The 120,980-nt window shown below is 35.4% G+C and overlaps 1 protein-coding gene and 1 non-coding gene across 5 annotated transcripts; one reads left to right on the top strand and one right to left on the bottom strand.

Moving 5' to 3' along the window:
- Nucleotides 1-9,493: 9,493 nt before the first annotated feature.
- Golga4 (golgin A4) lies at nt 9,494-106,299 on the bottom strand. Of its 4 annotated transcripts, none has more exons than XM_076843628.1 (25): nt 105,994-106,299; nt 90,791-90,877; nt 82,908-83,006; nt 78,915-78,980; nt 74,454-74,765; nt 69,918-69,965; nt 68,900-68,956; nt 65,355-65,453; nt 64,864-64,996; nt 63,136-63,323; nt 62,755-62,838; nt 60,629-60,776; nt 49,317-49,495; nt 45,081-45,212; nt 42,901-43,056; nt 37,029-41,260; nt 36,368-36,489; nt 35,768-35,898; nt 30,278-30,391; nt 29,052-29,072; nt 28,804-28,872; nt 26,316-26,391; nt 21,090-21,193; nt 16,328-16,414; nt 9,494-10,184 (listed from the first exon to the last, which is right to left on the bottom strand). In XM_076843628.1, exons 1-25 carry the CDS (start codon nt 106,063-106,065, stop codon nt 10,161-10,163), a joined length of 6,840 nt encoding a protein of 2,279 aa, XP_076699743.1. In that variant the 5' UTR covers nt 106,066-106,299; the 3' UTR covers nt 9,494-10,160. The 4 variants fall into 4 exon arrangements, with proteins under 4 accessions (XP_076699743.1, XP_076699750.1, XP_076699758.1 ...); XM_076843635.1 differs by having other exon boundaries at nt 82,908-82,931; XM_076843643.1 differs by lacking the exon at nt 82,908-83,006.
- LOC143384318 (small nucleolar RNA U3) lies at nt 70,330-70,546 on the top strand. The gene has a single exon (XR_013089290.1). It is a non-coding gene; the product is annotated as a small nucleolar RNA U3 (small nucleolar RNA).
- Nucleotides 106,300-120,980: the final 14,681 nt, after the last annotated feature.

Genomic DNA, 120,980 nt, shown 5'->3' with positions numbered 1-120,980 from the left:
CGGCACCTGCTTATCAGCAATCCTTTCATAACCCATGACTGGGCAGAGGGAGGAATGAGTTCTTAAGTTCTTGAAAGGCAGAGACAATCCTCTCCCCTTCTTTAGTCATCCTCCCATCATTCAGCTGGATTAACTGCAGTCATTCACACCCACAGATGGACATGGCACAGATGTCCCATCTCATGAGTGGGATCCATTTGTGGATCAGTTCTGTAAAAACGGAACCATAGGCCAAGTAGCCTGGGGTCTGATCCAAATCCTTGCCTGTGAAGCTGTTTAGACTGTGGGTCTTGGTGGCAAAGGCCAGCTGGCTGTAACCTCATTTACCTGGGCCCAGACAGCAAGCCACGGGGTACACACAACTCCAATAAACAAACCTGACCTCAGGCAGCTCCTTCCTAACCCTCCCTCTGAGAGGCCCAGATTACTCTGTGCACAGCTGGAGCAGTGGAACTCCCCACGTGCATTTCATTTTTCAGAGTCCACACTGGCAAAAGGTGCTCTTGCAAGAGTCTGGCCACAAACTTTCAAGGAAGGAGTTAAATGGCATTGAGCTGAAAACATCCAAGACTGGTTGAAGTTGTCTCATGCTATGTTTAGGATGAAATCTAAGAAATTAGCAAGGAAGATGTGGCCCTGAGCATCTGGCTCCCTCTGCCTCTGGCCTCATTTCCCACCCCCGGCCTCTCACCTTCTGCATCAGCTGCTCTCACTTGCTGTGGGTTCACTTGTTCACACACAAACCCGGCTGTTTCTTACCTCTGAGCTTTACAGTCCCTTCCACCTTGGATGCCTTCCCTGACTTCCCTGCTCTCTCCTGCTCCTCTACAGGACACAGGTCAGCTGCTGTCCTCTCAGGCTCAGCTGGGTGCTCTTCTTCTTTGCTTTCCTCTGTGTGAGTATATTCCAGTCTCTCCCAGATGGTTTTTTCCTCCCCTCTTGCTTGAGATGCAATTGTATTTGTGTCTGCTGCTTCTCCCTCTCATGGATTTGTTTCCTCTTGCTGCTTGGAATCTTTCCTGCCAGCTCATGTGTAGAAAGGTGATTCTCCAAGTAAGTTCCAGCCCCTGGGAAGTGTGGGCTTCCCCATAGGGAAGCTTCTTGCTGGATGGCTCATGCTGGGGTTCCAAGGGCTCCAGAGAAGTGTCTACATGGTTCCTTGTGTGGGGTTCTTGCGTCACTTAGGTGGAGAGAATCTAACTGTCACACACACGGTGCAGGCTCAGCTGTGGAACTCTTGTGAGCAACTCTCTACTGACGTGGGCAAAGGCCAGCTTCTGCTTTCCCAGGCTGGAGAAGAGTTTTTTTGTTTTTAATATTTTTTCTTTAGTTGTAGATGGACACAATAACTTTATTTTTATCTATTCCTTTTTTTTTTTTTTTTTTTTGTGGTGCTGAGGATCAAACCCAGTACCTTACATGTACCAGGTGAAAACTATACCACTGAGCCACAACTCCAGCCCTGGAGAACAATTTTTCTGTTTCTGGTTTTAAATAAATGGTCTGTGTTCTGTGTTTCCCTGGGTTTATGCAAGAAGTTCACATCTACCTTCTCACCTCACAGAAGCCGGTCAGGAGCTCAGAGCAGACCCACCTGGGCTCTAGTCACATCCTCTTGGCCTCATCTGATTCAGCCACAGCTTGAGTGGACAGTTTCATATGCAATTAAGTTCATTTCATACACACAGGCCAGTTCCATTTCCTGCCCCCTGAGCCTCAAGGACTTGGGATGGGCCAGGATGCAGGGTACAGATCCAGACCATGCAGGATGATTTCCTGGGGCAGTTGTGAACGATAGCCAGGAGATCCTGAAGGTTGGAATTAGGTTAACCTGAGAACATGATCAACACAAGGACAATCTTGAGACTGAGCAAAGTGAAGGTAAAAGGAAAGGGCCAAGAAGGCCAATCCTGGTAGTTAAGGCAGGAAAAAGGTAGGTGTGTCCATTCTCACATATTGGCAAGTAGGACTCCTGGGTGGCTGGTCCCTTTGTAGACCTAGGGCAGATCTGTACAAGCCCTGGTTGTCCCAGGGTAATGAAGCAAATAAAGCAGGGACAAATAGAGCTCCTCATGACAACACTGGCTTGCAAGCCCAGAAATCCTGAGTCTTCTCAATAGATGCAAAGCTGCCCTCCAGGCCTGCACCCAGAGATGTCCCAGCTACTCGGATGACCATGGGCTCTGGCTGGTGAACCCCAGCCTGACACAATTCCTCAAGGAGCCCTTCAGCATGGGGTACAGGGAGTTGGGAACAGGCCCACTCAGAGGTGGGTGCTTAAGGGAAAGAGAGGGAAAGGAAAGAAACTGTTCAAAGCAGGGCAGCTGGTGGAGGGTGAGGGCTGGAGTGGACACCCAGATCAGTGAAGCTCCTGCTCATGATGCTTTTTTAATGTCTTGCTACTTCTGGGCAGTGTTTGGCTACCTACTTTGGCTTAGGCTATTCTCTGTGAGGTCTTCCTGATATTGGCTGAGGTTGCTTCATTATCATGGCTAACCACAACCAGGGTCTGGCTTTAGTTTTGGTTGACGTATATTCCACCTGGCACTGTTGCAACCTAATAGTTCATAATAGTCCAATCTCATGTGCTGTTAACAAGAGGTTGGCAATAGGCAATTTTTATTGAGCTCTTACCATGTTTCAGACCCGAGTCTAGGCATTCTATAAGTATTAATTCAATCTTTTGACAACTCTCCGAGGTAACTGCCACTGTTATTCTCATTTTATAGATGAAGAAATGGAGCCTTACAGGTAAAATCCCCTGCCTAGTGAGGAAATGGCCAAGTCATCCCTGGAAGAATGATTGTCTTAGTTCTTTTCGTGCTGCGATAACAGAACACCACACACTAGGTAAGTTTTAAAGAATAGAAATTTCTCACAGTTCTGGAGACTAGAAAATTCAAGATCAATGTGTTATAATTTGGTGGGGGGACTTCTGATTGCATCCTCACATAGCAAAAGGCAGAAGAGCAAGAGAGAGAGCAAACCCAGGTCTGCAAGATCTTTTTATACCAATATTAACCCAGTAATGAGGAGAGAACCCTCATAACCTGAACACCTCCTGTTAGGTCCCACCTCCCAACACCATTGCATTGAGGTTTAAGTTTCCAACACATAAATTTGGGAGGACACATTCAGACCAAAGCACTGGCCACAGGGCCTATACTTCTAGCCAACATACAAGATTGCCTCCTAAAGAGATTAGGAAAAAACATTCTCTTTGGACTGTCTTTCTCTGGGCCTAAGTTAATCTTAGAATCCAAGGGCTCAATGCCAAAAGAAAAACATAATCTAGAAAAGTAGGAATGAAAACCACAGAGGAGGGCTTCTCTCTAGCTCTTCTCATTTTCACTGATGTGTCCTGATCAATTGTGAGAAGATCAATGAGTAATTGATTCCTTAAAATACCAGTATTTATTTGGGCTGGGCGCAGTGGCTACACGCCTGTAATCTCAGCAGCTGGAGAGGCTTAGAGGAGGATCACAAGTTCAAAGTCAGCCTCAGCAACTTCGCAAGGCACTAAGCAACTCAGCGAGACTATCTCTCTAAATAAAATACAAAATGTGGCTGGGGATGTGGCTCAGTGGTTGAGTATCCCTGAGTTCAATTGCTGGTACCAAAAACAAAACAAAACAAAATTAAAAAAAACAGTATTTGGGGCAAAGGTTGTAATTCAATGGTAGAACACTTGCCTAGCACATGTGAAGCACTGGGTTCAATCCTTAGCACCACATAGAAATAAATAAAGGAATTGTATCCATCTACAACTAAAAAATGTTTTTTAAATAGCAGTATTTGCCAAAAAATCAATCGCTTTTCTACATACCAACAATGAATCCTCAGAGAAAGAAATCAGGAAACAAACAAATGAATTAGGTCATGTAATAGCAGAGATTAATACAGGTTATACTACTGATTATCTATTCACAGTGGCTTAAAAAAGAACTTGGAAGTAAACCTAACCAAAGAGGTGAAAGAACTCTACAAGGAAAATTACAGGACACTGAAAAAAGAAATTGAAGACGACACCAGAAGATGAAAAGACATCCCATGTTTATGGATAGGCAAAATTAATATTTTTTAAATGGTTTTATTACCAAAGAAGATCTACAAATTCAATTCAATCCCCATAAGAATATCAATGATATTCTGAGAACTAGAAAAACAAACCCTAAAAGTCAAATGAATAACAAAAGACCCAGAGTAGTAAAACTAATCCTGAGCAAAAAGAGCAAAATGGAGGCATCACGATACCAAACTTCAAATTACACTACAGAGTTACAGTAACAAAAACAGCATGGCACTGGCATAAAAACAGACATGTAACCAATGGAATAGAATAGAAGACACAGAGACAAACTCACACAGCTACAGTCATCTGATGCTTTAAAGGAGACATTGGAGAAAAGACAGCTTCTTTAACCGTTGATTCTGGGAAAACTGCATACCCATATGTGGAAGCATGAAATCGGTTCCTAACTCTCATCCTGTACAAAAGTCAATTAAAAATGGATCAAAGACCTAAGTATAAGACCAGAAACTTGGCAACTGTTAGAAGAAAAAGTAAAGGAAACACTTCAACAGAGAGGCACAGGAAAAGACTTCCTGAATAGGACCCAGATAGCTCAGGAAATAAGAGAAAGACCTACATAGAGCGGCATCAAATGAAAGCAAAGGAAACAATTAAAAATCTTCAGAATGGGAGAAAATCTTTGCCAGCTACTCTTCCAACTGAGGAACTAAAAAAAACTCAACATTAAAAAAAAAAAAAACCCAATCAATAAATGGGCAAATCAACTGAAATGATCCTCTCAAAAGAAGCACAAATGGCCAAGAATTATATGCAAAAATGATCAACCCCTTTAGCCATCAGGGAAATGATCTCACTCCAGTTAGAAGAGCACTGATCAAGAAAACAAATAACAATAAAGGAAAGCAAGGATCTGAAGGGGAAAAGAAGTTTATGCAGTTAGTGGAAATGTAAATTAGTACAACCACTGTGGAAATCAATATGAAGTTTCCTTAGAAAGCTAAAAATATAGATGACCCAGCTCTACCACTCCTTGGTATTTATCCAAAAGAATTAAAGTCAGCATACTTTAGGGATACATGAATTCCCATATTTTTCATAGCACAATTCACAATAGCCAAGTTATAGAATCAGACTAGGTATCTGTCAACATATGAATGGACAAAGAAAATGTTATATGTATGTTGATATATTTCACATATATAATGTGATATATTATCTGTATACACACACATACACGTACACACAATGGAGTCTTACTCAGCCGTATCTTCACAAAATTATGTCATTTTTTCATGGCCACATCAATGTTTATAGCAGCTCAATTCACAATAACTGAGCTATGGAACCAATCTAGCTGCCCTTCAACAAATGAATGGATAAAGAAATTGTGATATATTCACAATGGAATATTACTCAGCCATAAAGAAAAATGAAATTGTGGCATTTGCCAATAAATGGATGGAAGTGGAAATTAATCATGCTAAGTGAAATAAGCCAATCCTCCCCAAAACCAAAGGCTGAATGTTCTTTCTGAGAATGCTAACACACAATAAGGGAGGAGAGTGGAGAACAGAAGTTCATCGGGTTAGATAAAGGGAAGGGAGGAAGATGGGAACAGGAAAGACAGTAGAATGAATCAGACATGACTTTCCATGTATTCACATATGAATACATGACCAGTGTAACTTCACATCATGTACAACCATAAGAATGGGAAGTTATACTCCATATATGTACAGTATGTCAAAATATATTCTACTCTCATTTATAACTAAAAAGAAAAAAACTAAAAAAAACATGTCATTTTTTTTTTTGTAGGAAAATATCATGTTTTCTCCCCTATGAAATCTAGGAAATAAAAAAAAAAAAAAAAAAGGATGTCCTGAAGGTAAAGTAGAAGAGCAGAGAAAGGGGATCATTTGGAGAGATCATGTTATGGGACCACATGAAAGATCTAATATTGCACCATTGAAATCGAGAATGAGAGAGTAGGGGTGGAAAAGTACTCAAAGAAATCATAGCTCACAATAGCTAAACTGTGGAAGCAACCTAGATGCCTTTCAATAGACAAATGGATAAAGAAACTATGGGGTATACACACAATATTACTCAGCATTAAGAGAGAATAAAATTATGCCATTTGCAGGTAAATGGATGGAGTTAGAGAATATCATGCTAAGTGAAGTAAACCAATTCCAAAAATCAAAGTCCAAAGTCCAAATGTTCTCTCTGATAAAAGATGGTGGAATTTGATGGACAGTATTACACTAGGTACCCCTATGACTGCACATATGCTGTGATGCTACACTGTATACAACCAGAGAAATGAAAAGTTGTGCTATAATTTTGTACAATGAATCAAAATGCATTCTGATGTCATATATACCTAATTAAAATAAATAAATTTAAAATTTAAATAAAAAAGAAATAATAGCTGAAAACTTCTTAAACTTGACAAAAGACCCACAGATTTAAGAAACCAAGCAAACCATATATACAAAAACACATAATAAATAGTCAAACTTCCAAAAACTAAAGACAATCATTTTGTCTTGCAACTTTTTTTTTTCTTGTCTTACCTACTTCCAACATACAGTGGTGCAAGAAGGGCAGGAACAGACAGGGAACACACTATGCATTCCCTGTTTAAGAGCAGAAAGTAGAATTAATCAGACGTTTCCTGTGTTCCTATATGAACATACGACCAGTTTAACTCCACATCATGTTCAACCATGAAAATGTGAAGTTACTCTCCATGTATATATATACAAACCATCTGAATGTCATGAATATACTAGCTGGCACCCCACACTTCCCCTTCTCTCCCTGCCATGGACAGCATGCTTCAGGAGTTTCTATTTCAAGTCATCTTTGACCCTTCAAATTTGGGTGAAGCCCAGGTCTGACAGGTAATGTTCTAAGAGTTTACGAACTTGAGAGTATTTTTCTGTGCTTCATAGCTTGGAATGTCAGGGAAAATGGTGCCAGACAAACCTGGCACACAGTTAAGTTGAAATGTGCCCACTGGTTGGGTAGCAAAAGCTGCTGAGGGAAAAACAGGCTGTCCTAGTTGATTTATTCAAGTATTTTCAGACTATGAACATTAAGATTATCATGAAGTATTATTCAATGAAGGCGACTACCTGTAACCTAAGTGTTCGAGAATTGATAAACAGGTTAAACAATGGCATATCCATAGAATAAAACACTATGCAATCAAAGACAGCTTCGAAGAAATTTTAATAACCATCAATATAAGCATGCATGTGTACGTATACACACACACACACACACACACACACACACACACACACCCAGCATATGCTTCCATCCATCTCTCATGTATTAGAAAAAGATTCCCATGATTTAATGCACTCAAGTAGTAACAATGACTTCCTGGTACAACATTCTGGAGGACTCTTTTAAAAAAAAAAATGTACTACTCAAATATTCTAAAATTGGGGAGGGCACTGGGGATTGAACCTAGGGGTGCTTCACCAGTAAACTACATCCCTGGTCCCCCCCCACCCGCTTTTTTTTTTTTTAAGACAGGGCCTTGCTAAGTTGCTAAGTCTTTTTTCAAACTTGTAATCCTCCTGCCTCAGCTTTCTGAGTTGCAGGGATTCCAGGCATGTACCACTACCCCCAGCCCATATTTTCTAAAATTTTAAATGTAAAAATTTCATCGAGAATGAGCCTGAATTTCAGAATCAGGGGGAAAAAAAAAGTTTTCTCACCTTCTGTTTGCTTTTTTAAAGAAAAAAATTCAATCCGAACATAGTAGTTGACTGCTTCTGGCCTTGGTCTGAAGAGGATGAGGAAGCCCTACTAGCTGAGGCAACTCTTCTGGGCTGTGTTGCAGGGAAGAGAGAAGACCACCATGGCCTGTGTGTGCTACTCACTCTACAAGGTAGGAATTGGTTTATTTGTTTTTTGTTTTGTGGCTACAGGATTTTTGAAAAGCTTACACTTTTTTCTTTAAAGAGGTAACATCTTAATAGCACTAATACTTTTCAAAGTGAAATGCTTGCTTCTTGGCAAGACATTTTCATAGCCTTCAGTTCCAAGTCCCAGTATCTGGATTTTAGTGCCAGGATCACAGCTTTTCCTCTATGGCGTGGGGCCAAGCCTGCCATCACAGACTTTTTTCCTACTCTGCAGGGATGAGACAGTAAAAGACAAAATACTCAGCAAACCATAATCCATTACGCAAGCATGTCCTATAACTACTCTTGGAAAAACTGTGTCATTTCCCCCAGTATCAATCAGCAACAGTTATAGGGTTCTTAAGAAAAGAACCCAGGTGGGCTTAATGTGGTGACACTGAGGACAATATAAAGCTTCATCTTTCTCATCGGAACAAGTAACACTGAAAGAATGTGACCACAAATCTTCATTAAGGTGATGTGAGCTTGCTATACCCTTACCTGAAGAAGGAGCTGCATACCTGCACTGAGGAAAAATGGGCAACTCTTTACATATTAACTGATTGTCACTCTTCCTTTCACTCCATGTTTGTAATCTAGCTTGTTTGCTTTCTCAGGGGTTAGCAAACTATAGTCTACAAGCCAAATCCAGTCAGCAGCTTGCTATGTAAAACGGTTTATTGGAACACAACTATGCTCATTCATTTACGTTATCCATGGCGCTTTTGCAATGCAATGAAAGAGTTGAGATGCTGCAACAGAAACTATGTGGCCTAGAAGACCAAAAATATTTACTCTCTGGTCCTTTATGAAAAAACTTGCTGATTCACTATTTGTGCATTGTTGTTTCCATAAATGAGTTAAGGAAAAATTATAGAAAGTTGTAAATGGATTTCACTGAGAAGCTGCCATTTCTAGCCTAGAAAAAGGTGTAAAAGGATAAGAAGTCAGGTCTGTTGTCAGAAATTGTTTAGTGGAATGGAATTTTGCCAATATAAGTAAAATATAATTTTTTTGAAAAAATGTAAGATGACCCTGTTCCCTTACAAGAACACTAAAGGAGCTGGCTGCAGGGCATGGTGGACCCCACTGCTCAGCATCTCCTCACCCAGAGCTTCCTATTCTTTATCACAAAATAATATACACCAGGAAAACTAGGGTCCAGCCTGGCTGGGTACTGAGATTCTATCATGGGACAATGTTTCCTAGAGTATGAAGGGTATATGAAACCCTTTGCGTTGTTCCCAACTTTTCTGTCCAGGAATTTGTCAGCAAGATTAAAAAGTAGCTATGATCTCCAGAGAGAGGTGGCATTCCCAAGTTGGCAGAATCTTAAACAAACACCAAGGAGTAGGTTCTTGATTCCATACACCTTCTATTTTGTTTGGACTAATTTTGAACATAAGAAATCATTCTAAATGCTCAGCTTATAGCTATTCTAATAGTTCCTCATTATATACCACCACCCAAATAGAACAAGGATTCTTAACCATTTTGAAAGAGATTTCAACTTAGAAAGCAATACAATAAGAAATGTTATATAGTAAATAAACTTTATTTGTCTGTTCCTCCAAGATGACATTGCCAGTCACAGATTCGTGTACAATACCATTATGTATTGACTATTTACAATTTACAGTAGTATTTTTTCCTCTGAAAAATATAAGTACAAAAGCTAAGTAAACAATGAGGTACTGCCATTTGGGATTTATCATGTGTACATAGCTTAAAGAACTAGTCTTTAACAAATAGTCAACAAATCAATCTAGGTAATAGTCAATTAAATGCTTTAATTATTTTTAAAAATCTGCTGTTTCATCTCAAAATGTATTGCACAAGTCTTTAAAAAAGAAAAAAAATCACTCTAAAAATAAATAAGAAAGACAAGCAATTCTTTAAAGGGAGGAGAAAAAATGGAAGAAAGAAACATTATTGAGTCCATAAATCAGGTTAAGTTATTCAAAATATCTTTTAAACAACATAAAACTCTTCCCAACAGAAACTGAAAAAAAAAAAAAAAAAACTATCACCATTTCTCCACTGATAAAAATCTATTTAAAAAGCAGTCTGCAATATATCTGTGGGCCAATGGCAGTCTTCCAGATGCATGAGGGACCCTGAATGACAGCTTCATTATCAAAGAGGAGCAAATGTGAAAAGTTTCAGAGCAGCAGTTGCCCAAAATCACTCTCCCCATTTCTTCAAGATGAAGATCGGAGCCATGACTAGAAAAGAAAAAGGAAATGATGGTTGATAACAAAGAAAGAAAGAAAAACCCAGCCTTTTAAGGTCTAATTTTTGGGAGACTTGTTTTTTTAAGTTAAAATAAAACAACATCTAGAGTCTGGGGATTGCAATAAAGAAGTAGAAATATTCTAAAAATTAAATCCCAATGGAATCTTCTAGAAATTAATGTCACTGGAATGATTCAAACTAACTGATATAGTCAGCAATCCTGGAAAACGGTGTTTTCAGGTGAAATTTGGAGCTGCAAGCTTCCACCACGTAACAAGCTGAAAAGAATCCCAGAGTACCAGACTGATGTGGAAGACTACCTACCACAAAGATGTAGCTCTTCAAACAGAATTTACAAGGGACAAAGAGCTTATCCCTCTCTCTCAATATGTTGATCTTTGTACATACTGCAATTATTTCAGCATGATGTACATGGCAGCAAAAAAAAAAAAAAAAAAGTGTGAAAAGCTAAACTTCATCTGGAATTAATAAACATAATGTATAAAATTTAAAATGCTATGAGAAATGAAGCCAAAATCTTCCTAGGAAAGTTTTTCAGATTCAAATACAAAAAGCCAGTGTCAAATCAAGTATAAGATTTAAAATGTCATAAAAATAAAGGTTGTGGGGCTGGGGCTGTAGCTCAGTAGCAGAGCACTTGCCTTGCATGCGTGAGGCACTGGGTTCAATCCTCAGCACTACATAAAAATAAAGATATTGTGTCCATCTACAATTAAAAAATATTAAAAAGATAAAAAATAAAGGTTGTGGCTCAGTGGTAGAGCACTTGACTAGCATGTGTGAGGCACTGGGTTTGATTCTCAGCACCATGTACAAATATATAAAATAAAGGTCCAGGGCTGGGGATGTGGCTCAAGCAGTAGCGCACTCGCCTGGCATGTGTGCCACCTGGGTTCGATCCTCAACACCACATACAAATAAAGATGTTGTGTCCACCAAAAACTAAAAAAAATAAAAATTAAAGTTCGTTCTCTCTCTCTCTCTCTCTCTCTCTCTCTCTCTCTCTCTCTCTCTCTCTCTCTCCCCCTAAAAATAAAATAAAATAAAATAAAGATCCATTGATAACGAAATATTTAAAATAAAATACAATAAATGACCAAGTAAGATTAAGTAATAGATATAAACTTTTCATATATATTGAACAGAAAGGGGAAATTTTAAAGTCTTCTCAATTTGGAAATGAACAATATGATCCACTATTCAAGACATACTCCGAATAGTGTTGGTTTTAGGAACCTAAAGAAGACATGAAAAATATCTTTTGCTGTTATTTAATAATTCCTTTGTCAGTTATTATTTTGAACCCTTAGATAGAGCTATTGTAGGAAACTAAATTCTTGGATGATTCAACAATGTAGCATAATATTAATGTCATAAAATACAAAAGGGCCAAGAGATATTTTCTAGTTTAAAAGAAAACCAGAAGCTGGGCACAGTGATGCACGCCTATAATCCAGCTACTCAGGAGGCTTAGGCAGAAGGATCCAAAGTTTCAGACTGGCTTAGGCAACTTAGTGAAACCCTGTGTCAAAATAAAAAATAAAAGGGGATGGTGTTGTGCATCAGTGGCAAGTGCTCTGGGTTCAATTCCCAGTACCACAATATATGTGTGTGTTTGTGTGTGGGGGGTGTGTATATAAAATAAATAGAATAAAATATATGAGAAAAATATGACAACTAGATGCAATGTACAATCTTTATGGATCCAGGATTTTCAAAAACTATGAAAGACATTATTTGAAAAACTGGTAATACCATATATAATGGTAATTCATATAGACACTATATGAATACTATATATTAGATAATATTATGTTTCCTGAGTGTGATAATTACATTGTGAGTACTAGGGAAACATCCTTTTTCTTAAAGATACATTTTAAAGTACTTGTTTGTGTTTGCAAGCGTCAAAAAGTAACTATAAAATGTTATAAAGAGGGAAAAACATATATAGGATCAAGAGTCAGAGTACAAAAATTTGACAAAATGATAATAGCTGGCTAATCTAGGTAAAGGGTATATGGGTGTTCATTACACTATTTTTGAAAAATTTAAAATGTTTCAAACTAAAAGTTGAGCAATCAGGTAATCAATAAAATATTACGCAGTATACATTTCCAGTGATAAGTGATAGTATTTAACTTCAATAATATAATAAGTGTGGTACTTATTATACAAAAAAAGAAAATGTAAGACTTCATGGATTAGATATAGAATTTACTTTTTAATTCAATATTCATATATTTTAAAAGTAACCTAATGGAACCATGCATTTCACTACTAGCCACCATAATGTAGACAGACAGTTCTAGATATCATTAAGGCAAATTAAATGATATACAATAAAATCAAAAAGGAGATCCAAATATAGGCACAAAGGATTTTTAAGGTTTAAAGTTTTAAAAAAAGAAAGGCCATATCTCAGCATTTTAAACCTTGATACTGTTCAGTAAGTACTGGCTGAATCAACAATCACAGCTTTAAATTAATTGCTATTAACTGGGATCCAATTTACTTGTCATCTGTGAAAATTATGGCAAAGTCAGAGTTAAAGATGTACCCTGTTTAAGGGGGTGTTAAATCAAGTTAATAGCAAGAATAATATGTGAAAATACACAACCAGTGTAACTCCACATCAAGAACAACCACAAGAATGGGATCCTAATTAGAAAAAGTTAGACTCCATGTATGTATGTTAAAATACACTCTACTATCATGTATACTAAAAAGAACAAATTAAACAAAAGAATAACGTGTGGAAGGGAGGAGAAGGGTTTTAAAGGGAAAAAACAGATAATTTTGTGGAACATTTTAGATGCTCACATTTCCCTGCAATAATAATCAGAAACAGTCCCATTCAGTTAAAGTGAGCAGCCTTGAGAGTATCTTCAGAACAAATGTGTCATCTTATGTTGAACTGAATGATCCCCAAAAGGAATAAATCCAATTTTATTTTTAATTAACCTTAGTAGTTTTCATTATTTCAAATCTGGCCTTGACTGTAGTTAAGCCAGAATTTTTAATTCTGGATTTGTGAAATATGTCACTTTTATCTAAAAGATTATTTTAAAAAATTTCTTCTTCACAATCTTTATTAATTTTAAAAAACACTGCTGGTGACTATTAATCTATGTATTATTAATCTATGTAACAGAATTAGCAGAAAATATTTATATTAACCCAAAGCATAATCATATGTTCATTAAATGAAAGTAAAAGAATTTCAGCAAAATGGTTAGTACCATGCAATACATTTGATTTACACAAAAGACACAAGACATTTTATTCTCCACTCACCACATGCTAACTAAGCACAGACTGATGGTTTACTCAGAAGATACCACTGCGAGGTGAAGTAAACTACAAAGCCAGGAAGAAAAAAAAGCTTATTGGGTTAGTTTTAAGACTTAGTAGAACACATAGATTATATGTGAATATGAAGTTTACAGGATTAAATAGACTGTACTTAAATTTTTCTCAAATCTCCCCAAATTAAGATATTCAGGCAACATATAAGGAATGTGTAACACTCCCCATACTAAAAATAATATTATGTAGTTCAGATTTTATTTGCAACTTTCATTTAAAAATTTAAACAACATAATGAAAGGTGCACTTGATACTTTAAGTACATATTTAACCACTATATAAATTAGGGAGTGATTATTTCATTATAAAAGGGTTTTAAAAATAACTCCATTAAAGTATACATTAAAATTTGATTTACATAATCTTAGTTTATTCTCAAAAGTACCTGGCAACATGCTGATGAGTTTATAGCATAGTATATATATATATATATAAAAATTAAATTTTCATTCCTAAAATTGTCAATTTCATCACTAAATTACTCTTATAATTCAACAGAAAAGAACAAGAACAGTTTCAAGAATGATGACCCATGCTAAAATTTCAATTTAAAGGAACTCAATCTCAAATATAGTTTTTTACCACAGCAAACTGAAAGATTCTATGTCCTATTTTTGAATGACCATAATCCAAAAATCATTAATTAGTGGTTTGCTTTAAAAATGGCAACACCAAAAACAAAGACTGTTTATAAAAGCTGAGTATTACCAACTTGGGAAGTATCATTTTAATCATATTTTATATTTAATGTGAAGTTAGTAGAAAGCAGCAAAATTAAAACACAAACTCGAAAATAATGTTTTGCAACACAGACAACAAATAAGATTAATATCCTATAGGAAAACTTGCAGAAGTACGCAGAATATATGTAGGATATTCCCTGTGTCTAAAAACAACCTAAGTGAATTAAGAAACCACTGAACTAAACTGTAGGATGGCTATATGTTATATAGAATCTATATAATCATAGAATCAGCCATTAAAAAAGAATGAGGTAGATCAATTTGTAATGAGCTGAGATAATAAAATGACATATTAAGTGAAAAAAATCAAGTTGTTGCACACTCATTTTTATAAGATAAGTGATAAAGGAATAATCGTAAGGTTTAGGGAAAAAAAATGGAGCTATTCACATCATTAGCAGAGATGATCTTGGCATGGTGGAAAGTATGTAGGTGTAGGTTGAACATCATGAAGGACTCTATGTTTCTGAATTCTTCACAATTTCTTTTTTTGTAATGATCCCATTGTACCATATCCAACATCAGAGTCAAAAGCACATTCACAATAATAAATCTGTATTTATAAATGTGGATTCCACATGTAGTATTTTTCACTATAAGCCTTTTTTTTTTTTTCTTTCCAAATCCACCTTGATGCATCTTCTTATACACAAAGGGAAAGGTAAACCTCATGCTGGCATGAAAAACTTTTGTACCTAAAAAATGCTGAAAAATCTTGATGATTTTATTAATTTAGGGGAGACTTTAAAATTTTCAAATAAAGAGAGAAAAGTATGACACAGTATAAGATGGGTCTAGAACAGGAACTAATCAAGAACTAGACACAAGGGCTGGGGATGTGGTTCAGTTGTAGATTGCTTGCCCTGCGTGCTCAAGATCCTGGCTTTGACCCCCAGCACTGCAAAACAAAACAAAAACTAGATAAAACATGAAGGATCAGTGTAAAAGCAAAGCAGAAATAATCAACAGATCAACTGTAAAAAATGAATAGAGGGGATGGGTAATGAAAACAAATCCTTGTTCATTTAAGAATAAAAACATTTTAATGGAATCATCAAGAAAATAGATATATAGATTTCTGTGTCATGAAGTTTTACTAGCACTCTAAGGAGAAAAATATATTCCTAGAGAAACTATTAAAGAGAGGTTTCTTTATAAGAAAGAATGTGTGACGCACTGGGTTCGAGTCTCAGGACCGTATATAAACTAATCCACCACTAAAGAGAAGATGATTGCTTGCTTTAGTGAGGGGAAAGAAGAGAAAAGCAACACTGGGGTCATGAAATAGATTAAGAGATTGGGGGGAGGCTACAGAGAGCTCTGCAAAAAAAAAAAAAAAAAAAAAAAAGGATGCGGAAAGAGAGCTAGGGGCCAGACACAAACTTCACAAGCTTCAGGTTCTACCGAAAGTGGTAACGTTCTTACCGAATTACTAGCCCAAGGCAGAAAGAAATTAAGCATGGGGAATTTTACATAATTTATGAAGTATGTGTTTGTTTCATTCTTCAATCACAGATGATTTCACAGCTTTTAAAGATGTCTGTCTACCTTTCCCTTGTAAGACACCAAAATCTCAAAAATGCTTAAATTCTTTTATCTAGAATTAGTGTATATGGAAATCACTGAAATAAAGAAGTGTAATCTATAAAACATCTCTCATCACAATATAATTTGATTTGAAAAAAAGTTATTACACGATATACCAAAACAAATGCCTTTTCCATCCTTTCCATAAATAGCTCAAGTTCTGGAAATCCTACATAGCACAAATGGGCACCAACCTCAAATATAGAAGACTTCTCTTTCACTTGAAGTCACACATTCACATTTCCCTTGGTTAAACTTTTTTAATGTAAATTCATTCTCACTTTTCAGACTATGGCAAAATCAAGCTTTAGAATTTTTCAATTTCTTTTATCACTCAAAGTCTTTATAAATGAAACAATATAAGCAAATGAGATAAAGTCACTGCCTATCTATAGTCTATTTTTAAAGCTTACCATTAATCGAGCATCTTCTCTTTCCAAAATTTTCTGAGTCTGATCATCGGGGAACTTCAATACAGTGGTTATAACTTTTGCCATGGTCTACAAGAAAAATGAGAGGTCATTACTAATGGATAGTGAAGCGGAAGGAGTCTCAACCCATTCTGACATGTTCTGCTAGTGGGATTCTTAGTGCTCTCAATGGAAGCCACGAACAAAGAAGTATGATGTGAAGGTATTTGTCAAGGAGCCAATACTAAAATTTTTATTTAAAAGGACTGCTTACAATGTCTGAGTTTATTTTAAGGTGTATATCCAATAGCATGAAGCTGTATAAAGATCTAATGCTCTTGGCCCTTTGTCTTATTAAGATGAAACTTTATTACTCATTTATTTAAAAAGGCTTTTTATTTGCAGGAATCTATAAAATGATGTATTGCCAAAGCATATGCTCTAAATAATCAGAATTAGATGGCCCCAAGTTCAGCTTTCACTAAATCACATCATATATCTCATAAACATGGGCTACTGCATGAACATGAACATGCTTAGTAGGTACTTTTCAAGACATGCAGCACATCAGCCTAATAGAATTACAGATTACATTTTAAATAAACACGAGATGTTTTGTCTGGTAGAAAACATGATGAATTCAAAACATTACACATGGTGGCTTGCAAAAACAAGATCATAAATTGTGCAGATCTAAATAAATATACCGTAAAGACTGTCACCCATAAGCTCCTGGAAAATTCGCCTCAAAGGTTGAAACTCCCTATTTTGTATCAAGATGAGATGTTTTGAGGGAGACAGAGAGGAAAGAAGATACCACTTATGAAATAAGTAGGATAACAAGTTCAGTGCTTACATACAAGTGGCAGTGCTCTCCTGAGGATTCCTACTGTGGGTGGGAAGAGAGCCCAGAAAACTGACTCTATTCTTTGTTCATGGTTACAGAGACTCTGTGTGTGGGGTGGGGCCTTGGTTATGGGAAAGGTCATTAAGAAAAAGATGGCACAATACAGTTAACCAAAAGTTTTGGGAAATCACATCATTAGAAAAATAGTATAATTATTTCCAGAAAGGAAAGAAACTAAAACATTGTTTAAAAAATTCCTATTATGTACTAAGCCTAATCAAGACACTTTACATATTTCTAATATTCATTTAAACTAACAGATTACTAATACTGTTCCTCCACCACAAAAATTCACATAACAAGATTTTAGTTTGTTCTCTTCCTCCTTGTATCTTTGCCTTTACCATTCTGATTGACAAAAAGAACAAATGAAAGAAAATGCCATTTAAAATATTATTTAAAACAACTTAGTTCCTGGAGAATTCAAAGACATTTTATAAAACCCCTCATTTAAATTGTATTAACTAGAGCTGGGGTTGTGGCTTAGCGGTAGAGCGCTTGCCTAGCATGTGTGACGCACTGGGTTTGAGTCTCAGCTCCACATAAAAATAAAATAAAGGCACTGTGTCCATCTACAACCAAAAAAATATTTTAAAAAAACTGTATTAACTACACAGAACACAATCTTGTATGTTAACCTAAAGTCTGAATATCAACTACATATGTGGCATGAAATGGCAAGAAAAATAGGAAGAAGTAACCATTTCAGTATTTTTTTTTTTTTTTATTAACACTCTGAAGCAACTTACTGTATACTATCTGTGAGGATCATTTTTAGGAAGTACCAAAAAAAAAACAACAACAACAAAAAAAATGTAAGCATTCACAGTTATAGGGGCCATTTCTCTAATTTCAATACCATATTAAGCTCAAAATACCAAAAAGTCCACTTATGTTCATTATGAGAACCATATACATTTGTGCATGAGCATGTTTGGGGGAAAAAAAAACATAAAAGAATTGTGGTAGTTGTCTTTTCACATTTATAGACAACATTAAATGGTAAACCTACCTCTAAATTCATCAGCAATTCAGAATCTGCTGCTGATATGCACCACACCCAGTAAAGCCCTAAAGCTTGCCAGAAAACACTTTACCCAAGAAGCCCAGGCTCTTTGCCACACCTTGGGAAAGAAATCAGACTGTCTCTTCATATCCTCAGGCCCTGGGAAGGGAAAGTGCATATGCACCACCTGATTTAGGAATGGCCTCTCCTGCCAGTCTTTCCATAGGAAGAGGCATCTTCAATAAAAGTTAGGATGAGAAATACCTTTTAGGCTAAATTTCAGTATCAACAATAGTGTGGAGGATCAAAATCTAAGAAAAAGAAAGTAGAAGGAGAGAAGAAAGGAGGGCTTACTTAACCTCATACGATAAGAATGTGTGTACTATATAGTCTTCTTTAAAACATCAACTGCCTGATAAAGAACTTTGTGTGCAAAAGTAGATGAAGAAATAAGTGAGATGACACACAGAGCCTGCTAGAAAAGAAAAAACTGCAGATGGTCATCAAATACAAAGATTTCAACATTCTCTGGCTCATTCTAAATCACATCCTGGTCTCCATCATTTCAAATTCTTTGTTAATGCATAGAAATTAAGCAAACAGCAAAAGATGTGTCTAAACAACTCTGATCTTGTCACCCCCTGCTTATACATTTCAGGGATAACCTCTCTATCATACTTTCAGGTAAAACTCCAAAAATATTCAAGTCCCTCCACACTCTGTAGCCTTGTGGAAGCACTTTCACTTCTCAAGAGTTTTGGTTGCACTAGCTTTGTCATTCCAGAAAGTCATATACCATTTCTTGCCTTGGACCTGCCTGGGCTGCCTCTACTGACTGGGCTCATCTATCAAAATTTAACCCTATACCACCTGCTCCATGATATCCTCAGCAACCCTTCCACAAGAAAATATGAGGACTCTGTACCTCTCTTGTAGCCCTTACTACATTCTACATCACAATATGGTTAATTGAGAATAGCTCCATTTCTTACTATATAGCGAACTCCTTAAAAGTTAGGGATGTTAAATTCATTTTATTATCTATCACAGTGCTAAATAAAGGGCTACATGTAGTTAAGTGCCCAAGGAATGTGTAGTAAATTAAACCTGTTACCAATTCTCCATATTTAGCTATGAAATGTGATGGTACAATAATAGACTACTTCTCCATTTTTAGTAGCCAATAAAGTACCATGAATGAAGACAAAGACAAAGCAAGCACTATTTCTCAGCATACACTCCTAGGCAGGCTTAAGATGAGACTGCTTGTGCCAGGGGGACATCCCTTTCAACTATCTCCCAAGTCACACCCTATACTGAACTACAAGGCCAAGAAAACAGGCCTAGACTTGTTTAAAAATTGTTTTGCTTGTGCTGGGTCTTTCCTCAGAGGCTCAAACTCTATAGAGATCTCCAGAAAAACTAGGTTGATGCAGCCAGTCTCTCTCTATCATAGATCAAGGAAAGATTAAATTATTTACTTAGCAACAACATTTGCATTGGAGCTTTAGATTCACTAGTAAATCAGGGTAGCTAAGTTCTGAGAGCCATTTTATTATTACTATTTTTTTTTAAAGATATGCCTCTCTTCCCTATTAGACAACACAAAGGTAACGTCGCCAACCTCAAATATAGACTGCTGTTTTATGGACACAATAAGAGAAAGTGATATCTCATTAGTTTCATTTTAAAAAGACAAGCAGAATATCAGTTTTAGCTGTCCTTGAAAAATAATAAAAGTCCTTAAGAAAAAAAATGACACAAAAAAGATATATTAATTTATCTCTTTCCTATGACACATGTTCAAAATCATATTAGGCATTACTTTAATTTGAAAACTATTTGACATAATGAAATGCAATTATATAGATAGTAAGGATTAAAATGACTTCCAGCAGCCCGGTAACTCCTTGTGTTGAATCTCCATAAATTCAGACTATTTTTTAAAGATTATTTTCTATGACTTTTCTTTTTAAATTTTAAATATATTTGCCAAATCAATGCCTGAACTGGCTTAGTATCCTATGACTCAGCAACTCCCACAAAGCCAGACATTAACACTGAGTGCTTCCAAGGATAGGAAACTCATTATTCCATTCTCAGCCAAGATACATAGATAGATAATGTAAAGTTCCATAAAGGTAAATGAAGAGTTCCAACAATGTCCAAAGCAGAAACTGCTTAAAATGAAAAATAGTATTTGAGGAAAGGCTCATGAATTTCCCTAAAAGCATTCTATTCTATTTACGATATAGTTACCAAATGTCCAATACAAGGCTGTTTTTAAAACAGTGGAGAAGATAAAAGTAAGAATAAGGCAAGACTCTATACTTGAGGATTTTACAATAAATTTAACATTTAGAAAACAAATTAGCCAAGTATTATTACTTACATGATGTAGCAATTTTTAAATGATTAATATTCTACATGTTCGGAAATGATTTTTGTATAGTAACTAAAGTACAATCTTCCAAAGAAGCCATTGCTAATTATGACCATTTCCAAATTTTACCAACACTATCCTAAACTCTCCTTGAAAATAAAAAATTTTCTCCTAATTTTAAGATCTGAAGAAAATAGCCACATGCTTCACAAATTATTAAGTGAAATTTTAATTTTTAGTATTTAGCATCATTCCATAGCACTTTAAAAATTAATTTTTATAAATGTAACAAATATAAGCAAGATCTATCAATACACTTTTGTTTACGAAGAGCAGTAACATAATTAGCTATTGCTCATAATTAGCATGCATAGTCTAATAGTAAATGTATGGTTATGTGTGCTAAAAGTGAAACGTATTGTCTTTTAGGTTGAGGCTTATATACCAAATCACCAGACATGATTTATACCTTAGTCTCACGACCCATCATATATTCAAAAAGCACTTTTCGAAGATACTCAAACTCAGTAGGTTCTCCCAAGAGTGAGACATCCGTATGGTACAAATTGCTACCTGTCAAATAAAAGACAGTTCAAATTGTAAAATCAAAATAGGATAAACTACTTGCTACATAGAAAATAGACACATTAAAAAACAATCAATTGTACAAAGAGAGACACTGAGTTTAAATTAATTGTACTGTATATCCGTGAACACATTAAACATTCTAACTGGTATGCTGAAAGAGAAAACAAGAATTATAACAATTCTAATTCTCCTATCTTTTTCTCCTCCTCCTGCTACTATTTAAAAAGACAATATAGCTAGTACAAAAGTTTCATAACATTGGTACTTCTCTTCTAAATATTATGTGGTTGGCTTCAGATGTTCTACAATGACTGAAATTACCATTTTTATTTTACAAAGGATTTAATATCTCAGAACATTTCTCTAGTTTTTTTTTTGTTTTTGTTTTTGTTTTTTTTTTTTTTTTACTATTCCAATCTGAAAGCACTTAGTTTAAGTTTTCAAAACTATTTTGAAACATGGGATAGATAATCTGAAAGTGCATAGAATATTAATGCCATTACAGTTTGAAATATATTGATTTGACCATCTTAAAAAGACTTAAAAAAATCTGTTAATCAAGCTCTCCTCCAATCTAAAAATAAAGCACATAAGTTGCACACTGACAATTTTTTTTAAAAAAATTTCTTTTTTAGATGTTGATGAACCTTTATTTTATTCATTTATTTATATGCAGTGCTGAGAATTGAACCCAGTGCCTCACACATGCTAGGTAAGCACTCTACCACTGAGCCACAACCCCAGCCCACACACTGACAAATTTTAATCTGAATAAATTAATCTATGCATCAGGCATATATTTGTGCATATTTCTAGCAATATGGTACAACAGATAATCCCTCTGTTACCAAGAAACATCTAGATATTATATAAAAACATTCTAAAAGCATAAAAAAATCCCTAAGGGGGTAAGGGACCAGAGGAAAATGAAACCACAGAAGTAATAGCAAGGCAGACAGGAATCTGGGGATGCCTAGGGGTAAGAAAAAAAAAAAGTCCACATTGAACAGTTTTGTAAGAAATAGAAGACCAGCTTAGGGTCCTTGCAATGTGGGAGTGCCAAAATACAGACTCTGATATAAAACAGGGAACTCTGACTGCCTGAAAGGCAACTTATTAAGAAACCTGTCCTTGCCTCTGCTTGAAGTAGAGGGGAAAAAGTAGCTCCACTGAGAATGTGTAACCAGGAACTTACTCTTAGAATATAGGACTCAAAGTTAAAATATTTTTTTCAGGTAAGAAATTCTAAAACTTAAAAAACACATTTGTTTAAGACTGGTTATGCCCAATATCTAACAGAAGCAAATGGAAATTCTTTCTGACAAAATCCTTAATCAAACAGTTCACACTCAAATGAGTTCTCAATATAGAAAGAAAAAAAATCATCACATCTCAGGAGGCAAGTCCCCATGAGCAAAAGTTTGCAGAAAAAATAAACAACAGATATATAACCCAGAAAGATCCTGATAATGAAACTGTCACATACAAATTATAAATTCACTGCTTGAAATGTTTAAAGAATAAAAGACAGTTTTTGTTATGGCTTGGATCTGGAATGTCCCCCAAAGGCTCATGTTTTGAAGGCTTGATGTCCCCCAATTAAGAGATGGAGATTTTGGGAAGTGATTGGATCATAAGGGCTCTGACCTTATTTACTGATAGATTCATAATTTGATCGCATTATTGGGAGGTGATGGAAACTTTAGGAGGTGGGCTAGTTGAAGGAAGTAGGTCAAAAGGGGATCTTTGAAGGGTATACCTTGTCCCCACACACTCTTCCTTTCTCACTCTGCTTCTCCATTGCAATGAAGTGAGTAGCTTTTGCTCCACCAAGCCCTCCCACTATGATGTACTGCTTCACCACAGCCCAGAAACAATGGAGCCAGCCACTGAAACCTCTAAAACAATGAGCCAAAATACATCTTTCCTCTTTTGTTTTTCTCAGGTATTTTCTCACAGAGGTGGAAAGCTAACACAGTACTGAAGAAGTGAAACTATTTGTAAATGACACGATTTTGTATATAGAGAATTCTTAGGAATCCACTAAAAAACTATGAGACTAACAAGTAAGTTCAATACTACTGCAAGATACAAGATTAATAAATAAAATTCAACTGCATTTCTATACATCTGCAAAGAACAATCTGAAAATAAAGTTTTAAAACATTTTTAATTACAATAGAATCAGGAAAAATAAAATTCTTAGCAATAAATTTAGACAAATATAAAACTTACACTCTGAAACTACAAATGCTTAAAGAAATGTAAAAGATCTAAATAAGTGGAAAGACATCTCACATTCACGGATTAGAAGAAAATACCTCTAAAATGGCAAGTTCCATACATGACTGAACACAATCCCCATCAAAATGCCACCTGGCTTCTTTGCAGAAATTGACAAGTTGATCTCAAGACTGATATGGATATTCAAGAGACCCAGAACAGTCAAAACAATATTGAAAAAGAACCAAATTGGAGGACTCACTGTGGGCAATCTTGAAACTCAATACAAAGCAACAGTATCAAGACAGTGTGATATTAACAAAGAGATACATTATTAATACCTAGTATATCTATGTATTCTCTCTCCCCTCATCCCCTTTTATTCTCCAAGTGGTAGAATCCAGAGTCCAGAAATAAACATATATATATATATATATATATATATAACTGACTTTAACAACATTGCCAAGATAATTTAAAAAGGAAAAGAACAAGATTTTTTCCTTTTCTTTCTTTCTTTCTTTTTCTTTTTTTTTTTTTTTTTTGGTACCAGGGATTGAACTCAGGGGCATTCAACCACAGAGCCACATCCTCAGCCCTATTTTGTATTTTAATTAGAGACAGATCTGAGTTGCTTAGCACCTTGCCATTGATGAGGCAGGCTTTGGACACATGATCCTCCTGCCTCGGTCTCCCTAGCCACTGGGATTATAGGTGTGCACGACTATGCCCAGCAAGAACAGGATTTTAAACAGCACTGGACAACTGAATATCCATATATCCACAGAAAATAAAGTTAAATCCCTTCTTCACACCATATGCAAAAATCAATTCAAAATGGATCAAAGATAAAAATGGAGAAGTTGAAACTATAAAACTCTGAAGAAAACATAGGAGTAAATCTTCATGACCTTGGATTAGGCAATGGTTACTTAGATATTAACACTTCAAGCAGTCAGCAACAAAAACAGATAAAATGAACTTTATCAATATCAAAAACCATCAAGAATGTGAAAAGAAAACTCACAGAACATGAGAAAATATTTGTAAATCATTTACCTAAAGAGCTCATGCAACTCAATAAAAGACAACCCAATTTAAAAATAACCAAAGGAGATATACAAATGACTAGTCGGTACAAAAAAAAATGCTTACTATCAACAGCCATCAGGGAACTACAAACCAACATTACAGGACACTATTTTATACTGATTGGGATTAGAAAAAGACAACAATAAGTGCTAGCAAGAATGCAGATAAATTGAAACCCCCATATATTCCTGATGGGATTTTTGGAATATGGTATAGTCACTGTGGAAATCAGTCTGAAGTTGGTGATGAAGTTAAACATAGAGTTACCATAAGATCTAGCAATCTCACTCCAAGGTATACATTAAAGAAATATGAAAACATACATTCACCCAAAAACATGTACACCAGTGTTCAAAGCAGCATTATTTATAATAGTTCCAAAGTGGAAACAATCAAAATGTTCATTAACTCAACTGATGAATGGATGAATAAAATGTGGTATCCATACAATGGAATATCAATCATCAACAAAACAAAAAGGGCCTGGGGATGTGGCTCAAGCGGTAGCGCGCTCGCCTGGCATGCGTGCGGCCCGGGTTCGATCCTCAGCACCACATACAAAACAAAGATGCTGTGTCACTAAAAAATAAATATTAAAAAAAAATATTCTCTCTTTCTCCCCCTCTCTCACTCTCTCTTTAAAAAAAAAAAAAAAGTACTGACTCATGCTATAACATGGAGGAATCTCAAAAACATTTTACTAAGTGAAAGAAGGCAGTAATAGATAATCACAAATCATATGATTCCATTTATATGAAATGTCTAGGACATGCAAAATCTAGAGACTACAATGTAGATTAGTTTTTCTCTGGTTGGAGGGAATGGACAGAATGAAGGAAGATTAATAAAAGTTATGAAATATCTTTTTGGAGTGCAAAAGTTCCAAAACTGAAAGTGAATAATATAAAATGAAATCTAACAGCATGAGAATTAAAATACAGAATGAAAGGAAATCTCTGAAGAGATAATCACTGTGAATTTCCCAGAACTAATAAACATTAGAATCCACAAATTTAGAAAGTACAATGTATACCAAGCAGAAAAAGTTAATCTATACCTACACAAACTATATTGAAATTGAAAACATTAATGAAGAGAACATCTTAAAAGCAATCAGAGAATAAAGATTAGCAACTGGAGTCAAATGATCAGAAAAACATACAACCAGCATTTCAACAATAAAATCCAGAAGACCATAAAGTAATAATTTCAAATTGTTAAGAAAAAAATCATTCTCAACCTAGAATTCTATGCCTAACAAAATTAACTTTCAGAAAAGAGAAACTGACCAGCATGGTGGCACACGCCTATAATCCCAGCAGCTTGGGAGGCTGAGGTAGTAGGATCTTGAGTACAAAGCCAGCCTGAGCAAAAGAAAGGTGCTAAGCAACTCAGTGAGACCCTGTTTCTAAATAAAATACGAAATAGGGCTGGGAATGTGGCTCAGTGATCGAGTGCCCCTGAGTTCAATTCCCAGTAGCCCTCCAACACCACCAACCCCGCTCCCCCCCAAAAAAAAAGAGAGAGAGAAACTCCATTTTTTAAATGTTTTCACCATAAAAAACAAAGTTAGATTAGGTAATGCACATTAATGAGCTCAGTTTAGCCATTCTAAATTGAATAAGTATTTTGAAATGTCATGCTGCAAACAAAAAATACATACAATTTTTATTCGTCAATTAAAAATGAGAAAAAATAATATAGATTAGTAAAGACAAAAACTTTTAAACCATCTATAAATCTACCAATAAGAGATAATCATGGATTACATGACCTGAAACATCATTCTTACCTTTGCAAGGTGTTCCCACAGTTGCTGCATACAGGTTATTTTCATATTTCTTTAAACGGTCTTCTAAATTATTAATCTAAAAATAACAAATATTCAAATAATATCATAAGATTTGCACAGAAACCAAATGTAAGAAAAATATGATTACTGTAGCCACTAGGTTTTTTTAATGCTGAAGACAAAGTATAGGTAAGTAAAATTAATTTCTTAGATTTAAACCAAAAGACAACAAAAGAAAAAAAAAATAGAAAGCTGTGCATCAAAGGACAGTATTAGGGGTTGGGGCTGTGGCTCAGTGGTAGAGCGCTTGCCTAATATATATGAGGCACTGAGTTCAACCCTCAGCACCACATAAAAATAAAGAAATAAAATAAAGATTGTGTCCATCTACACTAAAAATTCTTTAAAAAAAAGTAAAAAAGACCACCTACAGAATAGGAGAAAATACTTAGAAATAATATATCTGATAAAGAATTTGTATCCAGAATATATAAAGAGCACTTATAATTCAACAATAAAAAGAAACAACCCAACTAAAAAACATGGGCAAAGAACATTAATAAAAATGGCCAACAAGCAGAGGAAAAGATGCTTAACATCATTTAGTCATTAGAGAAATACAAATTAAAACCACAATTATATTCTACTTCATAAAGACTCAGATGGCTATAATCAAAAAAACTTAGTAAGGATGTAACAAAATTGAAAGTCCTTACACATTGTTGATATAATGAAAAATGGTGCTGCTGCTATGGAAATATTTTGGCAGTTTCTCAAAAAATAAAAGAATTATCGTATAACACAGAAATTCCATTCCTGGGTATACATATACCCAAAAGAATTAGAAACAGATTTCAAACAAAAACTGTGTACACAAATGTTAGTAACAGCACTATTTGCTATAGCAAAAAGGTAGAACAACCCAAATGTCCAACAATTGAAGAATGGATAAACAAAATATGGTATATCCATACAATGGGATATTATTTAGACAGAAGGGGGAATAAAGTACTGAAATATGTTAAACATAGAGATGAATCTTGAAAACATTACGCTAAGTGAAAGCCAAACATAAAAGGTCATGTATTGTATGATTCCATTATATAAATACCCAGCACAGGGAAACTCATAGAGATGAAAAGCAGATTAGTGGTTGCCAAGGGGTTGAGGAATGAAGTAACAATGAGTGACTGTTTAATGGGTGTGAGATTTCTTTTCAGGGTGATGAAATGTTATAGAACTAGAAATAGTGATTGTGAATAGTGACTGATATTTATGAATAAACTAAATGTCAATTAATCATATACTTATTAATCATATTATTAAAATGGAAAATTCTATATGTATTTTACCACAATAAAATCACAAGTATAAAAACTTTGTGTCACAACAGTTTTGAAGATCTAAGGATACTAAAAGAAGAGAATTTTAAAGCACTAATCTTAAGAATTAAGGGAAGGACTGGGGTTATAGCTCAGTGGTAGAGCATTTGACTACCACGTGTGAAGCACTGGGTTCTATCCTCTGTACCACATTAAAATAAATAAATAAAATAAAGATATTATGTCCATCTACAACTAAAAAAATAAAAAATAATAAAATTAAGGGAAAAGTTAAAGCCCTGATGAAGTATGGGGGGAAATGTAATAGATGAACAATGTACCTGTCGTTATGAGTTTAAAAATATGAAAAATTTGAAACATATTCAAATAAAGAAAGTATAGAACAATTAAAGACCATAAACCCATTTATCACCCAATTTCAACAATTATCAAGATTTGTCTGGGGCTAGGGATGAGTGCTTGCCTAGTATGCATGAAGCCCTGGGTTTGATCTCCAACACTGCTAAAATAGAAAATAAAAAAAGATTTTTGTTTGTGTATATTTTAAGAGAACTAGTAAATACCTGGAAATTTAGCCTTCAAACTTAGCCTACTGACTTGAGCCACTATTGATCAAAAGTTTGGAAAAAGACTTCACCAAGGATCAAGTTACCCACACAAATGTGTATATGTGCTTGTGTTGCATGCCTGGGATTATACCCACACATATTTAAACTGCAGTACATATACTGTCTTTGGATAACAGGTGGACAAATCTTATTAAATTAGAACAATTTATTTAACCACTATGAGAAAGCACCAAAGATGATGTCAACATATTTTCCCCTGATAAACCAAAAAAAAAAAAAAAAGTTCTTTTTAGAACTTAAGTTATTAAGTTGTGTTATACAAACACAAATTGTTATCCAAAATGTTAAGCACTAGAAATAATAGGATGCAAATGTTTGTGTTTAAATATATGTGATCATGAATTTATAGAGATAACCTCTAGCACCTCTGGACTTGGAAATAAATTTCCCATGTAAAAAGAATATCAAAGTCAATTATTAGATCAGTTGTTTTTGTAAAATCAGTTAAAAGAGATCCAAGTCCATATTAACATACATTAAGTTAGTTAAAAATAAATAGCACTGATTAGCCTGTACCTGTTCTCTGAACTCTTGCTCTTTCAACTTTGAATCACTGATTAAAGAAGTCTTCTGTGCTAGCTGAGTCTGAAAGAACAAAAAACAGAACTGAACTGTATATGGGTTTCATCAATGTCTGGACACATTTCTTTACTACTTGAGAAAATCTTCCTCATTAAAATATTTTTTTTTTTGTTTTAGTTAATTTTAAAAAAAAAAGCATTCCTAAAATGGATTCTTTAAATTCACTGAACAATTAATCTTACCTGTAGTGCCATAATTGTTACCTGAAAAAGGCAAAGAAAAAATAATGAGTGAATGCAATAAAATCTGCAAGTAATAAAACAGAGCAATATGAAATTACAGGGAAATAAGTCAGTATTACAGTATTAAGGGAGTGGTCAGATTTGAGATAAGGCACTTTAAATATTTGCTTTCAAACCTGGTTTATTTTGCTATTTAAACTATCTACCCACAAACATAGATGAATACAAAGAAAAAGACTACAAAGTCAATCACCAAACTTCTAACAATGATTACTACATAAGGAAGGTGCCCCCACCCATACAGGTTTTATGTTGTATACTTTTGCATTACATGACTCTTTCCACAATAAGAATATGTTTGTTGGGCTGGGGTTGTGGCTCAGTGACAGAGTGCTTGCTTCACATGTGTGAGACACTGGGTTCAATCCTCAGCACCACATAAAAATAAATAAATAAATAAATGATTAAATAAAAATATTGTGTCCATCTACAACTTAAAAAAATTAAAAACAAATGTTTGCTTATTATTTGTAAAATTTCTTAAAATTAAACATTAACATCTATTTAAAGCACACAGGGAAATTGCTGAATTACTGTGTCTTGGAACTCATTCTTTTTTTTTCTTTTTTTGGTACCAGGGATTGATCTCGGGAGCACTCAACCACTGAGCCATATCATCAGCCCTCTTTTGTATTTTATTTAGAGGCAGGTTCTCATTGAATTGCTTAGCCCCTTACTTTTTGCTGAGGCTGGCTGTGAACTCGTGATGCTCCTGTCTCAGCCTCCCAAATTGCTGGGATTACAGGCGTGAGTTACTACACACGGCAGGAACCCACTCTTTACTATGATCACAAAGTATTTTTCTTGGACCTCAACATGTGTGTATAAATCAAAATATCTAGAAGCTCGGTATGGTAGTGTGTACCTGTAGACCCAGGTACTCTGGAGGCTGAGGGAAGGATCATTTGAGCTCCTGCTTGTTCCAGACCAGCCTGGGCAACACAGCAGGACTCCATCTCAAAAAATAATGATGCCTAGTAGATTTTTAAATTCCCACCACAGTGTGAGCCTGGACATTTTATTCAACCTCTTTGATTCTTTTACTGTCTGTAAAAGGAGACAAGAATCTCTTGAAAGGTTTGTTAGAATTAAATGAGATGCTACGTATATAGGTCAAGTCATGGAAATGACAATGTTTTCAAAAAACACACTTGAATTCCTCTCACATTATCATTGCCAGAATTTTCCTCCTGTTGAAGCTTTTGCTGATATTTCTTCTGTAGTTCCTCAAGCTGAGTTTGCAAGTCCATTACTTTGGCAGTCATTTCTTCTTCACGAGCCTTTAGAATAAAAAATAGTAATAATGTGGTAGAGAGGCAGCATGGTGTAGAGAAAACTTACTCTGCAGGAGAAATAAACAAGTTTTTGAGACATACAGTACTATTTGTAATTAAGTAGATTGATCTAAACAGTTTCCTCCATGCCCTACTTTGAGCTCCAAGCCCTTTCCAATGCTGCTCACTATTCCCAGGATGACATTTCTTACACCCTCACTCCATTATCCTCACCAAATAAAGCTTATCAAACTGTTTCTTTGACCTGAAAATACAATTTTTGAAGGTTTGAAGCATGAGATTATAACAGTGTGTTGTAACAACTATAATGCCTTTTCCATATTGGGATCTGACTTTCAGAAAACATTCAAAGAAATAAAGTAACTTGCATAACTAATTAGAACAAATTTTAAAGTTTTTTTTAATTAAAAACTAAAATAAAGTAGCTATTTTTATACATAGCACTGTCCATCCAGCTGGCAACTTAACTGATCTAAAGAAGTTGTGGGGGAAAAAAATAAAATAAAGAAAGACGTTATGGAATTTTGGGGTTTTCCCTACTTCCTTTGGATAGGATGTATAACTCAACAGTTGGTCTTCTGTCCTAGACTGGCAAATTTACAAGCACATCTTCTACACATATGCCCCCAAACCACATTAGGGGTTCCTGAGGGTACAATGTACAATTAAAATCTGTCCTTGGAAAAAAAAAAAAAAGCTACTATTTTGTTGATAATCAATGTAAGGTCTCCATTTGCCTAAACTTTGCAAAAACTAGACATGGCTAAATTAGAAAAAGTAATATGTGACTTTTTGACTCAAAGAATCTACTTAGAAAATTTGGCACAGAAATCATTTTCTCTTCAGTTTTGACAGCCTTGGTAATAGGATGTTGCCAGTCCTTACATTCCTTCATCTGTCTTGGCAATTGCTGTGATTTACTATCCAAAGTAATCCAGATCTTTCCTCAATCTTATAAATCTTGCAATAACCTTTATGCTAAAAGAACATTTGGAATTAGAATATTGATCTGACTTGAATAATAAAGACAATTGTTTGCTGACTAAGGAACTTAACAGGAAAAACAACCACAAATAGGTATCTGATTTAACAGAAGCTGACTTTCCAGAAACATTCTCTAAGACAAAAAAACAGACGGTTAGGCCCCATGGCACAAAATAAGGCAATGTGATCCATAAGACACTTGGACAATCTGATTTCCAATACTACTTGTCATGAAATTTTCTCTAGTAGTTGAAAAAAACAAATACCTTCTCTCAACATCAGCAAAACTGAAATCTCTAGTCTCTAGCCTCCTTATATATTGCCCCACCAAGGCAAACCTTAACCAGGCCTCCACATCTAAGACACCATCAACCAGAGTTAAAATATTAAATATTAAAATATTAGTGTCCTCAGTTCTGGTTTACTTTTTTTATTTTACTCTGACATATCGCTCATGGCCGTCTGTGTCAATGTGGTTCAGACTTATTTGAAAAGATCACCTCCATAGCTACTTATTCAGCTACGCCCAGATTTTAATATGACAATTGGCACTTCCTTTGATAACTGTAGGACACCAACCTAAGGCAAGCCCTCTAAGGATTAGGAAAGAATCCTTTATGAATTATTTCTAATTTAATAATTAGTTCTGGTGCTGGGATTATAGCTCAGTGATAGAGTGTGTCTCTGGCATGTGTGAAGCCTTGGAATCACAGAATCACACCCGCATGCGTACACACACACACACACACATACACACACCAGTTCTGTAATTTTTTTTTTTATAAATGCTTGTTAGTATTCTTTATAATAAAAAAAGATGAATGTATGCAATTTTCATTAGATACCATTTTTAAATATACTTTTTGTATTATTTTTATCTTTCAGCAATGTGAATATGTTGTTCAATATTTTCCCAAATAAAAGTTAAATTAAAAACAATTTTTAAAAAATCCTAAAGAATTGGGAACATGAGAAAATGAAGAACAAGCTAAAGTTGAGTTTAGCTGGCATACACTGATCACTGGGACAATGGGGAGCCATTAGACTTATTTAGGAGGTGAAGTAATATGATTATCCTTTTGCTGCAAGATAGAAAATAATTATAAGAATGTATGAATATATCAGAGGGGAAAATAAAAAGACAAGTAGAAAGGAGATCAGATAAGAAATTAAAACAATAGACTAGACTAGCTGAAAGATGGCAGCCCAGACTGGTAGCAGCAGTAGAGTTAAGAGAAGAACAACATGGAATATAATTAAAGGAGAAAATCATATCCTAAGAGCCTGTTGTATTTGGGATATTGGGCTGGCAATGAAAGCAGATGCCTACCCTAATAAATACACGGATGCTTATGTGTGAGGGACTTAGGAAGGTGGAACCAAGGATGAAAAACAGTTCCTAGTTTATTCAAATTAGGCAATGATATGTATGTTACCTAAGATGGCAAGAAAAATAAAATCTCTCTGTGCTCAAATTTTAATAAATAACAATTTAACAGATAAGAATTATTTTAATCAATAACAAAATGTAGCCTTCTATAATGTCATCACTGAGATAAATCATCAATCTTTCAGAAGGGGAAAAATATAGTATTAGATAATACATACAAATCCCATACAAATTTTCAACCTGAAAATTTTTTAAATGGAAGAATGGTAGAGAATAGACCTCAGAATAAAAGCAATATGGTGTTTACTGAGAATTGCTAATATCTCCTTATTACTTACATTTTTAAAAAATTTAAGATGAATATATACTTTGGATGCATATTTAAGTGTATATTACAACTAGCTACCAGAAACCACAGAATTGTGGTTTGTAAACACTTGAAATACACTAGTTCAAACTGAGATAAAATATGAAGAATTAAAGAATGCACATATATAGCTGGATGCGTTGTTTATATACACCTGTATTCCTAGAAACTCAGAAAGCTGAAACAGGAAGATAAGTAGTTCAAGGCCAGCCTGGGAAAGTTAATAAGAACCTATCTCAAAAATAAAAACTAGAAATGGATTGGAGATAAAGCTTAGAGGTAGAACACCCCTAGATTCAATTCCAAATAATGTTTAAAAAAAAAAAAGGAAGGAAGGAAGGAAGGGAGGAAGGGAGGAAGGGAGGGAGGAAGGGAGGAAAAGAGTGAGTATACATAAATTTATATAAATACATACACATACCTTGGTACATTTGAGGAGTGGTTTCAGGACAACCCTCTCCCATACCTCTTTCCATATACCTTAAATCACTTCTAGGTTGCTTACAATCCTAATACAAATTCCAAGTAAACAGAAGTTATATTGAATTGGTTAGGGACTAATAACAAGAAAAAAATCCATACATGTTCATTTTAGACATAAATTTTCCGAAATATTTTTGATCAGTAGTTAGCTAAATCCAGGTTTAACAGAACCCATGGATAATATGAAGGCCTACTGCATGTAAATTTTATATCAAGTACAAGTTGAAATGAAAATATTTCAGTTATACTGAATTAGTTACCATATGCTATTAAAATAAAGTTTCTTTTTTAAAATATTGCTACTAGAAAACTTTATAATATGGTTCACAGTATATTTTTAATGGACAGTGTTGGTCTATGATACAGGAAGGAACTTAAACAGAGTCCACTCCATTCCCTTACCCATTCTTCATTTTCTGCCCACTTGCTCTATTATTTTAAACCTGATTCATGAAGACTATTTTCCTAGTCTCCCTAATATACAGCTCATCTTCAAGGAGGGACCAAGACAAAAGGCGTACATCACGTCTCTCCTTGCTCTGTTATTCCTTTACCTAAAGAGGTATGTCATGACCCTTGCAAAGTCTACCATCTGCTACCCCACGCATCCAGTCAGAAGTAGTTCACCAAAAGGAACTATAGAGGCGTGGCAAAGCTTCTCCTCTGCAGTTGAAGTCCCCTGGCTTAACTGCTCATCAAAGTTCCTTTCTTAAGGAGAAGTCTTTATTTATGAAATATGTGAAGCTAATGAAGAATATGCTCTAGCACTCACTCTGTCATTTTAAGGAAATCATTTAACTATGCTAAATTTGCTTTTCCTTCTGCAAAAACAAAAACAGATATAACAAATTAAAATTTAAAAAAACCAGAAGACAGAACTAAACTAGCTGTATTTTATCTTCCAATTTCAACATTCTCTAAGCATTCAAGCATATTATTTTTTTTAACTTAGTACATACATACTCTGGAAATATAAAAAAATGTAAAATTATTTAAATCTTTATTCTGAAACCATTCCAAGGTATATGTGTGTATTTATATAAATTTATGTACACTCATGTTCTCCCTTTCTTTTTTTCAACATTATTTAAATCTAAATCTTTCATATTAAAATTTAAAACTAAAAATTATAGAAATAGCATTTAAAGACATGTGTCATATATTGGAATTTCAGTCATTTCAATTATATTAGCAATAATTATATCCTCTATTCTAAGATCAGACATCTACTGCTAACACAGTTGAGACATGATTTTCTGATTCTGCATTTTAATCATAAAATGGCTCTTGGAGTATAGAAAAATAAAGTTTGGAGCAACAGAGTAACTAAAAGATACGTAACTCAACTGAAACTAATTTACAGTTTAATATTTATATTTAGTTTAAAAACATTCTTGGGATCCAAAGTATTCACTAGCATTCAGGGATTGAACTCAGGGGCACTCTACTACCGAGCTAAATTCCCAGCCCTTAATTTTTTATTTGAGACAGGTTCTTACTAAGTTGCCTAGGCTAGCCTTAAACTTGGGATCCTCTTGTCTCAGCCTTCTGAGTAGTTGGGGTTATAGGAGTACACCACCATGCCAAGCTCATGGCTTATCTTCATGGCTACAGTGCCATTAATGAAATAAGTATTTTGAACTAAACTTCCACTAAATTGAAACATTTAGCTGATACTGTTTCTCCCCCCATCTTTTTTTTTTCCCTTTGATACCAAGAAAAACTCTTCAAATGAATAAGAATTGAGTAAAGTTAACTGGCTTGCCCAGAAGATCCCATGTAAGCAGCCTCATTCGAAACACACTAACTGTCCCATTACTAAAGACTTTACTCAAACACAGGCTCTGCAATCTTAGTTCAGTTCTCTTATAGTTCTGTCTGAATCTATGAGGAAGAAGGAAAAGAAGATTCCTTTTTCCCCTTAGAAACTCAGTTGCTTCAATACTAGCAAGTGGGCTGTACCTACTAGAGCAGAATCTGATCAGGAAACTACAGTACTGGCAGAAATCAATTAGACTTTAAATCTACATATAGTACAGAAATATTAATTTGGGTAATATTATAAAAAAAAAAACCCTTCAATTTTACCATGAAATCTACTATAGCTAAATTTCAAATGAGAAAGAAAATAAGGTACATCAAGGATTTCTTCATATCTTTTGGCTGTTCTTTTTAGATCATCATCTTTCTCTGCAATTTTTTTATGTAACTGATTTGTCTCTTCTCGATGGCTTTCCAAAAGTTCAGCTTCTACCTCCTGGGCCTTATCTAATAGATAAAAAGAGATATATACAAGAAAACACATTAGTCAAGAGTAACTACCTATATCCCAATTTCAGTAAAAATTCTCGCTTCCAATTATTTTTGCTAAAATTCAATTTACTGTGAACATTACAAGATATTAAATGAGACAACCAGCCCAACAAATGATCAAAATGATCAAAAATGATTAAATGATCAAAAGAACCCTGTAAGAACTGAGCATAAGTACAAGGTCATTATTAGCTAAAGCTTTAGGATTCTTTCACCCACTCCTCCCCGTCAAGGCAAGTCACTGCCAGGTACAGGTAAAAGGACTTTCTAGAGAAACTAATAGAGAATTTTGGGGGGTAAAGACCATTTTTTCCTCCACTTTAATGACTTACAGCACTTACCACAACTGCAAAAAAGAATAATCTTAAATTATAGCATCTGCTGATTTTGATTTGTTCCTCATTGAATTTAAAATTATGCTTACTGATTGTTTCTTTTATGGTCATTTCCAGCTCCTGCTCCTTTTGTGCCAGCTGAGTATTAAACTCTCTCATCAGCTGTTTTAATGTGGAATTGTGCTTCAACTCAAGATCTTCCTGTTCCTGCCTGAATAAAAAAATAAAAATTGAAAGGTTTACCTGCTGCCAACAAAACGAACAAGTTGCAAAGTTACCTGGTCTTCAAAACAGTAAAAATAGGATGACATTACTAACATGAAAATAATTCTAATGGTATGTGTGCATGTGTGCGTATGTGTGTCCAGATACAGAAAATTTCTGGAAGGATATACAAACAATGATTACCTCTCTAGGGAGTGGTTGATTGGAGAATTTTTTTCTTTTCCATTTGAATTTCTACCAACACATCTATGTTACATATAATAATGTTACAATTAAAAATAATAAACCAAAAATAAAATAATTATTTGTATGTATATCTAATAATTATGATCTTATACTCTTCCCCCAAATGGACATGGAATAACACTTGCCCTAACTTGTTTTGTATTTCTCCTCAGTATTTAACTTACTAGATTTTTGTTTAACACTCTGGTAGGGAAATACTCAAATAACTTAAAAATAACTATATTAGGCATAGGGAAAAAAAGATATTTAATTAAGGAAGAGTACAGAAATAAAACATACTTGATTTTCTCCTCCATTTCTTGTTCACATTCTTTCTTTAATATGTCCAATTCTTGCTGATGTTCCTTCCTCAACATCCGAAGGTCTTTCTGCAATCTAATGATCTCCTTGCCCAGTTTCTGTTTTTCCCGCTCTGCCCCTGCTAATTTAAACTCCAGGTCATTGTGTACAGCTTCCACGTTACCAAGCAACTGGGGTTGGACCACATGTGATTTGGATTTTTCTTCAGTATTGTCTTCCAAAACTTCAGTGGGTTTATTTTTTCCATCCATCTGTTGTTGTAAAGCCTGTAATTTTTCATATTTTAAGGTTAACTCTTCCATTTCAACTCTATGTGCTTCCTTCTCTCTTACTAAGCAGGAATCCAGCTCTTTTATCTTTTGCTCCAAGGTCTGACAGGTTAGTTCCTGCTCCTGGAGGGTTTTCTGGACACCATCAGGCACGTTTTCCTTTGTCTCTACATTATTTTTACCTCCCTCTTCTTCCACATGCTGGGACATTATCGAGGGATATTTCTTTTTTTCCTCAAGTTCCTCCCGAAGATGATCTATTACAATTTGATGTTCATGTTGCTTTGCTTCAGCACTTTCTAACTTTAATAAGAGCTCCTGGTACTTACACTGCATTTCAGAATAAGATGAAATTGCCTCTTCTTTTTCCTGCTCTAGTCTCTTCAACAGCTTTTCTTTTTCTGTTAGATTTCCTTGTAAAACACTAAGTTTTTCTTCATATGCCTTTTGCACACAGCCTTGGGAATCTGTTTCTTCTTGCTCAGCAGAAGCAGCCACATTTTTGGCTAAGCTGGATATAACTGATGTTTCTGATTGTGGAGGACTTTCCATTGACTTAAGTTTCTCTTCCAAAATATGAACTTCCCTTTCTCTTTCTTGCAATTTTGTGTTTAGCTCACTCAGATGGCTTTCTGTACCTTTTTTATATTGTTGTTCTTTCTCTTCCATTTGAGACAACAACTGTTTCTTGATAGCGGCAATTTTTTGCTCAGCTTTCTTCTTCAGTTCTGCTAGTTTTGCAGCACTTTCTAACTCAAGTCTATCTTCTAATGCCTTTAACTCATCTTCTTTGCTTTTCACACATGAATTCACATGTTCTATTTCTTGCTTCTTAATTTCAAGCTCAGCTTCCATCGAAGACATTTGCTTTTCAAGTCTTAAAGCCTTTTCCTCAGCTTCTTTAATTCTATTGTCCTTTTCTTCTCCTAACTCTTCAAAGTGTTGAAGTTGCTGAACCAATTCTTTTTGTTCAACATCTTTTTGTTGATTGTAATTTGTAAGAACTTCACGTAAAGACTCAATTTCAATTGTTTTCTGAGTAATATGGTCCTCTAATTCCACAATCCTTGCTGTTTGAGTCTTTAATTCAGTCTCTAAATTACATTCCTTTTTCTCCATCTTGCTCATCTTGTCTTCCATTTCACCCCTTAAACATTCATATCTTTTATTTTGTTCATCCAAGTCTTCCTTCAATAAATTTATCTGCTCATCCTTTTCATTAGTTTCCTTTGTTTTTAACTCAAACTGCATCTTCAATTCTTTAATAGTGTCTTGATGCTGCATAAGTTTTGACTGAGCTTTTTTCTTCCATTCTGAGAATTTGTTGGACCAGTGATCCACCTGCTCAAGAGCAGACATTTTCTCTTTACTCAGGGTATCAACTTTTAAAGACAAATCTTGTACCTGATCCTGTAATTCATGCTGCTGTTTGTTATACTGCTCAGTGAGAGATGAAATGGCTGCTTCTTTTTCAGTTAGGCTGATACTATTCTGAAGTTGAGTGTTTAAATCAGTTAGTTGTTTACTAAGACTGTTGATCTCAGATTTTTTTTCTGTAAGCTCTTCTTTCATCAGTGTGACAGCATTGATGTTTTCAGATAACTCTTTCTTTAACTGTGTGATACAAGACTCCTTTTCAGAGGCAGCCTGCTGCTGATTGCCTCCTTCTTTCTGTAAGGCTTCTTTTTCTGTCACAAGTCCTTCAATATCAGCCTTCATGCTCTTAATTTGATTTTCTTTTTCTTCTAGCTGATGGGTAGCCTGTTGAAAAGAACTATTCAGTGCATTTTGTTCTTGTGTTAGCTGTGTAAGTTGTGCTTCCAATTCAGAAACTCTGCAGGTTTTCATTAGCAGGGCCTCCTTAACTTTAGTTGTGTGGTGTTGACAGAGGGAAATCCTAGAAAGAAGGGCATTAATTTTACTACTACTAATGTTGATTAGTTCATTTGTTTTAGCTTCCAATAGAGCTTCAGTTTTCTTAGAGTAATCATCTAGCTGAAATGCTAGTTCCTCAGATAATGTTTTGAATTCCACGCTTTTGTCTTCTAGGCTTTTCTTACAGTTTTCATGTAAAGATTTCAAACTCAGAAATTCCTCATCCATAATTTTCAACTTGTCTGTTAACTCAGAAACCTTAAGGTTCTCTTTTTCTGCTAGCATTTTCAGTTCAACTAGCTGCTCTTGAAGAACAGTATTTTCCTTCAGAGAAAGATTCAAATCAACCTCCAGCTTTCCAAGTTGTGCTTTCAGTTTAGTTTCATTTTGTGAGAGAGAGGTCATATGAACAGACTTTTGCTTTAACTGTTCCTGTAATTCATTTAATGTAGTATCCTGCTTAACACCTTCTTCCTTCAGCCATGTTATTTCCTTGTTCATCTCTTCTTTTTCACACCCAAATATGAGGACCTTTTGCTTCAGTTCTGCTATTTCTTGTTCTTTCTCTTGTAACTGGATTTCATGTTTTTCCTGAAGTTCTTCAGCTTGCTGATTAAGTTTCTTTTCCCAGCTTGATATGACATCACTGAGTTCTCGCCTGTGCGCCTCAGTGAGACTCTCTATTTGCTCCTTTTGATTTGTTTCCAGTCTTGATACTGCATCATTGATTCCAGCTGAGTTAGCCTGTGCCATTTCCAACATTTTCACATTGAACTGTTTTTCTTTCTGACTAAGTTCTAGAACAGTATTTTCAAGCTCTTTTTTAAGTTTGGCTTCCTGATCAGACAATTTTTTCTTTAATGTCTCTTGCATCTCCTTTGCTTTCTGCTTAATTTTTTCCATCTTTTTTTCTTGATTTTTAAATTTGTTTTCATATTCCTCATGCAAAATACTAATACTGTCCTCCTTGGCTGACAACTTCTGTTTAAGAATCTCAATTTCTTTGCTCTGTCCTTCTTTCATTTGTAAAATTATATGTTCCTTTTCCATCAAAATTTGATTTGTCTGTTCCTGCTCAATGTTACTATCCTTAAGTTGGGACTCATAGAGTTGGGTTAAAGATTTTATTTTTTCCTCCATTTCACTACGTTGTTTTTCAAGCTGCTGCATTAAGTCCTGCACCTGGGTTTTTTGAGTATCTAACTCGGTACAAACATCTTTCTTTTGTGTTTCAACTTCAGCTACCTTTTTGGTAAGAAGAATTTTTTCTGTTTCCAAATCCAGCAACTTCTGCTGCAACTGAGCCAACTGCTCCTCATATGCTTTTGCCTGTTCACGTGTGGTACTCTGGTGTGACTGGAAAAGGTTCAGCTTAGCAGATGCCTCTTGGAGTTCTCCCTCAGACCTTTTAATATCTGCCTCTAAATTTTCTACATGAGCCTGATGCTCTTTCAAGTGCTTGTCCTTTTCTTTCAAGAGAAGCTCCAGTTGATTAATTTGATCTTTCAATGCCTTCTCCGTTCGCTGGATAGACATTTCTTGTTCTTTAATCATAGTATCAACTTGCAGCTGGTGATGATTTTTCTGTTCATTCAGCTTGGCTTCTAAGTCTTGCTTCATTTTATCAGCTTGATCCCTTAGATCAGAAAGTTCCTCTTCTAGCTGGTGACGAGCTTTTAATACCTCTGACAATTCAGAAGATAATGATTCTAGCTCTGTTTGCTTCACATCAAGCTTTTCTAAAGTCTTTTCATTCATTTCTTCTATGTGGGCCTGGAAAAGAATCTCTTTGTCTTTCAATAGTGTTTCTTTTTCTTGCTCATATGTTTCTCTAAGTTTTTCCATTTCAGTCTGATGCTGTTGCTTTAAGACTTGGAGTCTTTCAGACCAAAGGTTATCCTGCTGATGCTGCAGACTCTCCAGTTCTGTCTTGTGTTTTTCAACCAAGACTGTAATTTCTTTATTGTGCTTATTTTTTTCAGCTTCCCAATGAACAGCTAAATCTTCTGACTGATTTTTGTTTTCTTGTAAGCTTTTCTCCAGAGAACTTTCCAATTCAAGAATTCTCTGTCAATGAAAATGAACATATTTTTACTAAAGTACATATTAGCTTATGAGCAATGATACACAGACATGATGTCTACTACTTATTTAAAAGATTAAAATTTAGATAAATAACATTACATGTCATACCAAACACAAAAAGACAATGTGTCCTCAATTACTAAAGGAATCATACAACAAAGAAAAGATTCTATTTTTTACAAAATCCATAATTCCAGATTTTTTTTTCTACTTGCTTGGGTAACTATTTAAATTACCTCTCTTTTCAAGAATATTCTAATGGGTAGTCAAAAAAGAAATAATCACAAACAGATAATAGTAACTTCTGATCAGAAAATCAAAAGAAATCAGAATTTTTTCCCCTCTGCTTACTTAAGGCCTACAATAGTATTTTATTATTTCTATAATTTAATTTTGGAAGAAAAATAATTTATTTTATTTTTTATCACAAAAATTATTATTTAGGAGGTTTTCATCTGTTTTAAAAAGGAGGTACTTATATAAATTTTACCAAAGACTACCAATATTCATGAAAACATCAATCTTGACTGAAGGAAAAAGAGCTAAGTAAAGCAGTGCCATGGAATGTCAGAGCTGAAAACATCCTGAGGAATTACCAGATTCAATCTCTTCAGGTGACTAGTAAGAAAATTAAGGCACAATCAATTTACAAAATTAGCAAGTGTAAGATCTAGTCCTCTTCAGTGCCCATTTCACTCCACCATGCCACCTTTTATAAAGGTCGGTAATGAAAAAGTAAAGAACAGTTTAGAATGATGGGTAAGAAATGTGACTATTTTACTAATTCACAGCAAATGGCTAAAAAAAGTTTAACCTTAGTATGTTTTCAAAATAGGAAACATATTTCAAATACTGCTGAAGGAAAAGGTCACTAAGCTTTAAAAATATGCACAATGAAACAGTGGTAGAGCACTCACTCGGTTAGAACGTATGAGGCCCTGGGTTCAATTCTATGCACCACATTAAAAAAAACTAATAAAATAAAGGTATTGTGTCCAGCTACAGCAAATAAATAAATAAACAAACAAACAAACAGACAAACAAACAAACAGACAAACAAACAAATAAATAAATAAATCGTACAAATATATTCATTATAGGATTATGTTAACTTGGAAAAACTTAAAATGCAAAAACAAGACATTGAGGCAAGTGAACTGTAACATAAGCCGAGAATGGACTGTATTTAGGACACAGCATGAAGTGAAGCTGGACAAGCAGAAAGAGAGCAGGGCAAGTGCTGCCTACACAGTGAGGCCACTTCCTAGAGAGCAAGGGTAAGTAAGCAATGGAGCAAAGAAGCTGTGGAACCTGAGTGCTCAGAGGCAGAGTATGCAGCTGACAGAAACACAGCCAGCTAAAGATACAAACAGAAGCACCAGGTAGCAAACATAGAGCACAGAGCCCGAAGCACTCCCATGAACAGCTCTAACCATCTAAAAATGAAGTGCAAGTATACATACACATAACCCAGTAAAACAAAAGCTTCTCTGAAATCTTATATTGCTATTGTCTAGCACTTTCTCTCAGCTATTTGAAATGTGGTGCCTGTTTGAAAAAACACAAATTATTTTATACAAATAATTTCACAGCTTTAGAATCTGTATATTATTTAAGCTTACAGTTTTGTAAGTCTCTGCTTCTTGCTGAAGGTCCCGAAGTTTATTTTCACTGTCTATGAGGATTGCTTTTTTCTGTAACTCTAATTCTTCCAGGGCCAAAGATTCTTGCTGCTCTTTTTCTTGGGTGATCTTCAAATATTCTGATTGACTCTTTTCCTGTGCCAAAAATAATTAAGACCATCTTAAACCCACATTCCCAAAGTAGTTCCACAGGAATCATGCCTTTCAGTTGATCTGCACCCAGCCCTGTGAGGTAGGCAATATCATCATCTCTCGTCTTCTCTGCAGAAATGGCACTTTGGCTTTTCCAATGTGGTCTGGCTGATCTTTGCCACAATTATTATTAATATGAAAAATTTTCTTCCAGGAACCCCACTATGTCTCCTATTTTTCCACTACTTAAAATGTTTTACAAAGAACTGCTAACTATGAAGGGCCACATAATTGTTGCTGTCTTTTCTGCACTTGAAATCGGTATTTCAACACTGTCTAAAAACTAGATTTTAAGTTAATGTGGTCTGTGAGAAATACCTCATTATAATAGGGTACCTCACTTGGAAAACCAAATCAAAATCAGATGACTTGTGAATATATGGATAAGAACAAGGAAATCTCTTTAAAACAAGATTTCAGATTATCTAGACTCTTTTGCCCCCTCAACTCTGAGAATTTTCTCTAATTCTCTTGATTACATATCAACAATCATACTAAAGGTTTTTACTATTTTGAGAAGAGAAGCTCTAGAGAGTACTTTTTAACATAGGTTAGCACATTAAAAGCTAATTTCTTGAGTAAACTTCAGTTATAAGTGTATTTATCTATACCTGCTGCTTAGGAATAGGCTGCCAACAGCAGTATGGTGAAGGACACTGTTGTAAGTAATAATTTTGTACCATTATATGAGTAGATTGATAAGAAAATACAAATTTTTATAACATTGATTTTAAAGTTTTAACATACCATATTGTTTAGTGTAAACTATATTTTAAATGCATTTCTTATGGCTTATAAAAATAAAAGAAGAAATTTTTAAAGTCTACTGAATCAAGAAAGGGGCAAGCAGACTTGTGTCCATGTTTTGCTCTATTTGGAATATATCTGAATATATCAGTTCTTAGAAGTCAATATTAGCAATGGCCAATTATTAAGGCCTAGTGCCTGCAAAGGTCAACTACTTAGGTTGAAAAAGCATAGTGGGGCTTGATGAAAGAATTTTAGAGTCATTCTCAGTTTCATTTATGTCCTACTTTGTTCCTCAATTCCCTGCCCCTATTTTTAATTTATGCTGTTTTGTTATACTTTCAATATTCTTATAAACTGCTTGAATTCCTTTCTGAACTAACAAATAACACAAATATGTCTTCATTATTTTTATAACCACATACTAATTTCCCTAACCTCAGTCAGTTGTACTATAAATTTACAAGTTTATTTGCCCCATAGAGCAGATTAGAAAACTTATCACCTTAGTTCATGAATCACTACTATTGGAAATTCGCAAAATCTCTGACCCAATTAAGAAATCAATGTACAAAGGAAGGAGATTAAAATTTTAAATACTATTTCTTCATGCTTTCACAATGAACTCATTTTAAAAGTATACATACTATTTTAAGGATAATAACTTTATATAAAAACTACATTTTTTTGCATTAACACTTTTTATGGTAACTTACATAAAAGGCTTTCACAATTGAAGAAAAAAAAATTTAACTGTACTATTTCAACAAGGCTTTTCCAGTTATTGCTTTTGTCAGTTCAGTCTGGTTTTAAATTTTAACTTATTTTTTAAACATCATGTGGATTGAACATTGTCTCCTTTTTAAAAAGCAATTCAGACAAAACTTTGGTACATTGGGTCAGTTGAGTTTTCAGACATTCTTCCTGAAGTCACTACTTCAATTAATCTCCTTTTCTTCCTCCTAATTACAGCCTACTGCTATAAACATACCCAAACAAACAAACTGACTGATGACAGCTTGGTAAATGAATACATTTGATTTTCATATAATACCAAGCTAAGGAGTTCTGATAGCTTTTTTTGCCTACCTCCTATCTTCTCTGCATACCCAAAGGTCAAGGGTACCAGTAGTCTGAAATTAAGCTGAGACAGGAGCAGGGGATATCAACTCTTTAACTCTGTGAAGTTTACTGATAGCAAAAAACAAATAGATACTTACAAGGGCTACTTTCATTTGCTCCTGTAATTCCTTTTCTCTGGTCTCAAACTTTTTCATCAATTCCTGCTGTTTGCTGGCCAGCTCATTTTCATGCTGCTTCTGCAGTTTAGCAATTTGTTCTTCATTGGATTTCTGAAAATCCACCAAGAAGATAAAGTGAAAACACCCAGAATAAAATAAGTAACTCCACAACTGAATAATACTTAATTATAGTTTAATCAAGCTAATTAAAAGGAAAAATTCTCTATACAGATCAAAGTCACTAAAGTCATGACAGTTGAAAATAAACTAGGCATGGTGGCCTGTGCCTATGGTCCCTGCACTTGGGAAGCTGAGGCAGACAGATCTCTTGAGACCAGCTTGGGCAACACAGCAAGACCCCACCGAAAAGAACAAAAAGAAAAAGGGAAAGGAGATTTAAAAAAAAGAAAAGAAAGAAAGAAAACCCAGTAATCCTTTTTTCTTAGTTTAAGAGTGCTGATGCAAGAGATAGAGTCCTATGGGGTTGAAACTGCATTCCCACAACTTGCCAGGAAGTTCCCCAGAACAAGAAAGCATATGGGGGATGAGGGGTCAGTTATGTTCTCAGAGAGGGCACTTCTTTGTGGCTACACCAATCTGATTACGCTTGCTTTCTAAACATGGACTATTTATTAAAGAGTTATTGGCCTTAGCCGGGCACAGTGGCACATGTCTGTAATCTCGGTAGCTCAACAGGCTGAGATCGGAGGATCTTGGGTTCAAAGCCAGCCTCGGCATTGGCAAAGTGCTAAGCATCTCAGTGAGATCTGTCTCTAAATAAAATATAAAATAGGGCTGGGGATGTTGCTCAGTGGTTGAGTTCCCTTAAATTCAATCCCTGGTACAAAAAAAAAAAAAAAAAAAAAAGAGTTACTATCCTTGTTCTTGCTTGGAGGATTCATTAGACAAAATAAACATGCAAAATATAGGTAATACTCTTCCAAAAAAATAAGAGTAATTAAGGAAGACTACCAAATAGTAGGACATACTATAAAACTAGAGTAAACACAGTAGTGCAATACCAGTATGTGGCCAAAGCAACAGAATAGCACAGAATCCAGAAAAAAAGACCCAATTTATTACTCTACTTAGTATGCAATGAAGATACCATGGCATATCAGAAGGTAAAGGGTGAATTATTAAATAAATAATTTGGAGACTACTTGGTAGATATCTGGAAAAAGTTTAAGTTGGATCTCTACCTCACTCCTCACACCAAATAAATTTCGATTGGACCAAACAGGTAATTCTTAAAACGAATGAAAGCATCAAAGTGTCGCAAGAAAAAAAAAGGATTAAAAAATAGGATCTTGGGGCTGGGATTGTGGCTCAGCAGTAGAGCATTCGCCTAGCACATGCAAGGCCCTGTGTTCGATTCTCAGCACCATATAAAAATACAATAAAGATATTGGTCCAACCACGACTAAAAAGTAAATAATTTTTTAAAATAGGATCTCATAATTGAGCATGTGTTTCTCTTTTTGTGTTCTGTTTTGTTTTGTTTTGCAGTGCTGGGATCCAATATAGGGCTTTGCACATGCTAGGCAAGTGCTCTACAACTGAGCTATATGCCCAGCCCTATAAGTGTTTTTAAACAGAGAAAAAAATCCAGATAGCATTTAAGGAAAAGACTAATAAATTCAACTACTATGAAAAGAAAACTTCTTGGCCCAAAATTTAAAAAATAAAAATTAAAAAATAAAAAAGCCAAAGAAACAAAAACAAAACAAATCATAAATAAAGCCAACAATAAACTGAGATTACTTGGATAAAAGCACCTTATATCCAAAGGCCTAATTCCCACCAACAGTAGAGTTTCTACAACTCTATAAGTAAAGACTAACATGTTGCCAACAACAACAACAAAACAAAGTCTAGGATTTAGTCAAGCAATTCAAAGATAAAAACTACAAATTCCTTTTAAACATATAAAAATATATACTGGTAAAGATCATATATTTATCATACTGGTAAATTTATACACATCAGAACTACAAAGAGCCAGGCCTGGTGGTGCACACCTATAATCTAACTACTCAGGAGTCTGAGGCAAGGAGGATCACACGTTTGAGGCCAGTCTTGGCAACTTAGAGCGATCCTGTCTCAAAAATATGTGGCTCAGTAGTAGAGTAACCCTGGGTTCAATCCCCAGTACCAAAACAACAACAACAAAACCCTTATAATAATATCCCTTTTTTTAATTTTTTTTTTAAGCTTGGAAAGAGAAAAGATAATACCATCTTTATGACCAGGGAAGACATTTGATATGTAAGACTGTCTAAACTGTACTCTATGTAACTGAAGCAACCAGGCAATAATTACAAATGCAAATAATCTTTTCCTGAGTAATATTCTACTTCTAATAATTTATCCTAATGAAATACACATGTAAGCAAATATGTATAAGGATAATCACAATTTCCAACAGCAAAATCTGAACTATCTAAACATCTAAAAGGAGACAATTAAATTATGGAAATCATACAATGAACTCAAGCAGTCTTTAAAACAGATGTGGGGGGGCATCATTATCAGTTATCAACAAATAAGGAACAATCTTCTAGACAGATTATCAAGTGAAAAGGCAAAACAGAACAGCTTACACAACATAGCATTTTTGTATCAAAAAAAAAAAAAGAGAGAAGATTATTAAACAGCAAGGAAATTATATGCAGAGATTATCTCTGGGAAGTATATTCAAAAAGAAAACAGTTTAGTTTTGGAAAAACTAAGAGATTAAAATGGAGGAAATCTTTTTTCACTATATAGTTTTTAATCCTTTGGTTTTTATAACACAACTATATTAGTATCTTTCAAAATAATTTATGTATTATTATGTTGTTATATTCCATGGTAAAATTAAAATTAGCATATCATATGACCATTCAAAAGATTAAGATCTAACCAAACAGTTATAGTCAATGTCTTGTATTTCAAATAATTGGTCACAATTAATTTCTACCTTGAAATTCAAGTGTAGTTCATCAGAAGGTTTAGAAAACATGAAAATTATATAACTGGCTACCCTCCATATCTCTATGCACAATATAACTACAGATATAATAAATAATAAATAAAACCACAGAAACCTTACCCAAGTTGTAAAAACACACACTGCAACTCTAAAATCCAAGCCTCACCTATTGAGATCTGCAATTTATCTTAAGCCATTTTAGAGGCCATAATCAAATATCAAGAATGCAAATGAGGAGTCAGCAAAGAAACAGGATAAAGAGTCAACAAAGGCAAACATGACAGGAGGAAAAACAGGCAAAACTAGACCAGAAAAAAAATGTATAGAAAAGGGAACTGGAGGCAGGCAATGTTACGGTATTTACATGTTTGCATTTCTGAAAAACTGGAAATCTTGGGATTCTGAAAATTCATCAGTTTCTAAAAGAAATTTTCAAAACACTAACAATTTTGAAAATGAGGTCAGTCTATCTATACATATATATATTGTAGTACTAGGGATGGAACCCAGGGCCTCACACAAGCTAGGCAAGTACCTACCGCTGAACTATATCTCCAAGCCCCCATCTTTTTTAGATTTTGAGACAAGATCTCACAAAGTTCCCAAGCTGACCTTAAATTTCTGGTCCTCCTGTCCCAATTTTCCAAGTAGCTGGGATTACATGCATGAGACACCATACCATATAGACATCTATATTTTTAAGAGCAACCAGGACATTAATAATTATCCTTCAAGGGGCTAAAGATGTAACTCAATGGTAAGACATGTGCTAAGCATGAGTGACACCCTGGGTTGAATCCCCAGTACTGCATAAATGAACAAATAAATAATGATTCTTCAAAACATTTTAAACAACCTACTTTCAATAACTTACTCTCTCATTCCCTGAAGCAAACACACATTAGGCAAGCACCTTCTCAACCAAGTTCTGCAAAAGATACTCTACTCAATCAGTCAAGCAGCCTACCTTCAAGGAGCCTAAAGTCAAAAAACCAGGGAAGGCACAACTGAGTTCATAACACAGCCCACTAGAGAGACAGCAAAGCTTAAAAGGATCCAGATAAGTACTTAAGTATTAAATTTATTTCTCTACAAAGCACTTTTTTACTATATTCTGAACATAAAATGGTCAAGGTCTGAAAATACAAATTAATTCTTCCCAATAGTCAAAAATGTAGGCCAAACATCAGACTTAAATTTTAAAATTGTTATAGCTCATTTCAATACTGAATTATTCTTACTTTCATTATGTCAACAACTTCCTGTTTCACCCGACTTAATTCCTGTTGAAGGCTGATGCGTTCCTCCTCACTTGTTTTTTCAATAGCTTTTATTTGTTCATCCATTTCTGCCTTCATTTTTCTCCGTGCCTCCTCTGTTTTTTGGGCTGTGCTCAAAGCTTTTTCAAGTTCCTCAAAAGCTATAATGAAAAGAGCAGAACACAAGTATCTCAAGAAATACTATCATTAAACTAACGTGTTTTGCATTCAATTTACGGAAACTAAGAGCAGCTGTAGCAGGACAGGTTAAAAGACACATAGTTATTCTAAGCCAAGAAATATTTCTGAGCTATTCACAAAGCCACAAGAATTATTCAGTCATTGAAACCTATTTTCACTGAGTTCTGGATTAGGTTAAAACTGCTTATGTAGACTAAGCTCAGAAGTTTGAAAAAATTATATTTTAAAGATTCCCCACTCACCTCAGCAATGTCCTTGTGGAGAACAAATTAAAAGAAACAAAATGTGTTCCTACTTCTATATTATATAATTTCAAGTGCTTTCTTACTTGTTATACAGTTTTAAATTTATCTTATCGTTAGTAATTACATAACACTATTGTATTCTAGGACATTTTCATGAATGAATAAATGATTCTTTGGCAAATCTTATGTGCAAAGTCTTAACCATATAACAAAAGAGCGGGGTGGGGGGGGATTGCTTCTTTTTAAAAACACGGACTGGGTGAATAACATATTTAAACAATATACTTTTGAGAAGAAGCTCACTACTTTTACAAGTTTAAAACTAGGGCTCTTTTTAGTTGACTAGAAAAAAATTTACTTGATTCAACAGTACAAAAAAAAGCACTACCAGCAGATAGATAGTTCTTAAGTGAGATAAGAACAAACTCAGGCCCTAACAGGCATGGTGGCGCACACCTGTAATTCCAGGGATTGGGGACACTGAAGCAGGAGGATGGAGAGTTCAAAGCCAGACTCAGCAACTATGCAAGGCCCTAAACAACTCAGTGAGACCCTGTCTCTAAATAAAATATTAAAAAAGAACTGGGAATGTGGCTTGGTGGTTAAGCGCCCTTGGGTTCAATCCCTGGTACCTAAAAAAAAAAGAAAGAAATCCCAGGTGCTGCAGAAATCATCATCATCTTAGCTAGAGTAAAAAGATCTTTAAGGAAGCCAAATAGATTACATAGCATTTAACAAAATCAGATGGGATAGGTACAAAACTTGGGTAACTTGAACTCCAAAATATATACATGTGTATGATTATATTTGTATATATATATGCATGTACATGTCTGTGCATACATGTGTGTTGTGAATATATATTCAGGCATACATAAACACACTTTATTGGAATAATGACACTCTGTGAAAAATTCTACTGTACTGTCATCCTCGATTACTTCTTTTAGTCATCACAGAATAGAAGTTCCCAGACCTCCCACTACATAGAGACAGACTATAAACCAAACTCAAGTATTCAGAAAGGGTTTTCAATCTCACCAAGAAACATGTTCAGAGGACACAGTTCATTGATATATGCAATATTTTCACTTCCAGTTTTGTAAGAAATGTGGGAACTTCAATATAGGGCATTCATGGGGAAAAAAAGGCCTTTTACTAAAAGGGCTTGGCTTAACAGTGGCTTAGGCAAAGATACTACATGCCTAAAGACAAATATCTATCCCAAAGCATTTTTTTAAATGGTAAATTCCATCAGATACAGAAAAAGGAGATAATAACTGGAAACACAACTTAGTGTTCACCAGTTTACAAAAATAACTCTTACGACAACCATAAATCTTTGATATAAAAGCCAAATCTATCCAATTCATTCATTTTACATATCCAAAGTATAAAGCAATGCTACATAAGGTCTAAATTTCAAAGAGATTAACTGAAATCATTTTTCAAGATTCCCAGTCTAACTTTACTGCCATGTGCCTGCAAACACCATGATTATAATCTTTAGAAATAAATTAAATGTTGGAAAATACTTAAAGAAAAATATTTGCTTTATAGTTAAGTTTGCCCCATAATTTCTAGTATCAATTATACAAAAATAATTGACTGCTTGCTACTACCATGAAATGCTTCCTCACTTAAAAATTAGTCAAGTTGGGGCTGGGAATGTGGCTCAAGTGGTAACACACTCGCCTGGCATGCGCGGGGTGCTGGGTTCAATCCTCAGCACCACATAAAAATTTTTAAAAAATAAAGATGTTGTGTCCACCGAAAACTAAAAAATAAATATTAAAAAATTCTCTCTCTCTCTTAAAAAAAAATCAGACAAGTCAAATGACTGATTATGAGAAAGACTCTGTAACAAGAGTACTTATTGCTCAGTTTGTGCTGATGACTTTTGGAATAACAAAAAAAAACTTGGAAAAGTAATGACAAATATTTTGTAATGGTTAGATGTCATCAATACATTTTCATTCAATAAGTCAAACTGTATCTTAGCTTTCTAAGTACATCACAGAAACACCTTAAATCAGACTCTGGAGAATTTTAAGATAGTTTTGATTACCTTCCAAAGTATAAATAAAAAACTTTGGTCAATTAAGCAAAATAAAATAAAACTTTATACAGTGAATAACAAGTAAATTTTCTGTTTTAATTTCAGAATTAAATACAGCATAAAACTAAATGGCCTGGCAATGTGGCTCAGTGTTAGAACACTTGCCTAGCAGGGCTTGGGTTAATCCTTATCACCACAAAAATCAATCAATCAATCAATCAATCCAAAAAACTAAATGTGATATTCTCACCTTTCAAACAAAGGTCCATGCCATAAATTCCTATTTAGATACAGAATTTTCTACTAAATAAGTTTTCTAAATACAAGCAGTAAATCTTGGAATATTTTGATATCATATTCTAATTTTAGTGTTTAATCCATTAAAACACTTTCCCTAAGTCACCTTATTATCTACTATGTAATGGTTAAAGGAGAACAAAGTCCACTTCACAGTTTTTATCATCTAAATTTAACTTTCTGTATGTTATGTCAGAGAACCAAATAATTTCCCACCTAGAAAGAAACCTCTGAAATCTTTAACTCAATATCCTTATTAAAATGAATTTCTGGTACCTCCAAATTTTCCCTCAGATGATAAATAAATTTAAAATAAGACTTGATGGTAGGCTTCCAATTCTCAGCTAAATGTAACATGTTATTCCTCTGACAAAAAAAAACTTACTGGTTTCTACCTTTATCATGATTTAAGGAAATAGCAAGTAAGGCCCCCCCAAATTAAAGCATGTTACATATATCCTCATATATAAAACATATTTCAAACCCATTATGAATTCTGCGCTGCATCACAAATGAAACTACTTCCACACAGAAAGTCAGCCTCCATCAGTGAATCCCATTTCAATGTCTGAGGAGGATAACTGAGAAAGTTCACTTATTAACCAGCAGAAGTATCTCACCTTCTGATCCTGCAACCACCAGACACAAAGTAGAATCTACAGCCTGTAACACTCTACAAGTGAACTGCTACTCTTTCCAAAGTGAAAATATGCTAGGACTGTAATATAAGTACCAAAGAAATATGTTCTGAATGTCTACGGAATTCACCTTTCAATTACCAACAAAAAAAGAAGGCATGCATCAACTGCAGCTGACGAGTCAGCCATCATGCAAGAGTGAGCAGGGAAAACTATGGGCAAGACACATACTGAACAGACAGGAAGGCTAAGCACAAACTGCTGCGGAATGTTGCAAGAACACACTGTGTTCTTCCAAAGCAAAATTCAATGTATCTCAGGCAATTTTTATTTAAACAACAACAACAAAAAGTTGGAAAACACTTCTAGACAAAAACTTAACCAATGTTAATTATGGTCCTATATCAGTTAAATAAAATGCAGGGGAGGACTTTTATTGCTAACTCCCCATTTTCACTTCAGGTGAGGTTCACTCAAATCCTTGGGAATTATAAAAATGGATGAAAGCTCACTTTAAATTTAAACAAGAAGTTGGCAATTTACAGCTCAATAATCTAACAATTCATTCATGGAATATGAACTGGATATTTACCATTCACCAGGTTAGGTTTACGTACACACAGAAAATATTTCCCAAAAAGGTAGCTGAACTAGTGAAGGAGGAAGGGAATTAAAAGAAGAAATTCTTAGATAAAGCTAGAAAGAATGTAGTATCGTTTTTGCCACTCTACCACCTTTTCTACTTTTCATCCTGAGCATCCTAATCAATCACAATAACAAATGACAGAATTTTGAGGTTCCACATAGCATTATTGTTTTGATGCTCTGACCTAGAGTATACCCTACAATATGGCTAATAGGACCCACTTCAACTTCTATTGCAGGAAATAAACAAAGATGCAGTAGTGTGGAAAGGCTGCCAATCTCTAGATTAACTGCTGATTTTATGTCTAATGACATAAAAAATAACCCAGTACCTTTATCCTAGCAAAAAAAACAAAAAACAAAAAACAAGCAAACAAAAAACCCCTGCTAAAAGCATGTGGCATTGGGCGTTAAAAAACACAGGCATTACTATAAAATAAATAAAATGCAAATTAAAAAAAAAGGAAAAGAATTTTATTAGAATTCCCACCCACTCATCAAGCCTCTTTTGTGAGTTTAAAAACAAAAACAAACAAACAAACAAAAAAAACTAGAGTACCAGTTCTCACTGCATGTTCCAAAGATCCTAGGGCCCTGGGAACCTTTTAGAGAATCTATGAGGTCCTCCCTTTTCCAAATACATATCTGTGTAGAGTAGATTTTCTCCATATGCTTCAACCAAAGTAATGTAGGTTGAATGTAGAAACATGCATGAAAATTTAGCTGTGTTCTATTAAACCAAACAAAGCAATATATAAAAATGCAAAACAAGGTCCTTCTTCATACTATATTTTATCTTGGGAAATATAGATATATTTTATAAAAATATTAATGCTAACATGTAATAGGTTTATAACTGCTTCTTTAAATATTTTTTAGTGTCAACTGACCTTTATTTATTTATGTGATGCTGAGAATCGAATCCAGTGCTTCACACATGCTAAACAAGCGCCATACGGCTAAGCCACAACCCCAGCCCCTATAGCTCCTATTTTTAAATGGATTAGACTTTTTAGATTTTTACTTTAATTAGTAATACAAAAAATATCAATATATAAAGCTCACATATATATAGCTCTTTGGTATAGCTCTCTGGTATTACAATAAGTTTTAAAAACGTAAAATGGTCTCTAAAATAAAATAGTTTGAAAACTACTGTGCTACAGTCTATATAAATAAAAATAAATACTACCACCAGTGGCATAACCCAGACAACACAATACTTATATATAATTGGGGGCTTTATAAATTTAATAAGCACCACATTTGCAATAAAAATCTACTTTTTGAGGTCAATTTTCAAAATGTATAACAAGATTCATTCTATTCATTATGCTTTGACCTTCAAAAAAGTTGCAGATGTATGGCTCAGTGGTAGAGCACTTGCCAAGTATGTATGAGGCATCCTTAGCATCACATTTAAAAAATAAAGTTATTGTGTCCACCTACAACTCAAAATATTTTTTTAAAAGCTGCAGATCTATCCAAATTTTCATGTATTCCTTAGATAGAAATTTATCAAATACCTTAAAAACATTAAGCAAATGTTAAAAAAATTGGACTAAAATAAAGCTAAATAAGTTTAATTAAATTGGAGATAAGATCCTACACTCCCAGAGAACTGTGTTCTTCCAGTTGCTGATGCTTTCCACTAATAGTGGTGTTGCCCAGGACATAAATGCATTTAAAATGCGCTGAAAATAGTAAGTTTTTCCATCAAATAATCATTTAGTGCCAAAATATGTATATATTACTTATCTAACATGGCACACTTAAAATCTAATTCATACCTTTTTTTTTTTTTTTTTTGCCTGAGACACATGGAATTTTTTTTTAAAGCTTATTCTAAATACCCATGATAAGGAGGAAAAGAAAAGGGGGGGAAAAAAAACAGCCCTTACCCCAGTCCTGTTCATACAAGGCTTGGGAAAGGCACCATGATTCACTTATTGGCATGTGTGGATGCACAAAAATAAGATGTTTTGTGAGACTTAAGACTCCAAGAAAACTATGTCACATAAATTATCAGAAACAAAGTACTTAAATACACATAATTTTAGTTTGTCATATAAAATGCATAAATCTTACACATTATTTAAATATATAAACTTTTAATGGGTCTGCTTCAAACTTGAAATAAATATGTTCAATTGAAAGTCTCTGATATGTCAAACCTAGACTATACAAATGATGGAAAGCTTATTTCCTGCACAAACACAACATGACAATAAAAAAAAAAAGCAAAGAATGAGTTAATCCAAGTTTTTCAATGCATATAAAACACAACTTCACAAAGACAATTTACATGAAAGGAAACAAGAACTTATGAAAGTTAACGTATTTTAGACTTTCCTAATTCAAGCAGAATATTTTATTCATTTTGCCTAATTGTAGACAAGAACTTTTTAAATTTAACACTGTGATGTTGATTCCTTTTTGTAATGGCTGTTTAAAGTGCTTGAAGGTAACTAAGAAAACAGACTAAAATTCTATCAAATTTTAGAAATTTTAAAACCTAGAATAAGCTATATCACAGCATTATTGTATTATTCATAAAAGCAAAAATACAAAACAATTTAGGCATGGATCAATAAAAACATGGTTACCAAGTAAATGACGTGCTACTCTTTGACACAGCCATTAAAATGTGTTAATACCTTAAAAAGATTTAGAAGTATTCCTAATATAATGGCATAAAGAACATACAAATTATATTATTATAATAACATTAAAATATGTATTGGTTAAAGGACTATATGAGGTGTGTGCCAAAACAGTGGTGGGCTTTCATATTCCCTATTTTCCAAACTTTTGGCAAGATAACTGCATTAATAATTAGTCAACTGTCCCTACCTCCCATGTTGGTCAACAAATAAACACCAGACTCACAGAACAGCCAAAATGCACTGTGACATAATAGCATTAACATTCTACCTTAGCACTGCATGAAGATATAATTTTCAAGATGAATGGAAATATTTCCTTGCACCTAAAACAGCATTATACACTAAAGCTAAATCATCAGATTTCTCCAAGTTTAAAATCTCGTTACTAAAAGATATGATCATCTGTTCTTAAGTAACACCTAAAAAGTAATAAAATGAACAGTTGTAGTAAGGTGTTTGTAACAAATATGTTTTTCATTTTATCAAGTACTATACTATCATATTCTTGAAAATATTCCTAACATTTCTACTAAAAAGTATACTACTTAAGTACTAGAGGTGATAGAACATGTGGAAGTCCAGATTCGTGGCATTTGTGAATAATTCATGCAAAAATTATTCTTTGTAAAATCAGAGGCATTCAGATTTCCTGCATTCTATAACACAGGGGAGGCATCATGGTTTATCTAGAAAAAAAAATGTGATAGCACATAGATTCAAGTAAAGTAGCAGGGAATGTTCTTTAGTAAATTTTGACATCCAGAATAAGCAATTCAAGAGTTATCTATTAATATCCACATATCAAGAACTATTAACAATATCAGAACTACATTTTTTTACAGTTGAAAATGCATTAGAAGGATTTGTTTTTTTTTGATAACAAAAATTTGTTTAACTTAGACATAGCTAGTTATAAAATCCTAACAACAGCAAATCATGTTAATGTTCCCTTTACATGGCCAACTCTTAGTGTTTAGCTTCTAAACTTTAAATCCCAAGAGATTTTACTCAGAAAAAGAAAAATATCTAATCAAAGCAAATGCATGCTCCAAAAGCCAGATGATATTCACACAGTATAGAAACTCTACTTCCTTTACATGGACTTTTTTCTTATGTTAAGTACATAACTGAAATTTTTCTTTCATAGCATGTACACTCTGTATTTGAACGGAGAACCATTTTCTATTTGGAAAGTTCTGTTTATCTAAGACCACTAGATGAAATGCAGCTTATGTGCAAAACTAGTTTTCAGTATAGATTTAAAAATGCGGAACAAGTCCATTACGACTTTCATAGCCCTCTATAAGTATGATTACAAGTATATGTGTTAAAAGTATCTATCAAAACATTTACAACTGTGTTATGTAGAGACTTTCCAAAGTAAATGTATGTATTAAATAATTTAAATCTTGGCTGGAGATGTAGCTCAGTGGTAAGGCACTCAAGTGCAAGGCCCTGAGTTTGATCCCCAGTACCACACACACATAAAAAAATAACAACAATAATGAAAATTAAAATCTTTTAATACTTATTTTTTCTATTTTGACAAAACAGAAAAGTTTCTCAACTTACAGGCTAGCAAATATTAATGAAAATTTTTAGTTTTTAGTTTTGAGGCTTGGGGTTGTAACTCAGCAGTAGAGTATATGCTTAGCACACAAGAGGCCCTAGATTCAAACCCAGCACTAAGGGGGAAAAAAGAAGAAAAAAAAAGTATGTGTGTGTGGTTGGTGTGTGTGTGTGTGTGTGTGTGTGTGTGTGTGTGTGTGTGTATGTGTGTATACGCATGTACACATAAACATATATATTTATGAAAATCACACTTAAAGACAAAATACATCTGTGTTTCAGAGAAGGAAGAAAGGTTGTATAATTAAAGATTTGATTGAAATATTATCTAAAACAATTTTATCCTCATGTGAATAAACTGTATATTTTATGTACCTTTTTCAATATTATAGTTATTCTTCATTTCCTACCTCCTTATAAAGTATACCCCAATTTAAAAAGAAAATTGAATTCCCTAACCAACATTATTTCCTTTGACTGGTTATAATAGTCAACAAAAAGCAGTCATAAAAATGGGAAGGCTTTAAAGAAAAGCTGAGACTATGTGCTAGGTTTTCTGTTTGCAGAAAATAAACATGTTTCACAATGTCCCATGAGGCTTCAGAGACTGTATTCTGAAAGAAGATGTCTATTACCTCTTTTCAAAAGGAAATATTCATAGATTTAATGTGAACAAATTCATTAACTAAATTCCCCAACCATTTTATCCATAAAACAAATGCAAGGAGATGGAGATTTATGAATAGTCAGCCAACTATTTCTCTTAGCCAGACCCATTCCCCTCTAACACCTAACTTACAATAAGGTTTCAAAAATCACGGACATCATTATCCTAGATCCATGTATGATTGCACATATGGTGTGACACTACATCATATACATAGAAATGAAAAGTTGTGCTGCAATTGTGTACAATGAGTCAAAATGCATTCTGCTGCCATATAAACCTAATTAAAATAAGTAAATTAATTAATTTTAAAAAGTCATTTCTCAAAACTGCATTCTGAGAATCAAATCCTCACCAAATTCAAAAGCCTTTTAAAACTATCTCCCCTACTATTCTATCTCCCCTACTTCCTGAAACATCTCTTAAATTCAGCCAGAAAATACAGCTATTCACAATTCCTATGACTTCTTGAGGTAACTTTTTTCTCATCTCTCTCTGCAAACTCAAAACCTCTATAAAAAGCAGACTCTGAGCTACAATGCCTGGTTTAACCATTGTGCATGAATGCAAAAATGTTACTTAACCTCTAGGTTCTTGTGCTTTCTTATTTGTAAATGAGGATAATACTAGGAATATTTTCTAGAATTATAAGAACTTATTACAAGTAAATAAAAGGAAAAGCACTGATACCACAGCCTTGCTAAAATAACCTCTGGTCCACAGTATTAATAATGGCCATATAAGCAGCAGTAAGTAGAACTAAAACCTACTGCCACTACTCTTAATATTATTATAAAACTCACTCTTCTGGAGTAAAAAGTCTTTCCTACAGATTTAACCACAGGCTTCAACCTTAGGCTAATGACTCCTGAAAGATGTTCAGATTTCTTATTTCCAAAATGTTACATATCAATTTCATTTGGAAATCTCAGGATTGACTCAAATTACCTACATAAACTCATCATCTGACTCTAATCCTCAACTTTGCCATTTATATTTCCTATTCTAACTCCACAGTATCCAGTCTCCTAAGCTTAAAACTCTGAGGTCATCATAAAATCCTACCTTTCTTTGGCTCCTCCAAGTTGACCAGATGTCAAATTCTGCACTCTACTCTTTTTCCTGTCCTTTCCAAAACCACCATCCCAGTCAAGATAGCTAAAGTTTTATCCTTCAAACCTGGATGTCTGCTATTACTTCCAAGTTTGACTTCCCATTTCATCTTTTATACATAAAACTCTAGCTTCCATCACATTTTGATTTTCTATTACTGATTTCCTATTGTCTTGTATGCCAAAGTCTAAATGAAGCTTCTCGTCTTTAAGATCCAATAGTCAAGTCCTTCACAATCCAACTTCATTTCCCATTTTGGCAAAAATGTTTTAGAGTGGATTCACATGCCCACTGTGATCATTGTGTCTGTTTATGATCTTGTAGCAAGTGAAATGTCTACTGTCTCCAACTCTCTGTTTAGGTCCATTCTATTCATAATTTGAAGTCCAACTCAAAATATACATTCTTCCTGACATGAAGACACAGTTCATCCTGCTGTCTTCTCTTTCTAACAGGTCTCCTTTCCTAGTAGTACTGGATACTGGACCTCAGTGAGTATTATGCTGATCTTTATTTTTTTCAGACTATCATTTATTACGTCAAAACATAATTCTTTTTATAACACTAAATCGTTCATTATTCCTTTTAAAAACAAATTATGTCTTTTAATTTCTGTTTACTCTAAAGCATATATAAAGTAGCAGTTATTTAATAATTACTATGCTGTGTCTACTTGAAAATTTAAAATTTCTAAATTTTTAACCTGAATTTTGATACTATAAGACAATGGTGAAGCAAAATTTTCTATAAAGCAATATATTAATATCTTGTTTTAAAGGCCATATTTAGTCTCTATAGCATTTCATTCTTTTCCCAACCATTTAAAAAAGTAAACATCAGGGGCTGGAGTTGTAGCTCAATGGTAGAGTGTTTGCCTAGCACACATGAGGCACTGAGTTTGAACCTCAGCACCACATAAATGAATAAATAAATAAAATAAATACATTGTGTCAAAAAAAAATAAAAGTAAAGTAAAAGTCACTTTTAGCTTAAGGGCTAGACATAAATCATGGGCTGGATATGGCCCATAGGCCACAGTTTACTGATCTCTGCTTTTGGTATTGAGCAGTTTGCTATTTTATAAAAAGTCTCTACAGTAAGTATTTTTACCAATATTCAACTTTTAAAAACACTCATCAAGCACTTTAAATGACTTTTGAGTGCAAACCTAAAAGGTAACCTCTGAGTTCTTACCAGCTCTTTCAGACTTTTCCTTCTGTTCCCGTAATTCCTCTCCCTGAGTAGTCATCTGTTTGATGCGGCTACGGAGTTGAGCAATTTCTTCTTCTTTCAGTTCCAGGGTTTCATGCATCTGACGTTTAGTCTCTGCTATTACCATACCCTAAACAGAAGTGAAAACTCTAAAGCATTTGCACAAACAAAACTGCATCATCAATAGCACAGTTTTAGGCAAAAAAATATTTCTTTCTAAATATAGCATCAGAATTATTTCAGTATTTCATACTCTGAACTCTGTGTTCTGCTCTATGCCTCAGTTTACTGGCATAATATCAGGACTTTTTTATATAAAAATTATTTTACTATTTTAATGATAAATTTAATCTTTTAACCATTAAAATATGTTTTTAGTTAAGATTTATTTTATAACCTTCCTATAAATGTCTTATAATTTTCCCTGTCTTAAAAAACAGTTTATAAGGAAGAAAATACAGCCTTTGAACTTGGTTCAGAATCATAATAAAAGTACAATACTGATCTGTACTATTATACACAGATTATCCCAGAGACCGTTGGGAGTGTGAGATGCCTGCTGCCCCACTGGATGGAGCAAGATGGCAATTCAGATCTATCTGGTTTTTCTCTTTCCTTCTTAGACTGTCTCTGGTTCCACCACAACTCCTTACAGCTATCAGTAAGGTATACTCATTCTTCCAATTTGCTAGTTGCTTCTGTTCCCTCTCTGTGAATAAACTATACTAGAAATGGACTTTGCTGTGGGGAAGGGGGGAAGGGGGAGATAACGAAATTATTATATATTAAATCAGTCATTTTGGACTAACAAAAATTGGGGTAGCTCAATTTGTCTTTTGAAAACATGTTCAGACTTTTGTGTAGCTATTTTAGGGTCTTAAGAGGATTACAACCTTACTTGCAGGGTCTGCTGACCCCTTTGTTAGAATATGACTCTTCAAGATAGCTACTATTAAAGGACAGATAAAAACCAGGTAAGTGGAAGAGCATTGTTAAGAAGAAGTTTCAAAACAAAACTATGAGCCTTCACAATGTAAAAAGAAAATCACAATGTAAAAAGAAAACAGAGAGGAAAATGAAACCTAAAGATTAAAAGTAAGTCTTTAAAGTTTTATCAACAGCAAAACCTTTAGCAACTTAGTGAAACCTTGTCTCAAAATAAAAAATAAAATGGGCTGGGGATCTGGCTCAGAATTTAAGCACTCCTGGGTTCAATCCTGGTATCAAAAAAAAAGAAAAAGAAAAAGAAAAAAGACTGTATCAACCAAGTACAATCAAACAACTTCATGTGATTCCTGATTCATAAAAGGAAAAAGAATATTATGAGATAATAAGGAAAATCTGAAACTGAATAGATAGTAGATCACATTTTAGGAATTTTATTGTTAGATTAATTATGATAATATGGTTATGTTTTTATAAAAAAAAGACTTTGTTTTAAAGATATGTTAAAATACTATAGCTATAACTAGCATATTAAAAAAAATGATGGATGGTATGGAATGAACTGGGAGCTGCTTTTGAAAAGGACCCAAAAACTTAGGGCTGAAACACACATCAAAACTGTTTACTCAAAACAGTTTTCAGCCATCCCTGCTATGCAGCTACCGCTGACGCACCAACTCCAAACTACCAAGGTAAGATTCATCCCTCAGTCCTTCAATCTCACATCCTAAAATCCATGTGTAGAAATTCTTTATGTTAATATTTAAATTATTACTTTGCTTTTCAGGCAACTTGTTTGAGAGATTAGTCTGCTTTCATAATATTTGAAGGAACATACTGAAACTATTCACATTTAGAATGACCTAATTTAACTTTTCTCTGAAAAGTAGATGTGTACCAGAAGTACAGACTTCCTTTGCAACCATTATTCAAATTTATAAACTAAAATGTTGACTAAGATCAAGAAAACATGGAGAAAATTGCCTTCCCATGATATAAAACTAATGCTAATAGTTACATAAATCTACAAATTAAGAAGATTTTTCACGGAAGCAGTTGTAATAATTTAGAAAGCAGAAATATGAATGCTTCCAGCTGCTTTCCAAAGTAAATTCTGGGACCCTCCTGATAAGTTTTAGTATCATAAATTTTGTTGTTTTTACCTTATCTTGTTCAAGCTGTTCAATTAAATTCTTTGCGTCACGCAACTGAGTGATAAGTTTAGTCTTCTCAGCCATGTGAAGCTCCTAAAAAATGTTAAAAATTCATTTTTATCTCCAATAAAGTTTCTCCTCATATGAGAACTCTAAACATCTTATGTAATCTAGAAATGCATATTACATAGGAGAAAAATACATAGGAAGTATTATAAGTACGCTAAATGCAATCAAGTCCAGGGCACTTGGGTGCCCAAACTAAAACACCCTCTCCATCCTATTTGTGGAGGATGGAAGAAGATTTTCCAGAGAAGCTGCAGGCCATGCTGAAGCATGTGGATATAGCTCTACAGAATTAAATACAATAAAACTCATTTGCTCTTTTACCTTCATCTTTTCTAGTTCTTGAAGTCTTTCATCTAGTTGTTCTTGCAGTGCTTCTTTTTCACTGGTTAACAGTGTACATTGTTCCTTATGTGACTGAATTGTTTCTTTACAACGCTGAAGTAGATTCTCTTGCCTCTTAACTCTTTGCTGAAGCATTTCCAGTGTTTTAGCAGAAGCTTCATCTCCCACTAACAATAAAGCAGCATAAGCAGAGGCACTCAGTAAGGAATATAAAGGAACTCTGGGAGTTAGTCTGTTAATACACAGGAGTTCATTTTTTTATGTATTTATTTATTTTTTTTTTGGTGCTGGGAATTGAACCCAGAGCCTCACGCATGATAAGTATGCACTCTATCACTGAGCTACCCCCCAACTCCCAGGACTATATTCTTATACCAAAACTCTGCTATACTCTTGAGTGTGATCAAGAAGAGAGGAGACAACACTGGTCTGCTAATAAGGTGGCGCCCATCCAAACCTCTACTCTTAGTTACTATTTGTTTGATATGTATCTGTAATTACTAAGTAGTGCATTCACCTATTTTGTAGTTCAATCCCATCCTGGACTGGCACAATAGTTCACTAACAATAACTGAATCCATCCTCCTTAAAAGACAGCTTGATAATCTTTTTATTGTTGTTATACAAAATTACCCCATGTCTTAGCTCCCATCTCAAATGAATTAATAAAAAAATTCTTTCCAATAACCTTTTAATCTCTTCCTGAGAGGAATTCTTTTTCCTTTCTTTCTTTTTTTTTTTTTGGCGGGGGTGTGTGTGGGGTGGAGTACCAAGGATTGAACTCAAGGGCCCTTGACCATTGAGCCACATCCCCAGCCCTATTTTATATTTTATTTAGAGACAAGGTCTCATTGAGTTGCTTTGTGCCTCACTCTTGCAGAGGCTGGCTTTTAACTCATGATCCTCCTACCTCAGCCTCCTGAGCCACTGGGATTAGAGGCGTGCACCACCACCATGCCTGGCCAACAATTTACTTCTGTTGGGCCATAAGTCTCTTTGAGAGAAATGTTAAAAAATAAAAAGTGGGGATTTTATTGAACGTGTACCTTAAAGACTCAAAAAATAGGGAGGGTAATAACTAAATTTTAAGATAAAAATTTAACTGTTTCTTCTTTTCTAGTTAAAAAAAAAACAGGGCAAATATCACCATCTTTAAATATAAAACTATATAGACAATATTATTTTTTAAACTAAAACATGGCTGGAGCTGGAGTTCAGTGGTAGAGTGTTTGACGCACGGGTGAGGCACTGGGTTCAATTTTCAGCACCACATAAAAATAAATAAATAAAGGTATTGTGTCCATCTACAATTAAAATCTACAACTAAAAGAAATTTTAAAAAAACTAAAATATCCAAATAATTACAAATAGCATATTTATTAAAACTGAGCAGAACTTACTTGTTCATATGAAATCTAGCTACTGCTATCAATAAAAGAGTGTAACACAACAAATTTTAATTACAACAAAATTATGGTGCTACTTTCAGACTATGCAAATTTCAAGTCTTAAAACAAGTCTTATTTTCCTATAAAAGTAAGACAACAAAGAACCAAAAATTAATAATAACCCTTGCTTGTTGGTGGAAATGTTATGATCAAGGGCATTTTATATTTATCTCAATCCATTTCTATCTGTTCATGTTCTAAAAGCCTTTAACAATCTCCTTTAATTCTTAAATTAGGCTTTGGATAAGATGAAGCTTACCTACTGGTTCTATATCACTCTCTGTATTCTCTTCTTTAGTGAGGACTTCTGCCTGTGGTTCCACTTGAGGGAGTGGTTTCGATACATCAATATTCATTGGGCCATTTCGTAATCGTTGTTTCAGGAGAGAAACCTAAAAGAAGTACTTCATTAGGGGGAAAATACTATTGACAGCAGAACTTTCTTTAAAGCACACAGTGGATATAGTAAACAATATTCTTTTATTATAGTAGGGGAAAAATTAAATAAAAAGTTCACTCACAGTGCAATTGATTTTAACATGTGCTATTGATATTATCATTAGTGCCAGTGATATTACCATTAGTCAAAAGACATAATAAACCAAAATCAGCCTTCTAATTAATTAAGGAAAGCCCAAAAGTTTTTAAAATAGGCTTTTTGTAAAATTTGGAACTCTTTAGATATCCCATCTAACTTTTGTATTTTTTCATTGAAAAAAAATTCCACGTTTTTATCTCTTACTCTTTTACCTGAGTTTGGAGAACACTGATATACTGATCTTTCTCCTCTAAAGATGCATCAAACTCCTCTTGGAGATGTTTTTTGGCTTGCTGATCCATTTGGAGCTCCTAAAACACAAAAGATTTCACAAGCAGTTTTCAGTATAAAACACAGTTTTTAAAGTTTAAAAACATGATCGATCAAGATTTGCATACCTCTTAATATAAGGTAGCAGCAACAATAATTAGAGAATAATCAGAATCTAAGACATTAACATTATTTAAAACATTTACAGCAACAAATAATTTTGTTTCTTAAGTAACAAAGATTCAAGAAGAAAGTGTATACTTTCTGGAGCTATAATGATTGTTAAATTGTTAATAATGGAAGGAGCACTTAAAACTTTACTTCAAGACACCATACTGCTTTATATTATCTTATATTATATTCAACTTAATATAAAACTAAGTTACAATATACCAAACAAAATGCCAACTGTTTCCCTCCTTCGAAAACATGAAAGCATCAAATATTCAAAAACGTTTCTTATCTATAAAACAATAAACTTGTAGTTTCTAAAATTGCTTAAAACGCTGGTTTCTTTGGATCATCAATAAACCTTTCTAATGGAATCCAATGATCTGAGTTATTTCCCTGTTATACCAACCACAATAAATACCATCTCAACAGACGTACTCACTTTCCTTGACTCTGAGTTCCTGGCCACGTTTTTCTTTGTCCTCTATTGATTTTATTCCTCCCTCTAGGCTCAGTCCTGTGTGCTCTATGCTTCTCCCTTACACTTAACTCCCTTAGAATGCTAGGGGAAAACACCTAGAATACACTAAACAGTCTGCCCAAACCCCTTTATTATTCTAGGATTCCCACTTCACTAATTTCCTGAGCAAAATACTAAAAATCATGTTTTACTTATCTTTATTGATCCCTGCATAAGATTAAATTATTTTTATCATTTTCTCTACAACTTTTAGGGTCTTTTTCCATAACGATAACCACAGCCCAGTTAGCAATGATTTTTGAATGATTAATTTCCACCAACAGCCTTCTAGAGAGATTCATTATTTCAAGCCTTCCTATAATTTAATCCATCCCTTACAGATTTGCTAGAATAATTTTTTTTCAAATAGTATTTCAAGGGCTTATAAACAACTCCTTGTACTGTTTCAAACTTATTAATTTTCAAATCACTGAGGCACATTAAGTGTCCTCTACATTCCCCTGCAACTATAAGGTCCCAAATTACTAAGAGTCAGTAGTAAAGAATATTACATCTATGCTTTCCCATCTGTTAATAAAGTCCATTCTCCATTCAACTGTACTTTCTTGAGGACAGCTTTCTTAGTGAGACTCCTTAGTGGGGAATGAGTGCAACAGGGAGAAAAAAAAGTATTCTTGTGTCTCCATATAGAACACCCTCAAAAGCTGATGTACTGTAATGTACTCTCTCTGAACTTCAAACATGTCTGCTGCACATTACTGTCAGTATAAAACCTGAACATTTAAATTTTCTAACCAAAATAAAAATATATCTATTGTTAACACCCTTTATTTATTTCCAAAATGCAAGATGAGAAAAAAAATATATTTAAATATTTATTTTTTAGTTTTTTTTTAAAGGTGGACACAATATCTTTATTTTACATTTATGTGGTGCTGAGGATCAAACCCAGCGCCTCATGCATGCTAGGTGAGCGTTCTACCACTGAGCCACAACCCCAGCCCCAGAATATATTAAATTAAAAAACATTAGCTTAATAGAAAAATGTTGTAGGCAAAAGTGTCATATTATTTGCCTCTCTAGTAAAAACAAAGATGTTTTTAGCTTATAAAAGCACTTTCTAGTAATATTAACCAGGAGGGATGAGAAAAAAGAGAGAATGCTCTAGTTGTTATTCTCCCACCTCCCCCAGCATCCTTCCACATGCCCCCAATCTCCATGCATGCTATTCTGAGCACTAGCTATCTTCCAAGTCGAACTAGAAATATGAAGTCCTGGGAAGACTACAAATTAAAGATTTGCTCCTTCTCTAACACTTCAAAAGTGTGTATTAATTTTTCTAAGGTATTAATTAACCTAAAACAAGCCATACAGATTTTCATTAAGAAAGGATAACTGTAATTATTTATATCACAAGGTCAATGCTTGTTCTAGTCAACAAAACAAAACAAAAAAATTACCCTGGTTTTCAAAGTCCTCTTTAGAACATTTTAAAGAATTATTGAGGGACTATGATAAATCACATAATCTCTTTTGTTTCATTCACAAAAGCATCAGGAACTTGGATATATATAAAAATGGTTAAAAGAGATTAGATATCAATCTTACTGATAATCAAACATACTATAAATAAGGATAAAATATTAATAATGTAATATAAGAAATATCTACATGATTAGTACTGATGGTTAACTCAGACAATGACCTATCATTAATAACAACAAAAGATATTCTGGGCTGGGCGCGGTGGCGCATGCCTGTAATCCCAGCAGCTCAGGTGTCTGAGACAGGAGGACGGCAACTTCAAATCCAGCCTCAGCAAAAGCCAGGTGCTAAACAACTCAGTAAGACCCTGTTTCTAAATAAAATATAAAATAGGGCTGAGGGTGTGACTCAGTGGTCAAGTGCCCCTGAGTTCAGTCCCTGGTACCCAAAAAAGATATTCTGTGGAACAGTGTAGCTAGTGTTGATGATATCAATCATTTAAAGAAAATAATACTCCCATGTTTTTCTTTTTTGCCTCCTTTCACAAATACACCAGCATTTCTCAATTGCTATTTGCAGATTTACTAATCTACTTAATCCTTTTCAAACTTATTTATACTTTCAACATACACTATACTACTTCAACTGATAAATTCCACAAATTATACACTTAAAATACATATTTTTTTTCTAGTACTAGGAATCTATCCCACGGTCTTGCACATGCTAGGCAAGCATACTACCACAGAACTACATCCCAAGCCCTACAATACATAAATTCTAAAATTACTCTGATTTGCCATAAAGCCATCTGTTTCAAACTTCTCAAAAACCCTGGGATGGGTAATAAAGTAACAAAAAGTACAAACCCATGAAGAACATTCACAACAAAAAAGGCGACAAAATATTTCCCATGAATGGCCACAATACAAATGGGTGGGGAGAAAGAACCAACAGCAGTGAAATATGCATGCTATTGGGATTTATATAGGATAAATTAGAAGGAAGCAATAAGCTATCAGATGGACTTAAGAACCAAAGAACTGGAAAAAAGCAATAAGTACTCACTGCAAAGCACAGCAGGCTGATTTGAGACAGTGGGTGAAACCAGGAGTGGTCTTGCCCACTCTCATAGCAGGTGGGTACATGTGGCCTGCAGTAAGACATAAAGGAGCTCAATCTAGCCCCTACGAAGAGCTGATCTGTGGTCTCACAGGCTGAGCTGGTTAGTTACTCCCATAACTAATTACATGCATGTGAAACTGCCCACCCCCCCCAGCAAGTACTATCATTCTAAAAAATTTAAGAGACTGAATTACCATTCTCAGAGTAATAATTACTAAAACTTACCTCTCTTAATTCTCCAATTCTCCGAAGTGCTTTATCCTGACTCTGACTTAATATACCCTTTAAATAAAAAAAAAAAAGCTGATTAAACATCTGCATGGTATAGTAGTAATACAAAGCAAGTTTAAAATAGTGATATTAAAATATTATAAGTATTAATCCAAATAAGATGAATAAGGAAGACAGGACTGAAAGTGTTGATACCATGCTGAAAATATGTAAAAAGGTAAATCATGATGTTATAAAATTGCTCTGCATGTGGGAGTGTTTACCCAGACATTTGTTAAATTATGTAGACATATACCAAACAGAATATCAGTTTCACTGTACGTTAATTATAAAAACAGTAAATTTTTAAAGCTAAATTTTAAATGCATTGGGTCCAATGGCACACACCAGTAATCCCAGCTACTTGGAAGGTTGAGGGAGTAGGATCACAAATTCAAGGCCAGCCTCTACAGCTTAGCAAGACCCTGTCTCAAAATAAAAATAGCTGAGGACATAGCTCAGTGGCAGAACAGCACTACAATTCCTGTTACCACAGAATTTAAAAAAGGAAATAAATAGAAGGCTGGGTGTCAGGGATGGTGATGTAGCTCAGTAGTAACTGAGCGTTTACCTAGCAGGTAGAACCCTGGGTTTGATTCCCAGCACTGCAAAAACAAAACGATAGATACCTCCCCTTCAGAGGAAATGGGCAGACAGAGACTGAGATACTAGGCAATGTGCTTGAAAGAGGCAAACATGCCTTAAAACCTCTTAAACATTGCAGGGATCTCTGAGGAAAACTTGTGCCCCAGAAGGGCTAAAATCTCTGGATCTCTTTAGCAAAGCCACCAGAAATTATTTTACTGGGTTAGATACTGTGATTATTTGGAGAATTTTTTAAGGATGAGTTAGAAATATCTTACTGTAAGACTTATTTTAAAATTATATATGACTTATATAATTATATAATAACTTATATAATTATATATAACTTATATAACTTATAACTTACAGCCCCCCAAAAATCACTTACTTGTAGCTTTTTCTTCTCTCTCTGAAGAGTCTGATAAGCTGTAACAAGCTAAAATACAGTCACAAATAACATTAGACATTATTAACACAATCATTCTTAACTCTACCAAAACATCTCTTTATAAAAGTCAAAAGATAAACAAATTAGAAGACTCCTTTATAGATCACTCAATTTAATTCAATGTATAACAGTTAAAATTATATAACATAGTATATCTTTTTACAAAATACATTTCTAAAAAATTAGAAGGTAGGGCTGGGGTTGTAGCTCACTGGTAGAGCACTTGCCTAGCATGTGTTAGGCACTGGGTTCAATTCTCAGCACCACATTAAAAAAAAAGTAAATAAATAAATAAAGATATCATGTCAACTACAACTAAAAATGTTAAAAAAAAACAAAAAAAAAAAAACTAAAGACTATACTTTCAGGGATCATTTCTATAGTATGTTACTAAAGAAGTTTCTCTGATTGTGTAGAGTACCAGAAACCAATTACGAGGAGGAGTTGAATGCTCTCCCCTGAGTGTGAAGCTGGCTCTAAGAGTTGCATTACTGCAACTGCCTTTTGCCATTGATGATCCTTCTTAATTCTCTTAGAGATTAAGAGGGAGAGAACACATTCTGAGTGGCTTTCTTTAAAATAAATAAATAAATAAAACAGAAGGTAACTTGATTATATGTGACTTCACCTTAAGCACCTCTTTAGATTTCAGTACCTAATTCATAGGTGAGGATTAGCACCAACTTCCCTAAAGGCAAACTGTAATCATAGACTACATAGCAATAGTTTCACCTTGGGGTTTGCTAGAAATGAAAAATCTGACCCCCACCCCTTAACTGTTTGAAGGAGAATTGAGGAAGACAGGATGAGAAAAACAGGAATCTGTGTTTTAAGCAGTTCTCCAGTGAATTTTTTTTTTTTTTTTTTTTTTTTTTTTTGCTTTGGGCTATAAGAAATGATGCAAATGATCTCTGAAAGTTCCTTCTGGTGATAGGATCTCTAACTATGGCTCTATAAAAAACTGATGAAAGAAACTCATAACCAACAGACAGAAACTGGTAATTCAAATCCAAGAGAGATATTTAACCTAAATAGGAGATTTAAACATTAAGCACAACTAGATGAAATTAAGGATTAACAAATCTTTTTGAAACTGTAAATTATAGCATTACACATCTGCAAACAAAACATATGATTCCAAAGAATTATTTGAACTCCACTGTAGAAGTGCTAGTGGTCTCTGAAGAGTCAGGCCACAGCTTTAACCTGCTATTATGAGGCTTGTCATTTTCCTTGGAAGGCTGCTGTGGGTCCCCAATGCCACTACTGATGTTTTGAGTCATAAGACACGCAACAAAAGAAGGCAAGTCTAGCAACAGACACAAGAATACAAAAATTAAAAAAAAAAAAAATACACCAGGAACCCTCTCCGCATTATCTTCAGGCCAAAAAGAACAATGGTGTTCAAAAAGGAAGTAGGGTAAAGGAGGAAGAATAACCCAAGAACTACATATGTCACTTACAGCACTATTTTATCCTAGGTACCTTCAGTGGCAAAAGAAGCAGAGGTAAAGACAATGGGCTCTTGTTATCCCTAATAGGATGTCTGATTTTCTGAGATAGCACCAAATAGTACAAACAACCAGAAAGATTTATAACCAAATTCAGATTTGTGTGACCTAAGCTAGTTACTTAATCTCTGAGTCTCCAATCCCTTTTCTACAAAATAAAGTTAATTAACATCTAATTCAGAGGGATGATTCAAAATTAAATGACATTATAAAATACAGTGTCTGATCCAGGCATGGTGGTGCCAGCAACTCAGGAGGCTGAGACAGGAGGATCACAAGTTCAAAGAGCCTCAGCAATTTAGTAAGGCCCTAAGCAACTTAGGGAGACCGAGCTCAATATAAAAAAAATAATAATAAAAATGGTTAGGGGGCTGGGGATATGGCTCAAGCTGTAGCGCGCTCGCCTGGCATGCGTGCGGCCCGGGTTCGATCCTCAGCACCACATACAAACAAAGATGTTGTGTCCGCCAATAGCTAAAAAAAAATAAATAAATATTTTTAAAAAAATAAAAATAATAAAAAAAAAAAAATAAAAATGGTTAGGGATGTGGCTCAGCCATAAAGTATGAAGGTGAATGGGGGATGGGGGTGGGGCTAAGGTAAGTTAGTGAAAGTAACTTAAATATAAATAACAAAAAGATTCAAAACCATTATTAACTTTGGTGGAAATAAAAAATAAAAGTTAAAAAATGTATAAAGGAAAAAGTTGTCTGATTCTACAAGCCCTTCATAATACATATGACTTTCATGCCCTATTTACATCCTCTGGGTTCAAGCCAGCCTTTAGATGTTAGCCTGATGAATCTTTTCTATCTTGTCAGCATATTTTTGTTTGTTTGTTTGCTTTTAAAGATATTTTATATATCTCATCAAGGTTTTTTATTTTGGTTTGGTTTGGTGTCAAATACAGGGTGAAACCACTCATTATTATACTCATAAGTGGAAACAGAAGTTTTAGCTAACTTTATCCACTAACTCTGAACTTTAGCATTCATTAATTAAAATTAACTGTGATGTTGCTTACAAACCATTAAATAAATATTATCTATTAAGACAGACAACCAAAAAGCTGTGAACAATCTATTCCACAAAGATTTTCTGAGGAAGAATTGCTTTACATGCACAGCATGGAAGGCAACCAATACAATTTAGCTTAAAAGGAAGATGCTATGCTCCTGAAAGAGAACTGAGAAATGCAGCAGCGATACTTTCCTCTCTTACATTAAAAAGGGTGTGTCTGCCATCCTCAAGGGGTCTGGTGTCGGGAGCCATTCTCACACATGACTGGGTGACTCCCGGTTTGGGTCTGAGGTGCCCTGGCTGTGTCGGAGCTTTCCCGGCCCTCTCCTGATGAGAGGACCCGTCCGTGTGGGGGTGTGACTGACCACTGACCCCGGGGGCCCAATCACTGACCCTGACCTTGGAGTGCGGCCCCCCTGTCAACCTTCATTGGATGGAATTCTCCCCTGAATTTCTTGTTCCCCAATAAAAGGCTACTCCCTGGCGTGCTCGCTCTCTCTCCCTCTCCTGCTAGCTCTGAGTAATCCTTGCTTGCCCAACCGGCAAGGATGGAAACCAAAGAGGGGAGCCGTCTCGGACCTGGTCATAGAAAAAGGTAACTGAGTCTGTGTGTTTATTTCGATCTCTGCTAGCTAACTTTTATGCCAAGAACCTCATTAATGAAACCATTGCGCTGGCCGCATGGTGGAGTCTGGCAATTAAAAGATTCATTTTAGGCCAGGTGCAGTGGCCTGTCATTTCAGTGACTCAGAAGACTTAAGAGGACGGACCACAAGTTCAAAGCCAGCCTCAGCAACTTAGTGAGGCCCTAAACAAGTTATCCAGACCCTCTCTCTAAATAAAAAATAAAGGCCAGACACGGTGGCACAAGCCTGTAAAGGCTGAGGCAAGAGGATCACGAATTCAAAGCCAGCCTCAGCAAAGGCAAGGCGCTAAGCAACTCAGCGAAACAGTCTCTAAATAAAATAAAATACAAAATAAAGTGAGGTAAGCCAATCCCAAAAAAACAAAGGCTGAATGTTCTCTCATGGATGCTGATCCATAGTAGGGAGGAGGGGGCATGAAAAAAATGGAGGAACTCTGATTGGGCAAAAGGGAGGGAAGAGGGGGCATGGGAACAGGAAAGATGGTGGAATGAGATAACAATATTACCCTAGGTACATGTATGACTGCACATATGGTGTGATGCTACATCGTGTACAATCAGAGAAATGAAAAGTTGTACTGCAATTGTGTACAATGAATCAAAAGCATTCTGCTGTCATACATACCTAATTAAAATAAATAAATAAAATACAAAATAGGGCTGGGATGTGGCTCAGTGGTTGAGTACCCTTGAGTTCAATCCCCAGTACCCCTAGATAGATAGATAGATAAGGGCTGGGGATGTTGCTCAGTGGTTAAGTACCCCTGAATTCAATCCCTGATGCCAAAAGAAAAAAGAAAAAGAAAGATTCAATTTAGGCAAAAGTTTAAATGTAGGTACAACGAAAAAGAACCAAATCTGCTAGATGATCAGACTTCTTAATACAGCAATAATAGGGATTTGGATGGCAGAAGAGCCACTGTCCTTATCCTTTTGGGAGCGACCATCCCTAGAGTAAATAAGGGAGGGAATAAAGTAGGGAATACGGTAGGGAAACAGGATGTCCTCTCTACCCTGGGTATCTAAGTGACATCGAGATAGAGGCTAGGAAATGAAAGAAAAACAGAATATGAGAACCAGAGGCTATAAACAACAGTCTTCTCCAAGATTTTACCAATTGTCTTGCCAAAAACTCTCTGTACCACTGAAAATCTAACTAGATATTGGTATAGACTACTTACCATTAGTAACCAGAGTATGTAGGGGATCAATGGTTTAATCAGCCACAGGAGTAACAGCAATACAGAAATATGAATAAGAGGAAAAAATTTTTACATAGTAAAAAGATTATGCTCCTACCTCAGAATATTTTCCTCTGTAGCTACCTAGGCTTCGTTCCATTCTTCGCAACCGCTGAATCAACTGTTCTTTGTTGAGACTGTCTGAATTCCCTAGTGAGTCTTCAGCCTCACTCTCCATATCAGAGGGTGGATCAAAGGTAGCAGAATAATCAAGATCAAGTCGATTCAGGGACTCTCTGGAAGATGTTCGTACCAAAGACTCTTTAGAAGAAGATCGGAATATAGATTCCTTTATCGGACTTCGAAACAAAGACTCCACGGAAGGCACCCGGAGCTGAAGCTTCTGTGCAAAAGTGGGAATGTCACCTGACTGCAATCAAACCCAACACAGTGTGTGGATTAAAATATGTACATCTGGACTTTCATCATTCCCCAATCAACAGCAATAACCTGTTAAAAGCCCTGATGAATTTAGTTTATATTCCCGACTTTACAAAAATACCATTGCTAAAAAATAAGCATTCACTTATTTCTCAAAAAGCTCTTGATCTGGAGTTAGAGGACTGTGGTATAAGTCCCAGGTCTGTCACCCAGGTCCAGCAGTACAATGACTTTTACTAAGTCACTTTCCTTCAGTTTGTACCTCTGTTTAAAAATCAAATAAATAAAGGAAGACATGCTTCCCCAGCTGACCCCACATAGGTTTATTGTAAGGATTCATCCACTAATTTATAAAATCTTTAATGCAGTGGCCAATTGTATATAAAATCTGAATCACTAGTATATATCCAGTGCTTAAATATTATGTAGAATGTAACTGAATCCAACTGGGTTTTACAAGGAGAATCTATGAAGATGGGGATTCCTGATCATCCTCAACAAGAGAGGAGAATGGAAGCAGAAGGATAATAATGTACAATGAGCCCATTTTGTTTAAATAGAGAATGTGAGGTAGAGTTGACTTGTGACATAACAACTCTGCCCTACTTATTATTCTTTCAAATGGGAATAAAAACAAGAAATCATGGAGAATAGCTGAACAGTCTGAAATAGAGACCTCCATACCATTCAGTAAGTTCAATGTCAGAAAAAGCAATATGGAAGACTGTTCTCTTAATAAATCTGAATAACAATGAAAAAATAATACAATATAATTCAACTAACTATTCAAGCAGGATTATTCTGTTCAGGTGACAGCAGTTAGTATTTAGAAGGTGTTTCATAGAAACTCAGTGCAACAACAGGGTCACCAGGAAGGTCTTAACAGTGCCAAGGGTGGGGGCTGTGTAGTTCAGGGACACAGCACTTTCCTAGCATGTGCCAGGCCCTGGGTTCCATCCCAGCATCTCAAAAAATTATAAAAAGATGAAAGAAAGAAAGAGAGAGGGGGAAGGGACAGAGGAAAAGAAAAGGATGCAGGAGTGAAATGCTCAGGGGAGAACATCGTGATGTGTAGGCAAAGACTACAGGAAAATAAAAATATTATCTTTGACATACAATTTTAAAAATCAAAACAAATGTTTTACTTATGGATTTTAGAAATTTATTTATAGGATTTGAGAAAATGGGAATAAATAAGAGGGGAGAGCACACCATGGCCTCTTCATATGCACACAGGTTGTTTATAAGAGCAAAAACTAAAAATAATCCAAATGTTTGTCACTAGAGGTTTGATAGTATATAGAAAGAAATTCAAGCTATTACAATTAAATGGGAAAAATTGAATTATAAAATAACATGTAGAGTGTGAATTGATTTTGACTTAAAGTAATTACATGTACTTTTCAATTTATATGTACATTTTCATAAACATCCTTAGAATTAAGTCATGAAGGATAATACCACAGGTTAATGGTGTCTGAGTGGTAGTAGGATTTGGGGTGGTTTCTATTTTCATTTTTATTTTTCTGTACTTTCTGGTGTTTTTTCACAATGTGCAAGTTTTATCTTCATAGTGAGGGCAAGTAGGGAGGTCTTAAAGAAGAATCCTTCATGCTCAAAAACTCAAGAACTGTTTACAGATAACTCCGTCACCAGTCACTTCTGACCCATGTGAAAAATGCTCCAATTCGTAGCAGACAATCTTCCCATAAAATGACACACTATAAACTGGTGAAACAAGTTTTAAGGACACCAAGTTCTGCACTATGTTCTGCAGACCTTAAGCAAGTTACTTAATCTCAATAGTTTTACTTCCTTCTCCATAAAATGGGGATAAAAATGATGGTGATGAAGACACTATCCACCTTGAATAGTTACCCAAGAGACTGAATGAGCTCATACATACAAAGTGCTTACAATGTGGCAAATATACAAACATTAACAATTATCATCACAGAGAAAAAAAAGACTTTAAAAATAATTCAGTGGCTCAAGAGGCTGAGGCAAGAGGATCTCAAGTTCAATAGAATGTCATCAAGGCTGGGGATGTAGCTCAATGATAGAGTACTTGCCTAGCATACATGGGGCCCTTGGACCAATCCCCAGTACCACACACACAAAAAAAGAATGCCATTACAGTTTAAGTAGCAGGCTATTCTAGTTATAAGAGCTAAGATCACAGGCTATGAAGCCAGACTTCATAAGGCATAAGTCTGTGTAGTTACATAGCTCTACCATTTACTAGCTGTGGACTTTAATCAAGTTACATAACCTCTCTGTGACTCTTTCTACCTACTTAAAATGAGGATAACAGTAACACTCCTTTCATATGGTAGTTTCGAGGAATAATAAATTAATATATATGAAATACATAAAACCATAACTGATGTGTTATAAATACTATCACCTGATATCCAATCTGCCTTTCTTCCACCCCAGTTTTGTTCTGAGTAACAATATAACCAGGTAAAAATATTCACCTTCTCAAATACAAATCAAAGATTACAACATGGTATCACCCCACATTCATCAGGATGGCTAAAATTAAAACTATAGAAAACATACAGCATTAATGAGTATATATTTAATCCATATTTAAGAAGATTTAACATTTTTACTAAAGCTAACGCACAAGTACCCTCTCTGAACCACCAATTCATTGTTAACTATATACCAACAGAAATGTATAAATATATAAATATTATTGATGTCAATCAACAGACTGGATAATAAAAAAAATTTAGTCTGTTCAAACACTAGCTGTCAATCCTGTTCACCAATGAACTTAAAACAGCAATGGGAATGAATGATTTACAGAGAATACAGATAAATCTCATAGAGCACCGAGCTAAATAAGGCAAATACAAGAGTGCACACTTACATCAAGTTCCCAAGATGGCAAAATTAACCTGTAGTGTTAAAAGCCAAGACAATTATCCTTAGGAATGAGGGAAGGCAATGGAAGGGAGAACAAGGGCTCCCCAGCGGGTGCTAACAATTTGTTTATAGGCTCTGGGAGCTAGGTACAAAGGTATATTTGTATAATGAATAAATCATCCTTTTCTGTAAATATTAAATTATGATACTGTTACATTTCAATTACTAAATTTTTTACTTTTTAATTTTTCTCACACTCTTTCAGTCAAGAGTAGACCATTTGACAAAATTCAGTAATAGACATTATAAAAGAAAATCTATAGGATGTAATCTTTTGGGGGCAGTTATTGTTTTTCTGTTAAAACAAAATATACCTTTTGTCCCAATCTTTACTCTTTCCTCCCAAGAATAGGAGATGTAATTTTTGAAGGCCAACTTGTCTTTGTGAGGGTGAAACACAAGGAGCAATGATAGCCAGAGAGACAAGAAGTTAAAGAAACAAGGGTCCCCTTGAGATGACTCTTCATTTGTAAAGTAGGAATGATTATAGCACTGCCCTAATAGGGTTGTTGTGAGGATTTGGTGAGTGAAAACATTTAAAACACTCAGAATAGTGCCTTATATACATAAGCCCTATTATTATTTTCCTATTATTGTGGCAGCTGCACACACACTCTTGCCACAGTGCTTCCCATAAACTTGGTACTTAGTTCACATGTGTCCAATATGATTAACTGTTAATGATAACTATCAACATTAAACCAAAGTAAACATGTTTACCTCAAACACTACTATCATTATGATTTTTTTAAGGAGTCAAAAAAAAATCATCTGAGCCCTACTCTACATGTAATTTTTCAAATCAAGGATAACCTTAATTCTCTAGAAGTAAAACACTTTGCATTAGAGCAAACTTTAATAGAATAAATCCCACTTCCTTCATATTCATCCTTCAGATTATATAATTCACCATGTCTCACAATGTGGCTATCCCCACAATCTTTTACAATTATACAGTAAGATTTCGTTTTTTTCAACGTTTTCACTTCACTGTCATTAATTTTTTAAATGTGGCATAACAGAATCTTGCTTTCACTTGAAACTTTTTCCAAGTAATTTTGAACAAACCTGTATTTACCATACATACTATATCAAATATTTGGACATCACTCTTATAATGTAATCAAATATTTATAATTAATAAACATTGGTCAAATTACTCCAAAGTTAGTTTTTTAAAAAAATATCATTAGTAACAGACCTGAGGAGTGGTTGGTTCACTTCCATTAACACTGTCGGGAGATTTTGTGGCATGGATAGATGCATTCTAAGAAAAAGAAAGAAACATCATTAAAAAAAAAAAAAAAAAAAAGAACAGAAAACTCAAGTTTTAAAACTGTTAAGAACAAAGTCTAAGTGCCAAATCCTATTAGACACATTTACCAATTAAACAAAATTAGTAAAAAAAAATTATTCATTTATTAGAATGCATTCATGCAAGGCAAAACTAGTATAGTAAGTATTTTAGAAAATTCATTTTGTGTAACATATGGACCTAAATAGCAATGATTAGTATGTAACAAAATTTACTTCAAACTAATCACATACCTCTTCCCATTATGTCCCCAAGTTTTTCCCCATGACAAAAAGGAACGGGGATTCAATTAGCACAACTCATTCAAATAGAAAATTATCCAGAAAAAGAATTATAATGTTAGTTGTTCCCTACAATAAAATCATATTCAAATTATTTAAGCTATGAAAAATATCTTGATAACAAAATGGAAATGCCTCATTCATTTGAAGCCAGCAATTTAAAAGAAATTACTGGCACCATTTTTAGAAAATTACTAATCTCTTCTTCCCTTGTAAAAGCTTTTGTTTTGTTCTGTTGGTATGACAATGCTTCAAGTTAAGCAACATTCTGATTACATCATAGCATTGATTTCATAGGTGATGTGATTCCCTGAGATTCACAATTCTATATTACATTGAGTCTTACCAACAAGTTGTTAGTATTACAGAAGTAGCTCATGATAAAATAATTCCATGTTTCAAACAAAAGCATTCCACAGGGCACTGGCCACTGTGTTTCAGTAACTGGTTAGCTGAAGAATGCTTCCCTGCCTCTACAGCCCACCAAAAAAATGACAAATATTTGATCTAACATGTCAAAAACTTAAGTGGAGAAAACTCAATTTTGCAATGTGTTCCCAGATTTCTAAACACAAACTAGGTATTTAATAGGAAGAAATTAACTATTAGGTGTGATAAATCTGCTGTGGTTTCAAATTTTAGTCTTTATCTTTCAGAGATACATACCAAAATATTTACAGACAAAATAAGTTTAATTTGCTTCAAATATCTAAAGGTGGGGGGGGGGCTCATATGAGGAAGGGTGGTAGTGGTGTGGTTAGGGAAACATAGGAGTAGGATGGTAATAGATAAAACTGGATGATAATGAGTTATTAATTCTTTTTTTATTGGTTGTTCAAAGAGTTATTAATTCTTGACACTAGGTAATAGATAAGGGGATAGGAGAACAGAATTCTTCTACCACTACTACTATTTGTACTTTTGTAATATGCTTAAATTTTTCTTTAATAAAAAATTTTAAGTATATTCTCTTCCCACTAAATAAAAAGTTAGTAAATTTTATCAGTCCAAGACATTGCCTTAAAGTTACACAGAAAAGATGCTGGAAGACACAGGAATTAACTGTTATCTTCCTGTTCTCTGCCATTTCAAAGAATTACAAATTGCACATATGGCATATATTTATGCATCATCACAATGAATTCTTTTTAGCCCTAAAAATATACTACACTGAAAAGCAATGGTTAAACTATGAAGAAAGAAAATGAAAGGGCTTTATAAAATAGCTTAGGAAGAAGAGTGACAAGAAGGTCCCTGTTCTAAGTAAATTACTTGACACATGATTGTGGTCCCTATTAAAAAGCTGCTGAACAACTACCTGAAATATCACCTATCTAACACACATAGCACATTTAAAAACTCTTCCTCCCTACATATATATTTCAAATATTTCAATGGGACAGTTTATGTATTATAAATAAATGCAGGACAGCTAAACAAAGTGTTAGTCTAAAATACTAATTTTGGCCTAAATTTAAATTGAAAATCTCTAGGAGCAAAATTTGTGATTTTGTCACTATCTGTAATGCTTTTTCCATTTCTGCCAGATAAATTCCCCTTCATTTTATAATTTTCACATGCCCCTTTCTTTGTGAAGCTTCATATGGCTTACCTGCAGCATATTCTCCATGCCTGTAGTTCTTCTATGAAGCCATAATTCCTTTCTACTACATATGTATGTTAACATCTCTCTTTACTAAACTCTCTGAGGACACGAACCCTGTGTTTTCATCTTGGTACCCAGGCCCTACGTTCTACCTAATAAGCTCTTGATGAATGCTTGTTAAACCCTTGTACAATCACTTCCTTCAGAGTAAGACCTCTGAGAGACTTTCTCCCAGACAGAAGCCTGAAGAACTTGCTCAATACATGTCAATACTTGAGTTTACCAATATTTTCCACTGGAAGAAATTCTTTTTCTGAGGGGAGGGCGTTTTATTGGGGATTGAATCCAGGGGTACTTTAACACCAAGCTAAATCCCCAGTACTTTGTTTTTGTTTTTGAGACATGGTCTCACTAAGTTACTTAGGGCCTCCTAAGTCATTGGAATTACTGGTGTGAACCACTGTGCCCAGCTCCAGAAATTCTTAGGTTAACAGGAAAACTCTTTAAGTGTGTATTTAATTAAAAAGCACACACAAGTTCCCTGCCAAATTTGTCTGCAATTACCTTTTTTCCCCTCAATCTCTCTATAACCATTTTATGAACTTCTGAGCACTAAGGTTATACCAATTTTTAGAATGTAATGTAAAGAGAGATCTTTTTTAAAAAACTGAAAGAAAAGTCAGCACCTGGTAATCTCATGATGGAATTAGACACTAAATTTTTATTGTGATAACAGATTAGTATATAGTTTCTCTTTGTTTCATGGAGAAAAATAAGTTTTTATCAAAACAAATACAAATTTAATAAGAAAACTTTTTTAGTCTACTTAAGTTTATTTTTAAATAATTCTAAAGCTCCCACTTTTACATTAAATAACATTTTTGACAACAGGATAGATATTCATTATAAATGATTTTAGTGTTTCGTATTTATGGAAATGGGGCCATATGCAGTTCCTTAAAAAAAAAAAAAAAGGTTCTATTACTACTATGTAAAGTATAAAGCAGATCAATCTCTGTTTTAAAGTGAACTGGTAACTTCCAACTGGGATTCCTGACTCACTCCCAAATCAGTTTTGAAAACAGATGTCACTTGTAGCCAAAGCCAAAGAGAAATCATCTTCCTTGAGACCAGTTTCTAAGATATCACTAGACATTCCATTTTCAACCTGAGTTGTTTTCTTCCCTAAAACCAAGTTTTAAAAGTAATTAAAAATGGCTACTGGCCATATGCAAACAAGACTTCATTGGCTACAGAGGACTTAAGTGCTACTACAGGAAAGTGCTACTTTTACCATAAGCTATCTAATAAGTGAAATCAGTTCTTATTGTGAAAAACTGCCGTCCCAGTTCAGTTAGTGTCCAATCTAACATCAAAAGTATCCTTACTGGGCAACATTCTAAATTTAAATTGACAAATTACAGATTTACCAGGTAAATAGGAAAATGTCCAATTTTCCAAAATAAAAATTACATGAGTTTAATTTAAAAAGTAAAATCATTATTTCCTTTCAGATGTTCAATGCTCAGAGAACTATAATTGTTATAACTGCAAAATAATGTAGATTATTTGTTGTAGTAGAACCTACCTATCTGCTGTTATACAATAACATTTTTTCCCCTGAAAATAGGAGTCACATCTCAAAATATTCTTGGCTTCTTACCAATAGAACAGAGGTTTCTACCAATGCATACCTTTTTCAAAATCAATCACCCAACATTCCCAAAGAGAAAACTTAATAGTTTAGACCAAGTGAAGGCAGCCTCCAATATATTAGTGAAAAGTGTTATTTTGTTGCTGTTATGAAGCTACCAAAAAGCACACCAGCCACCAGCAATTTACTCTCTGATTTTTTAGAGCAGTGTTAGCAACAGGACACTGAAGGTGCTTTGAAAGAAGGTAAGTTACAAGCAACATAAGACTTGCTGCAACAATTGCCAAATGATGTTGCTTCCCCACAGAGGGAACGCAGAAAGCGGTGGAAGAACTCACCACACTGTCATTCTGTGTTTTAGGCTGTTTGGAGGAATCCAAAGCAAAGATAGTATACTCAGAGAGAAAAGCAGGCTCTGCTATCATCCCGGCTAGTAGCTGTCTCATTCAGTATAATAAGCAGAGGTATAAAAATAAAACAAATGATGAAAAACAAATCATAATGTCATGTTGCAGAGTGTTCTCACCACACAGTACACACAACACTATAATGGACACATGATGATCATCATCATCACCATCATCATCACCATCATCATCATCATCACCACCACCACCACCACCATCATCCCCCACAAGAGAAATAAGTTGTTGGGAAAGGTCAGGAAAAGAGATAAATTGATCAGTTTCAGATCTCAAAGCCCAATACACAAACAACTTGCTTATTGGCATACAAATAATAAATGCAACAGGCACCATGGTACACAGCATGTCTGGCAATTTGATATAAAAATCCATACCAATAAAAATAATACCTAAGAAAACAAAGTTTCAGTTATGCAAGATAAAGAAATTCTAGATATCTTCTATATAGCATAATGCCAACACTAACAATACTGTATCGTATGTGTAAAATTTTCTAGAAGGGCAGATTTTATATGTTATTATCAATAATAATATTCATCAACATTATCAGGGAAACAGAAAAAACTTTGAGAAGTGACAGATATATCTGGAGCCATGATGGTGGTGAGTTTTACAGGTATATATGTATCCCCAAACTCACTGGTTGTATACATAACAACCTTTTACATGCCCATCATACCTTTGTAAAGTAGGTTTAAAAAATGCATGTAAAGAACATAAAGTCTTAGAATAACATTCATAAATATTGAATCATTTATTTTTATATATTCAAAAAGAGCATGGAAATGTTATAGAGAAAATAGAACCAAAAAATTTAATTATCACTTATTTATACTTACTTGCAAATTTACTTTTCTCCAAAATATGCACAGAAAAAACTTTTAAAATGGAAATGTTTAAGTTTTAAAGACAAATTCTATTACACTAGTTGTTTTGGTATAGAGTCTCTTCTGTACTTCACTTTTCTTTCACAAATTATGTTTTACACCAAATAATAGCAATCACAAATTAAATATAGAAATTATAACTAAAATGAATTAACAGTGGTAGTCACATAAATCTACACACGATAAAACTATACAAAACTCTACTTACACAAACACACACACGATGAGCACATGTAAAACTGGTGAAATCTGAATAAACTCTATGGATGTCACAATGTCAGTCACCTTATTTGGGTAGTAGACTATAATTACACAAGATGCTACTATTTAAGGAAAGTGGGTGAAGGGTACACAGGGCCTACCCCAATCCAATTTTTTATGACCTCCTAAACATCAATTATTATCCCAAAATAAAAACTTTAAAATATTAACTTCACAGTTAATGTTATATAATAAACTAGATAACATACTATGTAATATATAATAAATATTTACTATAAGATGTTAGGTTGGTGACGGTGACTTAGAACAAAGCACCCCACATGGAAAAGAAACATCAATCAAGTGTTGACAGAAACACCTGTCAATCAGCAAGCCCCCCTGGCCAATCCTGGAGTTCAGCCAGCTCCCCTGACCAACTCCAGCAGGACAAGGGACCCTAAAAATCCCCTTTCCTGTCCCAAGCCCTTCCCTTCCTGCCGTGAGCCCCATAAAATCCCAGTCCGGTCGAGCTCCCACACGGTTTCTCCTCAGACCCTTCTCCTGTCCACTCTGTTGGTCTGATGGAGTTCACCCAGGAGTGATATCTCAAATAAAGCCTCATTTGGCGGCCTTTTTAAATTTGCCTCCTTTGGTCACTGCCCACCTCACTTGATCTTACATAATATATAATAAAGAACTTATTCTGAAAATAAGTATCTGCAAAAGCTTAAGAATATCTCGGTATCTGTGAAAGATTAGCGTCATCTCAGTACTGTAAGGTTATAGATACTGACTGGAACCTTTACTAACTTTTCACCCAGTCCTTTATTAACCCTAATTATAGATAGGATGAAGTTTTTTGGTTGGTTAGTGGTTGATTTTTTTACCCCACTACTCAGTGATGGGGGCGGGGACGAGAGGAAGACAAAGATTTTTAAGATCTCTTATATAATGTTAATAACTGGTACTCCTCGGATACAATTAAAGAAGTGACTTTATACTAAATTCTAAATGTTAGTATTAGTAGTATACCAAGCTATGCTAAATGCCTGCTCTAAGGAAATCATACTACTCAAGTTTCTCTTCTTGCTGAAAATCTTTCTGGGTAACTCAGAAAGATCATCCTTTAAAAGGATATTCATTTTAATATTAAAGCAATACAAATTAATTCTCCTTAAGCTTTCAAAGTCAATTTTTGAAATTAAGTCATTTTTACTTACACTAGTAAGTAATGCAGAATGTTCTGGGAAAGAATATATTGAAATTTCAAGAGAAAAACACAAAAGTTTATGCCTAGCATAGAGAAATGTTGACTACAATTTCAAAAGATACTGCCAAACAAACTATGGACCCTAGCCACTTCAAAAGCTAAATACAAAGGCTGGGGGGCTCAATGGCAAAGCACTTGCCTAGCATGTGTAAGGCACTGGGTTCAATCCTCAACACTGCATACAAAAATAAGCAAATAAAGGAATGCTGTACATCCATGACTACAAAACAAAAAACAAAAAAACCTAAGTATACCAAAATTAGTCTCCATTAACCACCACCTTGGGGGCATAAGAGAACTCTCCCTACTTATCCTTATTATTTGCTTGTGAAAGTCTCACAAGCATAAGTTCCAGGTTGTGGGCATAGCTCTGTGGTAGAGCATGTGCTTAGTATGCACAGCCCTGGTTAAGATCCCAAGTGCATATACATAAACACACACACACACACACACATATCAGTTCTAAAGTTTTCTCACTAAAATGCCAGGTCAACTCAATCTTTCTCAAACTCTGTTCAAATTCTAACCCAAAACTATTTACTAAGAATTTAATTCCTTTCTTCTTTGTGGCCCCCACAGAAGCCATAAGCTAAACTAAAACTGAGGACTAAACTAAAGACTAACTAAACTGAAGACTATCTGAAACTCCTTGTGGGTGTGCACTGAAGGATTACACTCTATCCTGCCACCTCATGTATAGACACATATTTACTTTCCCTTAATCTCTGTTTTTGGTGGGATTGTCAGTCTTATTTTTTAATTCCCTAATTTTCCCTGAGTTTTATTATGATGATTTTTATGTTTATATCATTTTTTTCATTTTCAGTATTCCTAATTAGTTTCCATATCTACACTTAGTGTTCCACCTCCCCAACCACAAATTTCTATACTTAAGAAAATTATTATTTCATTTTTCTTACTGAAGAAAAAAATTTTAGTCTTTTCCAGGTTATTCTATTATTTTAATTTCATTTGAAATTAACTTACATCCAATTTCTGTATTTATTGGCTGCCTTCTTAGCATTTATTTTACATTTTCACTTACAGGCACATTTTAAGAAAGGTATTATCTTTTTATTTCCTTTGGCAACTCTGCCTCTTTATCCAGTTAATCTGATTCCTAAGCCCCAGTTTAGGTTTCCTATCCTATGGCAATTTGTCAAACTTATTCACCAAGCCAATGTGAAGTTTGATTCAGTTCATAATCATGAGGCCTCCATAAGGACAGTAATTTCCCTTAATATGCCAAGGACAGATCTAGGTATAGTTAGCCATATCCTTTTGTAACATCCTTTTAACAACTGCTAGGAGCCCTACCTTATTCTCTGGCTTATGGCACAAAATCTAACTTCCTAGCTTAGAAGATTCCCAGTCCCTCTAAACCAGAGTCCAAAGACTCTACCTAGAGTAAGCCTAGAGTAAGGCATCTACTGCACATAACGAGTTATGTTATCATCTATGCATCTAGCATGTACTAGTTTGATACCATCCTTGGGAAAATTAAGAAACCATTGTCAAATCATTTTCTGGAGGGCTTAATTCTCCTATAGAACTCCAGTTGAAGAAGGGTACATTGGCGCATGCCTGTAATCCCAGCAACTCAGGAGGCTAAGGCAGGAGGATTACAAGCTCGAGGATAATCTAGACAACTTAGCAAAACCCTATCTCAAAAAAAAAAAAAAAAGGCTTGGGATGTAGCTCAGTGGTAAAGCATTCCTGGGTTCAAGCCTCAGTCCTTTAAAAAAATAAATAATAAATAACTCAAGTTGAAAACAGCTGTCTTTATTCTAACCTAGAATCACTTAAGACTAGGGCTTCAGTTTACCTTATTTGTGAATCCAGATATATATCTCCATTTTTAAAAGTTTTTATTTCTTATTTATGTGTCTTTGAAATAGGGTAAATTCATAGCAAAATTTGACCAGAAGTTCTCCAGATGAAGATCTAGCATGTCAGGAACACGGCATTTGACTGCTTATTTATAATAACAGGCAGTGTTTTCTTTAGAGAAAGAGCTTTGAAATTCCTTGAGAAACTATTACTATTTATTTTCAGTGATTTTTAGATTTCCTTTTATTTACAGGCAACAAAAGCTTGATTGTCATCTCTCATATAACATAGAGCGAGATGCTCAGAAATGTAGTACCTCATCAAAGGTAAAAATTCTTTTGCCTTGAAGATAGCTGATCCTGTATCTATCATCCTAGGGCACACTGTTAAGTACAACCACCAGTAGCAATAATTATTATTTTAGGTGAATTAAATCCATTGCATTCTTAGTTGTGATTCTGTATACCTTAGCAAAGTAGCTATGATGATACACCCTACAGAAGATACAAGAATAAAATGTCTATACCACAGCAGATGAGGAAATATGAAGTACAGGTTGTGAGTGAATCCCTTGGTCAAATTCAAACCACAATTCAAGTTTATATTTTGTCTATTTAGATATCTCTACTATATATACAATCTTTTTTTTAAATATTTTTTTATTTGTAGTTGGACACAATACCTTTATTTTATTTATTTATTTTTATGTAGTGCTGAGAATCGAACCCAGGGCCTTGCATGTGTTAGGCAAGCGCTCTACCACTGAGCCACAACCTCAGCCCCTATACATAGAATCTTTAAACAAAAAAAGTATCAAAAAAAGAGAAAAAGGTATCTAACTTTCCCAAGCCCTAATCACAAATAAAAAGACTAAGAGTATATAAAGATGGAAGGAAAAAACATCAGCCCAGGAAACCCAGAGTATTTAATCAATGGATGCTCTACCACAATGCTACATTCCCAGTCGTTTTTTTTTTTTTTGGGGGGGGGGGGGCAGGGAGCGAGTTTCACTAATTGCTGAGGCTAGCCTCAAATTCATGATCCTCCTAAATATCTAGCATATGCTGCTACTGTACCCCACAAACGTTTCTAAGTTGATTATTTGGGGCATTTATTATAGTAATAGAAAGTTAATATAGGTATGACATTTTAAAATTGATTATGGTATCAATATCTACTAAATAAATGACTTTTTACTTTTTTTTTTTTTTTTGGTAGTGGGGATAAAAACCAGAGTTTCATGCATGCTAGGCAGGCACTTTACTAAGCTACAACTGCAACTCCTAAATAGATATTTTTTTTAAACTGGTTTTTTAAAAACCTTTATTGGGACAGTTTACATGTAACTTTCAAGTTTTTAAATTTACACATACTGTATGACCCAGTAGTCCCATGCCTAGAACTCTATCCTACAGAATAATAGCATTACAAATGTATATGTACAATACTCATTATAGCACTATTTGTAATTCTAAAAAATTATAAATTTAATTTGTAATATTAAAGTTTCCTCCAAGATTAATCTATAGATTCAATGTAATTTCAATCAAAATCCTTATAGGTTTGTTTTGTGATCAGTGTGCTGTATTTGCTTTGCTTTGAGTTTGTTTTTGTGGAACTTAAATATCTGATTCAAAATTTTATATAGAGGGGCTGGGGCGGTAGCTCAGTGGCAAAGCGCTTGCCTAGCATGTGTGAGGCACTGGGTTCGATCCTTAGTACTACATAAAAAAATAAATAAAGGCATGCTGTCCATGTACAATTATTAAAAAATATATTTTTAATTTATATAGAATTATATGGAAAATAATAAGAATAAACAAGACATTCAACAAGATCAAGATGGGAGGACGTGCTGAGAACAAAAATATAAACCTATAGTTAAGATATGTAATATGAATCAATGACAAAGCAAACAATGAAATAGAACAGATTACTCAGAAACAAAGCCACTCAAAAATGGACAGCTTCTGCAAAATGTAGAGCAATGTGGAAAAATGGGACAGCTGGAAAGATATATCATGGGGAATAAAACCAACCCTATCTCACATTATCTTAAAAAAATCACTCCCAAGTGGAGTAAAAAATCTAAATATGAAAAGTAAAACAAGATAATACAGGTAAATACTCTCAGGGTAAGAAAAAAACATTCTTTAACAAGTAACAAAGAACACTAGCCATAAATTTAAATCTTGATAAATTGGACAGTATATTAAAACTAAGAACTTCTGAAAAAAGATACTTACAAAACATATACCTAATAAAGAACTCTTAAACACACTATATAGAAAAGAACTCCTGGGGGTTGGGGTGTAGCTCAGCAATAGAGTGCATGCTTAGCATGCACTAGGTCCTGAATTCAATCCATAGCACCACCAAAAACTAAAAAATTTTAAAAAAAAATGTCCTACACATAAGTAAGAAAAAGACAAGCCAATAGAAAAGTGGGCAAAGTATTTAAACAAGCACTTCACAAAAGAAAGTATCAGATGGCCAATAAACAGACAAATAATATAATGTTAATCATCAAAGAAATGCCAATTAAAACTATAACAAACAACTAATACCACCAGAATGGCTGAAATTAAAGACTAACAGGGATGTAGAGCAAGAGTAATGCTCTTTTTTTATTTATTTTGTAGCTATAGGTGGACAACATGTCTTTATTTGTTTATTTTTATGTGGTGCTAAGGATTAAAATCAATGCCTCACATATGCTAGGCAAGGGCTCTGCCACTGAGCTATAGCACCAGCCCCAAGAGTAATGTTCTTGAACTCCTGGTAAGAAAGTAAATTTCTATTGAAATACAACTAGTATTATCCTTTAAAGTGTTAAAACTAGTTATGTCCTATAAGGCAATAATTCTATTCCAGAGTAAATACCAATGAAAATGCAGATAAAGGTGTAGCAAAAGAAATGTACAATAATGTTCACAGCAGCACAATTCATAACAGCCAAAAACTGGAGACAATCCAAATGCTTAATGATAATTTTCACATTAGAAAGCATACTTTCATGGTAAAACTATAAAGAAAATAAAAAGGCAAATACCAAAAATTCATGATGGTAGGGAGGGAAGAAACACTAAAGTGCTGGAAGTGTTTCTTTTCTTGATCTGAGAGATTCATTTTGTGACAATTCACTAATTTTCACATTTATGTCTTACCCTCTTTTCTATATTTGTGTTACAATTCACAGAAAGAAAAAAACATTGGAAAAAAAATGAGTTTAGGTGTCAACTGCTAATTGTATGGAATCAGTTAAGTTACTTTTCAGTTTCCATTCACCAGATTGAAAATGCAGGGTTTTTACCCATATTATTCTATGCTGAACAAACTTTCATCAAATTATTATGAAACTTTTAAATATTAAATTCAGAATATCTAACTTTTAAATATTAAATTCAGAATATCTATCTTCTCAAATTAAGGTTCTCAAAAAAATTCTTTACAAAAGCATAATCATATTTTTAAAAGACTATATTACTAATAAAAACAATACGCAGAAATTAAATAATAGACCGCTGAAAATAGTTTCCCATCATTATTGACAGTAGCATTACATTTTAGATTACATTTCTTCTTAAAGAAATATATTTCAAACTTACCTCTCTATTGGGTGTACCTTCATCAAGTTGCTCTGTAAATGAAGATGTCCTGCTCTTAGTTCTTGTTGGTGACAAATTAGAGGAAGCCTAGATTTTTTTAAAAAATTATAAAAATTAGAAACACTATATTGTCTAGTACACTTTGTACTTGGTAGTTCTTCTCTCAGTACATGTCCAAGAACTCAGTGAAAGAAAGGAAAGGCACAACCACATGAAAAGCAGAAAATAGCTAAAATAAAACTAACCACGACAGGCTACTGACTGAGTCCTTAGCCTGACTCTGCTGCCAACTAGAACTATAATCTTAGGTAAATGAATTCTTTGAAGGTTACTGTCTCTTTATATATAAAGTAAGGTTGTGATTGTAACATAATTTGAAAATATTGGGGGAAAATGAAGCCAGATGAGGAGAATATGAAATCTCTAACTTTACAACTTCTCTGTAAAACAATATGATTCCAAATTTTAAAGTTCATTTAAAAAAAATAAGATTGTTAATTCCATCTTTAAGGTCCCTTAAACAGTGAATACAGCACAATGAAATGCACAATTAAGGACTGGGATTGTGGCTCAGCAGTAGAGCGCTCCTTAGCACGGGCGGGACCCGGGTTCAATCCTCAGCACCACATAAAAATAAAATGCATTGTGTTGTGTCCATCTACACCAAAAAGTAAATATTTTTTTAAAAAAAGGAAATAAATGCACAGTAAAATAGCACTTCCCTACCTTTCCAGTTAAAGGCCTTTCTTTAAATCTATTTGTGCTCCACAGCTGGATACTGAGATACTAAGAACATCCTGACTATTGAAATCCTCAACACAAAAATCCTCAAAAGGGCCCAAGATTTAAACTAGGAGTCTGAGGTCTACTCTAAAATAAGAGAAAAACAGCCCTTAAAGTATAAAACCAAAACTTCAATATCCCTCTATACCTGTAACAAAACACATGTGAACTCATCTACACACAGAAATGAATGTCTTGATGCCTAACCTTCTACAATCTACACAGCTCTACATAAAAGGCATTTTAGAAGTATTTGTCAAATAAATGAGAAAATGAATGAACAAACAGAACTCTGATATGTCAAATCTAAAGTCAGTATGTAACACATACTGTTTCAGATAGGCTGGAACTGAGAGATCATGAGAAATAGTGCACATATACAAATAATAAACATACATAGACACATATATTTAGTTTATGATAAACAACAATTCACATCAGGACAGATACTTAATAAATGGTATTGGGATGAATGTTTATTCATATGGGGAGAGAAACACCAAACTGAATCCTTACACTTTATACTTAAGCTTTATTCAAGATTTAAATTTTTTATTTGAAATACAAAAGAAAAATAAGTCTATTTATTTAATCCCTCAATGAGAAAGAGATACTATTTCTGTCAAAAACAGAAAACAAATGCACAAGGGCTCAGATCCCCTGCATCACCAAAAAAAAAAAAAAGGAAAAGAAAAAATTTGAAATCAAAAGGAGCAGTTTAATTGGGAAGAGGGAGACAGCATCTGGAAAGAGGGATAAAGCATCTACAAATCTGAAAAAAATTTAGTAATCTTTTTTCTATAAACAACTTTTATAAGTTCATAAGTTACAATTCTGAAAACTTAGGCTAGAGATATATAGCTCAGTATATATACACCCAGCACGCACAAGGTTCTGAATTCAATCGCTAACACTAGGGAGAAAAGACACAAAAACAACCAACCAACCAACAACAACAACAAAACAAAACAAAAAAAAAGCAAAAAAACTCACTAACTCAGTCTTCTTTTTATCTGGGGCAGTAACTTGAGCTTTACCAACCAGATACACCCACATGAGACTGAGTCATAAGTCAGCAATGTGAGAAAATAGACATGCAAAATTAAAGTTCATCATCAGTGAGCACAGAACAGCTTCATACAGTCATGTAGACATGAGCTGTGAAGTGAAAGATGCACTGTTGCTGCCAAACTGGGGCAATTGCAACATTTTTATTAGAGTAGCCTCCCAGTGAGGCTGGATGTAGTAATCAGCTCAGACTATAGGGCTCAGACTATACTCTTTAATAAGTACCTGCCTAATACAGTGACACATGCCTGTAATCCCTATTAGAAGGCTGAGGCAGGAGAATCACAAGTTCAAGGCTAGCCTCAGTAACTCAGTAGATCCTAACTCAAAAGTAAATTTGAAAAGGGGCTAAAGAAGCAGTTCAGTCTAGAACTCCACTGGGTTCAATCCATGGTACCACAAAAAAACAAATTCCTTCCTGCTTACCCAGATAGATTGTATTCTGCTGCTTTTAATTAAGAATTTCAACACATACACCCATTCTAAAGGACCAATCAGGAAATCAATACCTGACAGACTGAAATTAGCTGTGTCCATAAGTCACCTTGAGGAATCCTCTACTACCCAAGACAAAACAAGAAAAAGAATATCTTAAAATTTTAAACAAGAGGATTAGGAGGTATGACTGAGTGGTAGAGTGCTTGCCTAGCATGTGCAAGGGCCTGGATTCAATCTCTAGCAAAGCAAAAAAAGAGAAAAAAACTTAAACAAGAAAATAGTTGAGCCGGGCAGACATAGTGGCGCACACCTGTAATCCCAGCAGCTCAAGAGGCTGAGGTAGGAGGATGGCAAGTTCAAAGCCAGCCTCAGCAATAGCGAGGCACAAAGCAACTCAGTGAGACCGTCTCTAAATAAAATACAAAAAAGGGCTGAGAATGTGGCTCAGTGATCAAATGCCCCTGAGTTCAATTTCTGTTGCCAAAAAAGAAAAAGAAAATAGTTGAATGTGATATAAAGCCTTATCAATGCTTTAAATGTCTAGAAAATATGACTAAAAGTCAACATTATACTTAGAAAATGGGAAGGGAAAACACAGTCCCTGTACAGTGTTTATTCTAACTAAATTACAACCATTCTGAGTACTCCAGAAACAGCTGTTATTAAAAGTTTAAAAAAACTTTAATAAACTCTTTCCACACCTGGACCCATAATTCTGGACCCATAATTCTCCTACCATGCCAGCTTCAAAGGCTGCCACCAGGACAAAGAAGCTCTACTCATATCTAATATAAATGGTCACATGTAAGATCTCCTTTTCTAAAAAGGCCCCTGAGGGAGTAAAACATTAGCAAAGTAATTAGAAAAGTACACAAGACTAGAGCAAATACCTTCTAACCAACCTGCTTTCTCTGCTGTAATCCCATGTCTAAGAAATGTTTGGGCTATTAATTCAACTTTTCAAATGTCCAGATACCTAAACAATAACCTTTACATACTTGAAAAGTAAACCTCACTGTGACTTTTTTAAATTGGCACTAAAAAATTTGAAACAGAGTCTAGTAGTGGCCTCATCAGCTCTGTATAAACTGGCAAAATAAAGCAAGGAGGTTTTACAAAATTGAAGAGTAAGTTTTAAAAAACACTGTCCTCAGAAAAGTAGTACCACCTGGCAAATTTGGCCAGATGGCTTTTTTTTTTTTTAATCTTTATTTTTAATTATTTATTTTTATGTGGTGCTGAGGATCAAACCCATGGTTTCATGCATGAGAGGCAAGTGCTCTACCATTGAGCCACAACCCAGCCCGATGGCTTTTTTTAACCCTCTGGAGTTGCAAAAGTAAGAATCTAAATGTACTTGAGCAGTTATCCCAGGTTTCTGGATCTTTAATAAGCTATCCTCACTTCAAGATATAAAGGAATTTAGATTCCTTGAAACCAAACTTTGGCTGATTAATTCTCATAGCCATAAAAAAATGTGGAATCAGATTTTTCTAAGCTATTCTGCTAAGAAACCTGGTCACTATATTCAAGCTCACAATTACTATTTTATTGTCCACCAACTGGTTATTAACTATCTAAAGGTTTCAATTATAGTATGAGGAAAACCATTTTAGTCACTGTGATAAGCAGCATTCTAAGATGATTCCAAGTGACCCTCACCCTGTGAATAATGTGAGATATTTCTCCCATTATTATGTTACATTACATGACAAAACTAGTTTTGAAAAGATATTCGAGATTAATCATTTGACTCTGAGTTAATCAAAAGATTACCTGGATGGATCTAACCTAATTACATAAGCCTCTCAAATATAGATCTAGAAGGCAAAGAGATTATCCTGGAAGAAAGCAAAATCCCTGTCAGGAGACATGGCAAGAAACTGATGGCTCTTAGAGCTGCAAATGGTCCTCCCTTCAACAGTCAACAAGAAATGAGGATCTCAGTCTGGCATGACAGTGCACCCCCATAATCATAATGAGTTGGGAGGGTGTGGCAAGAGGTTTGCAAGTCTGAAGCTAGTCTGGCAACTTAGCAAGATCCTGTTTCAATTAAAAAAAAAAAAAAAAGGACTGGGGATGTAACTAAGTCAGGGGTAAAGCTCCACTGTGTTCAATATCCCCATCACCACCAAAATAGAAAAGAAAACCCACTGAGTGCAGTGGCACACATCTGTAATCCCAGCAACTCGGAAGGCTAAGCCAGGAGGACTGCAAGTTTGAAACCAGCCTTAGCAATTTAATGAGATCTTCAGCAATTCAGCAAAACCCTGCCTCAAAATTTAAAAAAAAAAAAAAAAAAAATTAAAAGGAATAGAAATATAGCTCCATGGTAAAGCACCCCTCAGTTCAATCCCTAAAACCAAAAAAAGAAAAAAGACCCAGTTTCACCATGCCAGACTTCTGACCTGCAGAACTGTGAAGAAACTGGGTTATTGTGCATGAAAGTCATGTTAACCTCTTAGCAACATCAGAAAACTAATATTGTCATGTTTAGGAATAATGAGCTTGAATACCTTGTCACTGTACCATAACTTTCATTATCTAACAAGATGTTACCCTAACCCTCTCCAGAAATGCTTTCCTATGTACAGTCATAACACCCTATACACACTGGAAGTACCTGTCTCTCAGCAACCATGGAACAGGGACAAAATGCACCCTCTTCCAGGCAAATGTAATAGCCAGCAAGCATCTCACAGGCACGGTTAAAAATAAATAAACACATGCTCTACAACTTCAAAGGCTTTCAGATACTTTATCACTTTTGATGCACCTAATCAACCTGAAAGGTAAACAAGATAGATACTATCATACCCAACATCTTGAGAACATCAGAAGCCCAGAATGCTTAAATGGCTTGCCCAGTTCACACTTCAAGATTTGTGTTAGTATGCAAGTCTTCTGATTCTCTTACCCACTTTCCCAGTATCTTTAGATGACTGTTTCTCAGATTTATTTCTCTGGGTTTCACAGTAAAAACAATAACAACAATGCCATGATCCACTTCAAATGGAGACACCTCTAAACAGAAGTTTTACAGAACAACCTTTTCTCTGTGTATACATACATGCAGTACTAAGGATCAGTGCTGGGGATCAAAGCCAGGATCTTGCCCATGCTAAACAAGCACTCTACCACCAAGCTACACCCTCAGCCCTTACAAAAAAGACAGAGACATATCAAATTTCTTATTTTTTTTCATTAAATTAAAAATAAATAGCTTTTCAGCCTGTGAGTGCAACTCAGTAGTAGAGTGCTAGCATGTGTAAGGCCCTGGGCTCAATCCCCAGCGCTGCAAAAAAAAGAGAGAGAGAAAGAGAAGAAAAAGCAGCAGCTCCTCCCAGCCCACCAAATCACAACCCCTTGAGCTGCTCTCACCATACCATGCTGTATTTATAAGAACGAAGTTCTTATTAGTTGGCCACTAATTTTTTTTTTTTTCTCCTTAAGACAAGGTTTCCAATATCTTTCCCAGACTGGCCTCACTCAAACTCCTGGGCTCAAGTGATCCTCCTGTCTCAGCCTTGTCAGTAGCTGGGACTACAGGCAAGTGCCACCATGCCTGACAAACTCTTAAATCTCTGATCCCTAAAATATATTTAATGTTTTAGCTATATCAAAAAATAGAAACTAAGAAGTATCAATCCCAGGTTAAACAACCCAATTTAAATAAAAACACAAATTTTGGGTATTCATATTACTAGGAAACTATATCAATGTCAGTACTTCGTTAATCAAAGTTTATTCGTAAGGGACTGTATTACTGAGAATTCGATAAAAATTGACTCAAGAGAGTAGAATTGTTAGAGATAAAGATATAAACATATCTCCAAACTTCTTCAGTTTTCAATGAGATTTTTAATTGCTTTGAATCTATATTCTCCTAAATCAATTAACTAATTCCAGAAAACTGAACATAATTTAACATTTTCTTGGTCAGTTGTCACTCCTGTCAATATTTCTTCTCCATTCATTCTAGCTTGCTACTAGTTTAGAAATTGAGTAAATGTACTAATTGAAAATGTACTAACTGAATTGTAAACTATGTCATTAAATAATCATGATATAACTCTAAATGAAAAATTTTAAAATGTTTTCTTATGAATAACTTTCATTATATATAAAATATAAAGCTGGTGATGTCAACATTTTTGGCTGCTTATAGGCCTTTTGATTTATCTCCTAGTTAATTATCCCCCAAATAAATGAGATGTTACCTTTGTACAAGTATAACACCTGGTTCATTTCATTCCTTCTCCCTCCCATACCTATGGATAATCAGTCATGGCAGTGATATAACTACAGACTCCACCTCACAACACTGCTAAAAGTCATTAGTCAGATCAATTTGATATCCCAGCACTAAAAGAATCCTTATAATAACTTGGGGTTGATTTTTCACATCACCTTTTTAGTTACCAAAATTACTAGAGCTTTTCATCATGTTCTTAACATAGTATCTTCCTTACATCATGTCTAAGATAGTAGTGCCAGAAATGATACACTGCTCTTCTGTTTTTAATGCTTACCTCCCCAAAACAGCCTCTCAATGTAGTGGAATCCACTCATCTGAAAATAATTTAAGGAAACTTCCTGTTTAGATATGGAAGAATAACTATATGCTCTTGCCTTTCTCTATAGATCTCTCTATATATCTCCTCTCCCTGCAAAGAGGTAATAAGAAATTTCAACCAATTTTCAGAAGACTGAAGGTGAACAAAAAAATAGTAAAGAATTCGGCACAACTGAGGATATTACCACCCCAGGGATGGGATCTAAAGAAGGGAATACTGATGAGAAGCAGCAAGCCTATTTTCATCCCAGAACACTGGAAACACTCAGAACTTAAAGCAAAAAGTATATGCAAGACTCAGAAGTGAACAGGCAGGACCAACAACATGAGAACTGGTTGAAATACTTCCAGGTCCTCTGTCCAATCCTACAAAGCCACTGAAGAACAACAGGTTAAAAGACTTGTGGAGCAAATGGAGCAAAGAAGCTTAAAAGACTTGTGACATTAAGCACAGTAAAATAGGGATGAAGGGCAAAGTATATGATTAAACTAAAAGGGCAGAGTGAGCTGTGAAACCCCTAGCCCACTTCCTCAGCCCTGCTTGAAAAAAAGAAACAGAATGCTTCTCTTAAAAAAAAAAAAAAAAAAAAACTGAGTAATCTCTTTTAAAAGGCTTCCAGTTGCCAGGCTGAGGGCATGACTCAGAGGTAGACTACTTGTCTAACATACTCAGGGGCCTGGGTTGGATTTCCAGTGTGTTGCGCGCGCGTACACACACACACACACACACACACAAAGACCTCCAGCTGGGGAACAGTGGTGCTTGCCTGTAATCCCAGCAGGCTTGGAAGGCTGAGACAGGAAGATCTAGAATTCAAAGCCAGCATCAGCAAGAATGAGGCACTAAGCAACTAAGTGAGATCCTGTCTCTAAATGAAATACAAAATGAGGTTGGGTATGTGGCTCAGTGGTTGAGTGCCTCTTGAGTTCAATCCCCATCCCCAACCCCCGCCAAAAAAAAAAAGACTTCCAGTCATCAACTTGTGGGGGTATTTCCCCCAATAATAAAGCCAGGGCAGTACTACCTTGCAGTAAACTAGTGTCCTGCTATTACATGTTACTTCCATGTAGCATCAGATTGTTCATGACTCACATGACCAGATAGCCCAGAACACTCAATATTTGAAAAAGTTTCCAATGTAAAAGAGAAAGGCAAAAACATGAAATAAACCTAGAAAGAACAAAATCAATAGAGATTAAAAGAAAAACATCAAAAGGAAAAAAATCCTTATTAATCTCAGAAATACGAAAGACATATATAAGAACAATACTCTGGAAAAGCAGAAGACAATAAGAAACAGCCCCAAAAGACTTAAAAATAGGATAGCCAAAATTAAAACTTCAATTTAAGAATTAGATAAATTAATCTCTTAAAAGTAGGACAAAAAGTAAAAATAGAATGTAAAGGGTAGAAAAGAGAGAGAAAAAAATCATTCAGAAGGCACAAAAGCTAACTAAATACAGTTCCAGGAAATAGGAGAAAAAACAAAGGACAGAGAAATGTCAAACTATCTAAAAGTTTCCAAAAATTTAAGCACATAAGTCCCCATAAGGCACCCACTGAATATTCAGCAAAATACATAAAGAAATCCATACAAAGGCATATTTGTCATGAAATTTCAGACAAGTGATAATGGAAAGATGCTAAGACTTCAAAAAGGAAATAGAAGCAGAATGACATTAGACTTCTCAACATCATCACTGCAAATGAAGAACAGCAGAGCAATGCTTTATAATTCATTTTCTACCTGGCACAACGGTGCGCACCAATAGCCCCCGTTACTCTAGAGGGTCAGGCAGGAGGATCATTTAAATCCAGGAGTTTGGGTCTGGGGAGATAGCTCAGTTGGTACAGTGCTTGCCTTGCATGTACAAGGCCCTGGGTTCAATCCTCAGCAGCACAAAATAAAGAAAAAAGGAAAAAAAAGCTATTCTACAGGGATAGGTTGCCTAGCATGTGTGAGGCCCTGGGTTTAATCCTCAATGCCACATAAAAAATAAATAAAGAAAGTTACTGTGTCTATCTACAACTAAAAAAAAAACAATACTTAAATCAATCAATCAATCCAGGAGTTTGAGGCCAGCTTGCCAAATCATCTAATGAGTAGGAAATGAGTAGATACTGTTTAAAATGTGGTATGGTTTGGATGTGGTTTGTCACCCAAGGGTTCATCTTTTGGAACTTGATCCTCAGTGTCATATGAGAGATAGTTGAATTTTTAAGAGGTGGGGCCTAGTAGAAGGTGATTAGCTCATTAAGGGTACCATCCTTGGAAAGGATTAAGGCTGGTTTCACACAGAATGAGCTTGTTCCCCAGGAGTAGATTGTTATAAAAGAGCAAGAATGAGATGGGCACAAGTGAATACACCCATAAACCTAGCTACTCAGAAGCAGGAGGATCGTTAAGTTGGAGGCCAGCTTGGGCAATTTAGTGAGACCTTGCCTCAAAATAAAATTTTTAAAAAAGGGACAGAGCACCCTTGAGTTCAATCTCCAGCATGGCAAAAAGGGGAAAAAAAACTAGACTAGCAGGGCTTCATGACACTAGTTACCTCCACCATGTGACCCAAGTTTGACCCTAAAGAGATTAAAGAATGTTTGGATGATAAATCTATGATCACCTTTCAAAGTAGGGCCCTATATGTTTTGGCTGACAGAGGAAGAATTCTTGCTGAACTGTTTCCCTTCCCTACCCACCACTCACATAACAAACAATTTCTAGATCTATACACAGGAGTAGCAGGTAATAGCAAAGAAAACCCGTGGGAATTACCTAAGTGAATCAACCTCCAGGATTTCATAATTATAAGCGAATCAACAAACACAAGACATGGGGCAGGAGGACACTGCATGTTCAAGATAGGTTCAATCCCCAAAACCTGAACAAAAAAAGAGGCAAAGCAAGATGACCAATTTGAATAAATATAACAAGAGACCCAGAATTTAGAGGCTCTAGTTTCTATAAAACAACCACAGCTGAAAACTAAAACAAATCAACAAATGTAGCATAGCAATTAAAAGAATGGACTTGGAGCCAGATTGCCTGGGTTCAAATCTCAGCTTTACCATTTCTTAGCTGTGTACCATAGACAAGTTACCTAAACTCTCAGACCCAATTTATCCATAAAATGAGGACAGGAATTAAATTATTTTGCATATTAATTTAGATGATATATGCAATGCACTGAGAAACATACTTGGCTAAAAATAATCACCCAATAAGTGTTGATTAGTGTCATTTTTATTTGAAAAAAACTAAAAATATGATTGCTTGAATATATTCAGTGGATGCAGCTGGAATAAAAATCTGAAGAAATCTTTTATCAAGTTAATTCTGTAAAGAACTTAAAAATTCAAAATACATGTGCTGCTAAAAGATATTTAGTGAACTTTGATACATAATTTTTTTTCACTTAGTTATTAGTCTTCAGATAACCATCAGAGTTGAGCAAATGATTAGTTAAAATAACAACCAACAAAGAAGGAGTTCAAATAATCTTAGCACCAACCAAACAGAAGTGATTGGAGATTATTAGAAGGCTGTCTTGTTTTGTTTTGTTTTTAAGAATTCTAATCAATCTCACTATTGTCAGAAAGTTTTGCAAATGTTGTGATATAAATGGTTCATTTATCCCTAAATTATCTATACCTGACGATTCACTGTACTGGAAACAAATCTATCAAACAATCTTACCTATGGAAAACAAGCTGAGACTCAGAAAGTAATGCACACAAATTCTCTGAAAATCCAAAATAAATGTCTCAAATTTTGTATTAACACACTAAAATGCACTAAAGAATTCCTTAGGTACTTGTACTTATTGTACACAAAACTTCAAAATAGTTTACATATGTTATTTATTTTTAACAATAAAAAAGTAGGGAGAAGAAAAATATGTGGCAGATAACAAGCAGTATTATTAAATAACTAAAAAAAGTAGACGAAGAACAAACGGGGGGGGGGGGGGGGGGGGGGCTGGGGATACGGCTCAAGTGCGCTAGCCTGTCATGCGTGAGGCCCGGGTTTGATCCTCAGCACCACATACAAACAAAGATGTTGTGTCCACCGAAAACTAAAAAATAAATATTAAAATTCTCTCTCTCTCTGTCTCTAAAAAAATTAAAATAAATAAGAACAAACAGGGGTTGGGGGTATAACTCAGTGACAGATCAGTGCTCAAATCAGGGGAGACTCTGGGTTCCATTTTCAGAACTGGGGGTGAGGGCAGGGGGGGGAGAACAAACAAATTTTCTTTCTTTTTCTCTTCTGTGTTACTGGGTATTGAACTTAGGGGTGTTCTACTATTGAGTTACATCCCCAGCCCTTTTGAAAATTTTTATTTTGAGACAGGGTCTTGCTAAGTTGCCCAGGCTGGCTTTGAATTTGTGATCCTCCTGCTCCAGCCTCCAAAGTAAGTAGGATTACAGGCATGGGCTAACCTGTCTAGCTGGTCAAATTTTCTGGAATAAACAAGAGAACTATCTTTCACACTTCATTAAATCCCTGAGGGCATGTGTCTTCAAAAGAAAAAATATACTTAAAAATAATGACTATGAGTTATTAAGATCATATTAAACAAATTGAAGATCCTTTGCTAAAGAAAACAAAAGTGCTTATGAACTCTTGCAAAAAGATTGGCATGGAAAAACATTTTTGTTTCTTTTTTAATTTGTTCATGAAAAAAGTCCTTTACTCCTGAAATAATAATTCAGAATTTCTCATTTCTGAAGGGTTTTCAATAGCTAAAGCCTGGAATCAGAAGAGAATCAAGTTTCTATCAGTAGTAGATTATTAACAATTCACTTTTAAGTTTTGGATAAATACATATATTATCCAAAAGAATTATTTTAAATATTTTAAACACAAACTGATTTTACTTGATCCAAATACACAGTCTCACCACAGGCATTAAGCTATAGAAACTGGAAGAGCTAATGTCCTAGCTTATAACTAGCCTTATTTTTTTTTTTTAACTAGCCTTATTTTTTAAAAATTTTTTAATTGTCAATGGACCTTTATTTTATTTATATGTGATACTAAGAATCGAACCCAATGCCTCACACATACTAGGCAAGCACTCTACCACTAAGCCACCATCCAGCTAGCTTTATTTTTATTATTAATAATATAAACATCTTGGGCTGGGGCTGTAGCTCAAGTGGTAAAGTTTTTGCCTAGCATGTGTGAGGTACTGGGTTCAATTCTCAGCACCACATATAAATAAGTAAATAAATAAAGGTCCATCAACAACTAAAAAAATCTTAAAAAATTAATATAAACGTCTTTATTAATGCACAAAAGCAATTCACTGTTATAAAGGAAAACTAAACATTACAAATAAAAAAAAAGAATATTCAGTGTTACCAGCACCTGAAAATGTATCCTTCTTAAACATACTTCCACAACCTATATATATGAATACACTTTTTTTTAATATTTATTTTTTAGTTGTAGTTGAACACAATACCTTTATTTTGTTTTTTATGTGGTGCTAAGGATAGAACCCAGGGCCTCACACATGCTAGACAAGTGCCCTACCGCAGAGCCACAACCCCAGCCCTATGAATACACTTTTATATATATATTTTTACCATAAAACTGGAATTATACTTTACATGCTGCTTTTAATCTGTCTTTAATTTCTCTGTAGTTCTGACACCAACTATGTAACATTAAACATCTGTGAACCTCACAAAGGTTTATGTTAAATTAAATAATCTGTGCAAAATACTAAACAAAATACCTGTTATGTGAAGAAGACCAAATAAATTTTTTTGTTTTTATTTTTGGGGTACTGGGGACTGAACCCAGGGGTGCTTTACCATTTAGCCACATCTCCCGCCCTTTTTGTTTTCTTCATAAATTGCTGAAGGTCTCACTAAATTGCCAAGGCTAACCTCAAACCTGAGATCTTCCTGCCTCAGCCTCACAAGTCACTGGGATTATAGGCGTGCACCACCATGCCCAGCAATGTTCACCATTTTAAAGGCTTTGCAATAACCAACTGCATGATAACTATTTGTTTAATCATTTCTCTACTGCCCTTTATTTTCAGGTAGTTTTTAACCTCTTAAAAACCTTAAACAAGGCTGGAGATATAGCTCAATTGGTAGAGTGCTGGCTTCGAATGCACAAGGCCCTGGGTTCAATCCCCAGCACCACAAAAAAACAAAACAAAAAAAGAAAAACTTAAACTAGGCACAGTGGCAGGTGCACCTAACCCCAGATGCTCAGAAAACTGAGGCAGAAACATTGTAAATTCAAGACAAGCTGGGGCAACTTAGTGAGACTCTTGTCTCAAAACTTTTAAAAAGGTCTGGGGATACAGCTCATTAGTAGAGCTTGCCTTGCATGCCGAAGGTCCTAGATTCAATCTTCAGTACTGTGCTGTGCGAGCGTTCTTTCTCACTCTCTCTCAAATGAAAATATATGTAGTTAAATCTTTATACATCCTAAATTTTCTTAAATTTCTAGAAATTGAATCCTGGGTCAGTGATATTTTATTCATTCCCAAATATAAGTGCCTTAGGTTTCTTGACCTTTTGACTAAGGTCAAGTGTAGTATCTGTTTTTAATCCATTTAATATCTAATATGCCCTCTATCCAAATATAAGTGCCTTACACTCACTGCCCACTTACCCACATTCCTCATCTCTATCCACTTTTAAGGTTTCTCTTTGTTTCTTAAATAATATTTTTGTAAAATTAAAAAAGAATACAATAGGGGCTGGGGTTGTGGCTCAGAGGTAGAGTGCTCACCTACCAATCGTGAGGTACCAAGTTCAATCCTCAGCACCACATAAAAATAAAAATAAAGATATTTTTTAAAAGATTACAATATATGCAAAAGCACAATCCTTAATACTTAAATTTGAATCTCTATTTTCTTGGGAAAATAAGTCCTCAATGTCATATTCTTATGTTCTCTCAAGAACTGCTTACAGGGCTGGGGTTGAGGCTCACTGGTAGAGCACTTGCTTGCCTAGCATGCGTCAGGCACTGGATTTCATCCACAACACCACACAAAAATAAACAGATAAATAAAGGTATTGTGTCCGTCTACAACTAAAATTATTTTAAACAATTTTTAAAAATTGCTTTACACTACACAAACTTTAAATTTAAAGAGAACAATTTGTGGAGCGGAGGGTACTGGGTTTAAACTCAGAGAATAAACCCAATCCTTTTTTTTTTTTGAGAAATGGTCTAAGTTTCTGAGGCTGGCCTTGAACTTGCCTAAGTCCTCTGGATTACAGGCATCTGCCACCATCCCCAACAAGAACAAAATTTCAATTTATAGTTTCACAAAAAAAATCTCAATGTAATAGTTACAAGATAAATGCTATGTTTAAAAATTAGAAATGACTTCAAATTAGTCAAAATTCAGCCTTTCCTGAACCACAGGCAAAAACAGAAACTATAAAATTGAGAACGAATTTTGTGCCAATCTGTTGAGAGTCAAAAAACTGGAAAGAAATTTAATAAATGTCCTCATCCTCGCTGGTAATACTTAAAACACATTCCGTGTGAATGTGTTATGAGACTGTTTCTTTAACACTAACACGCCCCCCTTTCCCCTAGAAACTTACTTCCTAAAGCAACAGAATTCCTGAAAAATAAATGTAGCCATTATTCACAAGGGCAAGCAGGACTGTGAACAGGCACGGGGCCCGCCCGGACTCAGAGTGTCTGCCCCTTCGCCAGTCCCGGATCAACCAAGTTATGTGAAGTGACTAACTCGTGACAGCTTCGGGCGCTGGACCGCGGCCACACCGCCACCACTTTCAGGTCCCACCGCTCCAGCAAGTGCGCCTGGCCTGGATGGCTCAACACCCTGCCTTCACCGCTGCACCAGGGATTGCATTTAGGAGACTAAAATGACCGATCGGAGTTCTGTGGGATCCTGGCCTTTCCAAACTCAATCTCAGGTTGGGATGGGAGAGAGGTCCTCGGAGATCAGAGATCACAAGGGACCTGGGTTTTCTCATTCAGCCCTCACCCTAGGTTGGGGTCTCGGATGTGGGGGAAGCCCCCAATAGGAGTCAGAAATCATGCAAGGTCCGAGACCTTCGCCTTCATCCTCAGGTCAGAATCAGGTATTAGGCGAAAACTCTTGAAATGTCACATGGGTTCGGCCACCCCATCCCTGGACAGAGTTTTGGAATTGGAATTGGAGGAATCCGGGTCAGGAGTCCGGGAGAACCTAGACGGCCCTCCAGGGCAGACCTCATTCTGGGTCCAGGGAAATGGTAAGAGTCCTCGGGTTAGAGGTCACGGAGGAACTCCCTCCTCCTTTCAGACCTGGCTGATATCAAGGGGTGTCGAGCCCTTCGTACCTGAACAGGAGCCAGCGCCTGCTGGAGCTGCTGCTGCTCCTCGCTGATCTTTTGCTTCAGTTTCTTGAACATGGCGCAACGCGGGGTCCTGAGTGTGAATGAGACCTGAGGGGCGAGAGCCCAGGGAGTCCTGGCCGCAGCGGCGACGCAGCTTCTCTACACCAGGGGCCGCGGGGGCCGGGCCTCGCCGCCTCCTCCTTGAGCTCGCGGGCGAAGCGAGACACTTGTCCTGCGGGTGTCGACGTCGCCGCCGCCGCGTCTCTTCCTTCCAGGTGCCACTGGCTGGTCTCGGCCCCCCATCCAGCCCCGGCGGCGGCGGCGGCGGCGACAACGGCAGCAGGTGAACGGTGCTCTCAGGGCGCCTGCGCGGCCTACGTGGAGCTCACGGAGGGAGCCCTACGGAGCGCCACAGAGGACAAGCACAGAGGCAGCGCCGGCACATGCGCGCTCGCGCCGTCGCGCCCTTACCCGACCGTGAAGAAACTAGCAGGGCTCGCGGTGGCCTGGGCAGTGCGTGTAAAGGTGTGCCAGGCTGTCCAGAGCCCCGGAGAGGGCTGATCTGAGCGCTACGCTGATGCTCAGCTGGGCCTCGGCGCTGTGGAGTTGGGTGGGGAGAGCTCTGCTTCAACTGAGCGCAGAGGAGACATAGACCCCAGGGAAGAAGGCGAAGAGTGTGAGGGTCCAGGGTGGGAGAGGGGGGATCCAGGGAATCTGACGTGGGCCTGAAGGATTAGTGTATCAGTATCTATCTTAGAATTTTGTAAGTTTTTTTTGGTTGTTGTTGTTTTGCTGGGGGGGGGGGGGGGGGGGCGGGATCGAGTGTCCTGGATCAAACCCAGGACCTCATGGTATGCCAGGCAAGTTTGCAATTTACCACTGATTCACATCCCTAGTCTTTTTGTTTGTGTGTATGTGTGTAATTTTTTGTTGTTTGTTTTTGAACGACAGGATCTAGTTGTGTTCCTTAGCCTGCCTTAGCCTCCCAACTACCTGAGACTACAGGCCTACACCACCCCGCTGGCCATATTTCTGTTTTTAGTGCCTAATATTCCTGAATGCTCTCCAAAGGGGATATCTTCCCTTCCCTGACCTCTGCCTCCAGTTAGGAAGTGCTTTAAATCGCTGACAAACCCAAATGTTTCAGGCCAATTTTGTAATACCTCCATCATTTACCTTTATTTTTACCTTCACCAAAATCATAATTTCACACTTTCATTCAAAAACATTTTTTTTCCTATATGCCAGGACCCTGGGGACATTAAATTCACAGCTTATTGAAAAAGTTTCCTAAAGAGTCCAGATTTACCCCGACACTTGGAATTATCCCAAGAGATATTAATGTTATGTGCCTGATTCATCCAGCAGCCTGAACTTTGGCCAACTATGTATCTGCATAAAATAACTTTGCTTTCAAAGGAATGAAATATTCTGAGCCAAATTTGAGTTGCCATTGCCCCAAGAACACAGATTCAAGTTACCCTGAGTGAAATGCTCCACTGTGGAAGAGATTACATGAACTTTTCTAGTCACAGAATGAAAGAAAGTCTGAAATCAACATATTTACCAATTACATTGGTGGGAGCCTCAGGTAGGCTACAGGCTACGCCAAGGCCAAGAATATATATCGAAGGTTGTCGGTTTGTGTGTGTGTGTGGTGCTGGGAATTAAACCCAGGGACTTGTGCATGCAAGGCAGACACTCTACCAACTGCGCTATACCTCAGTTCAAATGTTGACAAACTTAAATTTACATGTAGGTATGTATATATTTGTATGTGTGTTGTGTGTAGACCCTACTAAATCAGGCCATAATAAAGCACAAAAGAGGCCCTATGTATAAACGTGGCTGTATAACCAATGTGATCCTGCAATCTGTACATGTGGAAAAATAAGATTAAGATTACGTACCCCATTTGAATCAAATGTATGATATGTCAAGATCATTGTAATGTTTTGAGCAACTAATAAAAAAATTATTTAAAAAAATAAAGCACAAAAGAATAAGAAAATGAGATATCAAAATGAGATGTCCTTTAGAGAAATACAAGATCAGAAGAGGACTAATTATAGGGAAAAAAACTAGCCTTGCTAGGACACACACACAAAAAAGAGGAAGACGCAACTGGATTGAAACTCCTTATCACATTTAACACAATTTTGTTGAAACATTAAGCCTCCTTGCAGATCTCAGCAAAGTAACATTCTCTCATTGTCTGTTCTTAATTAAATTTATGGTATTTTTAATTTTTTAGCCATACTGGGTGCCACAAATTTTGATACAAATCATCTTCTGGAAAATCATCTTCAAGAACAACCCTGTCCCAAGTGTATGAGAACCAGCCCCAAATTTCCCTGAAATTAAAAAAGAGAAAGAAAGAGACAAATCCAGGATTTACTGAGTACAGTTATCAGGGATGTAGTGATGGACCTATGATCTTAAGTGGCAGCAAGACCCATCATTTGGGTCAGAAAGAAAGATTGGTGCATAAGTAACTTTATCTAAGCAGGAATGTATTTGGTTTATCTCAAACTAATATCTAAGACTCCATAAAGCCAATGGCTCCAGGTTCTGGTTGTAAAGCTCCACTTTCTGCTCTAATGGCTTTGTTTACTTAGAGTGTGCTAGTAAGCCTGACCATGATAACCCAGGGGCAGTCATGGTAGTTAACACCTCAAGATGGCTGTGATTCGGTCATATGTATATAAAGGGTCTGGCTTGGGTCCACTTCTCAGAGTCCTTCACCAACCCAACAGGAACATTGCCTGCCCCTATTTACCATGTCATTAATTTGAACTCATCTCCTCAAAGACCAGCACACCTCACTGCAGAGTAGACCATTTGAAATGAACTCGCACCCTGATAATAATCAGAGACTCAGGAATTTATTTCTTCAGTGAAACTGGTACCTGTATTTTTCTACACAAAGAAATAATCCTCTTAAGTATATCACACCTAAGTGTTGTCATCCTTCCATCCCTTCCAATTTCAAGTACTGTCTCCATGTTTCTGTAAATTTTCAGAATAACATCACTAGCAACTATGCTTCAGATAACAGTAGTAAATATTATTAAGTTTCTTTCCAAGCCTTAGAAAATATTATGCCTGGGGCTGGGGTTGTGGCTCAGTGGTAGAGCACTCACCTAGCATGTGTGAGGCCCTGGGTTTGATCCTCAGCACCATAAATAAATAAACAAACAAACAAACAAACTGTGTCCAACTACAACTAAAAAACAAATATTAAAAAAAAAGAAACTATTATGCCAGAAAATGCTTCTAGCCAAATGAATCAATATACATCTAAAACTTTAACTCTGATTTTCTCCTTTCTGACAGCAAATGCTTTATCAACGATTTTGCATCACCACATAGCACACTTTATTCCACCTCATCAGAATCCTTATAACCACAAGAGCATAACAGCCTTTAAGAGCACAGTCTTTGATATGAGGAAAATATGAGTTGGCCATTCTCCAGCTCTGGGTCCTCTGGCACTTAGGCAACATACAGTGTACAAAGTGCATTGCTTAAGGAAAGCCAGAAGGTTATGAGTGAGGCATGTATACATATGGTGTACAATGTTGCAAAATGAAGGAAAGTAGCACACTGGATAGTGTGAACTCATGCAGCAAACCAATTCTTAAAATTTAGCCGAAAGGGCAGATCATGACTGCTATTTCAATCTCTCTGCATTTCATTTTCCTTGTTTGGAACATCTTATATTTTGTAGAACTGTTCTGAAGTTCAAATAAATGATGTGTTTAAGCATACAGCTCATAATAATGATACCTATATAAATTCTAATATAATAGCAGTCCACTTTATGCTTTGAATATAGCCCTTGCTGCTCTGCCACTGCAACTTTTTTTTTTTTTTTTTTTTTTTTTTTTTTTTTGTGGTACTGGGGATCAAACTCAGGTCTGTGCATGTGAGGCAAGCACTGCACCAACTGAGCTATATCCCCAGCCCTGCAACATTATTATTATTATTATCACCATTATTAAACACAGGGGCATCCAACCACTGAGCCACATCACCAGCCCTATTTTGTATTTTTATTTAAAGACAGGGTCTCTCTGAGTTGCTTAGCACCTCGCCATTGCAGAGACTGGCTTTGAACTTGCGATCCTCCTTTCTCAACCTCCTGAGCCACTGGGATTACAGGTGTGCACCACCCGAACCCTGTAATTTATTTTTTAAATGGACATGTTTCTTTCTCTTCCTCTCTCTGCTCCTACCTAATCTCTCTCCGTCCCTAATCTCAGGGGAAACAGGATTAGCTTTCTTCCCCATCCTAAGAAGATTATCTGTCCTTGAGTATATACCCATCATCAAAACAAAGTATTCTAGACTTTGGGGATTGTACCAGAGATCTGAGAAATGACAACCTCCCAAATTAAGAAACCAATTACATCAGCTGGAGTTGTCTCTCAGGGGTAGAGCGCCTAGCATGAACAAGCTGCTGGGTTTGATCCTCAGTACTATATAAAAATAAATAAATAAAGGTATATTAAAAAAAAAAAAAAAGCCAATTACAACTCCAAAGGAAAAAAATGGAAGGTAGCCTTTGAATCATCTTTTCCTGCTGATGAGCAGAATCACACCTTTGGGACAGGATCCCCCTGTGTTTCTCCTCTGCTAGCAAAGCAATAAACCTTCTTTTTCCTTTTTCTGAAAACTGGGTCCTTGTTATTGGATTGGCATCAAGGACAAGGACCAAACTTTCGGCAACACTACGTAACTACACAACTTCATTCTCTCTGACTCACCTACACTTTTTCTGTATGTTGCAAGTGCTAGCCTAGACCTTTCCCCTGAACTCCAGATTGTAGCACCTCCACTAGGTTCTTAGGTCTGGGACAGTAAGAACTATGCGTGTTATGCAACTCACTCAACATTAAATTTTGACAGAATTTATTGGTCTTAAATGCCTATTGACAACTTCCGTTAATGGCCTGTAGACATGTCAAATTCAACATATCCATAACTGAAATAATCCATACTGCAGCACCCACCATCACCATCAGACTGGCTCTTTCTGTGTTTCCTTATCTTCCTAAGCTTGTTTTTTCCATCTGTCTTTTCTTCATGAGCTAGTGTCATCTCCATTTATCTAGTTATGAAAGTAAAAAATGTGAAAATCCATCAAGACATCTCTCTCATTCATCACCTATATCCGGACATCACCAAGTCTTCTATCTTTTACTCTGAATATCTCTCAAACCATCTTCTTTTGTATTGACCTTGCTACCTGTTTCAATCTTCATTATATTCCACCACTTAAATGGCCTCACAGTTTGCAGATTTGCTTCTTTCCAAACCATCTTCTAAATAGCTGACATAACTATCCTGCTGAAACCCCAGTAGCCTCCTTGTCCTGCAGGACAGTGTTCAAATCCCAGGAATCGCAACCCAGTCCCTGCTTTCCTTCTTACTGCACCTTTTCCACTCTACACACATCAAAGATCCAGATATATTAAATTAACTTGCCTTTCACATTCTGCTTTTGTGTACTTCCTTGAATATTTTTCCCACACATACCTCATCCATGATAGATGTTAAAATCTAAATGATTACAGGGGTGGAGATGTAGCTTTGTGGTAGAGTGCTTGCCTAGCATGCACAAAGCCCTAGGCTCTATGCACAGTGCCACAAAAACATACAAAAAAATTTTTAATGAGTAAAGAAGTATATTATCATTTTCATGCCTTCTCCATATGCTTCTTCTTCAATAGCTTCTTCTTTCTCCGGTTCTCTTGTTTACGCCCAATGCTGTTCACATTTCTTTGGAACATTCTGGAAGGTACCCCACACACATACACACACATAATGGAGTTAATCTTGCTCCCCTAAACAACCTCAGTCTTAAATACTTTTATTTATTTATTTTATTTGTGTGTGTGTGTGTTGCTGGGGACCAAACCCAGGGACTTATGCATGCCAGGTAAAGTGCTCTACCACTGAGCTACATCCCAGTCCCTTTTTAAAATATATATATATATAGTTTTTTAATATATATATATATATTGTAGATGGACACAGTATCTTTATTTTTATTTTGTTTATTTTTTTATGTGGTGCTGAGGATCAAACGCAGGGCCTTATGCATGCGAGGCAAGCGCTCTGCCACTGAGCTACAACCCCAGCCCCATCCCAGGCCCTTTTTATTTTTCATTTAAAGACAGTCTTGCTAAATTGCCACGGCTGGCATCAAACTTGGAATCCTCCTGCCTCAACCTCCAAAGTATCCTGGATGATAGGCATGTGCCACCCTGCTCAGCTATTTTTAACTTTTTTATTATTAAAGTAATATATATTCACTGTAATAAAAAACAAAAACATAATATCCCCCTAAGTAACCTCTATTAATAATTCAGTTTATTTTATTTTATTTTTTTCCTGAACTTACAAAAATATAGATATGTGAATCTAATTATCTGTCTATATATTAAAATATTTTAGCTTTAATTGTTTTATTCTGCTTTTCTCAATTAATATGCTGAGTATCATTTCTAATCAGTATAGGTATTTTAGTTTCTTTAATGGCTACATAGAGTTTTATACCACAGATGAACTACAATTTAACATTTATATATCAGTATGCATCTAACTTCTTTCCATTTTTTGTTATTAAAAGAAATATTAAAGTGGATAATTTCATAAGTATATGGCTGTATTATATGTTTCTATAGAAAATAATGTTTCTAGAAATATAATTAAAGGAGACATCTAATATGTATGATTAACACAAAATTAATCTCCAAAATGTATATCAATTTCTATTTCTAACAACAGTGTGGGAAATGACCTTTTTCACAGCTATGTATAGATTTTCATATTTTGCCAATAACAAGATGTCATTTTACTTTGATGTTATATAATGATATATGATGTAAATGATATTTACTTTGATAATTTTTACTTTATAAATATTTTACTTTTATAATATTTTACTTTCCAACTGATATTTTAGTCTTAATTTGTTTTCTAATTAAAATTAAAATCAGTTACAAGTGTATATGTTATAGTTCTTTCACATCATGTTATATAATTCATGTAACCTTTTCTGTAAGACACAGAAAAAACAAACTCAGTTTCTCCTATACTTGCACAGTACAAAATGCTTTTGTGATCTCTGATTTCCTTTCACTGTCAGCCATCAGTCTGTTCTCCAGACTCTGCACCAGATACCAGCTGATTATCCTTTAATTCAATCCAATTCTTTATCTGGAGTTAACGCCAGATCCCACACATTGAGAGTTTATTCCCCTGAGACTGTTTCCCACTGTTTCCCACTGCCAATCATGCAGTCTGTCTTACCTGTGCTTTTGATCTGCTAGCTGTATATCAATATTCCCATGACCCACTCCTAGGATTTAATGAATTTGTTAGAGTGGCACAGAGTACTCAGGAAAATATTTTAAATACTCATATTTACCAGTATATTATAAAGGATACAGATGAAGAGATTCATAGGACAAGCTATATGGGAAAGAGTGCCCCCTTTGGGGAAGCCCCCTCCAGGAACATCCATACATCCAGCCCCCTCCAGGAACATCCATTCAGCTATCCAGCAGCTCCCTGAAGCCAGTCTTTTTGGGTTTCTATGAAGGCTTCATTATGTAAATATAATTGATTAATCTGCTCAACTTCAACATATTGGCTGGGGCACTAGGGATTGAACTCAAGGGCACTTGGCCATTGAGCCATATCCTCAGCCCTATTTTGTATTTTATTTAGAGACAGGGTCTCACTGAGTTACTTAAATTGCTGATGCTGGCTTTGAACTCATGATCCTCCTGCCTCAGTCTCCCAAACTGCTGGGATTACAGGTGTGTGCCACTGCTCCTGGCTTGTTACTAATTTCTAATTCAATTCCTTTGTAGTCAGAGAACTACTGAATGCTATTAATCCTTTGAAATATATTGAAATGTATTATGAACAAACATATGGTATATGTTGGTAAATGTTCTATGTGTCCTCATAAAAAAAATATGTATTCTAAAGTTGTTGGGCATGTTTTCCAAAAAAGTGAATAAATATAATTGGCTATGCCAAATCCTCCAGATTCCTACTGATTTGGGGTAAGGGGATGCTGGAGATTAAACCCAAGGCTTCACATACATGCTTAACTGCTGGATTTCTGTTCGTGACTAAAAGGCTCAGGGGTCACTCCAGAAAAACTGGGCTAACTGGGCTGTGCAAAATAACCACACAAGAGACACAAATACCTTTTCTTTGGGGTCACTGTGATGGCTCCTCTGACCTTAAGGGTCTGCAGGAAGAGAGAGAGAGAGAGAGAGCACTGCGTTGACCCCTTTTATTAAGGAGAAGCTATTCAAATGAGGCAAGGGGTCAGGTTTCAGGGGGCTGAGTCTAGCTTCATGATGTCCACTGTCAGCAGGTTGACTGACATCTGGGTAGGCCACACCCAAGGGCACAGTAAGAGAAGGGGACACACACAAGGCACCATGGAAGATTCTATCCTAAATAGGGCAAGGTGTTATATTACAAAGAAACAGGTGAGCATAGCTTCACCCATGGGGCTGTAGCAAGACACACCCATGCACGGGACACAGACCCTTGAACCCAAGAAGGGTGGGGAAAGCTCTGCCACATTTCTGTGACTCAGCGCCTCAGCACCCAGCTGGGGAATCTGACTTATTCATGTGCAAGGTTGGTCTCCCACACTTAACCAATGAGCTGTAACCCCAGCCCCTTGCTGAAGTTCTTGTCAACTTGTTCTATCAAGTATAGAAAGAGATGATGTTAAAATCTCTAACTATATTTGGAGCTTTTAAATCTTCTACTTTGGGTTCTATCAGTTTTTTTCTTTCATGTGTGTTGAAGCTCTGTTATTAGGTAGATAAGCACTTGAGATCACTAATTTCTTGATGAATTGACTTCCATCATTTTGAAATGTCCTTCTTTATATTTGTCCTATCTTACTCCTTATCTTAAAGTCGACTTTACTTGGTATTCATGCAACCATACTAATGTTCTTAGGATTCCTGTTTCATCTCATGTAGTGGACTCTCAGTGTGTTGCTTTGATGTATTTTTAGGACTGAAGCTTTCATTGCCCGAGTGACTGGTAGTGCTCGATGCTGGTGGCTCACTCCTCAGCTGAAGGAGTCTGCATTACCCAAGGTTCTTGCAATCCTGTCCCAATCTCCCCCTACCCAAATTCCAAAAAATCTGTAAAAAAAAAAAAAAAAAGAAAGAAAGAAAGAACTCAGAGTCTGTTGCCAAGAGAACTTGATGTGTAAAATGTGTTGTATTCTTTTTTCTGCTTTTACCTTTCTCTTCATATTTAAATTGTATCTTGGATTGGAGCTGTAGCTCAGTGGTAGAGCTTGCCTTGCATGTGTGAGGCCCTGAGTTAGATTTGTAGAACTGCAAAAAATATATTCAGAGTCAGGTGGCTCTGGAGGCTGAGGCAGGAGGATCTCAAGTTCAAAGCCAGCATCAGCAAAAGTGAGGCACTGAGCAATTCAGTGAGACTGTCAGTGAAAGAAAGAAAGGAAGGAAGGAAGGAAGGAAGGAAGGAAGGAAGGAAGGAAGGAAGGAAGGAAGGAAGGAAAGAAGGAAGAAAATAAAAGAAATTAGTAACAAAAAAGATAGAAAGCAAATCCCCAAATATCCGGAACTTAAACCTCTCCATTCCAAATAATTCTTGAGTAAAAGATCAAAGCACAAAGGAAAGAAATGTTTTGACTGGATGAAAGTGAAAATAGATCATATCAAAATTTGTTAGGTACAGCTAAAGCAATCTTTAGAAGAAATGAAAACATTGCATGTTTATATTAGAAAAGAAAAAAATGAAAAATGGATAAGTTTCTATTTTAAGAAGCTAGAAAAATAAGTACAAATTAAATCCGAAGTAGGAGTGAACTCATAAAGAGCAAAATCAATGGAATATAAAATGGACAAACAATAGAGAAAAAAATAACAAAGCTAAGATCTGGTTTCAAAAACAATAACATCGATAAGCCCCTAGTAAGGCTTGTTGAGAGAAAGAGAAACACTAAGTATCAATATCAATTGAAGAGGACATGTCACCACAGATCTTAAAGGTATTATAAGGAAATAAGTTGAGGTCAACAAATTTAACCATGTAGAAAAATGAACAAATTCCCTGGAAGACACTGATTCTCAAAATCATGCTGGGCGTGGTGGTACACATCTGTAATCCCAGCAGCTCAGGAGGCTGAAGCAGGAGAACTCGTGTTCAAAGCCAGCCTCAGCAAGAGCAAGGCACTAAGCATCTCAGTGAGACCCTGTCTCTAAATAAAATACAAAATAGGGCTGGGGATATGGCTCAGTGGCCGAGTGCCCTTGAGTTTAATCCCTGGTACCCTGCCCCACCCCCCCCCAAAAAAAAAAAAAACAGATCTCTTTCAGCCAGTGAATGGATAAACGAACCATAATGCATCCATACTACAGAATACTATTCTGCAATAGAAAGAATGACTTACTGACACATGCAACAAACTGGACAGATCTCAAGTAGGTTTTGCTTAGTGAAAAAAGTTAGACGACTCCTATGACATTCTGAAAACTATAGACAGAACACATGGGTGAATTACTAGGAGTTGAATGGGGAAAGGTAGTGTTAACTACAAGGACAGAATGAGAATATATTTGGGGTCATGAAACAGCATATAACATAACTGTGGTAATAGATGTGCAAATCTAGTCACTTGTCAAAACCAAAAAAAAAAAAAAAAGAAAAGAAAAGAAAGAAAACTTTACACCACAAATACCAAATTTTACTGTATGAAAATTTTAAAATAAAAATATAAAATCTCAGAGAGATTAAAAATCTTACCCACAGTAACACAGCTTGGACATGGTAGAGGCAGCATTTGAACTCAGAGCTGTCATGGCTCTAAAGTCCGTGCCCAGGCCACCACTCATGCTGCCTCTGAATCACTTACTGTGGTGACTTAGGCTCCTGCCGACAGATCTCTGAATTCTCCAAGTCTTTGATCCAAAATGACTTAACTGATATTCCAGTTCCCTTGTCAGTATATATTTTCTTGGTTGCAAAAAAAAAAGGAAATACTTTGTTTTGTACATTCAGAACTCTATCCTCAAATGTGAAAGTGTAATGGCTGTGTTTTTCTTTACATACCAGATTTCCCAGCACTGTTTCAGGGAAGAAATCATACACACACACACACACACACACACACACACACACACGCACACATGCACATATACATATTTATATACAGATACACTTGTATCTATATATATTATATGGAGAGGGAGAGAGAAAATGGAGAAAGCATAACTTTTGTTAAGCAAGTAACAAAGATCTTGAAATTAAAAATACTTGTATTATACTGTTCTGATGAATTTTGTTGTGATTCTTTGAAATATGTTTTTAATATTTACTTTTGCAAGAGAATATTTTAAGGCAATATAAATTACAGTTATAAAACTGTTGGAAAATCTTCCCTGGAGGAAATATCTACCCATCAGAGTCTAAACTTAGACAGTGACTCTCCTTGGAATTTAACCAACTTTTCAGCCTGGAATAACTTATCTTTAGAGAGTTAGGGTTTTTTGTTTGTTTGTTTGTTTTTTGGTGTTGGTGGTTGTTTTTGTATGTTTGTTTTTTTATTTAACTCACATCAGAGACCAAAAGGAAGCAAGCTATGGGACAATTATTAATGTTACTGCCCCTGTTTGGCAAATAGGCACAAAACATAAGCAAACAAAGCAAAACAAACAGAAAATAACATTTGCCCAGAGTCATATGATCTCAGCTACAGAATTGGAAAGTGACCACAAGTTTTTTGTACTTTCTTGTGGTCTTGAACTATAGTATGTTTAATCCTTCCTTCACTTGTCTAAGACACATCCTACTAAAACTTTTTAAAGCTGTTCTATTTAATCTTTAACAGTTCTGTTTACATGTCACATCCTAAAAATATTTACACAGCCAATAACTCAATAATTAAACAAGTACAATCGTATGAAGGGGAAACCCAACAATAGTCTGAGAAATAAATCTCATTTCAGGAATGAGGTCTCTTGGTAACAAAGAGAAGGGTTGGTGCAGTGCAAGTAGGAAGGTGTCAAATTCCCTGTTCCTTACTAAATAACTTCTTGTCAATCAGACTTCTAAATAAACAAATTCACTCTTGCAAATATTTGGATATTGTATTTATGTCATGGTTTAAAAGAAGAAGAAAAAGAATTACTTGCCATATATTGATATTGGGCTCTATGTAGAAAGGCTGAGTAGCAAAATGAATAACCATATTGACATTAAAATCGACTAGCTATTCAAATCCCAGTTTTGCCATTTATTGCCTATGATGGGAGAAAAGTGTTTAATTTCTGTATCTCTCTCTCTCTCTCTCTCTCTCTCTCTCTCTCTCTCTCTCTCTGTCTGTTTTTGTTTTTTTGTTTTTGAGACAGCTCTTGCTATGTTGCCCATGCTGATGTCAGACTTACACACTCAAGTGATCCTCCCTGCTCAGCCTCCCAAGTACTTGGGACCACAGTCCCATGCACTAGTGCCCAGCTTTTTCTGTTTATCTGTAAAGACCATCACCAAGTTCCTACGAGGTGTGAATGATTATTTATATAATAGGTTGATATCTTGAAGGATTCATTCCCCAACTCCTCCTCAAAATAAGATATTAAAATACTAGGGGAAAAAAGATAAGTTTATTTTATTACCTTGAAATGCTAAAGTCCTTTCAACCTCGAATTCATTTTGAACCAAATAATCAATCAATTTTTTTTAATGTGTCTATACTGCTTAGGAAAAATATTGAAGGACCTGTACGAAATATTGAAGAATAGGTTAACCTCAAAGCAGTATAATTAATCGGAATAGGAGAAGTGAAATTTTCACTTTTTATTTTGTGCATTTCTGTAAATTTTGAATATTATAATGGGAATTACTATTTTTATACAGCCAACACGTAGCTGAGCTCCAAGGGTAGGCAATGTCCCCTTCCTACCTCAATCTCGGAACAGGAACTAAATCAGGAATTTCTGAAATGGAAAAAATATCTTCCAAAGAAAACAGACTCTTTCACATCATATTGAGAAATTGATATTTTACTCTGGAATCTAGGTTTCTAGAGAGGTAGATTTCCTATGGAGAACAAAGGGCATGCACAGCACCCACTATTCCACTCCTTGCACATGCGAGGCAAGAGCTCTGCCACTGAGCTACATTCCCAGCCCTAATACTGGCATTAAACTTACCTTTTCTCTCCCAAGAAGCCCTATCACTGCCCTCTGGGTTGCTGTCTTAATCCTCCAGGTCGACTACAGCCTTGTTTGGCTCTGTCTTCTCCACCCAGTCCAGGGACTTTGGCCACCTCTCCCTCTCCTTTCCTGAAACAGCACTTTTCTTTGTTCCACCTCCAATCTTGCATTCCTACTTTTATCACCTCTGTCTTCTTGTGCAGGTGAGGCAATCTTCAAAAGTAATAAGGAAGATTGATTTTGCCCTCAGCAAATGAAAGATCCTGTTATTGTAAATAATCTTTTTATTCTGCCACCAATTTTTAAAGGGTCACACATGTAATTCAAGAAAATTAAAAATAAAAGTCAAAGACTTTCTCACTGACTTTTTCCTAACCATGGACTTTTATTTTCAACACCTAAGCTAAGGATTTTCTTATCTTAAACAGGGTTTCTGGGTGCTAGGCTCCTCTAAGAGTAGATGAAGAAAATTCAAGTAATTGAGGCAATATCAAAGAATCAAGCTTGCCTTTTTACTGTCGTTTTGCAGTATTGAAGATTGAGCTGAAGGTCACTCTACCACTGAGCCACATCCTCAATCCTTTTTATTTTTCACTTTCAGACAGGATCTTGCTAAGTTACCCAGGCTGAACCTGAATTTATAATCATCTTGCCTTACCTCCCAAATTGATGGGATTACAGGCATGTGCCACTGTGACAACCAGGCTTGACTTTTCCACCCGGGAAGGAAAGAACGAGTGGTTTTCATTTGGAGGCATTCTGGGATGAGCTTAGCTGATCTTTCAGACCTTCAGAGAAGGAGCATGTGTGCCCTCCTTCTATCAGGGTAACACTGCCCTTGACAGTTCTCTTGGCAGCCAGGGGAAGAGTGTCGGGTCACCCTATCCTCACACTGGGCAGTTGGGGCCTTTGGTGTCAGCCAAAAGCTCCAACTGCCCCACCTCCAGTCCAAGCCGTTTCTCAGCATTCCTTCCCCTGAAGAGTGCTCTCAACCCAGATCTTTCTACATACACCAGTTCAACAGCTCCCAAGGAGTCACACCCATAGACAAGCAGCCAGATTCAACTTCCGGAGAAATCAAGACACCAGCATTGATGGGCATCTTTACTTATAGAATTTCCCATCTGCTCAGCACTCTCAGCCTCCCATTTTCTATATTTCAAACATGATATAATTCTCATATCCTGTCTTGATCATGAGACACTTTCAGGGTGGTAGATTTTAATCCACATGTACAAACACTCATGCAATATCCTGAATAAATGTATTATTTATTCTACATTTTGAAGCTTACATTTCATTACAGAATCATCTTTGCAAAAAATCATACTTAGCAAACTGCAATCTCTAATGTTACGAAAAGTGTATGATTCCAGAATTCTCTTCTTTCTCCATTCGAGAGGGCATGATTCAGAGTACCCTGACCTGCTACTGGTTTGAACAATCTTTGAAAGAAAAAGACAGTCTTTCTTGCATCTTTTCCTACTGGGTATGGAAGAATTGCTACTGGGTATGGAAGAATTGCCTGTTTTCCCAGGGCCATGGGACAGATGCCACAGCTCAGCAGTGTGGGATGACTGTGAAAATACTGACATTTAACAATAGGCCCCAGCCACCAACTCTGACAACTCAGCAGCTGGCCCAACCCAGACAGGTTATGGATGCAGTCCAAAGGAATTGTCCCCAACCTGTTTCCAGATAAAGATGTTTCTGTTGTGAGGCAACTACTCTGGACTTCACCCCAGACAGCTA

The sequence above is a fragment of the Callospermophilus lateralis genome, chromosome 1, assembly GCF_048772815.1.
Source record: "Callospermophilus lateralis isolate mCalLat2 chromosome 1, mCalLat2.hap1, whole genome shotgun sequence".
Taxonomy (NCBI): domain Eukaryota; kingdom Metazoa; phylum Chordata; class Mammalia; order Rodentia; family Sciuridae; genus Callospermophilus; species Callospermophilus lateralis.
Note: the sequence above shows the minus strand (reverse complement) of the source record. Positions and strands in the feature narration are given on the sequence as shown.

What these genes read in the sequence shown, in the direction of transcription:
- Golga4 (XM_076843628.1), bottom strand. Translation starts at nt 106,065, where the DNA reads ATGTTCAAGAAACTGAAGCAAAAGATCAGCGAGGAGCAGCAGCAGCTC. An exon ending in GAGAGAAGAAAAAGCTACAA is followed by an intron (nt 68,957 to 69,917) that starts GTAAGTGATTTT and finishes TTTTATTTAAAG; the next exon opens with GGTATATTAAGTCAGAGTCA. An exon ending in AACAGCTTGAACAAGATAAG is followed by an intron (nt 60,777 to 62,754) that starts GTAAAAACAACA and finishes ACTTCTGTTTAG; the next exon opens with GGTATGGTAATAGCAGAGAC.